Source organism: Panthera tigris, chromosome D4 (assembly GCF_018350195.1).
Source record: "Panthera tigris isolate Pti1 chromosome D4, P.tigris_Pti1_mat1.1, whole genome shotgun sequence".
Lineage (NCBI taxonomy): Eukaryota > Metazoa > Chordata > Mammalia > Carnivora > Felidae > Panthera > Panthera tigris.
This window is the reverse complement of record NC_056672.1, coordinates 36,522,932-36,667,110: the sequence shown is the minus strand read 5'-3', so window position 1 is coordinate 36,667,110 and position 144,179 is coordinate 36,522,932. Positions and strand designations below refer to the sequence as shown.

Here is a 144,179-nt window from a genome sequence, read left to right as displayed (position 1 = left end):
AGAAATGGAAAGACATTCCCTGCTCATGGATTGGAAGAATAAATATTGTCAAAATCTCAATACTGCCTAAAGCTATCTACACATTCAATGCAATCCCAATCAAAATTGTACCAGCATTCTTCTCGAAACTAGAACAAGCAATTCTAAAATTCATATGGAACCACAAAAGGCCCCAAATAGCCAAAGTAATTTTGAAGAAGAAGACCAAAGCGGGAGGCATCACAATCCCAGACTTTAGCCTCTAGTACAAAGCTGTCATCATCAAGACAGCATGGTATTGGCACAAAAACAGGCACATAGACCAATGGAATACAATAGAAACCCCAGAACTAGACCCACAAACGTATGGCCAACTCATCTTTGACAAAGCAGGAAAGAACACCCAATGGATAAAAGACAGTCTCTTTAACAAATGGTCCTGGGAGAACTGGACAGCAACATGCAGAAGGTTGAAATTAGACCACTTTCTCACACCATTCACAAAAATAAACTCAAAATGGATAAAGGGCTTGAATGTGAGACAAGAAACCATCAAAACCCTAGAGGAGAAAGCAGGAAAAGACCTCTCTGACCTCAGCCGTAGCAATCGCTTACTCGACAAATCCCCAAAGCAAGGGAATTAAAAGCAAAAATGAATTACTGGCACCTTATGAAGATAAAAAGCTTCTGCACAGCAAAGGAAACAACCAACAAAACTAAAAGGCAACCAACGGAATGGGAAAAGATATTTGCAAATGACATCTCGGACAAAGGGCTAGTATCCAAAATCTAAAGAGCTCACCAAACTCCACACCTGAAAAACAAATAACCCAGTGAAGAAATGGGCAGAAAACATGAAAAGACACTTCTCTAAAGAAGATATCTGGATGGCCAACAGGCACATGAAAAGATGTTCAACGTCGCTCCTCATCAGGGAAATACAAATCAAAACCACACTCAGATATCACCTCATGCCAGTCAGAGTGGCCAAAATGAACAAATCAGGAGACTATAGATGCTGGAGAGGATGTGGAGAAATGGGAACCCTCTTGCACTGTTGGTGGGAATGCAAATTGGTGCAGCCACTCTGGAAAGCAGTGTGGAGGTTCCTCAGAAAATTAAAAATAGACCTACCCTATGACCCAGCAATAGCACTGCTAGGAATTTACCCAAGGGATACAGGAGTACTGATGCATAGGGGCACTTGTACCCCAATGTTTATAGCACACTCTCAACAATACCCAAATTGTGGAAAGAGCCTAAATGTCCATCAACTGATGAATGGATAAAGAAATTGTGGTTTATATACACAATGGAGTACTACATGGCAATGAGAAAGAACAAAATATGGCCCTTTGTAGCAACGTGGATGGAACTGGAGAGTGTGATGCTAAGTGAAATAAGCCATACAGAGAAAGACAGATACCATATGTTTTCACTCTTATGTGGATCCTGAGAAACTTAACAGAAACCCATGGAGGAGGGGAAGGAAAAAAAAAAAAGAGGTTAGAGTGGGAGAGAGACAAAGCATAATAAACTCTTAAAAACTGATAACAAACTGAGGGTTGATGGGGGGTGGAAGGAAGGGGAGGGTGGGTGATGGGTATTGAGGAGGGTACCTTTTGGGATGAGCACTGGGTGTTGTATGGAAACCAATTTGAAAATAAATTTCATATATTGAAAAAAAAATAAGAAAAGAATGATTTTGTTCTAGAAAATAACGATTAAAAAAAAAAAAGAAAAACAGTAAGATGTATGGGGCATCTATTCTATATGATACATCCTAAGAAATGTGTAAATGGAAAAAGAACATTAAAAGAGTAAATTAAAAGTCACATTAGAAAAAAAGCCCTAAATATAAAATATTTCAAATGTAAGAAGAAACAATATCAATTCTAAATATTTTCATAATAAAGGTGAAGCATATGGTTCTTACATCCATTTTTTTAACCTAGGAATTTCACTAAAAATATTATAAAATAGATTGGTCAAAGTATGTATTTCTAAAATTGTAGGAAATTAAAAGGCAAAAAAGAAATTAATTGGGGGAAAGCAAGATCTTAAGAGTTAAGTGTGTAACACAGGAAATTTGGAAAACAAAGTGTACTGAGGTAACCAAAAATGTGTATTTCATAATTAATATACATATATAATACAATATTATTCAACAGGCTAAGGAATTCACAAATCTAAAGAAAGCCCTCCCTTTTAATTTCAGTCTTACCCAGATTCAATTATGACAAAGCCTCCTAAAACTTACTTTTTAAAATTGCCTTTTAAAAATATGTATTTTAAAATTAATGTAGTTAAATCCTTGCAAGCATATGTTGTACTTAGAATTAGGCAAATTGCTGTAACAAGAGATGAAGAAGGACATAATATTCATAAATAAGAAGTCTATCCATCAAGAAGATCTAACAATTGTAAATATTTATGTCCCCAACCTGAACCACCCCAAATATGTAAGTCAATTAATCACAACATAAAGAAACTCATTATAATACAATAACAATTAGTAAGTTTAAAAACCCACTTACAGCAATGGGCAGATCATCTAAGCAGAAAATAAACAAGGAAACAATGGCTTTGAATGACACACTGGACCCCATGGGCTTAACAGTTATATTCAAAACATTTCACCCTAAAACAGACTACACATTCTTCTCCAGTGTACGTGGAACATTCTCCAGAACACATCACATTCTGGGTCACAAATCAGCCCTCAAGAGGTACAAAATCATCAAGATCATACCATGCATATTTTCAGATCACAACACTATGAGACCTGAATTCAACCACAAGAAAAATTTTAGAAAGCCCTATATACATGGAGGTTAAGAACATCTTACTAAAGAATGAATGGGTTTGCCAGGAAATTAAAGAATAAATTAAAAAATACATAGAAGCCAATGAAAATGAAAAAGTGACAGTCCAAACTCTTTGGGATGCAGTAAAGGCAGTCCCCAGAGGAAAGAATATTGTAAGTGAGGCCTCTGTCAAGAGGTAAGAAAGGTCCTAAATACACAGTCTAACCTTATACCTAAAGAGCTAGAAAAAGAACAGCAAATAAAGCCTAAATTCAGCCTAAGGGAAATGATAAAGATTAGAACAGAAATAATACAGAAACAAGCAAACAAACAAAACAGTAGAACACATCAATGAAACTAAGAACTGGTTCTTTGAAAAAATAAACAAAACTGATAAACCCCTAACTAAACTTACAAAAAGAAAAAGGACCCAAATATATAAAACCACAAATGAGAGAGGGGAGATCGCAACCAACACCACAGAAATACAAACAATTATTAAGAGAATACTATAAAAATTTTATGCCAACAAACTAGCCATCTGGAATAACTGGACAAATTCCTAGAAACATACAAACTACCAAAACTGAAACAGGAAGAAACATAAAATTTGAACACACCTAAACCAGCAAAGAAATTGAATCACTAATAAAAAATCTCCCAAGAAACAAGTCTTGGGCCAGATGGCTTCCCAGGTGAATTCTACCAGACATTTAAAAAAGATTTAATACTTATTCTTCTCAAACTGTTCCAAAAAAAATAGAAATGGAAGGAAAGCTTCCAAATTCATTCTGTGAAGCCAGAGTTACCTTGATTCCAAAACCAGACAAAGAGGGGCAACTGGGTGGCTCAGTCGGTTGAGTGTCTGACTTCAGCTCAGGTCATGATTTCACAGCTTGTGAGTTCGAGCCCCACGTCAGGCGCTGTGCTGACAGCTCAGAGCCTGGAGCCTGCTTCGGATTCTGTGACTCCCTCTCTCTCTGACCCTAGCCCACTCTCATTCTGTCTCTGTCTCTCTCAAAAATAAATAAACATTAAAAAAAAAAAAAAACAGACAAAGACCTCACTAAAAAGAAGATGACCCTGAATGCAAAAATTCTTAAAAAGATACTAGCAAATTGAATTCCGCAATACTTTATAAGAATTATTCACCATGATGAAGTGGGATTTATTCTGGGGCTTCCAGGCTGGTTCAATATTCACAAATCAATCAAAGTAATACAAGAAATTAATAAAAGACAGTATAACCATGTAATCATCTCAATAGATGCAGAAAAAAGCATTTGACAAAATACATCATGCTTTCTTAATAAAAACACTCAAGAAAGTAGAGATAGAAGGAACATACCTCAACATCATAAAAGCCATATATGAAAAATCCACAGCTAATATCATCCTCAATGGAGAAAAATGGAGAGCTTTCCCCCTAGGGTCAGGAACACAATAGGGATGTCCACTCTCACTACTGTTGTTAAACATAGTGCTGGAAGTCCTAGCATCAGCAATCAGACAACAATAAGAAATAAAAGGCATCCAAATTGGCAAAGAAGTCAAACTTTCACTCATCACAGATGACATGATAACCTATGTGGAAAAGACTCCACCAAAAAACTGCTAGAACTGACACATGCAAAGTATTAGCAAAGTTGTAGGATATAAACTCAATGTACAGAAATAGGTTGCATTTCTGTACACCAATAATGAAGCAATAGAAAGAGAAATCAAGGAGTCCATCCCATTTACAATTGCACCAAAATCATAAGATACCTAGGAATAAATCTAACCAAAAAGGTAAAAGATCTATATGCTGTAAACTACAGAAAGCTTACCAAAGAAATTGAAGAAGACACAAAGAAATGAAAAACATTCCATGCTCATGGATTGAAAGAACAAATATTGTAAAAATGTCTATTCTACTCAAAGCAATCTACACACTCAATGCAATCCCTATCAAAATAAGCATCCTTCACATAATTAGAACAAACAATTCTAAAATTTGTAGGGAACCATTAAAGACCCCTAATAGTCAAAGTAGTGTTGAAAAAGAAATTCAAAGCTAAAGATATTACAATTCCAGACTTTAAGCTGTATTACAAAGCTGTAATCTTCAGTACAGTATGGTACTGGCACAAAAACCGACACATAGATCAAAGGACTAGAATAGAGAACCCAGAAATAGACCCACAAGTGTATGGCCATCTAATCTCAACAAAGCAGCAAAGAGTATCCAATGGAAAAACAGACAGCAAATGGTGCTGGGAAAACTGAACAGTGACACACAGAACAATGAAACTGGACCACTTACTTACACCATACACAAAAATAAACTCAAAATGGATGGCAAACCTAATTGTCAGACAGGAAATCCTCAAAATCCTAGAGGAGAACACAGTCAGCAACATCTTTGACCTCATCCACAGCAACTTCATCTAGACATGTCTCCTGGAGGCAAGGGCCCCAAAGCTAAAATGAGCTATTGGAATTTCATGAAGATAAAAATCTCTGCACAGTGAAGGAAGCAATCAACAAAACTAAAAGGCAACTGATGTAATGGGAGAAGATATATGCAATTGGCATATCAAATAAAAGGTTAGTATCCAAAATCTATAAAGACTTATCAAACTCAACACCCAAAAAACAAATAATCTGGTAAAAAAAATGGGCAGAAGACATGAATAGACATTTCCAAAGAAGATATCCAGATGACTAACAGACACATAAAACGATACTCAACATCATTCATTATCAGGGAAATACAAATCAAGACCACAAAGAGATACACCTCATACTGGTCAGAATGGCTAAAATTAAGAACTCAGGAAAAAACAGATGTTGGTGAGGATGCAGAGAAAGGGGAACACTTTTGCACTGTTGGTGGTAATACAAACTTTGCAGGTGCTCTGTAAAACAATATGGGGGGCCCTCAAAGAGTTAAAAATTAAACAACCCTACAACCTAGCAATTGCACTACAAAAATGCAAAATGCAAAATTTTAAAAATGCTGATGCAAAATGCTGATGCAAAAATGCTGATGTGAAGGGGCACAGGCATCCCAATATTCACAGCAGTGCTATGAACTATAGCCAAATCATGGAAAGAGCCAAAATATCCATTGATAGATGAATGGATAAAGAAGTTGTATACACACACACACACACACACACACACGCAATGGGAATATTACTTGACAATCAAAAATAATGAAATCTTGGCATTTGCAACAATGTGGATGGAACTAGAGTGTATTATACTAAGCAAAATAAGTCAGGCAGAGAAAGACAAATATCGTATGACTTCACTCATATGTGGAATTTAAGAAACAAAACAGATGGATATAGGGGAAGGGAAGGAAACATAAGATTAAAACAAAGGGAGATTTTTTAATACAGAAAACATACTGAGAGTTGCTGAAGGGGAGGAGGGTGGGGGTTGGGCTAAATGGGTGATGGGCATTAAGGAGGGCACTTGTTGGGATGAGCACTGAGTGTTATATGTAAGTGATGAATCACTAAATTCTATTCTTGAAACCAATAATACACTATATGTTAACTAACTTGAATTTGAACTAAAAAATAATTTAAAAAAAGAATTAGGCCAATTGCATTGAAAATATATTCATTGGTTTTTGTTTGCTTGAAATGATGTAGATATGGCAAGGAAAAATGATGTAGATATGGCAACTTACATAGGTAGATTGATTATAAAATAATTTGATTTATTTAAGAATGTTTAAATTAATTATAAAAGAGTGCTCTTCTCAATAGTCAAAAATATCTGGAGCTAATATTATAATAGATTACATATTTTGATATACAGACACATTGCCAAGTACTTGGAATACTTGGATGAATAGAAAAGCAGTTCATTCTGTCAAGAAACCTAATATGTATTAGAGAGATACAGAAAGAGGTAAATTACAGAACAATGCCAGAAGCTTAATGATCAAAGACTGTATTAGATACAGAGATCACAAGATGAAGGAGATATCAATTCTATTTGGAGAGAGGTCAGGGATGCCTTCCCTTGAGAAATTCTTTCTGAGTGTTTTTGAGAAATAATTGCTTCACTTTGAGAACATGGAAAGAATAGTTATTACAATTAGAAGGAATAACAGTGAGGAATGTATGGTAGAATAGAAATTTGATTTTAATGTATTGTACTACTGTGTCGGTAAGTGAAGTGTGAGTTACTTGAAAGCATACACACATCCCCCCACCACCCGCCCCCCAACTGGTTTCTGCCACTCTGCATCCTATAAACTGGAAAGGGCAACATCCATAATCATGAGAAAGGTCTCACACAGTGCTGTTATGATCATCAAATAGCTTCATATCTTTCTTTGAATTTGTTAACATTGCATTCCTACTTCTAGCTTTCTATGATATTATGTCAGCCATTGTCCTTAATTAAGATGGCCAAAGGAAAATATCATTTTATGTTAGTTCAGTTTTTAAAAGTGAAAGTAGATACTTATGTTGGAGTAGGTGGCACCAAATGGGACTGTCACAGGTCAGTGAATATGTGTAGTAATACCACTTCTACACTTCCTATTCTGACAATCCAGCCTACTTTCTCTTTTAAATTGATCTGTGATTAGAAGAAACTCACTAGATCTTGATCACTTTGGGAAACTTTTAAACATTCCCAATTACCTTTTAGACAAGGGGAGATTAGTTTTTAATGAAGATTTTTACTTTATAGCCTCAATTAACCATTCCAAGTTCAGCTGTTACTATCTCTCTACGTGTTCTTAACAAGAGAATCAATCTAGGTGACTCAGTATTTAATGCATGCATGGGGAAAATATTTTCACATTAGATTATTTGTGTTGTTTCCAACGCAATGTTTCCTACTTTTATTCTTTATTCTTCTTGTCTTTTGCCCCACTACATTCACTTGAGCAACAACGGCTTTCTATATGTATAACCTTCAGTGTATGTTGGCTTTTATAGAAAGATGTAAAAGAAAAGGGAAGAGCTCAGTTTTGAACTTTGGTTAAACTTTCAGTTTTGAGGATCTAAACACTACACATTTTAAATAAAAGGCTCTGGAGATTAGAACAGCTTGAGAACCCAACACTAAGGTATATGTCATGAACAACAAACTTCCAGTAAGATAGAGGAAGATCCAGATTGTTCTTCCTTCACAAGGATAAATAAGAAATGCTGGGGCTGTAGTGCAAAAGGAGAAAGAAGACATAACCCAGGGTATAGATGGATGGGTTAGTTAGGATAAGTAAAAGGGTCTGGAGGGACTAATGAGAACAAGTAGAGTCCACATCACAGTTCCCAAAAGAATGAGCACTCTTTTCTTGGTTCCAAGCAACAGAGGTGGGAGCCAAGTTATCACTGGTTATTATTGGAAACGAGGAGGTATCTTGCCTATATTGACTGCAATATTATTTGTTCTTTTCATACTCAAGCAAGCAGTGATGATCTCTCAGCTGCAGTAGCCCAAATGTTGCAGGTCAATAGCCCACCAAGAGCAACATAAAGAGCAAATCGGGGCCCCTGGGTGGCTCAGTTCGTTAAGTCCAACCCTTGATTTTGACTCAGGTCATGATCTCATGTTTTGAGAGTTCAAGGCCCACATTGGGCTCTGTGCTGGCAGCACGGAGACTGCTTGTGATTCTCTCGTTCTCTACTCTTCCCCCACTCATGCTGTCTCTGTCTCTCTGAATATAAATAAATAAACCTAAAAATTAAAAAAAAAAAAAAAAAGCAAATCAAAGCTACAACAGGACATCACCTCACACCTGTCAGCACAGCTAAAATAAAAAACACAGGAAACAACAGGCGTTGGCGAGGATGTGGAGAAAAGGTGACCATCTTGCACTGTTGGTGGGAACGCAATTGCTGCAACCACTCTGGAAAATAGTATGGAGGGTCCTCAAAAAGTTGAAATTAGAACTACCTTACAACACAGCAATCACATTACTAGGTATTTAGAATACAAAAATACTAATTCTTAGGGATACATGCACCTGATGTTTACAGCAGAATTATCTATAAGAGTCAAATGATGAAAATAGCCCATGTCTATCAACTGATGAATGGATTAAGAAGTGGTGCATATACATACAATGGGCTACTCTTCAACTATGACAAAGAATGAAATCTTTCCACTTGCAAAAACATGAATGAAGCTAGAGAGTGTAATGCTAATGAAATACACCAGAAAAGACAAATACCAGACTCTAAATGTTAGACAACAAACTGATGGTTACCAGAGAGGAGGTGTGGGGGGGATGGGTGAAGTAGGTGTTGGCATTAAGGAACATACTTGTTGTCAGGAGCACTGGGTAGTGTATGGAATTGTTGAATAACTATAGTATACACCTGAGACTAATATTATACTGTATGTTAGCTAACTGGAATTTAATTAAAAACTTAAAAAAAAAAAAAGAACAACAGAAAGAAATGTATCTTATGTGCCCTAAACTGTCTTAACATTTAAAAAAATTCAGTGAGGCTTGAAAGAGCAAACATTAAAAAAAAAAAAACAAAAAACAAAAAACTGGGACGCCTGGGAGGCTCAGTCTTTTGAGCATCTGACTTCAGATCAGGTCTTGATCTCACACTCCATGACTTCGAGCCCTGCATCAGGCTCTGTGCTGACAGCTCAGAGCCTGGAGCCCGCTTCAGATTCTGTGTCTCCCCTTCTCTCTGCCCTTCCCCTGCTCGTGCTCTGTCTCTCTTTGTCTCAAAAATAAATTTAAAAAATTAAAATTTTTTTTAAAAAAGCAAAAAATGATTATTTTCCCACTACTTCCCTTTAATTGTCCACCTGCCTGTCAAGTTGGATAGGTGGAAGACAAAGTTACCCAGGACTCCTCAGAGATGTTAAACCCCCCATCACCATTTCTTTTGTGTGTGAATTCCATCTTCTGCTTCTACTCATACTAGCCCTTTGCCTGAATTATCACTTCATTCCTTGCTGCTCTGTCTTATTCATCAGCAAAGGATCAATATAAATACAGGTTATTGGAAACTGACTGCTAGCAGTCTTCATTATAGAAGTTGGAGTTTGAAGCAGTATTATCTTTCGATGTCCATCTCCAGTCCCTTTTTAGTAAAATTTCCTCAATAAACCCATTCATATGTAATCATTTCTTCTATTAAAATTGCACCCCAACCTTTGGTTTATAATAAACCTGTAAAGTATCAGTCAGAAATTCTGGATGTGATAAACCCTCATTAGGCCCACATGCTAGTACCTAAACTAATGGTACCAATTCTTTTCAAAAAAGAGATTTAATTCTCTTTATAACCAAGTCAAAGATAAAGACCTTAAAATTATCTTTCATGCCCCCTGCCATTTCCCCTCACAAGGCTTTCTAGATGTTCTAGAATATTTAATCTTGCCAACATTATCCAAATGCAGGGATGCACTTGCTCTTCTCTCTTCCTTCTGACAATTATCAGCCCGAATTTGAATTATCTTACAGTACTCTTCTGAACCTAGCTTTGTGATAATTCTAAAATCATCTTTGCTATCTTAGAGTTCGTCTATATTTTCTCATCAGTGTTCCGGCAGAGTAGAGGTAGGCAAACTATTACAGGGGATCAAACTAACGTATTGGCCTTTTTTGTAGGTTGTTGTTATTTTTTTTTTACACAGGTTACTAATAATGGATTTTAAATTTTTCATGGGTTGCACAAAAAAAGAACGTGTATGGCTTGCAACAAAGAACGTGTATGGCTTGCAAAACCTAGAATATTTTTTACTAATTGATGTTAACAATTAGCCACTTTAGAGAAAAAGTGCACTGACCTCTTCTATTCAGTAACTGCCATTACTGCAGAATATCTAGGCTCCAAGTCTAGAATTTGTAGAAAGTCTCCCATGCAGATATGTACCAAATAAGGATTCTTGGAAGTCCTATAAGGGACTCAACAGGAGTGTGTTAATTTCTGTAAATTCTGGAATCCTCAACAATCCCTTAGTTTTTTTCAGTCCAGTGGGTCTCTAGCTATGGTCAATATTTAAATTAATTTTGATCTACTATTGACTGCAGTTGAGACATAGTTCAGATAAGGTCATCTGCTTTCTTGCATCTGTATACTTCTTATCTAAGATAATCAATGTTGAAAGTTAAAAATCTCCTCAGGCTTCTTTTTTTTCTGGTTAATAATAGTCTGTATGAAATCTGAGTTTTAATATTTGTGTTTGTTTTTACAGCCATGAATTAGATCAATTATTCATTAGGTACAGGTACATATGGGTAAATATACTGTAGAATTTGAAACTTTCTCTTTTATGGTAATTTTTACCTATGCATATTTCAAAAGATGGTAAAATGCAAAAAAAGGAAACAATTTTGATTTCAACATTCTTCAATGTTACAGTAACTAGCCTTTCTTCTGAAACAAAGAACGAAGTGTTTTTATTCAGGGATATCATACAGTTATATTAATAAAATTGCAATGAAAAGAGTTTAAAATACATTTTTAAAAGAAAGGTGGTTGGTTGTTTTCCCTGAAATAGTGGGTGCCTATTTCTATTCTCTGACAGTAGGGGAGGTTCCATTATTTCAAAGGTTACATTATGCCTCTGCTGAGAGAGTGAAATAAACAAACTCAATTCACTGAAAATGAGAGCGACAGGAAGGCAGTCACATTCATTTAAATCCTGAAAATTTATAGAAAGCATTTATCTCAAGGTGAGCTGTTAGGTGCTGCTGAAAGAGTGCATATTATCCAACTAGTCATCAGCATATCCAAATGAAAAAACAAACAAAAAGGATTAGAAAAATCTAGGAAAATTAAATTCTCTTTGTATTTGGCATGCAAGAAATAATGAACTTGGTTCTCTATATGTCTAGAAGATGATGGCAGGGTATCATTAGCAATGCAAAAATTAAATGTTTTTACTAATACACTCCTCCTATATTCATTGGTGTAGCAAATGGAAACGCTAAACAATAACACACCTGCCACCTCCAAATACACATGTTGATGTTTATCATTCAAGCAATAGTTTATTTCCCTAGTGAGGAGGCATTAAACAATCTGAGCTAAATTGTTAAGGAAGCGGATGCCCCTCATTACCATCTCCTTTTCCTTTTCTCTGTTCACTGCAGAGGAAACTCCACAGGAAACTGGTGTTCTCATCCTTGGGAACCTAAGAGACATTAATTTGGGTGCTGCCACTAGAAATATCTGTGACACCAGTAATTCATTTCTTTCTTTTCTTTTTTTTTTTTTTTTTTAATGTTTACTTAATTTTGAGAGAGCGAGACAGCGAGAGCAACAGAATCTGAGCCAGGCTCCAGGTTCTGAGCTGTCAGCGCAGAGCCAGGCTGGAGAGTCAAACCCACAAACAGTGAAATCATGAACTGAACCAGTCAGATGCTTAACCAAGCACCCTGCCCTCAGGTAATTCATTTCTTAACCCCATTCTTTTCCTAACATATTATACTACTAGATACGCTGTTTTCTCTGAAGGAAATTGAAGCAACCAATTTTAATGAATCAATGACAAAATCAGAAATGAGGTACAAGTTCTAACTGATTTCTACCAAACTGATTTTACAGATTACTTAATGCTTTCAACTCAATTTGTAGAACATTAACATGCCGGTAGGCTACTCTTTATTACATCTGCACTGATTGTTGCCTTACCAGGTGTTTATTGGGTTTATACACAAACTAGTTTAATTTAGATGTAATATTTCACCTAATAGCATAATTTAATTAAACCTCTATACACCAGCAAAATATGCATATGAAAAGAATTGTTGTAGCAAAGTTACTGAATGTCTTAAGCATTGCGGATATTGTGGGGAAAACCGACAACTTAAAGAACACATGTGGGAGTAAATTTTTCTTCAGCAATACTACCCAACATCTTTTCAAGGGGAGCTAAACTCAGTTATTGATAAATAAAGTGAAACTGAGAAATCACTAAACAATACAGAATTAGTTTTCATGTTACCTACAAAAAAAATAACTCAGAAAGCATTATATGCATCACAAAATATATTTAAAAAGCCAAAAAAAGGAGTTATAGTAACTGCCCACAACAAGGCAGAGAAATTTTCAAGTTTCCAGCGTTTTGCTATAGAAAAATCACATATTTTAAATTTTGAAAATTTACAAATAATTTATGTCCAGATTAATGTGACATACAAAAATTAGCGTGGACAGACTTAAACAGGAATTTTCCTTTCTCTATACTTGAAGGAAATAGAATTGAACTTTGAAACACAAATTCTTGGTTATTTAGTAGTATGTCATCTTTAATTCAGCCCATGAAACAATTCAATCTGAGTGTTAAGTGAAAAATTCTTTGAGTTCTATTTTGGGGAAAAAATGTCTTATAGAATTGTTGAAAGTTAGTAACATCAGACATACAGTTTATAATATAGCATTCCCAAATAACAAAATTCCAAATTCAGTAATTACTACATTTTGGAAGAAAACGTGACCTGAATTTTTAACACTAGCACCAAAAACTCCTACACTAAAAGAAAGCTATGAAGAAAATGCTTTAAGCGATATAAATCTAATTGGATTTTTGGCAATATAAGGAAGGTGACATTAAATGGTAATGATTTGTTAGAAAAATTATGTATAATGTGACATCATACTTGTCCTTCATATAGCAGACATTATCAATAAATGGAAAGGATAAAATAGACAAGTAAAAATAGTTTATGCAGTAGCTAAACCATGCATTGGTGTTTTAAAAATAATAGTTTGTCTAAACAGAGAATAATGTTATGATTAAGAGTGAAATGACTATGCTGTGAAATTACTAGTTGTCATCTAATAAATTTACTGGATTTATTTTTCAATTTGAAAAAGTCTGTGAAGCTACTTATCATAAAAAACATTTAATAAATGCATCAATCTACCAAAAAATATTTTCAAATTATTACTGACTATATGTGCCGGAATAATTGATGACAACATCTTCATTAAGGGTCTACAGTATTAATGAAATTAGTAATAAGGCAATCTTCTTGTTATTCTCTCTGCAGCCTTTTTTCTTTGAAAATTTTAATTCATCTTTTCTGGTACTTTTTCTGATGTTCTAAATGAAGTCAGTCGAATTTTTCTACCCAAAGTAAGAGCACACAGCCATTCACAGCTTCAGTGATGAGTGTATCACCATGGAGGTTTGTTCTAAATTCTTCAGACTTACTTTTCCAACAACTTTGTTGAAATTACCCACACCAGTGACTGACAGAAATTCCACATGTCAAAATTAAAATTCAATTTCTTCTCCCCTCAAATTGATTTCTCTTTCTTTATTTAATATATCACTCCCTTACTAATAACTTAGACATAAAACACTGAATCATCCATAAACTACTCTATTGGGCTACCTCTTCTTGCATTAACTAAACATCATTCTCTTAAATTATAAGACCTTGCTTTTCTTTTCGGTTTTTAGATGTTTATTTATTTTGAGAGAGAGAGAAAATGTGCAAATGGGCAGAGGGGCATTGAGACAGAATCCCAAGCAGGCCCATGCTGTCAGGGTAGAGCCCCATGCATGACTCAATCTTACCAATAGTGAGATCATAACCTGAGCTGAAACCAAGAGCTAGACACAACCATTTGTGCACCCAGGTGCCCCAAGACCTTGTTTTTCATTTCACTTCTCTAGTTAAATCTTTTATTACTTGACTTACAAACTATAGTAATAAATTCCTAAACTATTGTGCATAGAAAAAAAAATAAAGTATGCTATTTTCCCTTCAAAATTATTTGATGAATCCCTACAAAATACACAGAAAATTGCAAATTTCCTTACTTTCAGTAACATTCACCATTCTCTCACTACTTGTTACTTTCTGCTTTCAAAATATTAATGTAGCTTCATATCTCTGAGATTGCTTATATATATTTCTTACTCACTGTTAATACTTTTTGCAAAAATATAGTCACCATTTAAAGTTTAATCTACATTCCATCCCTTCAATTAAGTCTTCAATCCTTATTGTTGATAATGTGATAATGTTCTTCCAAGGTGGCAAGTTCTCTTAATTTTATGTGGATTTTAGTTTGGGAAATAAAGTTATCCAATACTAAGCAAATAGATAAAGTAGAAAACATTGCATATTGTTTTGGGGAACATGACTCTATAAAATTTTAATTGCCTAATTTTCCCTGACTGCATAATACGTTAGATGTAGGGACAAACAGTTTTTAAAAATGGTAAATATAGTAAAAGCCATGAAAACCACATGACAGAACTGGGACACATTCTAATATACATAGTCTCTTGAAAGAGAAAGAAAGAAGAAATGCAGGAAAATAGCAATATTCAAATATATGTTAACTAAAATTTTCAAACTTTACAAAAGAAAAGTAAGCTACAGAGTAATAGTAAAATTACTGAAAACAGCAGACAAAAGGAAAATCTTAAAGGAAGCAAATGGAAATATATAGTTCATTAAAAGGATTATTTATTACAATCAAGTGGAATTTATCCCTAGGGCATGAGTATCGTTAAACATATGCAAATTAATAAATGTAACACATCATAGAATGAAAGACAAAAATCACGTGATCATCTCAATAGATGCAAAAAAAGCATTTGAAAAAAATGTAACATCCTTTCATGATAAAACCCTCAGTAATCTAAGAATGAAAGAATATAACTCAATATAACAAATATCATATAAGACAAACATGCAGCTAACAGAATATTCAATGGCAAAAGTAAAAAAAAAAATTCCTCTAAGGTCAGGAAAACGACAAGTTTGCCCATTATCACCATTCTTATTCAACATCGTACCACTAGAACAATAAAGCAAGATAAAGAAATACAGGGCATCCAAAATTGAAATAAAAAATTAAAATTATCTCAGCTTGCTGATTATGTACCTTATACATAGAAAATCTTAATGATTTAAAACAACAAAAAAAATTGTTGAAGCCAATCAATGAATTCAGTAACGCTGTAAGATATAAAGTCAACATATAGAAATCAGTTTTGTTTCTCTACACTAACAACAAAATATGAAAAAAAGAAATTAAGCAACAATTCTACTTCATAAGAGCATCGAATCAATAGAATATTTAGCAATAAATTTAACTAAGGAAGTGAACAATCTGTACAATGAAAGCTACAAGACTCTGATGTGCTGTACGGAAACGTGTTCATGTATTGGAAGAATTAATATTGTTAAATATCCATACTACCCAAAGAATTTATAGATTCAACACAATCCAATCAAAATTCCAAAGGCATTTTTCACGGAAATAGGAAAATAAAAACAGTCCTAAAATTTGCATGTTTACACAAATGATCCCAAATAGCCAAAGCAATCCTGACAAAGCAGTCACACTGGAGGTGTCACACTTCATGTCAAGGCTTCTGACAAGGCTAATCATAGCTAATCAAGGCTAATCAAATCAAAACAGTATGGTACTGGCATAAAAATAGATGCTTAGGTAAATAGAATAGAATAGAGAGCCCAGAAATAACCCCCAACATATATTGTCAGATAATATTTGACAAGGGAGCCAAGAATACTCAATGGAGAAATGATAGTTTTTTTCAATAAATGCTATTGGGAAAACCAGATAACCACAAGAGGAAATGTAATTGGATCCCTATCTCATGGCACCCACAAAAATTAAGTCAAAATGAAATAAAAACTTAAATGTAAGACCTGATAAAACTCCTAGAAGAAAACATGGATATAGCTCCTTGACATTTGTCTGGAAAAATTTTTTAGATACATTACCAAAACCAAAAATCAATTAGTGAGACTATATCAAACTAAAAAGCACAGCATAAGAGAAGTACAGCACAGAAAACAAAAAATAGTCAATAAAATGAAAAGGCATCTTATGGAATGGCAGAAAATATTTTCAAACTATATCTGATAGATTAATATCAAAGTATGTAAAGAACTCATACAACTCAATATCAAAAATACAATTAAACAATGGGCAGAGGGACTGAATAGACACTTTTTTTCCACAGAAGAAATATAAATGTCCAACACATACACACACAAAAAAAGTTAATATCACTAATGATTAGGGAAATCAAATCAAGGTCATAATGAGATGTCACTTCACACCTGTTAAGATGGCTATCATCAAAAGGATGAGATAAAAGTTGGTGGGGATGTGGACAAAAGGGAGCCCTGTGCACTGCTGGTGGCAATATAAAATGTTACATCCATTATTGAAAACAGAATGGAGGTTCCTCAAAAAAATTGAAAATAGAATTACCATGTGATTCAGTAATCTCATGTCTGGGTATATATCTGGAAGTAATGAAAACAGGGTCTCAAACAGATATCTCCACTCCCAATATATCGCAGTATTATTCACAATAACCATAATAAGTACAACTTGTGTCCATCAACAAATGAATGGATAAAGATGTGATATATATCATACACACTCACAGACACATACACATGCACACAGAGAACTATCATTCAGCCATAGGAAAGAAGGAAATCCTGCCATTTGTAACATGAATGGACTTTGAAGGCATTATGCTGAATGAAATAAATCAGAGAAAGACAAATACTGTATATGAATACTTATCTGTGGAATCTAAAAAAGTTGAACTCAGAGAAACAAAATAGGATGGTGGTTACCATGGAATGGGGGTTGGGAAAAATGGGGAGATGCTGGGCATAGGGTACAAGTTTCCAGTAGAAGATTAATAAGTTCTAATGCATAGCATTGTGATTATAGATTCCAATACTGTATTATATTCTTGAAAGTTGTTAACAAAGTAAATCTTAAATGTTTTGGCACAAAACTGAAATGTTAAATATGTCATGTGATGGAAGTTCTAGCTAACACTGTAGTGGTAATCATTTTACAATACATAAGTTTTCCAAATCAACATGTTTCACACCTTAAACTTACACAGTGTTATGTATCAGTGCATCAATTATATGTCAATAAACCTGGGGAGAAATATTTACTGTGTAATATCAAATATGTTGGCCAAATATTGTATTATAAACTTACATATTTGGCATAGGCTATAAAGTTTTATTCATTCTTTTTTAAGTTTATTTATTTATTTTTAGAGAGAGAGAGAGAGAGAGAGAGAGAGTGAGCTTGCATGCAAGCAGGGGTGGGGGTGGGTGTCTAGAGAAAGAGAATCCCAAGCAGGTTCTGCACTGCCAGTGTGGAGCCCAATGCAGGGTTCAAACCCATGAACCATAAGATCATGACATGAGCTGACATCAAGAGTCAGACGTTTAACCAACTGAGCCACTCAGGTGCCCCAAGTTTTATTCACCCTATTTCAAATCAAAAGATACTTTATTTAAAGAAAGAACATTGAAAACAACAGTTTTCTCATATTTTATCCAGTAACAAAGGATAGAATATATAGAACCACAGAAGTTTAAATTACTGATTGAAATTCACTAACTGACACTGCCTAAAAGAGATAACCAGATAACCAAACAGTATGTATTGAGAACAACATATATGCAAGTTGAATTTTATGTAATATGGTAGGAAATAATAGTACCTTTTCCTCTTTGGCTAGATGGCCGTCTTCATTGTGATTTGGGCACACGTTGGTTAGAAACATTTGGCAATTCATTTTTCACTCAATTTGCACATGAAGCCAAATAACGTGGGGGTGGGGTGGAGGTGTTGTTTAGTAATAGCTTTCTCTTTCATCAATACTTAATGACTATAAGGAAAAATATCTGTAAATTCTATCATTTAAAAAATCCTCATGAAACCTAATTTGTAATAATTTGGCTTTTATTTGTTTTTCTCCCACAAAAAAGAGCTAAACCTAACAAAAGTACAAACTGACTCCTTACAAATAGAAATGACAGGTAGGAAACTAGTTTCAATCGGTATTTGAAATAAGCACTACAATGTGAAGAGTCATCAGTAATTTAAATAGTTAATCTCTTTATCTCTAGTACTTATTTTTTGATAAGAACCCATGATCCCTCTTTTTCTGTGTCAATATACCAATGGTGACATTTCCTTACACTATACATTTGAGGATTTTATATTTCTCCTTTAAACTCTTTTCACGTATATACAGAGATATACAGATACAGACATCACATATATACATATCTTATACATAAACACATATCTTATTTGCATCCAATACATTATAAATAAGTATACTATATATATATCTTACTCTCTCTCTCTCTCTCTCTCTCTCTATATATATATATATATATATATATCTTACTGTATAAAAGGGAATAGACCTCTTTAAAAAAATACAAAGCAGTAACAAAATTGTAGCTTTATTGATATCTATCTGAGTTTGCCATTAACCTCAGTAGCACCAGAAACTCAAAGATTATAGTCCTCTTTTCCTTAAATAAAACTTATAGCCTTTGTGAATATTCCAAACCCATCTTGATGAACATTTATAGTACTTGTATAGTGTTAAGAGCCAGGATGTTAAAGTCATAATTAGCTGGGTTTCTATACTGGCTTCACCACTTACCTGTTTGAACTTCAGTAATTTATTTAATTTTTTTGCCTCTTTTTTCTTATCAGTAAAATAAAAATTACTGTAACTTCTACACTTTCACACACACTTAGAACATATTTATGAGATACACCTCAAATGTTCTTCTATTCTTCTACGTACCCCTTTTCTCCGTAGAATTTACCGTCACAACCCATGCAATTAATTATACATTTTTAAACTGCCTGCTTCCTCACGAAGCAAGTTCCATGAAGACAGATACTTTTCTTTCTTTTTTGTTCATTGCTATGGCCTATGATAGTGTTTGACTCACAATAGGCAATCAAAACCTATTATTAATTGTATGTATACATACATAATCATATGATACATGTCTTTCTCTGACCAACTTATTTCACTTAGCATAATACCCTCCTGTTCCATCCACATTGCTACAAACAGCAAGATTTCATTTTTTAACACTGAGTAGTATTCTACTATATATATATACGTATGTATATATATACGTATATATATGTGTATATATATACGTATATATATGTGTATATATATACGTATATATATGTGTATATATATACGTATATATATGTGTATATATATACGTATATATATGTGTATATATATACGTATATATATGTGTATATATACGTATATATGTATATGTATATATATACGTATATATATACGTATGTATATATATACGTATATATATGTGTATATATATGTATATGTGTATATGTGTATATATGTATGTATATATATACATACGTATATATATGTGTATATATATGTATATGTGTATATATGTATGTATATATATGTGTATATATATGTATATGTATATATATACGTATATATATACGTATGTATATATATACGTATATATATGTGTATATATATACGTATATATATGTGTATATATACGTATATATGTATATGTATATATATATATGTATATATATATATGGTATATATATATATGGGTATATATACCCATATATATATATATATATATATATACCACATCTTCTTTTTTTAAGGTTTTGTTTTCTTTTATATATATGAAATTTTCTTTTCTTTCATATATATACCACATCTTTTTTTTTTTAATTTACTTATTTATCTTGAGATAGAGAAAGTGAGCAAGGGAAGGGCAGAAAGAGAGGGAAAGAGAGAGAATCATAAACAAGCTCCTCACTGACAGAGCAGAACCTGATGTGGGACTTGAATTCACAAACCATGAGATCATGACCTGAACTGAAACCAAGAGTCTGATGCTTAACCAACTGAGCCACCCAGGCATCCCTATACCACATCTTCTTCTAAATCCATTAATCAGTTGATGGAAATTTGGGATATTTCCATAATTTGGTTATTGTATTTTAATACTGAAGCATTTTTTAAAACATCTATCAAAGATGCCCAGCTGTAACAATAAAGACAAGAATAGTAACTCTGACCAGAGAAAGACATGAATGAAGAGCAGTGTTTAGACCCTATGGATCAAATGACAAGGTAAACCACCAAGACCAGTAGGGCTGCTAGATGAGGGTGAGGGGAATCTAAAATATATAATAGTGCTGAGAAGCAATGAAGATAGCTGCATCCAAAGACCAGCTGCTGCACTGGTCAACGTAGAGTACTACTTGAATCTTCCTCTTCTAAGTTCATCCAACAGTAGAGGTCAACTATAATCCTGGAGAAGTTACTCCCAGAGTGTACATGAAGTGGATCAGAGTACTGGCCAGCATGACCCATGGAGGACATTGTAATGGGCTTTCCAGATCTCCCTTCAGCAAACTTATTGTCCCACTGTTGAGTGTGTTATCAGAAGACAATCTTCAACTAAAATCCTCTTCAGGGACAGCTGCCGGGCCATTGCTGTGCCTTCTTTCCACAGCCCATACTTATTTTTAATTGATGTTGCAATGTAAAGTTTGGGCCATCCAGCCAAATATCAGGACAACTCTGAAGAGATATGTAAACTGGAGAACTTCCCATGGAGTTAGTTGAGCTGTTGTAGGGTCTGCAATGTGGCTTGACTTCTTTCTCCTGCTCAGTCCCACTTCCTTCCCCATCTTTCTTATACAGGTGTCAATTCCAAGAGAATTTCTTAATAAACTCACTGCAACCAAACTCCATCTCAGAGATGCATTCTAGCCTCTCATTTCTAAGTTTCATCTAGGGCACCTAGACAATGGCAGCATTTTTAACTAGAAGACTTTCTAGTTGTTTTGGTAAACCTTGACTAATCTTAGGCTCTATTATTATCCAGTCAACTTTTATTGTATTGTTCTTTGTGCCTTGCAATCTTGTTGCTTCATCACAGCATATTAGAATTTCTATCTAAAAAATCTGTAAAATTTATGTAGATTTAACAAAATGTAAAGGGTTTATGTTTATTAACCTTTGATAACTCTTCTGACTGTACAATTAGTTACTTGATGACACGAAGATTATTTTGATCCAATGCCCCCATTTACTTCATTACTAATACTTCTCACCAAATCTCTATTCTCTAGCTCATATATTTTGACAACATTGTATCTGTTTATCTCACCAATTCTTTTGGAACTTATATTATGTTCATAAAAATTAGTTATCTCCATCCCCTCCATTTTAAAGATGAAGTAACTTAGACAAGAGAGAGATATGGCTATTGTCTAGCCATATCAGTGATATTGCTTCTCTGTTTTAGATTTCATCTCATACCTGAGTTTTCATTTCATGTTATTTTCCTAGAAACATTACTGATTAAAAGATTTTTGTCTTTGAGGTGCCTGGGTGGCTCAGTTGGTTGAACGTCCGACATTGGCTCAGGTCATGATCTCGCAGTTATATGAGTTCAAGCCCTGCACTGGGCTCTGTGCTGACAGCTCAGAGCCTAGAGCTTACTTCAGATACTGTGTCTCCCTCTGTCTCTGCCCCCTCCCCCTTTCAAAAATAAATAACATTTAAAAAAAAAGAGCTTTTTTCCTTTTTCTATCCTCTATGCCTTACCATGGTGTTGTTCATTAGATTTCAATGTGTTTTTCATCTTGTCAAACACACATGTATATAATATACATAGTATAAATAATGCATCTTGATATTAGGTAATTATGAATGTGAAAATAACCCAGTAAATAATAGCTGTCTGCTTTAGGGAAAGTTGTATATTGTTCCTAATGTTCTAAAATAGTAAAATCTGGTATGTGTGGGTGGTTCAGTTGGTTAAGCATCCAACTCTTGATCTCAGCTCAGGTCTTAATATCAGAATGTTGATCTCAGACTTGTGTGTGTTCAAGCCCTGCATGTGGAGCCAACCTTAAAAAAATAGTGAAATATTTTCTTAGGGTATGGATTAGATGTGGACAACTCAACATGTAGACACTAGGGAATACTGGATAAATTAGGACGAGATAGCTGAAGTGAATATAGAAGCTGTATGTTAAGGTTTAGTATCTAAACTTAAATATATTTATAAAGATAATTAAACACAGATCAAAAGATTTAATCTTTGGTTTATATCAACAGAGGAACTAAGCTCTGATATCTTCCTATAGTAATATTATATAATTTTCTAATTTGTTATTTTCCTCCATTTATTCATCTTTTGCATAAAAAAACATTTATTCTCCTTATTCTCTTTTTTGGTCAAAAAACTTCAATTCCTATTTATTTAATCTATTGGATTAATATTTCTCTACTATTCTTTCTGTGATGACAGATCAAACTTATTCATTTATTATTTGAATCTGAGATCTTTAATGACTTGAATGTTTCATTTGCTAATTTTTCAAATAGAAAATTCTTGGTTTTGTTCTCAATTTTGCAAACATAGAGGCTTGTTTCAATGTTCATATAATTATTGATTTAAAAGGACAATCTTCAGCCAATGTAGAGTGTTTGATAGATATATGTACTTAAAAAGGAATATATTAATATAAAAAATGAAATGGAACACGCAAGATTTAAAAAACATTCTTGATTAAAAGTCTATGAGCAGCTCTAGCTGTACATATCTAATAAAATTATAGTAGGAACCAAAGCTATGAGAAAACAGTGTATTAAAACTGTGTCCAAGAAAGTGCTATTTAGTAAACAGTGACCTTAACACATTGCATATAGGGAAAAAGAGCTTAAAACTTTTCAAAAACAGACATGCGGAATATTTTATGGCTATTAATACTTGTTATGATAAATATATGTAACAGAACTTATCCAAATAAAATAAATCTAGATCTTAAGACTGAATGGCTAGCTTAAATACAATATCATTTTATATTCATAAGTATGGTATAATTTATATAAGAAAAAGACAAAGTATATATTATTGAAAAAATATCTCATGAGTATTGGATGTTTTAAAACTTCAGCCTTGTAATGTTGAGTGAAAAAATAATACTAAAATTTAAAAAAAACTATACAGACTAAAATTTGTGTGAAGAATATAAGTTTTGGGGCACCTGGGTGGCTGTCGGGTAAGCTTTTGACTTCAGCTCAGGTCATGTTCTCATGGTTGTGAGTTCGAGTCCTGCATCAAGTGAGCTCTAGCACTGCATTGGGTGAGCTCGAGTCCCACTTGGCACTCTGTACTCTCTTTCTGTCTCTCTTCCCCTCATTGGATTATCTCTTTCTCCCAATCTCTCTCTGCCCCTCCCTCACTCACACGCTCTCTCTCGAAAGAGAAAGAAAGAAGAAAGAAGAAAGAAAGAAAGAAAGAAAGAAAGAAAGAAAGAAAGAATATGATGTTTTCCATAGGCACACCTGAACAAAGTATATATAAGTCCTCAGAGAGGAGACTTTCCACTCTATGTCAATTATTATTATTCATTTATTCATATTCACTTCATTTATTTATTTGTAAGCACCTACCAATTACAGGTGTATCAGGCAGCATAATGCAAGTTACAATATAGCAAGAAAGTATCCAAAAACCTCAGTAGCTGAATAAAACTAAGGTTTATGTATTTCATTTATAAAGCTAAATTTATATCTCCTCTGTGGGTTGGCAGGAGGATTTTGCTCATAAAATTCAGCCAAGAATTTAAGGCATGCCAAGATTTCCAATCATCACCCCTGATTTAAAAAGAGCTCGGAAGCCTATCAGTATCAATTAAGCACAATTTTTCCAGTGAGTCACTGACAATGATCGTATCAGAGGCCACTGCAGCTTTTACCCCTTGTTTTCTGGACTCATAATTTTTCCTGTTAGGAACAGTACCACACAAGTATCTATGATTCAGTGTATATACTATACGACATCCTGGAGGATGGCACCTCATTCTTGCAAGACGCCTGCAAGCTGGCACATCAGCTCTACGTCCCTTAGGCCATCCTAGTACTCTTTTAGGAAAGCTGCTTCCAGACAGTGCAATATATGAAATGCAGGGTGCCTGGTCAATTTCCATATTAATTATTCATAAATTGATCTAATTGTTAGCCACAATCCCAATCAATATCCAAACCACAAGTGGGAGTAAATATTTATCAAACATATGTCAGGTAAATACTTGTCCTCAGAATATATAAAAACCATTAAAATTCAATATTAAGAAGACAACTCCACAAAATATGCACAATATGTGCATAGACACTTTGTAAAGAATGTCTAAGAATGGTCAATAAGAACATGAAAAGATGACCAACATCATTAGTCACTTAGAAATGCTACTTATATCCACAACACAATACCAATATGCAATCCCTGGAAAGGTTACAATACAAATGATTTAGTACCAAATGTTGACTAAGAGGTAGAGCAATTAGAACTCTGACACGGCGCCAGAAATGCAGACTTTGTAGTTGCCTTGAAAAACAGTTGAATCATTTCTTATAAACATGTGCTTTAACATACGACACAAACATCCCACTCCTATGGTATTTACCCAAGAATAAAAGAATATATAGGAGCCCCAAAAAACTCCTACATGAATGTTCACAGTACCATGATTTCTAATATCCTCAAGCTGAAAACAGTGCCAATGTACATCAACAGGAGAATGGCTAAGCAAATTGAAGTATACTCATACAATGAGAAGGACGATTACAGCATTCTTCAATATAGCAAAAATGTGAAAATAATTCAGTGTGTCCATGAACAATGGATTCTGTCACTTGCTCTAGTCATACAAAGGAGCTCTACTCAACAATAAAAGTAAATGAAATACAAGTGAACATATCCACATGGCTGAAACTTAAAAGTACAGAGTGAAGGGAAAAGGTTAATTGTAAAAGAATATAATGTTACGGTATTGTGTAAAAATTAAAATGATGAAACAATATCTTATAGAATCATATGAATATACTAAACTTAATTTTTCTAAACGAAGTGATGAAATTGTTAATAAAAAATTCAGTAGTTAACCCTGAGGAGAAAGAAAGGGAAGGAGAAGCTATAGAAGAGAGGCACAAATAGTTTTTCAAATATATTAGCAAACTCTTATTTCTTAAAATAGATGGATATGTGGGTATTCACTTGTACCCTCTTCATTTAAACTGAATGTGTGCTTAATATGTGCATAATATTGATGTGTACTGATATGTTTATATATATGTAGTTTATTATTAATGTTTAATATATTTCAATTTTTTAAAGATTACAAATCAAAAATGAGGCTCTTACTTAGCTGTAAAAACAGACTGTGTTTTACAATGGATTTCTCTAATCTCAAAGCCCGTGTTTTAAACCACCATCTGACATAGCCTCCAATCCAATTTTCATTAACTAGGGCGGCAATTTACATGTGCAGTTTCTAAGTGAAAATAGATGGAAGGAAATCAGAAATAATGATGAAAGAAGAGGCCAATAAGGTAAGATGAAACTGCCTTGAGATTTATGTGAAGAATGTAAATTTAATGCTTCAATTTAGTACCTGAATACAGCAAGCAAATTCTTTTATCAAGCAAATATAGAAAACAATTAAATGTGGGATATGCAAGTAAAATTTTACTATTATAGATTAAATTGGTTAATGTAAACTTATTATCACTTCTTCCTGTTCATTTGTTTTATATTTCTTTTTTTTAAATGCTATCTATATTCCTTTACTTTGCCTTATTTTTCATCATTCTCAATTTTTTCCATGGCATCTTACCTGCTCATTCCTCATAGGAAACATTAAGGAATATCTGTTTTTCATATTACAATAAAAATTATCCAAAAAAGTAAAAAATAAAAATTATCATGCATGAAAAATATTGAACTGCAAGACACATAGCGAGGTTTGAGTGTCTTACCAACTAGACAAAGCAGTCACTAGGCTTCCCTAATTTACCTCCTGACTCCATCATGTAAGTATACATGAACTTTGACCTTCCTGTGTCTCAGTTTCTTCATGTGTGAAGTGATATCAAGAAAGTGTACTTTATAAGATTATTGGAAAAATTAAATGAGATGATGCTCATAAAAATCTTAGAACAGGGCAAGTCACATAAAAAATTTGATAAATATTATCTCTTATTGTCCAACCAATCTCTGTATATATAATAATGTGGCATATTGTATGCAAGGTTGTTTGGTACACTAATTAGGTTAGATTTCAGTAGTCAGGTATGACAAACGTATTAATTCATGAGATGGATATGATGAGGATACAAAATGATTTCTACCACGGATATTAACAAAAGTCTTCACTGGTACTGAGACAACATTGAAGTGTAGCCAGTGGAACAATTGCCTCCTAGAAAAAGAGTCCTAGTCTTTGGGATAGGGAAAGATTCTTGTTTTTTAGGTAAATTCTATGATTTCATTCTTCCAGGGAGTTTAAGAAATGGGAAGAATGAAATAAACATTTTTAAGTCAGAATCATTATGTCCAAACTAAAAAAAAATACAACTGACAAACTGAAGTGTGAGAATCATAGAAAATCTGGAATTCTATAAATGTTGGAATTTTAGTTAGAATGTTTATACGTTTTCTCTAGTAAAATTTGCTGGAGTAGTTTCAGGGGATTAAGAGATTTAGGAAAAAAGAAAGGAAAGAAGGAGGTGAGGAAGGGAGGGAGGGAGGAAGGAAGGAAGAGAGATGGAGGGAAAGGAAAAATGTTGTAAAGTAAGGTTGCTGTAGGGCTTACAAACTATCTTTAAAACTGAGAGCTACCACACAAATAAATATTGGAATTCTCTTTTAATTCTCTTTTTCTGTCAAAAAGTTTCTAAATACAATTTTCTGAAAAACTAGAGATACTTAAGGTCATGGATTTTATTTTTGCTTCTTTGTTATTGTCAGTGGTATTTTTAGTCTTCCAGTATTATTTCCATCTCAATCTCTAATACTGTAATATTTTAGTGAGCTATGTATGCCTTCTTACAGTGAAAAATGTTAACATGGAATTTCATTTGGTGTGACTAAGGAACAGAGATAGAAAACTTATTCCTAAAAATTACTTAAACTCCATAAAACTTGTTTTTAAGGACTCGTCTGGTAATTAAAATACCTGAATCATCTGGTTCTATCGAATGTGTTTTCTCAATTTTTAGGTATATTCTCTTGGTTCCTCATATGTTTTTCTATTTTTAAATTGTATTACAGAAATTGTGTAAAAATGACCTGGGAAGCCTGTAGCTTAATACTTTGTTTCACCGTAAATGTTTATTTCCAGAGATGTCAAAACCTTTGCATTGTGAGGTGGTTAAGATGAGATGGTTATCATACAGTTTCAAATTAGAATAACTTGAGCCAGAAGTACATCATCATTTTAATGGTATTGAATTTATCTCTGACTATAACAGTACTGCAAATCTCAAACCATATATTTTTTTTTTCATTATTCCAGTTGGCAGAAAGTTGGCAGCAATATCAGCTATCTTTGGTTCATTTTTAGATTCTACTCCAGGAGAGTCCTAGAACCCAATTACCACGAGAGTATACAGAAATACATGGTTTATGTATGTTCCCAATCCCTATATTTCTGTTGCTTTCTTACAAAACTCTGAGGGAAAGAAGACTAGGATAATAAATTTCTTAACTAAACTGTTTTTCTTTTTATTTTTTTATTTTTTTTAACGTTTATTTATTTTTGAGACGGAGAGAGACAGAGCATGAAGGGGGGAGGGTCAGAGAGAGAGGGAGACACAGAATCTGAAACAGGCTCTGGGCTCCGAGCTGTCAGCACAGAGCTGGATGCGGGGCTAGAACTCACGGACCGCGAGATCCTGACTGAGCCGAAGTTGGCCACTTAACCGACTGAGCCACCCAGCCACCGCAAACTGTTTTACTTTTTAATGGTACTCTTATAGACTCTGATTCATCTCACCAATTCTAAGTGTTCTCCAAGGCTGGCTGTTTTCTCCACCTACCCATATCTATAAATCTATCTCCATGTTGAGAAGCTCTGAACACTACGCTCATACATAAACATCTTATTTTACTCTAAAGTGTAATTTTATAATCTCCCTTGCATCTAATTCTCTGCACAAGGTCCACATAATAATATATTAAATTAATTTAATAACATATGTAGCTAATCTCATATATCCAAAATATTATTTCACCCCATAATCAATATAAAATTATTGAGATAGGGTACATTAATTTTTGTATTAAGTCTTTAAATCTGGTATGTAGAGCACATCTCAATGTACATGCTAAATTTTCAAAAGTGATGCTTAGTCTACATGTATTTTATAAAATTTGTAGTTGAAAAGTAGATTTACATACTGAAATCATCCCAAACATAATTAAAAATTTGTGAATAATCAATTGAAGTGTCTATTTTTCTAACTTACTTATAATTATAAATAAATAAAATTTAAAAATTTAGAAATTTAGTTTCACTAGCCATATTTCAAGTGCTCAGTTGCCACATGTGGTTAATGGCGTCCATGGTGGTGAGCACAACTCCAGTCATTCCCCTTGTCTTGAATTTTCTTTTGTCCAAACTCATTCTTCCACCATTCTTACATTTTTAAAATCTCTGCCCAAACTTCACCATTTAAATAATCTAACAGGGCATCTGGGTGGCCCAATTGGTTAAGTGTCTGACTCTTGATTTCGGCTCAGGTCATCATGTCACGGTTTGTGAATTTGAGCCACGCGTTAGGCTCCATGCTGACAGTAAGGAGACTTCTTGGGATCCTCTCCCTCTCTCTGCTCCCTCCACCCCTGCTCAGTCTCTCTCTGTCTCTGTCTCGCAAAATAAGTAAATAAACTTAAAAAAAAAAAAATCTAACTTCTCTACTGTATTTAATTGAGCTCATTAATTCCCACCCACACAGACATTCCTCATCTTTCTTACCTTTCTCTACATTATTTTTATTCCTTATCAGTTTCATCTCCAAATATTCTATGTTGAAAATTTGTGTATTTATTATATTTTATAGTCTCCTTGCTTTTTACTAATATGTAGTTTTTACAAGCACATTAGTCTTTATTTTATTGTGTGATATTTCACAAGTAGCTAAAAGAATGTCCAAAAGATAGTAGGTGCTTGCTTAAACATTGTTGAATGAATGGATTTCCCTTCCAAAAAATTGTAAAATATTTTGTTAAATTTGCTGATCTCATTTTCAAATATATAAACAAAAAAATTAAGCTTGAATATTGAATGCATGCTAATTTGAAATTTACAGTACAGGGGCACCTAGGTGGCTCAGTCAGTTAAGCGTCTGACCTTGGCTCAGATCATGATGTCAAAGTTCCTGAATTTGATCCCCAGGTGGGGCTGTGTGATAACAGCTCAGTGTCTGGAGCTTGCTTCAGATTCTGTGTCTCCCTGTCTCTCTGCCCTTCCCCTGCTTGCACTCTGTCTCTGTCTCTCTCTCTCTCAAAGTAAATAAACATTAAAAAAAAAAAAATGAAATGTACAGTACAGTGAATTGGGACATGGTTTTCCTTCTTATGCTAAATTAAGAAAGAATAGAAGATCTGACAGAGAAGTGATCAGATTCCAGGTATATTTGTCCCTGTCCTCTCTGTCTTTGTTTTTCTTGTTTTTGTGGGTTTTTTGTTTGTTTGTTTTGTTTGTTTTTTTTTTATCCAGGGGTTGTTAGTTAAAGTGTTTGATGTAAGCAGGTTTGAGAAAAACCAGTTGCTTTTCTGAGTAGAGTATATCAGAAATTACAATCAGCTACAAGACAGCACCAATTTTGCTACCTCTTACATGAATCTCTTAAAAAAAAAAGAAAAAAAACTTCTCTATTTATCATCATAGTAAACACTGCCTTGACAAGTATTTACATCAGGAATTTGCTATTTTATGCAACACTACTTCAAAATTTTGATAGAATAAACTCAGGAGGAAAATACCTAGTCCAAATTTGTACAGCAAGCTGATGGCAAAAAACTGAGACTCTCATTCCTTGGTGTGAATTAGGAACTCCATGTGTTCACTATATTTGCATCATTGATCAAGACTTTAGTTACTATGCTAACAGAATTCACAGAAGCAACAGATGGATACTTTTATTCTTATCTAAAAGATCAGCTGATAGTTGAATGTCATCTTATTTTTAGTACCTTGCATCTCTCACTCTTGCATATTACTGGTACTTTTTAGGCCAAGTTTAAACTGGTTTGGAAAATCTTACAAAATTCCCAACCCCAACAATGCTAGGAGATGATTTCCTCCACCCTATCAAGTCTGCCTCCAGATTAGCATTAAAATCCTAAAATTGCCAAACCTATTTTAATCTTAGCTTTATTCATTCTTACCACATAGATTAAATTCTGTTCTATACACTCAGGATAATTGATTTAAACAAAACTTGTGTCTTCATCATTTTATTGTATCTATTTCAAATAGGTGCAATTAGATTTTATTGGTTTTGTTTCATTAATTTCCCAAAATGTCTATTAGTAAATTTGATAGTGACAAATGAAAATAACTTTTACACTGTAGGTGACACATAGGCTAGTAATAACCACTATTTATTAAGCTAATCCAAGCAATCAGGCAATTTTTAGTAAAAAGGCAACCAGAAGAAAACTATTATATTAAAGTATAATAATAGTAAGTTGTTTATTATGTTTGCTCTTTACCTTTTGGAAGCTTTCCAGAATCTTGATCATAAACTTGAAATATCATTTGAATAACTTGCATTAAACTAGAAGATAAAGATTTTCCTGTCAGAAACTGAAAACAATCAGTCGTATACAGCAAGCTTTTATCCTTCAAGTTCCTTGATGGACTATGATATTCTATCATCATTCAGACTCTCAGTGCAGCTGATGAACACAGTTATTATTACACACAGTGGTCTTGCTGTAATTATCCACTTGACATCTGAATTTTGGACATTAGGCATAATAACTTAAAGTATTATTTTTGCATTTGGGATATTTATTTTCTCCCTCCTCATGTCATTGGAGCTGTTTATAGCAACTGGATAATCTTTAAGTGCCTGGAAGCAGCTTTAGTGAAAGGAAAAATTTAGTCCATTATAGCCAAACTCAGGTCAACAAAAGAAAGACACATTAAGTCATTTGTGCAGTTCACACTTTATTTAGATGAATGTTCCTTGCCTTTGCAGATGTTTTCTCCTTAGGGAAGTAGCCATTATGGAACTGTGCATACTCTTTTTTTTTAAGATCTCCTTTCTTAGGAAAACCAAGATCAATATCAGAATGCATACAGTATTAGATACTAATACCCTATAATTATATGTAGAACATTTTAATTGTCCCTACTTTCTGTTTTGTAATTTACTTGTATTTTCATATTAAGAACTGGGTGTTTGCCTGGAGATATTTTGAGATTTAGCAGAAGGATAACACAATATTTTCAATATATTAAATACTTGAATTATATGATAAGTATCAGTCCAAATATAAACAATGAGGGGTAAGATTAAGAACTATGAGATCATAAATGACATATTTAAATAGAACATGTTTGGGTTTTCAGAGTTTTTTTTAATTCATCACAAACTAATAATAGAAAAGCAGGAAAGCAGGAGTTCCTCCAACATTTGATAGTGATATATTTTTACTATGAAGTATTTTGCAGAGTGGATAGTGAATATACAGAGAGAAACTGCACACAAGATGTAACTGAAATCAGTATATTTTTGCATAACTGTTTATATGAAACATTGGATGAATATATTTAATGAGCTGTTGCATGAATTGAGAATATTTGGATAATAAATCTTTAGATACTTTAAACTACAAAAGGCACAGTGAAAAGCTTAAAACATGAAGTCATCTTTTAAGACAGTGTATTTGAAACAAAGCATATTAAACTCTCTAGATAAGTGTTTTCTAATAGAAACATAATGTGAGATACGTATGTAATTTAAAATTTACAGTAGTCTCCCATCCAAGTAGTAACCAGGCCTGACCCTGCTTAGCTTCAGAGATCAGATGAGATCTTATGTGTATCCTGAGAAACTTAACAGAAGTTTATGGGGGAGGGGAAGAAAAAAAAAAAAAAAGAGGTTAGAGAGGGAGAGAGCCAAAGCATAAGAGACTCTTAAAAACTGAGAACAAACTGAGGGTTGTTGGGGGGTGGGAGATGGGTATTGAGGAGGGCACCTTTTGGGATGAGCACTGGGTGTTGTATGGAAACCAATTTGACAATAAATTTCATATTAAAAAATAAAAATAAAATAAAATAAATGTACAGTAGTCATATTAAAAAATAAAATGAATAGAATTAATTTATTAATATATTTTATCACAATGTATCAAAGCATTGCTTTAATATGTAAACAACAAGAAATATTAATGAGGGTAGTTCACATGCTTTTTCTCATACTAAATCTTCTAAATAAGGGAATATTTTACACTTACAATTCATCTCACTCACATGCTACATTTTATTCTATAATAATTTATTTGCTTTTAGTTTTCATAAAAGATACAGGAGGAAAAAGACACACATACCAAAATTTTCTCAAACAAACTTAAAATTTCCACTGACTAGACTGAGGACCAAAAGATCATTTTCATTTAATATTTGATTCAACATTGACACAACTTGCTCATCTACCTGAGAAAAAAATATTTCATTTTTAAGCAAAAACATATCAATTTCAAAAATTACACTAAGATAAGTAAATTACCTAACTCTAGAGTGAACTTAGTGCTACCAATGTCAAATTCAAAGTGTGTTGCATAAGTTGGAAAACAGCTTTAAATTTATCAGTATAAAAATGTTTTCTAAAATTTTTCTTAGTTTTATGGCAATTTACATAAAACTGTCAAGAATTAAAATCCCTGTTTAGATTAATGTAAGAAAATGTTGAAAATTGTCATTATTGATTTCATTGTGTTCAAATTCATTTTCAATAAAATCTTGTACCTTTCTGTCTAGGTCAAAAATAAACTTTTTCTTTCCTACTGTAGCTCTAGAGCGAACTTCATTTGTAGTGCAGTATCTGTGAAAGAATAAAAACCACGAGACAGTATTTTGACTTTAGATAATTTTTAAATCAAGCATTCCTTTTAAGGTAATTTTGAATTTTAGTTAAAAGTAAATCTCTGTAAAACTTTTCCACTACACAACCAGTAAGCATTGGAAAAGAACTGTTATTAAACTCACGGTCTTGTATTTTCATCAACCACATAAATTGCACAATAATGAATGGTTTTAACAACTATATCCATGACATTTTCCAGAGTCTGCTTCAGAAAACTGAGCACAAATATTTTCAATATTTAGCAGAGCGGAGTAAATCAATAAGAGAAAAATCAGTCTTTTGTTTTAAAATGTCAGTTAGTACAGATTAATACTTAACAAAGTTGGAGTACAGACCATTGATAGCAACAAAGGTTTTTTCCACATCTAGTTGATATTTTGTGCTAAAAATAACTTTAAAAAGTCTGTGTAATTGGTCAACGTTGTTAATGAATTTTGAGAAAATGCTTATTAGCAAATTTGAGAGCCTCTTGACACAAAATATACTGAATATAATTTTAAAATATTTCTTCCATTGCAACAGTCACCTAAAGCTAAAGAAAAGTTCTTAACATTTCTCAAAATTTGAATAAATTGATTTCTGATGTGGTTTCAAAGTTCTTCAAAGAATTTGAATATTTTTTTTTTAATTTTATATTCTGTAACAAATTGGCGGTTTGAGTGAAGATTCAATTTATTGTAAAGTATCTTTATAAAGTTTTTATTTCATGAGTCTCTAACAAAATTTCCATGACAGAAATAGTCTTTATTTATTCTTTCTGTGACCTTCATTTTTTTCAAGAATTCAAATTGTTTTATAACTCTCCAAACTAACAAGTTCATGTTGTTAAAAAATGTTTAAAATGTTTTGGTAGATATTTGATTCTGATATCAAATGGCTGATTTCAGATACTACCTTTTGATTGCTTACAGGAAACATCAAATTTGTGATATATTTTTAAGTAAGTCTCTTTGTACTCTACACTTTATATCTTTGAAACTTTTTTTTTCCCCCACACAAATAAAAACAGCTTTTGTTTTGCTCTGCTGCAGAAAATGCAATTTCTATCCATGGTAACATTTGGTACTACCTTGTTTCAATAAATGTTTATCTTTAGTGTTCCAATTATAATTCTAGTTTCTGCATCTCCACTAGATACTACATCAAAAATATGCCTTTATTTTCATAAGAATAAAATATGAGAAGCCAGTCTGAATGGAAAGAACACAGATTCAATGTTAATGACTGCAAGGCTGACTGAAAAACAGAGTAAAAAATAAAACAAAAAAGATCTTCCTTCTAATACTGACAACACTAGAATGCCTGCTTCAGCTTCCCTTGCAATGCTTGATTGGCCAAGCTGTGGTGTATATATGTATGTATTAAATACATACATGTGTATGTATATATATTTATGCCACATATATTTAAGAGAATATTACACAGCCTTAAAAGGGATGAAATCTTGCCATTTTTAACAAAAAAGATGGACCAATAAGATATTATGGTAAGTGAAATGAGTCAGACTGAGAAAGACAAATACCATATGATTTCATTCATATGTGGAATTTAAAAAACAAAACAAATGAAAAAAAAACAAAAAGCAGAATTTGACCTATAAATCTTTTTTTTTAATTTTTTATTTTCTTTTCTTAGAAAGAGAAAGCATGAGCCAGAGAGAGAGAGGGAAGGAGAGAGACAGAGCCAGAGCCAGAGCCAGAGACAGAGAGAGACTCTTAAGCAGGTTCCGTGCTCAGTGAGAAGCCCATCAGGAGGCTGGATCCCATTACCCTGGGATCTTGACCTGAGCTGAAACCAAGAGTCAGGTGCTCAACTGACTAAACCACCCAGGCACCCCCAGAATTAGGCCTATAAATATAGAAAACAAACCGATTGTTGACAGATAAAACAGGGTTGGAGGGATGGGCGAAATGGTGAAGAGGAATGGGAGATACAGGCTTCGGTTTACAGTTATGGATGAATATGCCATGGGAATAAAAGGCATAGGGATGTGGGATGGGGAATACAGTCAATGATATTGTAATGGTGTTGTATGGTGACAATAGCTACACTTATTGTGAACATAGCATAACATATAGAGATGTTAAATCACTACATTGTTCATCTGAAACTAATGTAACATTGTGTGCCAACTATACTCAGGAATTTTATTAGAAAGTTCATATGGATTACTTGCAAAAGTAAGCTAAAATCATGTAGCCTACCTATAAATAAAACTACCATAAGGCACAATGACCAGGATAAACTCCAAATGACTTTCAGGTCAAGTCTACCAAGAGTCTCACTTTCTATTTACTGATTCTTATCTATCTGTCAAGATTCTTTAACAGCATGCCACATATTAGAGGTTTTGAATATGATTTAAGTAATCTCTTCTCTTCTTAATCTTTTGACAGTTGGTTAGACAAAGTAATCAGGCAGATATCAAAATACTCCCCATATTACTGATAAGGAGCTGTATGTGGTTTTGGGTTTCCAGACAAGCACAGATTCTAAGAATTTGCCTTTGAAAGAAACATTTTTAACCACCAAGTTACTGGTATATTTGGACAAACCACTGGACTCTCCTTTGCAGGCAGACTGCTTATGACAGGCAGTCAAAGAAGGACTGAGAGTGAAGGGAAAGACAAAGGACAGTGGGGAGAAAGACATATATATATATATATATATATATACACACACACACACACATATATACACATATATATGTGTATATATATATATATATACACACACAGAGAAGAGAAATATATATTATATATAATATTTTTAAAATATAAAATATATTTATATATTATATTTATATTATATAGAATATATTATCATAAATATATATAATATAAAAATATATATAATATAATATATAATATATATTTTAAAAATATATTATATTATATTATATTATATTATATTATATTATATTATATTATATTATTATATAAAAATATAATATTTTTTTTTAGTTTAGAGCATACTTCTCACTGTGGGATTTTTTGTCCTCAAAAGTTTGGTGATTTTTAGATGGGTGCTTGATGTCAGATTGAGTTTGTTCACCAGAGTCTCTACTGTTGCCTGGCTCCCATGATCCTCAAGGAAGGAGAGATATGCCATCCAGCATAGTGCCATCTTGGTGTGGGGAATATCTGCTTTTCCTGGGGGTCAGTAATTGCAGGTCTAGTAAGCCTCTGGTCCCTGGTTCTGGAGTTAGTATTTTCTGCTTTAGCCTCTAGCAAAAGCTGCTGCCTACACAAAATCACTGACTGTAGCTCCTCCATTGTTACCTTAGTATGTAATCCTGGGTGCTAAGTCACCTAGAGTGCTTCCACCTTCTTAGCAGTCTTCTCCTGAATGGTGTTTGAAGTTATGGTTTCCTCCAGTTGTGTGTTCTATAAGTCATCTCAGTTTGCCTACTTTCTTTCTATCATGGTTAATTTTATGTGTCTGCCTGACAAGACTATGGGGTCCCCAGATATTTGGTCAAAGCTAACTCTGGGTGTTTCTGTTAGGGTGCTTTTGGATGAGTTTAATGCTAAAATGGATAGAGAGTAAAGCTGATTTCCCTCTCAAATGTAGGTTGACCCCACCTTAGCAGCTGAGGATCAGAAAGAAAAATAAGAGGAAACTTCTTATGCTTGACTGCTTTCCTGTTGGGATATCAAATGTTTTCCTACCTTTAGACTGAACTGAAGCATTGGTTTATCCTGGGTCTCAACCTTCTGGCTTTCAGACTGAAATTATACCACTGGCTGTCCTGGATTTCCAGCTTGTCAACTGTGGATCAAGGAACTGGCAACCTCCATGATCTCATTAGACAATCCTAACTCATTCACATTCACACACACACACACACACACACACACACACACACCACATCCTGATCCTGCTGGTTCTCTTTCTTTGAAGAACCTTGACTAAATACACTATCTAATAAGAACTCCTCAAATTGTCTTTGTTAGTAAGGGCATGGATACTTTTTTCTAAAATGATTACAAATTGCCTCATTTGTTTTCCTCGAATTTTTTTTTTTAACGTTTATTTATTTTTGAGACAGAGAGAGACAGAGCATGAACTGGGGAGGGTCAGAGAGAGAGAGAGAGGGAGACACAGAATCCGAAACAGGCTCCAGGGCCCCAGCTGTCAGCACAGAGCCTGACGCGGGGTTTGAACTCACGAACTGTGAGATCATGACCTGAGCTGAAGTCAGATGCTTAACCGACTGAGCCACCCAGGCGCCCCTCATTTGCTTTTCTCTAAAACATGCCTGATTCTCTTTCTCTTTTCTTTTTCTTTTAAAAATACTATTTTAAGTATCATGAATTTGGAATAAGAAAGTAAATTAGTATGTTTATCTTATCTTTTAAATTTTTTAAAAATATTTTATTTATTTTTAAGACAGAGAGAGACAGAGCATGAGTGGGGATGGGGCAGAGAGAGAGGGAGACACAGAATCTGAAGCAGGCTCCAGGCTCTGACATATCAGCACAGAAATCATGACCTGAGCCGAAGTCAGACCTTAACCAACTGAGCCACCCGGGTGCCCGTATGTTTATCCTATCTCTCTCTCTAGCTCTCTCTCTAGCTCTACCATGTTGTTGCAAATGGCAAGATTTCATTCTTTTTTACAACTGAATAATATTCCATTTATATACCACATCTTTTTTATCTATTTATCTATTGATGGACTTGAGCTGCTTCCATAATTTAGCTATTGTAAATAATATTGTCATACACATAAGGGCACGTGTATCCCTTTGAATTCGAGTTTTTATATTTTTTGGTTAATATTCAGTAAAACGGGGCACCTGGGTAGCTCAGTCAGTTAAGCGTCCAACAACAGCTCAGGTCCTGATCTTGCAGATTATGAGTTCAAGCCTGGCATTGGGCTCTGTACTAACAGCTTAGAGGCTGGAGCCTACTTCGGATCTGTGTCTCCCTCTATCTCCGTCCCGCCCCCCCCCCTCTCTCTCTCTCTCTCTGTCTCTCTCTTTCTCTCTCTCAAAAATAAACAAACATTAAAAGATAATAAATACTTGGTAATGCAATCCCTGGGTTGTAGGGTGCTTCTATTTTTAATTTTAAGGAACATCCATACTGTTTTCCAGAGTGGCTGCACCAGTTTGCATTCCCACCAACAGTGCAAGAGGGTTTCTTTTTCTCCACATCCTTATCAACACTTGTTTCTTGTGTTTTTGACTTTAGACATACTGATTGGTGTGAGGTGATTCTCATTGTGGTTTTGGTTTGCATTGCCCTGATGATGAGTGATGTGAAGCATTTTTTCATGTGTCTGTTGGTCATCCGGATGTCTTTTTTGGAGAAATGGCTATCATGACTTCTGCCCATTTTTTAATTGGATTTGTTTTTAGATTATTGAGTTGTATCAGTTTTTTTTTAATATATATTTTGGATACTAACCCTTTATCAGATATGTCATTTGCAAATATCTTCTCTCATTCAGTAGGTTGTCTTTCAGTTTTGTTGATTGTTTCCTTCACTGTGTAGATTTTTATGTTAACGTAGTTCCAATAATTTAATTTTGTTTTTATTTTCCTGGCTTCAGGAGACGTATCTAGAAAAATGTTACTATGGGCAATATCAGAGATATTATTGCCTCTTCTCTCTTCAGGGATTTTTATGGTTCCAGATCTCACACTCAGGTCTTTAATCCTTTTTGAGCTTATTTTTGTGTATGATTAAAGAAAGTGGTCCAGTTACATTCTTTTGCATGTGGCTCTCTAGTTTTCCCAAAAGTATTTGTTGAAGACACTGTTTTTGGCTATTGGATATTCATTCCTCTTTTGTTAAAGGTTAATTGGCCATATAATTGTGGGTTCATTTCTGAGATTTCTATTCTCTAACATTGATCTATGTATCTAATTTTATGCCGGTGCCATATTGGTGTAATCACTACCACTTGAAAATATAACTTGAAATCTGGATTTGTAATACCTTTAGTTTAGTTTTTCTTTTTCAAAGTTGCTTTGTCTATTCAGGGTCTTTGTAGTTCCACATATATTTTAGTATTTTTATTCTAGTTCTATGAACTAGACATTCTAAAAATATTTGTTCTTCCAACCCATGAAGGTGGAATGTCTTTCCATTTCTTTGCATTGTGTTCAATTTCCTTCATCAGTGTTTTCTACGTTTCAGAGTATAGATCTTTCATCTATTTGGTTAAGTTTATTCCTAGATATTTTATTGTTTGCAGTGCAATTGCAAATAGGATTATTTTCATAATTTCACTTTCTGCTACTTCATTATTAATGGATAGGAGTACAACAGATTTCTGTAAATTGATTTTACATCCTGCAAGTTTACTGAATTCACTTATCAGTTCTATTAGTTTTTTGGTGGAGTCTTTAGAGTTTTCTATACATAGTTTGTCATTTGAAAATAGTGGCATTTTTACTTCTTCCTTACAAATTTGGATGCTTTTATTATTATTATTATTATTATTATTTTTTTTTTTTTTTTTTTTTTGTCTAATTGCTGTGGCTAGAACTTCCAGTACCTATAGAATAAAATTGATGAGAGTGGACATTCTTTTCTTTAGACCTTAGGGAAAAAGCTGTCAGTGTTTCCTTATGCAGTGTTATGTTTACTGTGGAGTTTTAATATACAGACTTCATTAAATTGAGGTATGGTTTCTGTAGCCCTACTTCACAGAGGGTTTTTATTGTGAATGGATGTTGTATTTTGTCAAATACTTTTTCTGCATCTATGGAAATGATCCTAAAGTTCTTATCATTTCTCTTATTGATGTGATGTATCCTGTTGATTGATTTGTGACTATTGAATCATGCTTGAAACCAGGAATAAATCTCACTTGATCATGGTGAATGATTTTTTTTAATGTATTGTTGGATTTGGTTAGCTAGTGTTTTGTTGAGGAGTTTTTGCGTTTATGTTCATCAGGGATATTGATCTATAGTTCACTTTTTTAGTGGAGTCTTTACTGACTTGGGTATCAGGGTAATGCTGCCATAATAGAAAGAATTTGGAGATTTTCCTTCCTTTTCTATGTTTTGGAATAGTTTGAGAATGTAGACATTAACTTTTCTTTAAATTTTTGGCAGAAGTCAACTGTGAAACCATATGACCTGGACATTTGTTTTGTTGTGAGTTTTTTGATTACCTATTCAATTTCTTGTCTAGTTATCAGTCTTTTCAAGCCTCTTATTTCTTCCTGTTTCAGTTTTTGTTGCTTATATGTTTCTAGAAATTGTCCATTCATTCTAGGTTTTCCAGTTTGTTGGCATACAGTATTCATAATATTCTTGTATAATCATTTGCATTTCTGTGGTATTGGTTGTTATTTCTCCTCTCCCATTTGTGATTTTAGTTGTTTCCTTTCTCTTTTTTTCTTTCTACATCTGGCTAGAGGTTTTTCAATTATCTGGATTCTTTTTTTTTTTTTAAAGAACCAGGTCCTGGTTGTATTGATCTGTTCTACTGTAATTTTTTGTTTTTGTTTTTATTAGTTTGTTTTAGTTTCTTTATCATTTATCTCTGCTCTAATCTTTATTATTTCCTTCCTTCTGCTTTTTTTATGTTTTGTTCATTGTTCTTTCTCTAACTCCTTTAGGTGTAAGGTTAGTTTGTTTATTTGAGATTTTTCTTGCTTCTTGAGATAGGTCTTTGTTGCTATAAATTCCCCACTTAGAACCATTTGTATGCATCCCAAAGATTTTGGATCATTGTGTTTTTATTTTCATTTGGTTTCATGTAATTTTTAATTCTTTTTCTTTTCTTTATTGACCCATGAATTGTTTAATAGAATGTTTTTAAACTCCATATATTTGTGGTCTCACCATATTATTTTTATGGCTGGCACCTAGTTTCATAGCATTGTGGTCAGAAAAGATGCATAGTATGACTTTGACCTTGAATTTACAGAAGCTTGTTTTATGACCTAATGTATTTTAATTTCTGGAAAGTACTTTGTGTGTACCTGAAAATAATGTGTACTCTGCTGTTTTAGGATGGAACGATCTGAATATATCTGTTAATTACATCTGGTCGAGTGTGTTATTCAAAGCCACTGTTTCCTTTTTGATTTTCTGTTTGGATAATTTGCCCATTGATATAAGTGGGGTATTAAAGTCCTCTACACTTTGTATCACTATCATTATTTTCTTATGTTTTTTAAATGTATATTTATTTATTTTGGAAGAGAGCGAGAGAGAGAGGTGGGGGCGGGGATACACGGAGAAAGACAATCCCAAGCAGGCCTTGCGCTGTGCTGTAAGCACAGGGCCCAACATGGGGCTTGATCTCACCAACTATGAGATCATGACCTGAGCCAAAATCAAGTGTTGAAAGCTTAACCTACTGAGTCTCCCAGGTGCCCCTCTTTTATGTTTATTATTAACTGTTTTATGTATTTGGGTTCTATCATGTTTGGTGCATAAATATTTACAATTGTTATGTCATCTTTCTTTGTTTTTAAATGTTTATTTAATTTTGAGACGAGAGAAAGTGCAAGTTGGGGATGGGGTTGCAGAGAGAGATGGAGACACAGAATTCAAAGCAGGCTTCAGGCTCCAAGCTGTCAGCATAGAACCTGACACGGGGCTCAACTCACAAATCACAAGATCATGATCTGAGCCTAAATCAGACGCTTAACTGACTGAGGTATCCAGGTTAACTGACTTAGGAGAAACCCTCTCCTGTTTCTTTTTTAAAGTTTATTTCTTTATTTTTGAGAGAGAGTGAGGGAAAGAGAGAATCCCAAGCAGGCTCTGCAGTATCGACACAGAGCCTGACACAGGGCTCAATCTCACAAACTGTGAGACTGTGACCTGAGCCAAAATAAAGAGTTTGAGGCTTAACAGACTGAGCCACCCAGGCATCCCAATCGTTATATCCTCTTGTCCAATTGTCTCTTTTATTATTATACAGTTTATTTCGTTGTCTCTTGCTACAGTCTTTGTTTTAAAGTTAATTTTCTACTATGAGTATTGCCAACCTGGCTTTCTTTTGACACCCATTTGCATGATGAATGTTTCTCCATCTACCCACTTTCTATCTGCAGGTTTTTTTCAGTTTGAAATGAGTCTCATTAGGCAGCATAGAGATGGGTCTTGTTTTTTACCCACTTTGTCACCCTAGGTTTTTTTTATTTGAGCCTATACTCCATGTACATTGATAGATATATATTTATTCACACTTTGGTACTTGTTTTGTGGTTGTTTGTATAGATTTCCTCTGATCCTTTCTTCTCTTTGCCTCTTACATGGTTTGTTGTTACAGAATATATATTTGGTTCCCTTTCTTTTTATTCTTTGCATATCTATGACTGGTTTTTGACTTGTGGGTACCATTAGGTTTAGATTTAACATCTTCTGCATATAGCAGTCTATATTAAGTCAATGGTCACTTAAGTTTAAACCCATTCTTTACTCTTCTGTCTCCTCCATGTTTTTGGTATTATGGCGTCATATTTTTCTCCTTTTGTTTTATGAATCCCTTGACTGATTTTTACAGAAATATTTATATTTACTGATTTTGTGTTTTTTACTTGTTATAGTCTCACTTTTGGTCTTAATTTCTACTCAATGAGTCCCCTTTAATATTTCTTGTAGGGCTGGTTTAGTGGTCATGAATTCCTATAGTTTTTGTTTGTCTGAGAGACTATCTCTCCTTCTATTCTGAATGATAGCCTTGCTAGATACAATATTCTTGACTGCAGATCTTTGCCTCTCAGCACTTTGAATATACCATGCCACTCCCTTCAGGCCTGCAAAGTTTGTACTGAAACATCTGGTGATAGCATTATGGCATTCCCATGTATGTTACTGTCTTCTTTTCCCTTTCTGCTTTAACTTTTTTCACTACATTTTTCACTATAATTACTAAGTGTCTTGTTGTTGACCTCCCTGGGTTAAATTTGGCAGGGAGCGGGCGGGTAGTGGGATGTCTGTGTCTCTTGGATCTGGATATTTGTGTTTTTCCCCAGGTTAGGAGAGTTTTCAGCTGCTATTTCTTTAAATAAATTCTCTGTACCCTTATCTCTCTCTTCTTCTTCTGAGATCCCTATAATGTGGATGTTATTATGGGGTCATTGAGTTCTCTAAGACTATTCTCATTTTTCATAATTTTCTTCCTTTTCTTTGCTTACCTTGGTTACTTTCCATTGCTCTGTCTTCCAGGTTGCTAATTCATCCCTCTGCTTCATCTAGCCTGACATTCCATCAAGTGTGTTTTTAATTTCGTTTATCGTGTTCTTGATTTCTGATAGGTTCTTTTTAACTCTGTGTTAAAGGTCTCACTTATGTCCTCCACTCTTTTCTCCAGTCCAGTGAGTATTTTTATGATTATTATTTTAAATTTTATATCAGGCTTATTACTCATATTTGCTTCCTTTCATCTTTGCTATGGTTTGATCCTGTTCCTTCATTTGGGGGATGTCTCTCTGTCTCCTCATTTTGTCTCACTCTATGTGTCTATTTCCCTGTGTTAGAAATGCAAACTATTTATCTTGCTCTTAATGATAATAGTCTTATGAGGAAGAGGTCCTATAGTACCCTGCAGTGTAGTGTGCCCTGTTTCCCAGGGCTCAGCATTTCAGAGAGTGTCTCCCATGTATGTTGTGTGTGCTCTGCTATTGAGTCTCAGCTTGTTTTTTTCCTCAGTCCAGTTGTCTGCAGAGTGTCTCTTTGCCTATTGTGGGCAGGAAGGTGTGCAGTGTTCTGCTTATGAAACAAGAACTGCCCCCACTGCTGCCAGAACAGAGGTCCCCCATTTTATTTCTTACTTGTTTTCTTCTAACAATATTGTTGATCTTACTCTTGAATCATTAATATAGCACATATTTCAATTAAAATATTTCATATGTTATAACTATTTATGGCTAACATGTATAATTTTATTTGGTATGAAATTATGCATTCATCAGATATTATGCTAGTTGTAGAAGACACAAATATAACTCAGAAAAAACCTCCGACATCCTATTGGTCATTAACTAGATTTATTTCATATCCTGAGTTAAAATGTCTTAGATTTTAAATACATCCTACATATCTAATTCTATATCCCATCATGAGATGGAGACAATACTACCAGTTCACCTAAATACTTCAATTACCTCTTCAGCATACAGAAAGTTCTTAGTTTTAGCCAAGCAGGAATCATGTGACTAAGCCTTTCCATTGAAGGGGGTCTGAAAGTGTAAGGGTTAAATTGTAGTGTTAGGGCTAACCTGTAGCCTTGAGAAATAACAGCTTTGTTTTAACACTGTAGGTTAAGAGATAACAGCCTTATCCTATCAATCAAGGGAATAAAAGTTCAAGGAAAATCAACTGGATTAGTGTTTGATTGGATTGGGGCAAGGGCAAGTCTGAACTGTTTCCACCCCCATCTGGGAACTATTTCTTTGTTCTGTTCCCAGGTGATGATAAGACGATGTGGTCTGCTATAAAAACTCTGCACCCTGGGTGTTCGAGGCCAGCACTCTGATCAAGAGTGTCAGTCCCGATGGGTCGGCCTTCCCCCTCATTGCAATAAACTTTGTTGTGACTATCACTGGTGCCCCTAGCATTCTGTTTCAGGAGTCTTGTGGATGCAACAAAATAAATGTTTTCTATTTTAAGGCCTGACCCCTGAAACCTCTCCCATGATTCTCACAAACTGTTTTTGCCTTTGTCAGCCAGATAGATGGAGAGAGTGTGGTTGATAATTTTAAAATCCTAAGGGATGGTAGAATCCCTTTTAATAGTACTAGATCTTAAATGACTGTATGGAACACAGAGCACCTACTACCCTAAACCCAGTTCTCTGAATTTGATCCTGATCTGGAGAAAACCATACTGTTAAACCACTGAGATTTTTTTTGTGCTATATGATAAAAAAAGGAGGCATAATTACTACGAACAATGCAAACATTGGTATCAAAACTAAAGACTACAAATACCATTTACTTAGCAGGTTAATGGCAAGGCAATTTTCCCTAAAGGCAGGAATGTAATGTAATGGAAAAATATTTGTTAATTCTGTCTCTTGTTTAATGTTGTAGGTAGACCATATAATTACTAAATAGTCATCAGTTCTATTTAGGGGAAGTGGTAGAAAAGGATCCAAATATTAGCTTCTACCTACCATTAACTGCATTTTACAAAGTAATTCAAGAAAGAAATGTGTTTGGGGGAGAAGTAGCCAGAAGGAAGGGAATCAACAATGCCCAGAAATTACCACCTTGTAAGGATAGAGATCTTTTAAATCCCAAATAGTAGGTGGGATATGAGGAACTGAGAAATTCTTTAAGCCAGCAGAATGCATTAAGACCAGCCTTGGGGAAAGGGTAAAAATAAACCTTCCTTTTTAAACCTGATACCTCCAAAATAGCCACCATTAACTTGTAGAATGAGGGGAGACAGAAGAGAAAGATATGGAGAAGAGAATAAAAAATAAATAAATAAATAAATAGATAGATAGATAGATAAATAAATAAATAAATAAATAAATGAAATTTGTGAACTATGTTGATAGACCTAAGTACTGTGGTGGTAACTACCATGTGGTACTAACTGGTAGCAAATAGATGGGAAGCTAGTAAGTCGTTTTTTAGAGAATTATGTTGCTGAGAAAAGTATCAACCGACCCTAAAGAGTCGTAGTCCTCAAACTTTTATAAATATAATTACTTAATTTTTTCCCCTCTACAAATGTAGGAAAACTTCATGTTTCCTGATGCAAATAATTGTTTGTTGCCATGAACCATTTTTTTCTGATCTGACAGTATTTTCTCTTATAAAATAGTTTTTAATATGTTATATATATATATATATATACACACACACACATACATACATACATACATACATATGTATATGTATATATACACACACACACATACATATGTGTGTGTATATGTGTATATATATATATATATACACATACATACATATGTGTGTGTATATATATATATATGTGTGGGGAAATTATATATATTATATATTTTTTAAAATATAGAATGTATATACAATATATAATTACATATAGATATATATAGATATAAAAGAATGGATGGGGAAATAACTTTTCTCTTTTACTTATAGGTTTTAAGACCCAGAGGGATCACATCTGAACCAGATTCCATGTGGCAAGAATTCCAGAACACTTGGAGGTTCTGTATCTAGGTTGGACAGAGTGACCAAAATGGGATTTATCTTAGTCTGGCATGGGAAAGGAAATTGTTGTAGACTCTGAGTCTGGAGTTCTTTCTTGGCCACCAAGAAAGCAGGATGCAGGATTAAAAATGTGAGTAAGGGTCCTTGCTCCCTTCTTATTAGGATCAGAAGGCTTACAAACATGGTGATGGGTGTGCACAAAGAGACAATGAAATCATGAACATTCACTAGTGGGCATGAGGGAAAGATATGTGGTGTTACGGGTTTGGGTTCATACAAAACAAAATCTTGGCAGTGGGTGGAAGGTTTTTTCCAGCAAATGTGAGGCACCACATTTGTTTACCTAAACTGGTCTAGGGGACAAAAAAGATAGAGCATGCTCCTTTAGGGTCAAGAAGGCACCCTTCTTTTGCTAATTAACTCCCCTCTGGGCAACTTTGCCCCACACCTGGTCTATAGCCCTATTTACCTGTGTACTTAATTTGGTCATTCTTTTTGTGAAAGCAGCATTCTCCTATTGCATTAAGTTGGGGGACATATCCTCCCTGAATACCTAATATTGTTTACTTCACCCTGGATATTTGCATCCTCAGATTCCCTATATTTATACCTTTGTCTTATACTGGGACCTTTGCCCCACTTTACTTATTCTTATTTACCTAATCTTGTGTACCCAAACTTGGGTGTGTATATCCTATGGCTTTCTAATTCTTTATGCCTTTTTAACCAATTAGTGCAGGCTCAGGAAATTCCTAAGCTTATTCCCCACAGTAAATGTATTCTATGTGTGAGTCCGAGTAAGAAATGAATATTTGGTGAACAGAACACAGATATGCAAAAATGGTATGTACACATCAAACCATTTTTCTATTCCTAGGCAGTAACTATATTTCCAGGTTCTCGTTGCTTCTAGACAGAGTCAGAAAATTAATTAAACGAAATTTTATTTGACTATAGTTGGCACATAATGTTACATTAGATTCAGATGTGCAGCATAGTAATTTGACAAGTTTATACAATATGCTATGCTCATCACAATTGTAGCTACCATCTGTCACCATACAATGCTACTACAATATTATTGGCTATATTCCTTATGTTGTGTGTTTTAGTCCCACGACTTATCATTTCATAACTAGAAGCCCTGTATCTCCCACTCACCTTCACCCATTTTTCCCATCACCCCACATCCTCCCTTCTGGCAACCCTCAGTTTGTTCTCCATATTTACATGTTTGATTCTGCTTTTTGTTTGTTCATTTTCTTTACGATTCCACATATAAGTGAAATAATATGGTATTTGTCTTTCTCAGTCTGACTTATTTCACTTAGTATATCTTCTAGGATCATCCGTGTTGTCACAATGGCACAGTCTCTTCCCTTTTTATGGCTGTGTAATATTTCATTGTATGTATATATAGATATAGATATATAATATTTTTCTTATTCATTTATCTATTGGTATACACAGGTTGCTTCCATATCTTAGCTCTTGTAAATAATGCTACATTAAATAAAGGGGTGCACAGTGTATCTTTGAATTTGTGGTTTCATTTTCTTTGTGTAAATACCCAGTGGTGGAGTTACTGGATCATATGGTATTTCTGTCTTTAATTTTTTTAAAAACATAATGTTTTGATGATTACAGCTTTGTAATACAGCTTGAAGTCTGGGATTGTGATGCCTCCTGCTTTGACTTTCTTTTTCAAGATTGCTTTGGTTATTCGGGGTCTCTTCTGGTTCCATACAAATTTTAGGATTATTTGTTCTAGCTCTGTGAAGAATGCTGGTGTTATTTTGATAGGTATTGCATTGAATACGTAGATTGCTTTGGGTAGTATTAACATTTTAACAATATTTGTTCTTCCCATCCAGGAGCATAGAATATTTTTCCATTTTTTGTGTCTTCTTCAATTTCTTTCATAACTTTCTATAGTTTTCAGTTGATAGATTTTTCACCTCTTTGGTTAGACTTATTCCTAGGTATTTTATGGGTTTTGGTGCAATTGTAAATGGGATCGATTCCTTGATTTCTCTTTCTGTTGTTTCATTATTGGTGAATAGGAATCATCAAGACAGTATGGTACTGGCACAGCACAGACACTCAGATCAATGGACCAGAATAAAGAACCCAGAAATGGATCCACAAACATATGGCCAACTAATCTTTGACAAACCAGGAAAGAATATCCAAGGGAATAAAGACAGTCTCTTCAGCAAGTGATGCTAGGAAAACTGCACAGAGACATGCAGAAAAATGAACCTGAACCACTTTCTTACATCATCCAAAAAATAAGCTCAAAATGGAAGAAAGACCTAAATGTAATACAGAAAGCCATCAAAATCCTCAAGGAGAAAGCAGAACAAAACCTCTCTGACCTTGGCCACAGCAGCTTCTTGCTCATCATGTCTCCAGAGGAAAGGGAAACAAAAGCAAAAACGAACTATTGGGACCTCATCAAAATAAAAATCTTCTGCACAGCAAAGGAAACAATCAGCAAAATTAAAAGGCAACTGACAGAATGGGAGAAGATAAAGATATTTGCAAATGACATTTCAGATAAAGGGTTAGTATCCAAAAACCTATAAAGAACTTATCAAATTCAACACCCAAAAAACAAATAATCCAGTGAAGAAATGGGAAAAAGACATGAAGAGACACTTCTCCAAAGAAGACATCCAGATGACCAACTGATGCATGAAAAAGTGCTCAACATCCAGGACATACAAATCAAAACCACAATGAGATACCACCTCACACCAGTCAGATGGCCAACATTAACAACTGAGGCAACAATAGATGTTGGTGAGAATGCAGAGAAAGAGGATCTCTTTTGCATTGCTGGTGGGAATGCAAACTGGTGTAGTCACTATGGAAAACAGTATGGAGGTTCCTCAAAAAATTGAAAATAAGGGGCACCTGGGTGGTTCAGTTGGTTGAGCACCTGACTTCAGCTCAGGTCATGATCTCACAACTCATGAGTTTGAGCCCCGTGTCAGGCTCTGTGCTGACAGCTTGGAGCCTGGAGCCTGCTTCAGATTCTGTGTCTCCCTCTCTCTCTGCCCCTAACCCACTCACATTCTGTCTCTGTCTCTTTCAAAAATAAATAAACATTAATTTTTTTAATTGAAAATAGAACTACCCTATGGCCCTCAATTGCACTACTATGTATCCAAGGGATGTAGGTATGCTGTTTTGAAGGGACACATGTGCCCCAATGTTTATAGCAACACTATCAACAATAGCCAAAGTATGGAAAGAGCCCAAATGTCCATCGATGGATGAATGGATAAAAAAGATGTGGTATATATATACAATGGATTATTACTTGGCAATCAAAAAGAATGAAATCTTGCCATTTGCAACTACATGGATGGAACTAGAGGGTATTATGCTAACTGAAATTAGTCAGAGAAAGGCGAATATCATGTGACTTCACTCATATGAGGACTTTAATATACAAAACAGGTGAACATAAGGGAAAGGAGGCAAAAATAATGTAAAAACAGGGTGGGGGACAAAACATAAGAGACTCTTAAATATGGAGAACAAACAGAGAGTTACTGGAGGGGTTGTAGGAGGGGGGATAAATGGGTAAGGGTCATTAAGGAATCTACTCATGAAATCATTGTTGCACTATATACTAACTAACTTGGATGTAAATTTAAAAAATAAAGAAAATAAAGAAAATTAAATTAAATTAAGAAAATAAATTAAATAGAGAAAAAAGAAAACATAATGTTTTTCTCAGTGGCAGTACCAGTTTACATTCATACCAAGAGTGTATGAGGGTTCTTTTTTGTCCACATCCTCACCAACACTTGTTATTTCTTGTCTTTTTTATTTTAGCCATTGTAACAGATATAAGGTAATATCCCATTGCAGTTTTTATTTGCATTTCCCTGATGATGAGTGATGTTGAGCTCTTTTCATGTGTCTGTTAGCCACCTCTGTGTCGTCTTTGGGAAAATGTTTATGCATAAAATTAATTTTTAACCTTAAACATGAGGTGAAGTGGTAAAGCGATGTGTTCTTTCCAGGTCTCTTGGTCTTTCTTTCTCTCATTTTCTCTTCCTCCTGTCTCTTTCATCTTCCTTGTCAGTTGACTGAAAGACATTACTGCTTCATTTGATCCAAATGTTTAATAATGCCATGGAAGGAGCCTTGGTCCCTTGGCCATGCCTTGGAAAAGAGAAGCAGAACAGCTCTGAGCTGTGACATGTGCAAGAAATCCAGTGAGATTTTGGAATTGCTCATTAGAGCAGTTAGCTTACAGTGACAAAGCGTTTAAGTCCAAAACTTGTAACATTGGCATAGAATCCTTGCAGAAGGCAGTGCATAAAAAATATAAATCAGGCTGTAGTGCTCAAAGTCCACTTATACATTGCCAAGAATCCGGGGGAAAAGAATCACCTGCGGTAACTTGGAAGTTAGATTACATGACTACTAACTTGTATTTCTAGGAGAATAATTTGGAAAACAACATTTTAGTAATGTGTACTAGTTTTTATTGATTGCATCTGGCAAGGTAAAACTAAAAAGAGATAAAGTCCAGGAGGAATTGGACAGTTCCGCAAGTAGAAATGAAGCAAATAAGCAGGTCTAGAATTTTGCAATGCCCAAATATTGGATAATGCAAATGTTTCCAGATACCTGGGAGAGATAAGATAGAAAAAGGCTTTTAGTTACATAGGCCTGGTGAAATTTTTCAGCTGATCAAAGTGCTTCAGCTTTCTGGCAAAGAACAGATCAAAGATATGACCTTTACATTTATTGTCCCATTTGGCCTCAGCCATTAAATATTTTTCCATATAGTCATTAAATAGAAAGAGATACAAGGGAGCCAGGAGCGAAAGAAATAGTGTAATTCTAGAAAAGAATTTTAGATGAAGTTGATGTCACAGGGAAGTGAAACAAACAGCAGAAAAGAGAACTTTTTGAAAAAAAATTGATTGGGGAGAAATCACAAACCCAGACTAAAAAGCATGTGATTATTCAGCAAGCCTTAAAACATTCTGAGGCTAAGAGAAGACTTTGAAAACTGTATCCTCTAAGGAGAGCACACTCGAACACCCTCTTCAAATATGATGAAGGAAGATAGCAGTCAAATAGAATTTCTCAGAAAGCAGGATATTTATTGAAGCTTTAGTCTAACATTCAATAATGAGAGTAAGAGGGTAGATAATTCATTTTTTTAAATTCATATTTCATTCAATTATCTCAGAGATGCATTAGACATTATTTAAAATGCTAATTAATAAAATTGTTAACAAAGACACCAGACATTTATTTCAAAAACTCATAACTGGATTTAAAATATGCATTCTTTTATATCTGCTGAGACATTGTTCCCCCTCCCCCACCCCACATTGGACATGCATAGAGGAAATCAGCTCCTATCCCAAACTGGGCTCACATTTGTCAATATGCAATGCTGCAATCCAATATTCTATATGAACATAAATTTGAATTCTTGTCCACGTGTCCCACTGTTTATATTTTTTATTCACCAGGTCTGCCTATGTTCAGTGGACCTGATGTTTTTCTCTTTGGTCTTTTCTTCCACAGTTTTCATATTCTGCTTCTTCAATCTATTTCTGTGTAGTTTTGCCATAAGGCCCCAACCAGGAACTTTGATTAATGGTGCCATGGGGGTATTAATATTTCAAGATATTTCACTATGACAAGTTTGTAATTGCTACATAAAAGTAGCAAAGGCAAGGTTTAAAGAGCAAGGATCACCTAAAAACTACAAAGAATTTTCTTTTCTGAAGAGAACTAACTTCCACGTTCTCCCCTATTTTTCCCTTCTTCTCCCTTCAGAGTACTCTTTGCTTTGGATCAACAGAGCGCACAATATACTATTTTTTCTGTAATTTAAATATCCTTTCCTTTTAAAATTGTGCCCTCTTTTTTTTTTTTAACTTTTTTTAAATGTTCATTTTTGAGAGAGAGAGAGCATGAGTAGGAGAGGGGTAGAGAGAGAGGGGGACAGAATATCTAAGGCAGATTTTTGCACTGGCAGCAGAGAGCCCAATGAAGGGCTCGAACTCACAAACTGTGAGATCACTACCTGAGCGGAAGCAACTGAACCACCCAGATGCCCTTCTTTTCTGACTCCTTACATGGAGAAATGAAGCTTCATTTCTGTCCATTTCTATTTCATTGTCCTCAGAAAGCTTCAGAAAGAATTGTGGAACTACAGAAAGCCTGTTTCTTGCAACTCACTTCTCACACTTGTATGAATTTTATGAGGAACTTAGGAGTCCTCTTAATTCTTACAACATATTTATTTTGAATACCTGTAGGCCAGATAACACTCATAACTGCACATTGTTTAGGGAAAAAAAAACCAAACATGTTCTTTGTTCTCAATCTTAACTAAATATTATAAATATCTGTGTTTAATTTTTTTGTATTAATGTCAATTTTATTATATTTACTTTTGTTAACTAAGAAACTTAATTATTAGCATCATGTTAGCATCATGAACAGCACTATTTTCTTTCCTGATTGATATAAAACATAGTTTCATTCACCCAAAAATGCTGTATTATAGTCATTTTCCCTTGTTTTTACATAAATGAAAGATTGTGTTCAAATATGTCATTTGTAAAAACTGCACTTATAATTTATAGATACTGGAGGGTGTATACACAAAAATTTACATGTGATATATAATCAATATTTGAAAAATAAAAAAAGGTACTCAAGTTTTCTATGTTCAAAGGCTCTTCCCCAAGGTAAATATATAAATTACATTTGTTTTAGCTTCTTTGAAATCAATTTTCATTTTGATATGCTGTATTGATAAGGATTGGAAATTTTAAGAAAAAGAGAATAGAGAAATTTATTTATATATTAGATAAAAGTTATGTGTTAATGAATAACATAAACCCAAGCAGAGGGCGGGAATACATCTTAAAATTTGCAACACTGTAAATATGGAGATATATTGTTAAAATATAAAACTTTGATAGAAATTTTTCTAATACCCTCCAAGAGGTACTGATAAATGTAAATTGATATTTATCTTTTAATATGTTATCAACATGATGTGCTCTTGTTGAAAGACTAGAGGGCATACACTTAGCAGATATAAAATTCTCTTTCTCGTACTCCTTCTCCCCCTCTCTCCCTCTCTTTCCTCTTCCAACCCTCCTCCTCTTCCAGATAAATATCCTTGGTTTGCTTCATGTTGGTAAAGGACTTTATATGGCAGGTGATCAAGAAAATGCTTTTCTGTTACCATTGCCAGATGTTTTCTAACACAGTATCTCTTCTTATGTATTCTGTAAAAGTCTTAGATTGATGCTAAGAAATATAGCTCAGGGTTATTCTGAATATATGTTTCAAGTCCTTTGTCTCCCCTCTTTTTAGAATACTTATTCACATTGATGTCAGTTCTATTGATGAGTGAATCAAAGTGGTTTTCCTTCATTACACTGACATAATCCAGATTAAACTGAGGAAATGTCTGAAGAAAAGGAGAATTTGTCTTTTAAAACATTTTTTTTTCTCAATTAAAAATATTTCTTTACATCACGGAGACATTTCTTACCACTTACATTATTATCTTCTCATATTTTATTTTAATTCTATAAGACTTAAAATATTTAACTAAATAAAGATTCAAAATACTTACTTTAATTACATATATGTGTATATATATTATATAATGTATACTAAAAGTAAATCTTGCTTATTCTATAATTGAAATTAAAATAGCGTCCATTAATGGTTAAAACTAGCAGTATTCACAGAAATGATTTCCATCACTCCCCTTTTTATCTCTAAGAGATTAAATCATTTGCCATCTTCTAGTCTGAACCATCTTCTAGTCTTACTACTCTGCTCTGAATAGCATCGATCCAATTACCTTGTAATACTCACTTGACAAGATATGGATGGCTAGAATATTTTCTAATATATGAAAATAATTTCAATTCTATTCTTTAAATGTGTATTAAAGCAGGTATATGTCCTCATTGAAGTCACAATTGCAAAGTCACTCTGAATTCCAAGTTTAATTAATAAAAGTCTGTGAGAATGTAGCCCTACAGTTACATTTTTGCAGCATGAGGTACTTGAGTGAAAAGAGCCTTGTGTAATATTGGTAAGTACATTTTAATGCTTATTTTAGAAAAGTATATTAGATTGATGAAAAATGTAAGAGTTAGAAAGATATTATCGTTATTTGAAAGTGTCAAAGAATTCCACATTCAATAGGCATTTTTTCACGAAATAAGCATAATACAAAATTGAAAATCTTTAACAATGTTGTAATGTTAATTTATAGGCAAATTTAATCATAATTTATAATTGTAAGAAACTCTATTGCAAAGAAACTTTAAGATTCAATAGGAAAAGTTTAACAAACTTAAGAATAACTCATATGAAAAGGAAAACTTTTGGTCATCCAGAAATAAAGCATCCTGCTCTTCAATACACATACAATTTAACCGAATAAAAGTATGCAAATGGGAGGCAATATATTTATCTTGAGAAAGGTAAAGTTTTAAAATATAATCAAGCTGAAATATTATAAAATGAGTTCTACTGCAACAATATTTTAAGATAATAGCAGAGATGTCAGTTAAGCAATTTGCAAATCGTATATTTCCCTGCTGTGTTTGCAAGATTACCTTGTGAATCATCAGAATCCATAACTCTAAAGGCTTTTGATTTACATTTGCCTGAAATGCAAGGCCAGAAAGGACATTGCAGATAAGACAAACAACATGATGATCTAGTAGCTACAATACCAATAAAAAATAAACAAATAGGTCCCTTCTTCCAAAAGGCTGAAGCTGACACTTTACTTTTGCAACCAATAATTCTCTGCAAATATATAGACTCTTTATATAGATTACATTGGAACAGCATTTTTACTCAGGCTTGTTCATGTATTTTATATCCAAAGTGATAGTTGAGGCTAAAGGTGGCATGAGAGGGCTTCTTTATCTACGACATTCTCCAGAATCTTTATAGTCTTCCATTCCTATATTTTTGACCACACTCTATTTCCCTTTGCTCCCTTAATCAAATAGAGGATTATTTTCTTCGTATTCAAACTTACATTCTCACTGGTATTGCTTGCATTACTTATTTTACCATGTCTTGTACTTTTACCAAGAATGCCTACTTTCTCCTGATTAAAATAGATAACTAATATTTACCGGTGCTTTATACCCGCAGGAACTTTTATAAGTGATTTTATTTCATTTTATTTTTATTATTTACTTTGAAGGAAAGGGGGCAGCAGAAAGAGAAGGAGAGAAAGAATCCCAAGCAGTCTCTGCACTGTTAGCACAGAGCCCAGCACAAGACTTGGGTCTCAATCTTATGAACCCTGTGATCATGACCTGAGACAAAATAAAGACTCGGGCGCTTAACCGACTGAGGCACCCAGGTGCCTCTATAAGTGATTTTAGATGTATCACTCATTCTTCCCAAAAATAAATCTGAAATCTAAAAATAAATAAGAAAATAGTTACTGCAGGGTTAAACAACCCTCCCTAGGTCATTTGCCCATGATTAATGGAGCTGGAATTCAAATCATCACTCTGACTGTGTTTGAGCCTCTTTCTTACTAGTCCCTCCCTCCCCCTTTTCTTGCCAAAATGCTCCAGGTTTAACCACACATGTGGCCTTCAGCAACTGTGATTTGCACTTTCTAAGTGCAGTCTCCCAGGTCACGAATGATTAAATCTCTATGGATGCCTGTACAAGCTGATTTTTCTCATTGAGTAAAGGAGGCTTATGTGTTTGTAAATGTGTATATATGTGTGTATGTGTGTGTGGTGGGGAGTTGGGGGTAGTAGAGAAAGACATTCACAATATAACTCAAAACTACAGAGAGCTAGTCTGAAAAGGGGATGTAAGACTAATACAGAAACAGAACCAGAGGTAAGAAAAGCCAGATATAGCACCTGTATTTTGTCAGTTCCAAAAGCAAAGCAAGTGTATTTGTACTACTGTGAAGTTTCAAATTGAAATTGGGGTTTTCCCAGTTAATCTCTATAAATGTCTATAACTGTGGAGGTTGGGGCTTCAGTATTCTGGAGTGTGGATTAAGTAGAAAAAGTAAGTTTAAAAAGATGGAAAAACATAGATTAAAAAATGCAAATAGTATCAAACAGATGAGATCCAGAGAACACTGATGGCTCCTCAGTTTTTTCTTAAGCTTCTTCAAGGTCACAACTACCTTACTACATTTGGGCTGACATAAAAAGGATTTTATGGGAATATAATGAGATAAATGAATAAAAATGTCAGCAAAAATAAGGGTTTATAAAATGTCTTTTCCTGAATATTTGACTTCTTCTACCTTCTTTCCTTCATAATTGTATTTGTTATTCTGAATTCTTAACCGTTATGATCTATACAATATTTTTTATTTTTATTTTTATTTTATTTATTTATTTATTTATTTTAATTTTTTTAATGTGTATTTATTTTTGAGACAGAGAGAGAGAGAGCATGAGCAGGGAAGGGGCAGAGAGAGAGGGAGACACAGAATGTGAAGCAGGCTCCAGGCTCTGAGCTGTCAGCACAGAGCCCGACGCGGGGCTCGAACTCACGAACTGTGATACCATGACCTGAGCTGAAGTTAGACACTTAACCAACTGAGCCACCCAGGCGCCCCTTTTTATTTTTTTTTATAGAATATTTTTTAAATATATTTTTTTTTATTTAGGACCACCTGGGTGGTTCAGTCAGTTAAGTGTCTGACTCTGGATCTCAGCTCAGGTCATGATCTCATGGTTTGTGGGCTCAAGCCCCACATTGCGCTCTGTGCTGATGGTACAAAGCCTGTTGGGGATCTGACTCTCCTTCTCTCTGCCCCTTCTCAACTTGTGTGTGTGCACACTCTCTCTCCTTCTCTCAAATAAATAAAACTTAAAAAAAAAAACTTTAAAAAACATTTTTTCTTTCTTAACTTTATAGAATTAAAATAATTTCAGATTTATAAAAATTTATAAAAATAGTAAAAAGACTTCTTGTATACCCTTTGCATAAATTCTTCAAATGTTAAACATCTTATATAATCATAGTACAGTTAGCAAAAACAGAAAATTAATTTTCTACAACACTATTATCTAGTCTATAGACCTTATTCAAATTTCGCCAAATATCCCACTAATGTCCTTTCTCTGGTCTAAGATCCAATCCAGGATCCCACATCATATTCAATTGTTATGTTTCTTCCATCTTCTTCTTCTTCCTCTTTTTTTTTTTTTTTTTCAGTTTATTCAGAGAGAGAAGCATGAGGGGAGGGAAGGAGAGAGAAGGAGAGAGAGAGGAAAAGGGAGAGAGGGAAGAAAAGAGACAACCCCAAGCAGGTTCTGCACTGCTAGCTCAGATCTCCACATGGGGTTCAATCCCACAAACCACGCGATCACAACTTGAGCTGAAATCAAGAGTCAGACGCCCAACTCACTGAACCACCCAGCACCCCCCCCCCATCTTTTTCTATGTGGGAAAGGTGCTCATTTTTTAGGACTTTGACATATTTCATAAGTAGTGTCCAATTCTTTTGCAGAATTTACTCTAATTTAGATTTGTTTGATATTTTGTCATGAATAGATTCAAGTTACACGGTTTTGGTGAAATTACCACTAAACAACAGTAAAGATTTAGTAACCTACAGTAAAAAGGTCCTTTTATTTAATAAAAAGGATTACTGAATACCTTGTAAGTATTTCATGGAAAAATAGTTTCAAGATTCTGCAAATATCTTATATCTTATCATATTTTATATATCTTATCATATCTAAACACTATGGTAGTGATTGCCAAAGATGATTTTCTCCATTTCTTTATTGGAATTCTACTTTAAGAAAAAGCAGTCTCTTCTACCCAATGTATTCATTTGTTCGACTATTTATCTATATTGTTATGGGATCACATGTTTATTTTATTGTTAACTATTCAGTTTTTTAATTGCTAAAATTGTTCAATATTTGGTCAGTGAGAAATTTTTCAAGTTGGTTTCTATTGTTAGACATACCAGGATATTTTTTTTAAATGTAGCTGCTTATTTTCTGGCACTACTAAACATTCCAGGCTTATCTTGCTCTAGCATTAGCACTTTTTTCAAAGAGTTCTGATTTATTTCATTGGAAGAATAGAATTTAGAGCATCATCTAGGTACTAGACTTGTTTATTGCACTGGTTTGCCACCATCTTAGGATAAACAAATCTTAGTGTGTGTGTGTGTGTATATATGTGTGTGTGTGTGTGTGTGTGTGTGTATACATGTGTGTATATATTTATGTATTCATCTATATACATACCTGTGTCTTTCTGTCCATCTTCATTTGTGTGTGTGTTAAAAACAGTTTATACTTATACCTAAGTTTCCAACTCAATAGCAGAGTCCATTTTATCCTTTCCCCATTCCTATTTGCAACTACTTTCACATATAGTGATTAACCTGATTCTGAAAATCTACACCTATATTTACCTACTTGCTCAACCTCAGAACACACATACATTTGTTTTAGACTTACCAACCCATACCTTGTGAAAAACAAATTTATTAACTAGAGTACAACATTTGGGTACAACATTTTTGTCTTTAGTCTTACCATATGTCAACATATAATTTTTGCTTAAATAATTCATATTATTATGTATCTTCTTCAGAATCTTCAATGTGTTTACATTAATTATTTGTAATGCATATAGGTACATCTATTACTATTTGAATTGGGGTTTTCCCATATATCTGGGATAATTTTAACATTTTATTATTGAGGTGTGCAAAATATTGCTGTGATTATAAAAGTCACACTATACAAAAAAATATTGGCAGGGAAATATCCCCCCTCTCATTAACCATCACGTCCTAATTTCTATTCACCAAATCATTGTTTCTCTGTGAGATGTATTTTCTATTTAATATTTTAAAAAGTAATAATATTCAAGAATGTTTGTGTTTTTGTTCTAATGCTTAGTATTGTACTTTTCTTAATGCCTGTAATGCCCCTTTTTGTATTTATCTTTCTCTATCTGGATTGTCAGTTTTCAATAGTTTCATTCACTCCTAGATATTGCCTTATCAACCTTGAATGAAAGTATTTTATCTTCTTCTTTTCCACTTCTCTTTTGACTGCATTAGATCTATTCCGTCACAATATGTAACATTGCATATTAGTCTTTTACTGTTATCCACATTGCTTATTTATGTTTTAGAACTCCATTTTTTATATAATAAACTATTCACCATCCCTTTTTTGCTTATGTTGCCCATAATAAACTGCTTTTAAAAAAGTTCATCCTCTAACAAGTTCTTCAAAAAAGCTCAAATTTCCTGTTCTTGTACATTGAAAATTGTTTCATATGGTTTTGATAAATGAAGGAGAACTTAGCTGATATTTTTTTTAAAAAAAAAACTTCTTTGTTGCCTTGATTTGTATTTTTTTTTCCAAAAAAAAAAATGATGCCTTTGACTTTGTAGCTCATTCGGTAATGGTGGTTGTGTTATTCCTCTTCACTCTTTTCTATCACAGTATTTCCTTGGCTTGATGCTGTTCTCATATCTCAAAAGTATGTTTTTTACAACTGACAAAACTACATTGACATATCATTACTACTCCAGGTCCACAGTTTACATTTGGGTAATATCTTGGTGTTGTACATTCTTTGATATATATGTATATAATAACATATATCCACCATTGTAGTATAGTTTCATCACCCTAAAAATAATGTAGGTTCTGTCTATTCATCTCACTTCCCTCCTTCCCTCCAGCCTCTAACAACCACTTATCTGTTTACTAAACCATAGTCATGACTATGACTATGACATTTCCTCAAAATGTAATATCATTTGAATCATATAATAAATGGCCTTTTCAATTAGCTTCTACCCCTTTGTAATATCCTTTTAGGTTTTGTGTGTGTATGTGTGTGTGTGTGTGTGTGTGTGTATCCTCATGGCATGATAGTTCATTTCTTCATAGCACTGAATATTCTATATGGATGTACCGTAGTCTATTTGTCCATCCACCTAGTGAAGGAAGCTGCCAAATCATTATTGGTGAGAGGAGATATGAATGAAGTTCCTCTTATTCTGCCATTTGCTGATGTCACTCCTCAAAGTATTTTCTAATTTCACTTTTCTTTTATATTTTGACTTGCATGCAATTTTAAGAGTTTGTTGTTTAAATTGTTCATATTTATAAATCCCAGCATCGTTTGTTGTTTTCTATTTATTTCTACTGTCATCAGAGAATATATTTTTATTTAAATAATTTAAAATTTATGTAGATTGATTTTGTTTGGCCTAATATATAATCAGTCATGGAAAATATTCCATGTGTGTTTTAGAAGAAGTGTATTCTGATTTTGGATAGAGAGTAAAATATATGTATATCTGTTGGGGCTAGTGAGTGGATAGTGGTCAAGTTAAATATTTACTTGTTGAACTCTAATTATAATCGATTATTTAAAATGAGGTATTTAAATATCCAGTATTATTGCTGAAATGTCTATTTTTGTCTTGAACTCTGTCAGCTTTTGTTTCATATATTGTTGTTAAAACAGTTTCTGGTGGGGCACCTGGGTGGCTCAGTTAGTTGAGCATCCAACTTCAGTTCAGGTCATGATCTCACGGGTCCAAGGGTTTGATCCCAGCATTGGACTCTGTGCTGACAGCTCAGAGACTGAAGCCTGCTTCAGATTCTGTGTCACCCTCTATCTCTGCCCTCCCCTGCTCACACTGTGTCTCTCTCTCTCTCTCAAAAATAAATAAACATTAAAAAATAAAAATAAACAGTTTATGTTGACAAATTTTGACCTGAGGTATATTTTTCCAATATTTTAATAGTCATTTCAACTCTCTTTTGGTTGCTGTTTCCTTAGTAATATTTAGCATGGTTTCTTTTTCTTATTTGGTCCAGAAAGTCTGAAGTAATCATCTGGTCAACAACTACAGTTAGGAACATGCTTTCTCTTAATTTCATTAAGTAAATTTTTAATATTTAATTTGCATATATAAATAATTTATATATAATGTAATTATTAATAAGTAGAGGTTTCTATCTACGATTTTACTAACACATGCTATTATACCTTTACCTTCTATTTTATCATGTAGATATGTTCTAGTGTACTATTTCAACTTCCTTATTTCTCTTACTATATTTTTGAGTTATTTTTCTCAGTTTTTACCCTGGATATCACAATTAGCAATTTATGTTGAAATAATCTTGTTTTGATTTGTATTTATTTGGTTACAGTTAGCAAAAATCTTTGTTTCAGTATACTGCCACCCACTCTTCCTTCATATGTAATTGTCTTATGAATTACATATGTCTTTATATACTATTAGGACATCAACACTAGTTTGATAATTATTTTATATGCAGTTGTCCTTTTAAAAATATAGAAGAAATAGTACAAAAGCATAAAAGTTTTTGGGAATCTATCTGTGTATTTCATTGCCTTACTTGTTCCCCATATATCTTCATGTATATTCTATTTATTGTGTGGTATTATTTATCTCAGCTTAAAAGATTTTCTTTAGTATTTCTTGTAAGGTAGGTACCCATTATTTCTTTTCCCTCTCTAGTTCAGTTTTCTATCTGCAACAATAATGAAGCAACAGTACAAAGGCTTAACATTTATTATCACTTATTCATGTATTTGGAACAAGAGAAACAATTCTTATTCTCAGATTTCCTTGGGCTCCATTTTTCTTCTTTTTTTTATCCTAAATTTTTTTTTCATAACTTTCAGATCAATAAAACTTTCTCTTTCCACACTGACTTAATTTTACCCTTTGGAGTGTAGGCATCATCACTCTACCTATAGGAAACTTTTCTTTAACACTCATCTCACTTAGAAGCATTAGATATTTGTATTTCTCTCTTGTGGGAGAATAAGCACTATTAAGCCATGGACCAAATTAATATTCATAATCAGAATGGTGCATAGCATACTGTAGGCATTCAACACCTAGATACATTTTGAGTAAATAATAGTACTTCTGTTCTGAACCTCAAAAAAACTGACATATCACAAAATTTATGTATTAAGACTATACTTCATATAAAATTTAAAAATATTTAAAAGATGAACAAGTATACCTACAGATAAGAAATATTATCATTGGTGTTTTTGAAACCAACACCTTTTATGAGTGTCTATCATCAGTCAGGATTTCTGTTTATATTACTGAAACTTGAGGACACTCAAGTTGTTATTTGTCCACAGCACAGGAAAAATACATAAATTTTTCAAGCTAGTTAAGAAAAAGTGAGAAATAAATAATAAATACTTAAACTAAAGCTAAATTTTTAAGTTTTTGTTTTACTTTAGGTGTTTCATTGTTGCATGGACTAATGTCTAATCTATACTACAAAAACAGATTTTCTAAGTGCCAAATGAAAAACATACGCCTGTCCTACAAGATGGTTTATCCTTCATACGTGGTTTCTTTTCTTTTTTTTTTTTTTTCTGTGTTTCGGTTAGATCCCTAGTGATTATCAGAATAATTAAGGTTTATGACTGTTTTGAAGGGCAGCTATTAGTAGAAAGCATCATTAAAAACGAAGCAGGCTCATCTGGAACAGGGCAGAAGTTCAGAAGCAAAAAATACACTAGATACTACATCAAGAGTGGTGTGCACATGAATAAGTCATTATCTCTTTAAAAAGTTGATAATTTACTTCTCCAGCATATTCTTGGAAAAACATTTTTGCATTATTTTAGATTTGTTCCAAATGAAACTTTACTACTTATATCAGATCAATCCATTTATCCAGTCTTGAGGAAAGTATTTGGATACTATTATAATAAGACTATAAAAAATGAACAAAAAAATACTGAATGCAAGAAGTAGAAGGAATTCAACTTGATTTTATTTGGTCCTATGACTATTTATTTAACAAGGAGATTTGATAGGTCTTGATACTGAGACCAAATATATTAACACAGAGATTTATTTATCAAGGAACTTAGATAACATACAGAGAAGAAATTTTACCTAAAACATAAAGAAAATTAAATGACATTATTGTAGGATATATAGTTGGTGTTTCTTTTTTTTAAATTTTTTTAACATTTATTCATTTTGAGAGTGAGAGAGACAGAGCATGAGTGGGGGAGGGGCAGAGAGAGAGGGAGACATAGAATCTGAAGCAGGATCCAGGCTCCAAGCTGTCAGCACAGAGCCGGATGTGGGGCTCAAACTCACAAACCATGAGATCATGACCTGAGCTGAAGTTGGACACTTAACCAAGTGAGCCACCCAGGCGCCCCTATAGTTGGTGTTTCTTAACCTGTGCAGTTAACCTAAAAATTTTATTGAAATGTAATTTTAATTCTGTGAATCTAGGTTTGTTTTGAGATTATTTATTTCTCATACTTTGGTACCAAGGGACTAATCAATATCATGGGTATATTTAAAAAAATAGCAGGTAATATGTGTACAGTCTGAAAAGATTGCAAAGCTGATTACATCAGTTGTCCCTAATGAAGCACTTTCAATAAGTGCTTCATTTTGTGCTGCAAAATAAAAAGAAAATTCCCATATTAATAAAACTTACTTTAATTTGTTTACTTTAATTTGTTTCCCAAGAGAAGCATGAATTTCTTCATGGTCCTTCTTTGCCCAAGGTTCCTAAGGCATTGGAATGGACTGGAATCTTCTTTGCATTAGTTAGGAGGTAACGAGCAATCTGAATAGCAAACTTCTACAATGAATTACATCTCCAGACAACTTGCTCATTCCATAAGCAGAGTTCATTTCTGACGTAGGCAGACACACTGAATGAGATAATGTGCTTCTACAAAGTGCTGACAATTTGAACCCACTCTGACCATGTGAAAGATGTTAGAGCACAGAGCACACAGGTTTGAGTGCATTCTATTTCATAACCAAATCATTCTCTTCTGATCTTTTACATTTTGTCCATTTCAAAAATGACTCCCAAACTTCTCCCTTGTTGTTCCTACAAGGTGAGCTTACATGTGATCTAAGCACCTGGTGATGATTTATCTTGACTTGACTTTCCTCATTAACAGAGTGGGAACTGTAAAAAACTTGGAATTCAGGAGCAGTCTTTTGCAGTTGCTTCTTAGCTGGGTTCCAGGCATATCCTTGGTTTATTTCAGAGGCTGCAACTAAGCACAGACCCCTTTGCTTCTCATTTCTTTCTACCAATCCTACTACATAAAAGCAAATGATTCCTTTTATCTTAGAAAGGAGCACACCTTAATACTTTCCAAACACTTATAGTTGCATGATTATAACAGTCAATTTAGAAGTCCTTTTACTAAATACAATGACAACTTACAATACCATGTATATACTTATACATGTTCCTGAATATTACTATTTTTATTAAATGCAGTCATTCTTCAGCTTTATTTTATCAAATCCTACAAAAGTCTTTGAAACTTCATGTGGTAGGAATACTCAGGGCAAAAATATTCTAGAAATAGTTCTTAATAGTATGCTACTGCTTTGTCAATCTCATATATATGAAATGAGAATGCTATAACCTTTTATTCTGATCAGAAATGTAATTACTAGATTTGAAAAAAGTTTTTTAATATTTTAGTGTTTATTTTTAAGAGAGAAAGTATGAGTAGGGGAGGGGCAGAGAGAGAGGGAGACAAGAATCCGAAGCAGGCTCCAGGTTCTGAGTTGTCAACGCAGCCCGATGTGGGACTCGAACTCACAAACTATGAGACCATGACCTGAACCGGTCGAATGCTTAACTGACAGAGCCACCCAGGCACCCCTGTAACTACCGGATTTAAGTACAATCACACAAAAAAGACCAAGAGCCTGGGTGCAGGAGTATTCCAACACAAATGGCAAAGGACATATGGTCAATCAGGCTACTTAAATAAGATGCAGGTATAAAGAAAATTAATTGCAATAATGTGTACAATTTCCAATTTTCTTCAGTAGTCTTTAAAATTTATTTTTGCTGGTTGAGAAGGATTTCACCGTACTCATATAAATACAGCAAATAATTAGAAGTCAGGTTACTATCTATGCCTTTATGTAGATAAACTAACTGAGCCCAAATATTTACAGTTCTCATTAGAGGACCAAACCTTATATAGCTATCCAATGTTTGCTTGCAAAATTTGAACTTTGCGATTGACTGTATGAGTGTGCACTAAATATTCCTCTCGATTGACTAATATCAGTGGATATATTCAAAAATTATACTCCCCTGAAAATATTAGTAAAACACAAGTTGGTGTTAACATAACATGTTCCATACATATTTTACATGTAAGAAGCAGATTTATACGCAATATTTAATTATGTGTACTAAGATTTGGAAATGCTTCGACTCTACAGCTTGCCAAAAGTTTAAATATCTATAAAATGATTGACACATATTAACTATTTTTATGTTATTGGTTAATATTAAATTCTCCAGAACTGTTAACTTAAAGTAGAATCTGTCTCTAGTGTTATTCAGGTTAATCACTTTATGTAATGAAGCTATCTATGGTTTTAAATAAATCTTTTAAGATTAGTGACACTTAAGTAGATAGTTTTGAAAAGGCATAATAGGGGCCTGGGTAGCTCAGTGGGTTAAGCATCTGACTCTTGGTTTGGGCTCAGGTCATGATCTCATGGTTGTGGGCTCAAGTCCTGCACTGGACTCTGCACTTCTGCACTGACAGTGTGGAGACTGATTGGGATTCTCTCTCTCTCTCTCTCTCTCTCTGCCCCTCTCTCTCCCCCTGCCCTGCTTGTGCTCTTTTTCTTTCAAAATAAATAAAATATTTTTAAAATGGTATAGTATGCAAATTTATCTTGAATCACAAATTTAATCACAAATTTATTTAATTATATTTTATTTTCTGATTCTGTGGTTCTTTTTATTTATGAAATGTTTTGACACCAGGTTCTAGAAAAACAAAGTTTTTATAATATCTAATATCTGATAAGACTGTTGGATACAATTAAAATTTAGAAAATTTACATAACATTATATTCTTGAAATTCAAAATAATTTCAAAATTTTTCATGCTACAAACACTAGGATGACACTGCTTGGTCAACTTTCTATACTTAACAATTTAGAAAGAACTGTATTCACCCTTTCCTTAAAAATAAACCAATTTTAGGGGCGCCTGGGTGGCTTAGTCGGTTAAGCAGCCGACTTCGGCTCAGGTCATGATCTCGCGGTCCGTGAGTTCGAGCCCCGCATCGGGCTCTGTGCTGACCGCTCAGAGCGGAGCCTGTTTCAGATTCTGTGTCTCCCTCTCTCTGACCCTCCCCTGTTCATGCTCTGTCTCTCTCTGTCTCAAAAAAATAAATAAACGTTAAAAAAAATTTATAGAAAAAAAAACCAATTTTATAAATCTGTTAAAATCTATAAAATTAAATTTCACAAAACATAACATGTTTGATATTATGTAACTACACTGGACGTATTTTTGTGTCAAATTTTCTAAAATCTGTACATTATTTAGATTAAATAAACTAGTTATTTGACATCACATGTTATCATTGCTAAAAATTCTTAAATTATCTTTATAGGAACTCATCACTGCATGCAAATATTTAAGGTATATTGAGATACATTTACAAATCCATAATTCATCATATTTTATGAGATACAGCTTTCATGTCCTTCAGATTATTCCTTAATAACTTTCCAACAACTTTTGATCTCTTTCTTTAGTCCAAAACGATATTTTTCTTGATTTTAATACTATAATTTTCCTAGTTTACTGTGATGACTTTAATTTTTCTATTTCTTGGAACCTAAGATGTCAGCAGTCAGATTACTGCATGTAGTTGAATGAGTTATTGCTACTATTTAATACAAAGATTTTGAAACAAGCATTCATGCTGCAGGAAGTATGAAACCTTCTCTAAATTATTCATTTAGTGGAGAAGGACATTTAACAACTTGGAAACATAATTTTCCCCAGGTCTCTTACTTCTTTCACTGCTATTTCTTTATCATTCTCTTGACATTTTTGCAAAATATGTTCATTGATATTCACTAATGTTTCATTGCTATATGCACTTGTTAAGTAGGTATTTTTAATAAGTCATTCAACATAAAGCACTACACAAGTCACTGGAAAAATAATAATGATTAAAAAGGTTTAGAATATAGTGGAAGGCTATGAACATAATATACATGCATATTTACAGTTACATATGTTGCAAAACTGTTTTCCAAGAAGACCACCATCAATTTCTTCCTTTCCCATATCCATATACTACTTCTCACAAATAGAGGTAATTTGAGTTTGCCCCCACACTTAATTGTAGATTTAGTGACCTTCTTGACCAAAAGAATGTGGGAAAAATTCACATTCTGAGACTTCTGAGTCTGGGTATTAAGAAACCTTCCAGGTTCTAGCTGGGTCTCTGAGAAAAGTTCACTGTTAGGTAGGAAACCCATCATAAGATCATGACATTTTGGGTAAGCCCAGAATAGCCCTGAGGAGATGTCTTCTCAAGAGAAACAAAGCTAACCAGCCAGCTCACAGCTTTCCAGCCATCTCAGCCCAAGAATGAGAGATGGGAATGAAAATACTCGGAATAATTAGGACTTCAGGTAGTTTCAGATTAGGCCCAGCAACTACTGACTGCAAGAAACATGGGAAACATCAAAGGTCATTTATTTTATTTCAAAGCGCTAAGTTTTGAATTGGTTTGTTATCTTAAAAATACTTACTCTCTCTCTGACCCTCCCCCATTCATGCTCTGTCTCTCTCTGTCTCAAAAATAAATAAACGTTAAAAAAATTATTTAAAAAAAAGGGGGGGGGGCGCCTGGGTGGCTCAGTCCGGTAAGCCTCCGACTTCGGCTCAGGTCACGATCTCGTGGTCTGTGAGTTCAAGTCCCGCGTCAGGCTCTGTGCTGACTGCTCAGAGCCTGGAGCCTGTTTCAGATTCTGTGTCTCCCTCTCTCTCTGACCCTCCCCCGTTCATGCTCTCTCTCTGTCTCAAAAATAAATAAACGTTAAAAAAAATTCTTTAAAAAAATACTTAAATAAAAACCATGTGTTTATATTTATATATGTACTACATAAGACATATATAACATAGAGAATATTCATTATATAACATAGAAGATATTCTTTATATGAAATGGATATGTGTCTATATACAGGGTGATGAAAAAGAGACACAAAGACCTTCATCAAGAAGATGTATATGAAAAAAATGGGACTGAAGTGACAGAGCCAACTGGAGAAAAAGAGATATAAGATCTTTCTTAAGACTACAATAATGCTGCAAACTAGGATGCAACAGGTAATCGTGGCAGAATGTACCAGCTGATCACCAAGTTTATTTCTTCCCTTTCTAGTGTTTCCCGGTCTTTGTTGCATTTATATAAGGACCCTGTGATTGTATTTTAGCAAATAAGAGTGGAAATGTGTGTGTAAACTTCAAAGCTCACCTGAGATTCCCATCCCATTTTCTTTCCTCCCTTCCTCCCTTCCACCCTTCCTTCTTTTATATCTTCCCTATCGTTTCTTCTTTCTATGCTCATCCTCTGTTTTTGAAACAGTTATTCACTTCTAAAATACATTATACTTTATGGTCTATTCTTCTGAGTTTCTAATCTAAACTCTTTCCTATGGACTAAAATACTTGTAAATATCTCTTTCTTAGATCTGCAATCTTACTTCTTTTCATTCTTTTTTATCATTTCTGTCGTTCAACACCATAAGAATTCCAGAAGATATTCTGACAATTCAAGTTTCTATCCTGCTATTCTTACTCTCTACTCACTTAGTTTTCCTTCTCTTCATCTTTTAAACATTATGTTAATGCAATTTCTCAAATTTCTGTATTCAAAATTTATTATGTTTTCTTAAAGCACCCTGTCTATTTCTTTACCAAATGGACACACGTTAATCTATATATTTATTTCAGTAATATTTATATTCTCTATTAAAATATATATTCTATGAGGTCAGGAAATATTTTTTATGACTCTACAGTGAATGGCTAGCATAGTGCCAAGAACATGGTAGATAATGTGTTTACTCTGGTAAGTGAAACAAAGCATATTACAGTTATCCAACAAACTGTAATTTAATTTGTTTTCTAATATGCTATTTACTATAAGCTAACCTTATTTCATCCAAATGACTAAGATTACATTTTGAGTTTGCATATATGTTACTGAAATTCTCTAACGTCCTTTTACTATCATACTTACTCTATTTGCTATAAATTAACATATGAAAAAGTTAAGTAGAATTTTCAACACACTATAAAAAACCTCAATGATAAGTTCATAAGTACATGTTGTGAATTTATCTTTGGGTAGCTCTGAAGAAATCTTAAAAACAGAAATTTTTATTCCTTTCAACACAGCCAATCACATGAACTATGAATAGCTGAGAAAAGTAGTAAGAAATATTATTGAGCATTGACTGAAGCCTGATATTTTACATTTCTTATCCTGAATATGTGGTTCTAACTGCCCAAAGATCAAGCATGAAAGTATTGTTTTTTTCACTTTCTCATCAATCTCATATGATGAAAAACAAAAGGCCAGTTCACTGGACTAATTTTCAGCCAGAAATTCTATAACCTTGTTTGAACATCAAATGCGAAAGAGAAATTATAAATCTATATTAACATTCTTATCCAAGAAAAGATAGCAATAGGCTGTTTTTCATTGACTTTGAAGATACACTTTTTCCATTAACTTTAAAATTTGACTTGGAGTTTTAAAATATTAACTTTCTCAGTGTTGCTTATAAAATGATCCTTTTCGGTATAATCTGTATGTGAGAGGAAAAAAAGAAGTCCATTGTGCATTTCATTATTTAAGGATTAAAGATATGTTATACTTTTATTTAAATGCAGAGACATACATATATATACACACATACATATGCATATATATGAGCACATATATGTGTATATATATCAAGTTTTGCTGTTAGAAAAGATAAAACAGATCAAGGGAAAAGACAGGAAGATGTACTTCTTTTATTTTAGAAATTTATTTTTGGGGCGCCTGGGTGGCGCAGTCGGTTAAGCGTCCGACTTCAGCCAGGTCACGATCTCGCAGTCCGTGAGTTCGAGCCCCGCGTCAGGCTCTGGGCTGATGGCTCGGAGCCTGGAGCCTGTTTCCGATTCTGTGTCTCCCTCTCTCTGCCCCTCCCCCGTTCATGCTCTGTCTCTCTCTGTCCCAAAAATAAATTAAAAACGTTGAAAAAAAAAATTAAAAAAAAAAAAAAGAAATTTATTTTTCTGCAAATAATATAGGGAACACTTGGGGCACCCGGGTGGCTTAGTGGGTTAGGTGTCTGACTTTGTTTGGCTCAGATCATGATCTCACAGCTCATGGGTTCAAGTCCTGTTTTGGGCTCTCTGCTGACAGCTAGGAGCCCGGAGCCTGCTTCAGATTCTGTCTTTGCTCTCTGTCCCTGCCCCTGCTTGCACTTATGTCTCTCTCTCTCTCTCTTTCAAATATCAATAAACATTTTTTAAAAAGATTTATTTTTCTTTTTGTTTTTAACATTTTTCTAGATTTATTGAAATATAACTGACATATAGCATTGTGTAAGTTTATAGCGTACAACAAGTTGATCTGGAATATGTCTATTTTGCAAAAATGGTTAACACCAGAGCATTAGCTAAAACCTCCATCATGTCACATAATTACCCTTTTTTTCTTTTTTTGTAGTAATAACATTTACTATCTACTCCCTTAGCAACCTCAAATATATAACCCAATTTCATCAACTGTAATCACCATGCTATATATTAGATCCTCAGAGTTCATCTGTATTATAACTAAAGGTTTGTACTTTTAACCAACATCTCCTTATCTCCAACACCCTCCATCCTCTGGCAACAACTACTCTGCTCTCTGTATCTACAAGTTCAACTTTGTTAGATTCACTTGTAAGTGGAGTCATGTAGTATTTGTCTTTCTCTGACTTATTTCACTTAGTGTAATGTCCTCAAGGTCCATCCATGTTGTCACAAATGGCAGAAATTTCTTCTTTCTACAGATTAATAATATTCCATTATATAAACACAGACATACATAAATACATACATACACCCACACATATACCTCATGTTTTCTTTTGTAAGATGTGGATCACAGATCCATTCATTTGTTAACAGACATTTAGGTTGTTTCCATATCTTGGTTATTGTGAACAATGCTGTAATGAACATGGGAGGAAATACATCAATTTGAGGTACTGTTTTCATTTACTTTTTATATACACCCAGAAGTGAAATTGCTGGGTAATATGGCAGTTCTATTTTTAATTTTTTGAGGAACCTCTGTATTTTGGTCATGTCAGTTTTAATGTCTCCTCTTTCATTTCTGATGTTATTTATTTGAATCATCTCTCTTTTTTGGGGGGGAGGGGCTCTCTAAAGGTTTGCCAATTTTGTTTATCTTAAAAAAACAGCTCATAGTTTTGTTGATAATTTTTAGTGATTTTAGAGCCTCTATTACATTTCTCTCTTTCCTGATCTTAGTTATTTCCTTCCTTGTTCTAACTTTGGATTTAGGGTTTTATTTGTTTTTTTGTTTGTTTTGTTTTGTTTGTTTTCTAGTTTCTTGCAGTGTAAAATTAGTTTATTTCAGATTGTTCTTTTTCTTAATGTAGATATTTGTCTCTATGTACTTCCTGCTTAGACTGCCTTTGCAGATTTTGGTATATTGTGGTTTCATTTTCATTTGTTTCAATATTTTTTTTCCTCTTTTGATTTATTTGATGTATTGGTTCCTTAATAGTGTATTATTTAATTTCCACATATTTTTGAATTTCCCAGAATTCCTCCTGTTACCAATTTTTATTTCCATACCATTTTGTTTAGAAAAGATACTTGCTATAATGTCAATGTTCTTACATTGACTAAGACTTGTTTTAAGTCCCAACATGTAATCTATCCTACAGAATGTTCCATATTTGAGGATAATGTGTCTTCTGCAGCTGTTGGATGGAATCTTTTTCTTACATCTGTTTTATCCATTTGGTCTAAAGTATGGTTCAAGTCCAATATTTCCTTTTTGATTTTCTAATGACATAACCATTGTTGACATCGGGGTATTACAGTTCTATCCTATTTTGTATTATTGTCTAGTTCTCCTTTTAGATTTGTTAGTATTAGACTTTAATACATTTAGGTGTTCTGATATTGTGTGCATATACAGTTTACCCTTGAACAACACAAGTTTGAACTGTGTGAGCCCCCTTATAGGCAGATGATTTTATAAATACAGTATAGTGTTGTAAATGTGTTTTCTCTTCCTTATTATTTTCTTAGTAACATTATCTTTTTTCTAGCTTGCTTTATTGTAAGAATATAGTATATTATACATATAACATGTAAAGTATATGTTCACCAACTGTTTATGTTATCAATAAGGCCTCCAGTCAACAGTCGACCATTAGTAGTTAAGATTTGGGGGAGTCAAAAGTTATATTCATATTTTCAATTGTACAAGGGGTCAATGTCCCTAATCCTCACATTGTTCAAGGGCCAACTGTATATTTATGATTGTTATATCTTCTTGATGAATTGACCCCTTTATTATTATATAGTGACTTTCTTTGTGTCTTGTTATCTGTTTGACTTAAAATCTATTTTGTCTACTATAAGTATAGCTAACTCTGTTATCTTTTGGTTTCTGATTGCATAAGATATCTTTTTCTATCCCTTTCCTTTGATCCTATATGTGTCCTTAAAGCTGGAGTGCGTGTCTCAGAGGCAACACACATGGGTTTTATTTTGTATTCATCCAGTGTCTCTATGTATTTTATTAGATAATTTAAACCATTTATATGTAGAGTAATTATTGACAGGTAAGGATTTAATAATGCCATCTTATTATCTGTTTTCTTGCTATTTTGTAATCTTTTGCTCATTTTTTTTTTTACCTCTTACTGCTTTCCTTTGTGAACTGATTTTCCACAGAGATATGCTTTCATCCTTTTTTCTTTATCTTTTGTGACCCTATTGTAGGCTTTAGATTTGTAGTTACCAAGAGTCTTACATAAAATACCATATAGATACAGAAGTTTATTTTAGGCTAAAAACAAACTTCAATCACATACAAAAACTCTATCCTTTTATTCCTCCCCCTTTTTATACTTTTTATCTCACAATTTACCTCTTTTTATGCTGTATATTTATTTAAAAAAATTGTAACTATATTTTAATACTTTTGTCCATTAAACCTTATACTATGATTAAGTAATTAACACATGATCATATTACAGGATTACATTATTCAGAATTTGAGTATACACTTAACATTACCAGTATATATTATATTTTCATGGTAATAATTAACCTTTTTTAAATTTCAGCTTGAATAACTCCTTTCAGCATTTCTTGTAATGTATGTCCAGTGGTGTTGAAATTCCTTAGTGTTGGTTTGTCTGGGAAAGTCTTTATCTTCCTTCATTTCTGGAACATTATTTTCCTGTACATAGTATTCTTGGTTGGCAGTTTTTTCTTTCAACACTTTAAACATATCATCTCACTCACTCCTGATGTGTAAGTTTTCTGCTAAAAACATCTGCTAATAGCTTTATGTGGGTTTCCTTATAAGTAATTAGTTTTTTTTCCCCTTTTGCTACATTTGAGATTCTAATTTTCTTTTTGATTTTTGATGGTTTATTATAATGTGCCTTCAAGAAGATGTATTCAGTTTGAGTTTGCTTGGTGGCCTACATAAGCTTCATGAACTTGAATATCCAAATCTCTCCCCAGATCTGGGAAATTCTTAGCTGTTATTTATCTAAATATGCTTTCTGTCCCCTTCTCCCTCCCTTCTCCTTGTGGGTCTTTAGTGACTTGTAAATTGATCCTTTTGATGATATCCCATAGCTTATGAAGGTTTTTCTTTACTTTTTTCTCATCCTTTTATGTTTTTTTTTTCCTCTAACTAAGTTATTTCAAAGTTCCTATCTTCAATCTTACAGATTCTTTTTTCTGCTTAATCAAGACTGCTATTGATGCCTCTAACTGTAAACTTCATTTCATTCATTGTATTCTTCCACTCCAGAATTTGTTTGGTTCCTTTTTATGATTTCTGTCTCTTTGTTAAACTTCTCATTTTGTTTTCTCTCTAATTTCATTGAATTATCTTTCTATGGTTTGTTTTTTGTCCATTTATTTGTTTTTAGCTTGTGGAATTTCCTTAAACAACTATTTTGATCTCTTCATCTGTTAAATCAGAGATCTTTATGTTTTTGTTTTTGTTTTGTTTTTTTTTATTTCAGCTACCAAAAGATTATTGTGATACTTTGGTGGCATCATGCTTCCTTGATTTCTCACATTCCTTGTAGTTTTGTGTTGCTATATTGGATGTGAAAGAGTAATCACCTCCTCCAGTCTTTACTAACTGCCATTTGCAAAGAAATAACTTCTGTCAGCCTTGATGGAAATTCAAAGACTTTTTCAAACCTTCCACAGTTGAACTTGTTCCACACTTCTTGCTTCCTCTTGTGGCAGAATTTTAAGCTTATCTGCCTTCTCTGGATAAGATGAGAATGAAATGACCCCCTTTGTCACTGTCCCACATAATTGGGAAAAGTAGGTGTCCACTCACATGTTCCCCTTTTCTCCTTGTGGAATGAATCACAGGCCAAGGAAGTTCTTTCTTGGCTCTAAGGTGTGCCATCTTTGGGGGCATGGGTGATGTGCAAAATCAAAATGTTCCTTTTACTTACTGCCATACATCCAAAGTCTTTTTTTTTTTATCTCATGCAATTCTGGAATATCTTTTAGAAAATTAGACATTCACAAAATCTCTCGTGTTAGAGTGACTATTTAAGTCAGTGTTCTTCAGGAGCTCCAGTACCATGGCAGACAGGCCAGAGCTGGTTTATTTGCCACTGAAGTGTCCATAGCCTACACTGAAATCTGTCTGCCTATTTTCTGATGAGTGAGTTGGTAACACTCCCCTGGGTCCCTTGGTATTTCCTGTTGAATCCCACAGATCCCTCAAAGGCACTTTGGTCTGTAGATCTATGCTGAATTTTTGTTGGTAAGGGACAAAAATTAGGGAGGTTTTATTTTGCCATGATGTTGATGTCACCCTGCTTACTTTCTCTTTGATTAAATATACTCAAACTAGATTGCCACATCCCTATCAAAATATGTGCATGTATTCCATAAGTTTCTCCATTGCATTGACATTTGAAACATTTTAATTTATTCCATATTTACAAGTATAGGATTTAACATACTTTATTGCATTTAACTTACAAACCAGTGTTGGCAAGTGAATTTTTTTTTCATGCATCTCAAGAAAATATTAATGGCTTATATACGTGATTCCCTTTTTTTATCCTTTTAATGTAGGGGTTTGGTAACAGTGTTGCCAAAAAGAAAAAAGGGTCACTTTCCCAAATGGCATGTTGACATTGATTGTTATAGTTTATTCCAAAGGGAATAGTTGAGACAATGCTCATATCTACAAGAACTTCCAAGACCAAACTTCTCTAACCTAAACCCAGAGTAGTAAAGTATCATTAGAGAAAAAATTACAATCCAAAGTATACACATCCAAGGGCTCCCTTCATCCCTGACTGCCAGACTCTGGACTATTTAAAGGGTTTCAGCACAAAACATGCAAAATACAATTTTATCCACTACTAGTTCAGGTGACAGTTTGGTTCTGCCCTTTGGGGATTTTCACCTGGGACCTTTTGAGCCCACTGCTGGTGTTGATCAACGTAGACCTTTGTGTTCAGAATGCAAGTTTCTATAGATTTGACTTCCCTCTCTGATCCTGAAGTGAGGCAATCCCTTTTCTGGGGACTTTCAGACATTATCAAATGTTTTATCATTTATGGATAATTTCTTCACCTTGATTTACTGAAAGAGCCAATTCTTTTTTTTCCTATTTTAAGTACACTCACACCATTCAATTACCTTAGGTTTTAAATCCATCAGGCGATTGCTTTAAGCAACAAATTCCACAGCCTCAATCTTAAAAGGTATTTCACTCAAATCTATAAGTTGTGCCTGTATTTAACTTAGATAATGTCTTCAAAATAATTTTTACATAGTCTGTCCAATTAAATGACCCTTAGAAATGCAAGCAACTGTGAAAATATTTCCTGTCTTTTCCACCCTGGAGCAAACATTACTTAATGGGGGATTTTTCTGTACTACACAGTTAATATAGCTGAATGGTATTTGTTACAGGAAAGTGTTTACAGCCATAAGTCTCAGTTTTCCCTCTATTTTTGATGAAAAGACTCATATATTCCACATATTATTTTGCATGCCTGCTAAAAATGGCTACAATTTTCCCAAACTGGCAGCACAGAAATGACAATATTCTCCAAAACTACTGATCCAAAACCTTACTTTCCTTTCAACACATTGTGGGCTTGAATCACATTCTTGTGTGTTGGTTCTTTTCTGTCTCCGGGCTGAGAGTAATTTTCTTGTTTCTAATAGTAGCTTAGAAGTGAGTCAAGTATGGACCATGGATCATCTTGACAAGTTTCTCCTGCTTTAGAAACTGCATGATTCTGGAGCAGTTAGTGAGTCAATAGGAAGAGGCACGGTGCCCCTTTCTGTCACATTTGAGCTTGCACTGGGAGATGCCCTGAGCTAAATTTATCATTAGAAAGATCTCTCTCTCTCTCTTTCTTTCTTTCTTTCTTTTTCCTGGTAATACTGTTTTGAACAAAGTGCCAGGAACTGAACTCTGTTCAAGAGACTGAGATTTTAAGGCTAAGAATCCATTACCCTAGTCACTGAAGGTCAGCACCAACTCTTTTTTTTCTCTTTTTTTTTTTTTAAATTGAACTTTTAAAAGTTTAGAGGCTTAACTATAGGTACTATAAATGCAGCTTAAGGCCAAAGCAAAGAAAGAAATCAAAGATGAAGTGACATTATGTCACTAAATTAGGCTAAATTTATCCTTATTCAAGTTCTTTTCCCCTTCCCTCTCCCCTTATCATAACACCCACATGCACACAAGCTAAGAAAAGCAGTCTTTTATAAGAGAAAAAACCTGTTCATACACCTGTAAAAGAAGGACTGTAGCTCTTGATGCAGGGCTCATGCTGATGTTGTTAAGAAAGATTTCTTAACGCCTATTCATCTTTTCTCAAGCTTGTATCAATGGGAGATATTGTACTTTTATAAAGACCCAAATAATTCTCAAAGTTAAATGAAAATTATTTCTTTAAAGTCTTCAGGTCCTCGGCACTTGTGCTATCCTGGGTCTCTCTTCTCTTCATCACTGAGATGACTCCTGTACCTAGCAACATCTGTCACAACATGGTCACTGTTTTATACCAATGTCATCCATTATGTGAAGCCTTGTTTGATAAAAGAAATAAATGTGCTCCAAGAAGAGATTTATTGCACACTAGAGATATGAATTAAGGTTTCTCTAAACTCTTGGGAGTGTTCTATATTTTCTAGCTATTTAGCTTATCTTTTAGAAAACAAACAAGAAACATGATTGAGAAGCCTTCTCATCAGCATCTATTCCTCCTAATTCAATCAAACCTTAAGTACTAAACCAGATTGTTCAAAGATAGCATAGGTTATAAGTTATTAAGGTAGATATCATTTTTATTTTATATATAAGTATGCCATAATTTACACAAGGAATCTGGAGAAATATTCACTCATATTGTAAATACAAATGTAATCATTTGAAAGTAGATAAGAGAGATTAGGTGCTGTTATATAATAGGGACAATTTAGATTCAGTTAAAATAAGTTGCACCATCTGTTTACATATAAACTTTTTTGCATCATAGTAACCGGGGTATATTTGTAGGACAGAGAAAAAAATTCTTTATTTCATAATTAGATTAATAAGACTATCTCTTTGAAAATATTTCTACATTAGTGAATATAAATGGCATTCCAACATATGCACATATATGTGCATTGTTGAGCAATAAAGATATAAATGCTTAAGTATTCTTTATGCCCTATCAAACTTTCAAATCTAAGTGTAGCAATAAACATTTCATCTAGTATAATCAAGGAACTAACAATTTCCTATTTAAAATATTTATTGGGGCGCCTGGGTAGTTCAGTCCGTTAAAGTCCAACTCTTGATTTCAGCTCAGGACATGATCTCACAATTCGTGAGTTCCAGCCCTGCATCAGGCTCTGTGCTGACAGTGTAGAGCTTGCTTGGGATTCTGTCTCCCTCTCTTTCTGCCCCTCCCCCACTCGTGTGCAGGCGCAAACCTCTCTCTTGCTCAAAAATAAACATTAAAAACATAAATAAATAAAAAATAAATTATTTATCAAATAACTTCAATTGACCTTGATATTGATCCTGTTAAAGTACAAAAGTTAAAAACAAACTGTAAAAGAAAAATAAACAATATAAGTAGATACAAAAATAAAAGAAGTTAAATATGTATGTATATACATACATACATACATACATACATATATAGTGAAGGTTATTACACTTGGCACTTAAAATTAATTCCTAGATTCAGTTTATTGCCAGGTATGTTTTTCAATGTAATTTTCCCTTAGTTTAGCTAATGGTGTCTTGAATTTTATATGGTTACTTAGAATTTTTTCTTGAATAAGACAAAGTGGGAAAAAAAACTATTTCACACAAAATTAACTGAATTTACATTAATTTATTAAAAATATATGCTGAACTTGTTTAAATATTTCCTTGTGACTTATAGTTATACCATTAATGTTAATAATATTACCATACTTTTGTATAGTGACACTTTCTTAAGGAGCCCTGAGATTTTACAGATTGTTTGACTCTAGGATAAATACTATACCAATGTTATTTTTACTATTTTATTTTTTCCTTTGATTATCTGTTATGCTACTTCTTGGTGCATGGCTTTATATGTGTTTATGCACATATGTAGGTATATATGTATGAGTTTATGTATAATACAAATACTGAGTGGCAATGTAAGATAAAGTTTCTTTGCAAATGTGAAAATAAAATAAATGCTTTTGAAGAGCTGCTTAGGGTCTTTTAAAACAAATTTAGTACTTTCTAGTTCCTAGATGAATGTATAGCAGATAATTCATTCTTCCATAAATATAAAGTTCATTAATGTAACACAAGAAAAGAAACTATTCAGCACTATAAAAATTGTGACTCAGATAAGCACTGACTAGATTTCAAAATGAGAAAAACAAGTAAAAATAATTTATAACCAACATTAATCTTAAATTTTGCTTAAGAATGCATCACAACAGAGACTGGCATTCTGCTCTTAACAAGTCTAATTAAAACCATTTCTTCCATTAGTACCAGAATCAATTTTTGTTTCTTGAGGTAAAGACCAAATGAAGTAATTCATATGCAACTTGAGGCAATTAAAATAAGTAACTTTTGTGGAAGAATTATAGTGTGAATTTTTTTTATAAAACTAAAAACTAGTAAGAAGCAATTTTTAATATAATCATTTTAACCATACATTATTATAGGTTTGTTTTTTTTTAAATTTCTTCTCTCTTTGGTTAGTTCTTTCTTTTGGCATGCACATAAGCACATACAGTTCAAGTTTAATATTTCTAGTATATAAACACACACAGTGGTGTCTATTGTATGGTCTTTGCAGAGGTTTAGTAGTTCAAAACTTCCTTAGAGTCAATTTATTAAAGAGTTAGTCTAGTATTTTGTCCTATGGTTAGTTGCAACAATTAAATGATCATTTCTGTTTTTATTTCACCTCTTATTGGGTGGAAGTCTATACTAAGTCTACTTCCATACATTTGTCCTCAACATTTGTCCTCAAACATTTGTCGCTAATATAGCATTCTATTAAAAAATACATTTCCAGTCTTCTACTCAGGGAGATGGAGTAAATGTACTTTCCTCTATCCTTCCCATAATTTAAGTCAATAAACCCAAGACATTATATAGAAAACAGACATAAGAAGACTTCTGAAAGACAAGACAAGACAGACAAGCTACAAACCTGGGACTCAAGAACTCAAGACCTGAGATCCGAGAAAAGACCCAAGGTTTAGTTTTCCTTTAGCCTCTTATATCCTATGCTTGTAACAACTGGATATGCCAGGAAGCATGGGGGGAAAAAAACCTTCCTCTTTCTAGTCAAAGAACTAGAAAATAGGAGCCTAGGAATCAAAGCTTTAGACAATAACTTCTCTACCCACCTCACCATGTTTCCATGTGAAAATTAATACTCTAAATTTACAATTAGGAAACTTGGAAAAGAAAAACAATTTAATCACAAATCAAATAAGAAAAGCATAATAAATATATCAGTAATCAATTAAATTAAAAACAGCAACAGAAAAAAATAAGAAAAAATAATCAAATATAAAAGCTGGGTTTCTGAAAAGATGTATAAAATAGATTGGAGCGCCTGGGTGGCTCAGTCAGTTAAGTGTCGGACTTCGGCTCAGGTCATGATCTTGTGGTCCGTGAGTTCGAGCCCCATGTCGGGCTCTGTGCTTACAGTTCAGAGCCTGGAGCCTGCTTCTGATTCTGTGTCTCCCTCTCTCTCTGACCCTCCCCCGTTCATGTTCTGTCTCTCTCTGTCTCAAAAAATAAATAAACGTTAAAAAAAATTATAAAATAGATTGAATTCCAACCAAACCAATCAAGATAAAATGAAAGAAGACAGGAATAGTATCACATAAGAAAGAGGAAACTTTCTCACTAATCACAATTAAACAGACAATAAAGGAATACTTTGAACGACTTAATGTCCACAAATTTTATAACATAGATGAAATGAAACAATTCCTTTCAAAACACAAATTATCAAATCCTATGAGGAAAATAGATCATATGAATATACTTGTTCATCACACATATTAAAATTTGAATTGAAATTTAATGTTCTGCTGGAGGAGCGCTGTCAACCAGGTGAAGAATAGGAAGTTCTTGACACTCCTTCAAATTAAACATGAAAAGTATATAAATCAGAGAAAGATTAAAATAATCTGTTTTTGAAAATGACATGATCTTATATTTAGAAAACCTTGAAGATTACACAGGCACACACACACACATTATTATGACTAATAGAGGAATTCAGTGAAGTTCAGGATACAAAATCAACATTTTAATGCCTTGCTGCATTTTGATATACTAAGACACACAAAATGAAAAGGGCAATAAGAAAAAAAATCCCAGGGAGGGGGTAGGACAATGACAGTGGAGTAAGTGGACACTAGGCTTGCCTCCTCCCATGAATACAAGTAGACAATTATCAAATATTCCTAAGTACCCAAAACTGACCTGAAGACTGATAGAACAAATGCCACAATGAAAGGTAGTAAAAAGTCCACATTAAAGAAGGTAGGAATTACAGAGAAGCAATTTTGGGAGAGAAACAGATCTTGATCACTGCAGTAGGGAGGGAGCCATTGCTATGGAAAAGGGCAAGAGACAGACTAACACACAGGGGGGTGCACAAGGAAACAAATCCCTATAGCAATTGACTTGGAAAGTAAGATGAGCGAAATTTCATGACTTTTGGCAATGAGCAGGACTGAAAGCCTGGAATATTAAAGGTCAAGGCTTGGCAAGGATAGATTCCAGAGGGCATTACGCTGGTCTTGGAGAAAAGGCAGGTAAGCAGCCTGTGGACATACAGTGTGGAGACAGTAATCTGAAGGAAACCTCAGACTCATAGTGGGGAGACTATTTGCTCACCTTGGAGTATATCCCAGAAAGGCAGTCTTTAGTGAGAGACCCCCTCAGGGAATAATGGAAGTGGCCAGAGCCATTTTCTTCCCCCACCCCTCAGCATAAACACAGGACCACCTGTGGGAACCAGCACAGTGGCAACACTCCCTTCCTAACTTGCTTACATCCATGTTCTCTCTCCCCATTCTACAGTGGAATCACCTTCCCAGTCTTGCTGGCGACAATCCCAGCATGGTGGGCCTGCTCTCCCAGAAGACCAGTTCAAATCTCTGCTCATACCTTGTCTCCCAATTCTGGAATTTTACAAAGCCTTGGTCCTGGCAATAGTTGTGGCAGGTTTTATTTCACAAGCAGAGCAGAGCATACCTAGTTAAAATACACCACATTCAGGCCAGGGACCAAACACTACTCACAATAGGCAAAGAATATCTCTGCAGATGACTACTCTGAAGGATAAAGTGGCAAGGATGAAATAGCTATACACATTGGAGACACTCTTGGAATGGCCAGGACCTGGGCAACAGGGGACACTACACAGCAGGCAATAGAGGACCTTTTCCTCATAAGGCCATTACTCACAAGAACAGGAGATGTAGCTGACTTTTCCAACATAAATAAACAGGTCAGACTTAGAAAAAATGAGAAGGTAGAGAAATTTTTTTTCTCAAAGGAAAGAACAGGAAAAGGCCACAGACAGAGATCTAAGTGAAACAGATATAAGTAGCATGCCTGACGGAGTATTTAGAGCAATGATCATAAGGATACTTATTGGGCTTGGGAAAAGAGTGAAAGACACAAGTGAGACCCTTAACACAGAGATAAGGAATAGCATAGCAGAGAAAAAGGTCTCAATAAATGAAGTGAGAACCATGCTTGATGGAATAAAAAGAAGAATGGAAAAAGCAGAGGAACAAATAATGACCTAGAAGACAGAGTAGTGAAAAGTAATTAAGCTGAAAAAAAGAGAGAAAAGAAGTGTGCAAAATGAGAACAGACTTAGAGAACTCAGTGATTCTATCAAATGTAATAAGAATTGTATTATAGGAGTTGCAGAAGAAGAGAGAGAAAAGAGGGAAGAAAATTTATTTGAAGAAATAATAGCTGAAAACTTCCTTAATCTGAGGAACGAAACATATATCCAGATCCAGAAAGGCACAGAAATGCACAAAAAAAGTCAAAAAAAGCAGATCAAGAAATTCAGTAAAAGAAACAAAGAAATTCAGTAAAATTACAGGATACAAAATTAATCTACAGAAATCTGTTGCATTTCTATACATCAGTAGTGGTCAGCAGAAAGAGTAATTAAGAAAACAGTCAATACACAATTGCATCAGAAATAATAAGATACCTAGGAATAAACTTAACCAAAGAGGTGAAAGACCTATACTCCATAAACTATAAAACACTGATGAAAGAAATTGAAGACAACACAAAGAAATGGAAAGACATTCCATGCTCATGGGATGGAAGAACAAGTATTGTTAAAATGTCTGTACACCTGAAGCATTCTCCACATTTAATGCCATCCCTATCAAAATACCAATAGTGTTTTTCATAAAACTAGAACTAACAATTCTAAAATTTGTATGTAACCACAAAATACCCGAAACAGTCGAAGAAGAAGAAGAAAAGCAAAGCTATCTTCTATCTTGAAGAAGAAAAGCAAAACTGGAGGCATCACAATTCTGGAGACTCAAGTTATACTACAAAGCTGCAGTGATCAAAACAGTATGGCACTGGCACAAAAATAGACACATAGAACAATATAACAGAATAGAAAACCCTGAAATAATCTTACAACTATATCATCAATTAATCTACAAGCAGAAAAGAATATCCAATGGTAAAAAAAAAAAACATCTCTTCAACAAATGGTGTTGGGAAAACTGGACAGCAACATTCAAAAGAAAGTAACTGGACCACTTTCTCACACTATACACAAAAATATAAATTGAAAATGAATTAAAGACTTAAATGTGAGACCTGAAACTAAAAAAATCCTTGAAGAGAGCACAGGTAGTAAATTCACTGACATTGGCCAAGGCAACATTTTTCTAGATATGTTTCCTGAGGCAAGGGAAACAAAAGCAGAAATATACTATTGGGACTACTTCTGCACAGCAAAGGAAATAGTCAACAAAACTAAAAGACAACCTACGGAATGGAAGAAGATATTTACAAATGACATATCCGATAAAGGATTAATATCTAAATATATAAAGAACTTATGAAACTCAACACCCAAAAAGCAAATAATCAAATTAAAAAATGGGCAGAAGACATGAACAGACAAGTTTCCAAAGAAGACATCCAGACGGTCAACAGACACATGAAAAGATGTGCATCATTAATTACCATCAGAAAAATGCAAATCAAAACTATAATGAGATATCACCCCACATCAGTCAGAATGGTTAAAATCAGCAACAAAAGAAACAACAGGTGTTGGTGAGAATGTGAAAAAGGCAATCCTCTTGAACACTTGGTGGGAACGCAAACTGGTACAGCCACTCTGGAAAACAGTATGGAGGTCTCAAAAAGTTAAAAATAGAAGTAGTCTGCAATCCAGCAATTGCACTACTAGGTATTTACACAAAGAACAAAAACACTAATTCAATGTGATACATGCACCTTCATGTTTAAACAGCATTACTTACAATAGCCAAATTATGTAAGCAGCCCATGTGCCCATCAATAAGATGACTAGAAAAAGAGAAGAGGTATTAAGAAGTGTATACATACAATGAAATATTATTCAGCCATAAACAAGAATAAAATCTTGCCATTTGCAACAACATGAATGGAGCTAAAAAAGTATAATGCTAGGCAAAATAACTCAGTCAGAAAAAGACAAATATCAGATGATTTCACTCATATGTGGAATTTATAAAACAAAACAAATGAGAAAAGGGAGAAAGAGAGAGAGAGAGACTAATAAACAGCCTCTTAATTATAGAGAATAGATGGTTATCAGAAAGGGGGGATGGATTAAATAGGTGATGAAGGTTAAGGAGTATGCTTGTCATCATGAGCACCAAGTGATGTATGGAATTATTGAATCACTATACTGTACACCTTAAACTAATAAAATACTGTATATTAATGAAACAAAAAATAAAATAAATAAATAAGTAAAGAAAGAATAAAAAGTCCTGTTAACAATAGCATAAAAATAATAAATATGTAGGGATAATTTAGAGGTAAAACACTTCTACACTGATGACTACATTATATTGATGAAAGAATTAAATAAGACATAAACAATTGAAAGACACCCCATATTCATGGATTGGAAGACATTATATGTTAAAATGGCCATTCTATCTAGAGTGATTTAGAGTGACTACCAAAAACCCAAAAGCATATTCCACAAGAATAGCAAAAAATACCAAATTTCATATGGAACCAAAAAGACCCTGGATACCCAAAACAACCCTAAGAAATAAGTGCAAAGGTACAGGTATCACATGTCCTAATTCCATCATATTTTACAAAGCCACAAAATTAAAACAACATGATACTGGCATAAAGACAGACATCAAGATCAATGGGATAGAATAAAAAGCCCAGAAACAAATCTATGCATACACACTCATCCAATCTTTAAGAAGAGTGTCTACAATACACAATAGGCAAAGGATACTCTCTTCAATAAATAGTGTTGGAAAAACTGGATATCCACATGCAACAGAATGAAATTGGACCACTATCTTATAGCATACATAGCTATCAACTCAAAATAGTTTAAAAATTTGAACATAAACTTGAAATTGTAAAATTCCTAGGACAAAACATAGGGGAAAGACGTCATGACATTTGTCTTGGCAATGATTTTATAGATATCACACCAATAGCATACACAACAGAAGTAAAAGAAGTGGGATTACATTAAACTAAAAAGCTTCTTCAAAAAAAGGCAACATATAGAACGGGAGAAAGTATTTACGAACCATATATCTGATAAGAGGTTAATATTCAAAATATATAGGGAACTCTTTTTAACTACATAAAATTTTTGTTATCAAAAGATATAACCCAATAAAAATTGGGCAAAGGAGTTGAATAGGCATTTCTTTAAAGAAGACATATAAATAGCCAACATTATATGAAAAGATAGTCAATATCACTAATCAGGGAAATTAATATTTAAAAGGAGATATAACTAGGAGATATCATCTCACACCTATTAGATGGCTATTATAAAAAACGAAAAGATGACAAGTGTTGGGGAAAATGTTGAGAAATCAAAACCTTGTACACTATTAATGTAAATGTAAATGTACAACTATAAAGCTATTATGGAAAACACTCTGGTAGTTCCCCAAAATTAAAAGTACAACTACCATATTATCTAGCAATGTATTTATCAAAAAAAAAAAAAAATGAAATCAGAATCTTGCAGTGGTATCTTCTCTTCTCCATGTTTGTTTCAGCATTGTTCACAATAGCCAAGAGAAGAAACAACCTAAATATCTATTTATGGATGAATACATAAAGAAAATGTAGGGAGGGAGGGGCCAGGATGGTGGAACAACATGGAAGTCTTTTTTGCATCTTGCATCCATGAAATACAGCCAGATCAACACTAAACCATCCTGCACACCTAGAAAACTGATTTGAGAATTAACACAACAATCTGAACAGCATGAACAACAGAACTCAGCTGAAAGAAAAAAAATATTTTTATTTTCAATTTTTATTAAAAATATTATTCTTTAATTTTTTTGTATATATATTTTACATTTGTGTAAATTTTTAAAATTCTATTTTACTTTCATCATTAAATTTTATTCTATTTCATTGTATTTATTTTTTTCAAATTTTCAAATGCTTTCCTTTTTTTATTTTTTTCTCTTTTCTTATCTTTCCCTTTTTCTCTAATCTATCAAACTCCTTTCAACAACCAGACTAAAATACACCTAGGATACAGGATCATTTATTTGATTTTGTGTGTGTGTGTGTGTGTGTGTGTGTGTGTGTTGTTTTTATTTCTTACTTTTAATTTTTTCTACCTTATTAATTCCTTTTCTTCCTTCAAAATGACAAAATAAAGGAATTCAACCCAAAAGAAAGAGGAGAAAGAAATGACAGCCAGGGACTTAATCAACACAGATAACAAGCAAGATATCTGAACCAGAATTTAGAATCACGATAATAAGAATACTGGCTGGGGTTGAAATAGATTAGAATCCTTTTCTGTGGACATAAGAGAAGTAAAAGCTAGTCAGGATGAAATATAAAATGTTGTAACTGAACTGCAATCTCAAATGGATGCCACAGCGGCAAGGATGGATGAGGCAGAGCAGCAAATCAGCGATATAGAGGACAAACTTATGGAGAATAATGAAACAGAAAAAAGAGGAATACTAAGGCAAAAGAGCACAATTTAAGAATTAGAGAAATCAGTGACTCATAAAAAAGGAACAAGATCAGAATCATAGGGGTCTTAGAAAATGAAGAGAGAGAAAAAGGGGTAGAAAAGTTATGTGAAAATCGTAGCAGAAAACTTTCCAAACCTGGGGAAAGACACAGACATCAAAATCCAGGAAGCACAGAGGACTCCTATTAGATTCAACAAAACCAACCATCAGCAAGGCATACCATAGTCAAATTCACAAAATACTGAGACAAGCAAAAAATCATGAAAGCAACAAGGGAAAAAAAGCCCTTAACCTACAAGGGAAGACAGACCAAGTTTGCAGCAGACCTATCTGCAGAAACTTGGCAGGCCAGAAAGGAGTGGCAGAATACATTCAATGTGCTGAATCAGAAAAATATGGAGCCACGAATTCTTTATCCAGCAAAGCTGTTATTCAAAATAGAATGAGAGATAAACAGTTTCCCAAGACCAGCAAAAATTAAAGGAGTTTGTGACTACTAAACCAGCCCTGCAAGAAATTTTAAGGGGGACTCTCTGAGAGGAGAAAAGATGGGGAAAAAAGAGACCAAAAGCAACAAACTAGAAAGGACAAAAGAGAACACCACCAGAAACTCCAACTCTATAGGCAACATGATGGCAATTAATTCATATCTTCAGTACTCACTCTAAATCAATGACTAAATGCTCCAATTAAAAGACATAGGGTAAGAGAATGGATAAGAAAACAACATCCATCTATATGCTGTTTACAAGAGACCCACTTTAGACCTAAAGACAACTTCAGATTGAAAGATAGATGGAGAACCATCTATCATGCTAATGGTTGACAAAAGAAAGCTGGAGCTGTCATACTTATATCAATCTTCACTTTAAACTAACGACTGTAACAAGAAGTGAAGAAGGGCATTATATCGTAATTAAAGTGTCTATCCACCAAGAAGACCTGACAATTGTAAACATTTATGCTCCAAATGTAGAGGCATCCAAATATATAAATCAATTAAACACAAACATAAAGAAACTCATTGATAATAATACTATCATTGTAGGGGACTTCAAAACTCCACTTACAAAAATGGACAGATCTCTAAACAGAAAATCAACAAGGGAACAATGGTTTGAGTGACACACTGGACCAGATGAACTTAACAGATATATTCAGAACATTTCATCCTAAAGCAGTGGAATACACATTCTTCTCCAGAGCACATGGAACATTCTCCAGAATAGATCACATCCTGGGACACAGATCAGCCCTCAACAAGTACAAAAAAAATCAATATCATACCATGCATATTTTTAGGCCAAACACTATGAAACTTGAAATCAACCATAAGAAAAAATTTGGAAAGATAACAAATACTTGGAAATTAAAGAACATCCTACTAAAGAATAAATGGGCTAACCAAGAAGTTAAAGAGGAAACTACAAAGTACATGGAAGTCAATGAAAATGATACCACATCCCAAAACCTCTGAGATGCAGCAAAGGCAGTCATAAGAGAGAAGTATATAGCAATCCAGGCCTTCTTAAAGAAGGAAGAAAGGTCTCAGATACACAAATTAACCTTACACTTTAAAGAGCTGAAAAAATAGCAGCAAATAAAACCCAAAACCAGCAGAAGATAGGAAATAACAAAGATTAGAGCAGAAATTAATGGTATTAAAACCAAAACAAACAAACAAAAACAAACAGTAGAACAGATCAATGAAACCAGAAGCTGTTTCCTTGAAAGAATTAATAAAATTGATAAATCCCTAGCTAGTTTGATCAAAAAGAAAAAGGAAATGATCCAAATAAATAAACTTGAGAATGAAAGAGGAGAGATCACAACCAACACAATAGAAACACAAACAATAATAACAGAACATTACCAGCAATTATATGCTAATATAATGGGCAATCTGGAAGAAATGGACAAATTCCTAGAAACATATAAACTACCAAAACTGAAACAGGAAGAAATAGAAAATTTGAACAGACCCATAACCAGTAAAGAAATTGAATTAGTAATAAAAAAAAAATCTTCCAAAAAACAAGAGACCAGGGCCAGATGGCTTTCCAGGGAAATTCTACCAAACATTTAAGGAAGAATTAACACTTATTCTCTTGAAGCTGTTCCAAAAAATAGAAATGGAAGGGAAACTTCCAAACTCTTTTTATTAAGCCAGAATTACCTTGATTCCCAAACCAAAGACCCAACTAAAAAGGAGAACTATATGCCAATTTCCCCAAGAACATGGATGCAAAAATCCTCAATGAGATATTAGCCAACCAGATCCAACAATACATTAAAAAAATTATTCACCACAACCAAGTGGGATTTACACCTGGGATGCAGGTCTCATTCAATATCTGCAAAACAATCAGTGTGATTCATCACATCAATAAAAGGAAGGCAAAACCACATGATCCTCTCAATAGATGCAGAGAAAGCATTTGACAAAATACAACATCCTTTCTTGACAAAATCACTCAAGAAAGTAGGGAAAGAAGGATAATACTCGAGATTATAAAAGCCATATATGAAAGACCCACAGCTAATATCATCCTCAAGGGGAAAAAACTGAGAGCTTTCCTCCTAAGGTCAGAAACAAGACAGGGATGTTCAATCTCACCAGTGTTTTTCAACATAGTATTGGAAGTCTTAGCCTCAGCAATCAGACAACACAAAGAAATAAAAGGCATCCAAATCGTCCAGGAGGAGGTCAAACTTTCACTCTTTGCAGAATGACATAGTACGCTATATGGAAAACTCAAAAGATTCCACCAAAAAACTGCTGAACTGATCCATGAATTCAGCAAAGTGGCAGGATATAAAATCAGTGCACAGAAATCGGTTACATTCCTAGACAGCAATAATGAAGCAACAGAAAGAGAAACCAAGGAATCGATCCCATTTACAGTTGCACCAAAAACCATAAAATACCTAGTAATAAATCTAACCAAAGAGGTGAAAAACCTATACGCTGAAAACTATAGAAAGCTTATGAAAGAAATTGAAGAAGACACAAAAAAATTGAAAAAGATTCCATGCTCCTGGATAGGAAGAACAAATATTGTTAAAATGTCGATTTTAACTACCCAAAGCAATCTACATATTAAATGCAATCCCTATCAAAATAACAACAGCATTCTTCACAGATCTAGAACAAACAATCCTAAAATTTGTATGGAACCAGAGAAGACCCCGAATAGCCAAAGCAATCTTGAAAAAGAAAACGAAAGCTGGAGGCATCACAATCCCAGACTTCAAGCTATATTACAAAGCTGTAATCATCAATGCAATATGGTACTGTTACAAGAACAGACAGTCAGATCAACGGAACTGAATGGGAACCCAGAAGTGGACCCACAAACATATGGCCAACTAATCTTTGACAAAGCAGGAAAGAATATCCAATGGAATAAAGACGGTCTCTTCAGTAAGTGGTGCTGGGAAAACTGGACGGTGGCACGCAGAAGAATGAATCTAGACCACTTTCTTACACGATACACAAAAATAAACTCAAATGGATGAAAGACCTAAATGTAAGACAAGAAGCCATCAAAATCCTTGAGAAGAAAGCAGACAAAAACCTCTTTGACTTTGACCACAGCAACTTCTTACTCAACACGTCTCTGGATGCAAGGGAAACAAAAGCAAAAATGAACTATTGGGACCTCATCAAAATAAAAAGCTTCTGCACAGTGAAGGAAACAATCAGCAAAACTAAAAGTCAACTGGTGGAATGGGAGAAGATATTTGCAAACAACATATCAGATAAAGGGTTAGTATCCAAAATCTATAAAGAACTTATCGAACTCAACACTCAAAAAACAATCCAGTGAAGAAATGGGCAAAAGACATGAAGAGACACTTCTCCAAAGAAGATATCCAGATGGCCAACTGACACATGAAAAAATGCTCAACATCACTCATCATCAGGGAAATACAAATCAAAACCACAAGGAGATACCACCTGACTCCTGTCAGAATGGATAACATTAACAACTCGGGCAACAACAAATGTTGGTGAGGATGTGGAGAAAAAGGATCTCTTTTGCATTGTTGGTGGCAATGCAAGCTGGTGCAGCCACTCTGGAAAACAGTATGGAGGTTCCTCAAAAAACTAAAAATAGAACTACCCTATGATCCAGCAATTGCACTACTAGGCATTTATCCACGGGATACAGGTGTGCTGTTTCAAAGGGACACATGCACCCTCATGTTTATAGCAGCACTATCAACAATAGCCAAAGTATGGAAAGAGCCCAAATGTCCATGGATGAATGGATAAAGAAGATGTGGTATACACACACACACAGACACACACACACACAGACACACACACACATTGGAGTATTACTTGGCAATCAAAAAGAATAAAACCTTGCCATTTGCAACTATGTGGATGGATCTAGAGGATATTATGCTAAGTGAAATTAGTCAGTCAGAGAAAGACAAATATCATAGGACTTCACTCATATGAGTACTTTAAGATACAAAACAGATTAACATAAGGAAATGGAAGCAAAAATAATATAAAAACATGGGGAGAGACAAAACATAAGAGACTTTTAAATATGGAGAAGAAACAGAGGGTTACTAGAGGGGTTGTGGGAGGGGGGATGGACTAAATGGGTAATGGGAATGAAGGAATCTACTCCTGAAATCATTGTTGCACTATATGCTAACTTGGATGTAAATTTTAAAAAATAAATAAACATGATTAATTTTTTTAAAAAGGAACATATTGTGATATCTGAAGAGACTAATAGATACAGTATGTATACAATTATATTGAAAAAGTAGCATTTGTATATTTCTCATTTTGATCTATAACTAATAAATAGATGTTGGTGCCTCCTTGAAAAAGAAAAAAAGGAAAAAATGTAGTATATACATACAGTGAAATATTATTCACCTTTAAAAAATGGAAATCCTACCATACCATATGTGATAAAATTAATGAACACTGAGGATATTATATTAAGTGAAATAAGCCAGTCATAGAAAAGCAAATGATTTCCCTCATTTGAGGTATATAAAATAGTCAAATACTTTGGAGCAGAGAGTAGAACAGTGGTTACCAGGAGTCAAGGGAAAATGGTAACAGGGAATTATTACTCAATGAGTTAAAAGTTTCAGTTATGAATATGATTAAGTTATAGAGACATGCTGTTTATCATCATGCCTATAGTTGTCCATGCTATATGGTACACATATAAGTTAGTTGAAAGGGTAGATTTTATGTCAAGTGATCTTACCACAATAAAAAACAAACAAAAATAATTAATGCCCTGCCAAAATGAAACCATCAGGCCCAGTTGATTTCACAGTGTACTCTCACAAATGTTTAAAAAAGGTAATCAATTCTTTAAAATCTCCTCCAGAAATATAAAAGCAGAAGGAATATGTCCTGACTCATTCTATGATACCAACATTACCCTAATACCAACACCAGTAAGGATATTACAAGAATGGAAAACTACTAACCTATATATCTTATGAAAAGATGCAAAAATCTGCAACATAGCATTAGCAAATCAAATCTAAAAATGTATAACAAGAATTATAAACTATGACCAAATAGGATTTATTTCACATATACAAAGCTTGTTCAATATTTAAAAATCAATTAATATAATTCATCATAACATTAAGCTAAAGAAAAATTCATGCAATCATATCAATAGATTTTTTAAAGGCATTTTATAAATTCTAATACCCATTTATGATAAACACCTTCAGCAAACAAGAAATAGAGGGGAACTTCTTCAAGCTGATAGAGAACACCTATAAAAAACTCACAGCTAACATTATACTTAATGGTAGAAACCAGATGCTTTTCAATTAAGATGAGGAACAGGCAAATATATCCAATCTTACCACTCTTTTTTCAACATCATACTGGAAATGCTAACAAGTGCAGTTATAAAAGATAAAAGAAAAGAAAGGAAAAGAAAAGAAAAGGGAAAAGAAAAGTAAGAAAAGAAAAGAAAGAGAAGAAAAGGAAAAGAAAAGAAAAAAGAAAAGAGAAGGGAAGGGGAGAAGAAAAGAAAAGAAAGAAAAAAGAAAAGAAAAGAAAAGAAAAGGAAAGGAAAAAAAAGAAGAAAAGAAAAGAAAAGAAAAGAAAAGAAAAAGAAAAAGAATATACAGATTGGGAAGGAAAAGTACAACTGCATTTGTTCATAGATGACATGATTGTCTATGTTGAAATCCTAAAGTATCAATAAAAAAAACTCCTGAAGCTAATAAGTTATTATAACAAATTTGTGCTATGCCAAGTTATTTTACAAAATTCAATTGCTTCCTATATATTATTAACAATTGGATTTTGAAAATAAAAACAATACTACTTAGCACTGCATCTAGAATACTTAAATATAAATATACTACATTATTTGCATTTATTTTTAGATCTATTTTCACAAATTACAAAACTCTGATGAAAGAAACAAAGTAATATATAAATAAATAGAAGGATATTCTGTACTCCTGTATTAGAAAACTGTAAGAAGTCAAATCTTCCTATTTTAATCTATAGATTCAATGAAATCTCAATCATAATCCTAGCATGCTATTTTGTAGATATCTACAAACTGATTCTCAGGTTTATATGGGAGGGCTAAAGACAAGATAACCCAATACAAAACTAAAGTAGACAAGGAAAGCCAATGGACTCACACAAATTCCAAGGTTCACTATAAAGCTACAATAATTAACACAGAATTTTATTGGCAAAAGAATGGACACAGTTAAATGGAACAGAATAAAAATCCTAGAACTACACCAACACAAATATAACCAATTTACATTTGACAAAGGGACAAAGTCAATTTAATGGAGATTAGATACTCTTTCAACAAATGGTGCTGAAATAATTGGACAATAATATGAAAAAAAAATTAAAAAAAAAAGAAATGTAGACATAGACTGACACCTTTCATAATATTAATTCAAAATTATTGACCATAGGGCCTACATACAAAACAAAAACTTTTAAAACTTTCAGATGAAAATATAAGATATTATGATCTTGCGTTTGGCAATGATTTTTTGATACAAAACAAAAAAACATGATCCATTAAAAAAATAAGTTGATTTGGATTTTATGAAATGAAATGTTTCTGCTTCAAAAAATATAATGTTAAGATAATGAAAAGACAAAAAGATAACCAACAGACTGAAGAAGAATATTTGTAAAAATACCATATTTGATAAAGGACTCATATCCAAAATATACAAAGAACTCTTGAAACTCAACAAATGAGAAACAAAAAGTCTAATTTAAAAATGAGCAAATTATCTGAGTGGTCATATCATTAAAGACAACAGAGGAAAAACAAGTACATGAAAATATGCTCAAAGTTATTTGTCACTAGAAAAATGCAACATAAACTACATACCACTACACATATGTTAGAATAGCTAAATTCTAACTACGGATGTATAGATTCAATGCAATCTCAATCTAATAGCAAAGATGCAAAGCAAACACAACTTTCACTCATTTGCTGGTGAATATACAAAATGGGCATTCTGGAAGAACGTCTGGCAGGTTTTTTTACAAAATGTAGCCAATTCTTACCGTACAGTCAACTAATCATACTCCTAGGTATTTATCCAACAGTGTTGAAACCTATGCCCAAAATAAGACCAAACATGCAAATTCTTATAGCAACTTATTCTTTTTTCATAATCACTGAGAACCCAAAAATACTAAAATGATCTTCAATAGCTGAATGGATAAAAAAAAAAAAAAAAAGCTGTATTAATCTGTAAAATTGAAAAACATTCTGTGATAAAAAGAAAAAAAAGTGAACTACAATTTTATAAAAAGTATATAGAAGAGGTTTAAATTTAATTGCTAAGTGAAATAAGCCAGTCAGACAATGCTCCATGTTACATTATTCTCCAATTTTAGGACAATGGAGAACAGACAATGCTATACAGACAGTGAAATAATCAGTGGTTGTTGAAGAACTAGAGGGGGAGAGAAAGAATGGACTGAATAGATATAGCACGGGATTTTTCAGGCAGTGAAATTATTCTGTATATTACTATAATGGTGGACATATGATATTTTGAATTTGTGAAAACTCATGGAATTTGAAAATACAAAGAATGAAACTTAAGGAGTCCAAAATTTAAAAATAGTAATCACTTAAGAGACCAGAGGATCCAAGGAAGGAATGCAGAAAAAAAAGTATCCATTTTAGAAATGTATTAATTAATCTCTCTAGAGGATTAGGGGGAAAATGCAAGCATAAGTAACTTTGGAAATGTGGGAACTAAGATTAAAACAAAAGAAACTGTACATAAACACTGCATACTGGTTGGTAAAGTTGTCTTCCCCCTGAGATAATAACTATGAGACAGCTGTACACATCTGCCATGTTACATTTTGTTTTATTACATATTTCATTTTTTCTTCTTTTTCCCTTTTGATAATGTCATTTCGTCTTAATTGAATATATGCCTTTAAAGATTTTTTCATGACATACTTTTTACTTAATATCTTAGTGTTTGCTGTAGGGCTCACAATATACAACTTATTTTACCAAAATCTCCTTCTGGTTTATGCTAATTTGATTACAGTGATATGTGTAATGTATAATTGCCATTCTTTTATAACTATTCCCTTTGCCTTACTTTTCTGTGCTATTGTTGTTATACATAATAAATTTATATGTTAAAATTCAACAGGTTGCTTTCTTTATTACTTTATATAATTTGTCATTTCCACATAGCTTTTATATTTTTGTTCCACAGTTCCTATATGACTTCCTTCTTTTGTGTTAAATAAATATCTCATAAAGTACCATTTTAATTTTTCTTTTACTATACATTTTGAGTTACTTTATAAGTGGCTGCATTGAGGATTACAATCACAAGATTCTAGTTCATTTTAATAACATATTACGCAGTATACAAAAACTTTCATGTATATATCTGTTCCATTCTCCTTTTCTGTTTTGTCACAATCCTTACCTTTATCATTGTGCTTCAATCAAAAAATATTTATTATTATAGCTTTTTGCAGTTGCCTTTTAAATCACATAGGATTTTGAAAAGTAATTTCAAACAAAAATGCATTCATACTAACCATTTAAAAATAGCATTCTTGAGATAGAGTTATGCCCTAAAATTCATCCAAGTAAAGTAGTTAATTCAATTTTTGCATTATAATCACAGGTATGTATGCCACCATTACAGTCAATTTTAGACCACCTCATCATCTCAGAAGCAAACCTTCGACTTCCAGTTTTCATTTCTGTGTGCAAAGAATTTGGAAGTTGCCACTCCATTTCAACAAGTGAAAAGATGAAGAGATTTAAAAATCAACAACTCTCCTTAGATTTATAAAAGAGGGAAGGACTCAGGACAACTACTTCAAGACTACAGAAACAGGCACATATCATAGTTTTTACCTAAGCATAGGTTTGGGAGTAGAAGCTGTTTGTGAAACCAGTGCTGGGGAAGGAAGATTCAAACTGTAATTGATAAATTGCTAGAGGCTCAGACTGAACAATTCTGAGAGTTGAAAACTCCAGGGAAACCCATTTACAGGGAGCACCTAACAACATTATGAGATTTGCCCCCAAGAGCAGGACCGGGTTCCTAAGAGTAAATATCTGAGAAAAAAATACCCTCCTGCTTCTGGCAGGATAAGGAGAACAGGAATCACATTGAAATAACCCTGAGCAATCCATTCTTTTAACTTTTTAAATGTTTATTATTTTCGAAGGAGAGGGTGAGGGAGGGAGGGAAGGAGAACAAGTGGAGGAAGGGCCTTGAGAGAGGCAGATAAGGGATCCCAAGCTGGCTCTGTGCTGCCAGCAAAAGGCCTGATATGGGACTTGAACTCCTGAAACTGTCAGATCGTGATCTGAGCTGCAGGCAGATGTTTAACCTACCGAGACACACAGGACCCCCATGAGCGATCTGTTCTTTAAAAGTCTTGCCCAAACTAGTCACCTGCAGTCTGATCAGCTGGGTATTATCACAGGCTGACAACTCAGGAAGGAAAACAACCAACTTCAGCTGTCTCTAGGCTTCCCTGTGATAGAAGGGAAATACCCAAGTCCAGCCTACTCTCCCAATCCTGTCCCACGTAATGAGGAAGAAAAAAAATTAGAAACTTGTGAAATTCAATGTACACAGGCACAGGCTCACTGGATGTCTGAGAACTAATCACAGGAATAGAGAACACTTCTCCTCCCATAATACCACACCATGTGTTACTGAAGGCCCATTTGTAGGAATTCTGCTTGGAGTTCATCATTTGCAATAACCAAGAAACAAAATTACAAGGCATACAAAAAGGCAAAAAAAAAAAGCCCCACAAATTTTGACAAGACAGAGCAAGCATAAGAACCAGGTGTGTCAGGATATTGGAATTATCAAAATAGGAATTTAAGACAACTATGATTAACAGTCTAAAGATGATAGCGAATAAAGTAGACAGCATGTAAAAACAGATAGACAGCATAAGCATAGAGATTGAAATCCAAAAAAAAAATGTTACTGATCAAATACACTGTAACAGAAATGAAGAATGTCTTTAATGGGGTTATTATGACTGCACAAAGAATTTGGAGCTTGAGAATGTATCAATAAAAACTCCCCAAAACTAAAAAAGTAAAAAGAACAAGAGTGAAGCAAATAAACCAACAAGCAAGCAAAAAAAAAAAAAAAAAAAAAAAAAAAGAATAACCAAGTTTTGTGGGACAGCTACAAAAAGTGTAACATATATGTAATGGGAGCACAAGAGGAGAAGAAAAAGAGAAAGGAACAGAATTATTTGGAACAATATGGATATGAATCTTCCCTGATTCATCTAATACACTAAACCACAGATCAAAGACCCTGGAAGCTCAGAGAACACCCAGCAGGAAAAATGAAAACAATAACAAAACTATACATAGGAATAACATTTTCAAACTACAGAAAAACAAAGATGAAGAAAAAAATCATGAAAGAAGCCAAAGGAACAAAAAACTACCTATAGAGGAGCAAAGATTAAAATTCTATCCAACTTGTCTCAGAAACCATGCAAGCAAGACAAGAGTGGACTGAAATACTTAATATGTTGAAAGAAAGACCCACCAATCTAGAATTCTGTGCCGTGGGAAATTATCCTCCAAAAGTGAAGGAGAAATAGACTTTCTCAGATAAACAAAAATTGAAAGAGTTTTTGCCAGTAGACCTGCCTTGGCAAAAATGTTAACAGAAGTTCTCTAGTTGCAGAGGAACAAATACTGCATGATTCTACTTACACAAGATGTCTAAGATAATCAAACTTCTAAAAGCAGAGAGCAGAATGAGAGTTGTCAGGAGCTGACTGGCAGAAAATAAAGAGTTGTGAAGTTTCAGTTATATGAGACAAATTCTAGAGATCTGTGCAACACGGGGCCTATAATTATCAATACTGTATTATAAAGTTACAAATGTTTTAATAGGATAAATCTTATTTAATGTGTTCTTAGCACAAATTATAAAAATAAAAAAAAATATGGGTTGGTAGGGGAAAGAACTGAGAACAAAATCCAGGTCTTAACTTTAATTACTAAAAAATACTTTTTTCTCATACACCTATTATGTCTTTGGTTTCATTTCCAAGAGGCCAAGAGTATCATTTTAATTTGTGGTGCTGTCTGTCCTTCAAACAATGCATGGTTTCCATCTATTGAATGTTTAGTCTTACAAAACAAACTATTAAAACACTTTTGAAATAAAGTACATATTCACTTTTTAAACTTATACATAATATATCTGAATAAAATGTAATCCCACTGAGCTCAGTGGTTTAGAATGTTAGATAATTGATGAATATACAATTAATAATCCCCTATAGAAAAACAGAACATATACTTCTATTGTAACAAAACAATTAAAGCGGGATAATTATAACAAGATATTTGGTTAAACATACTTAAGGATAATGGGTGATATTTCCATAGATATATAGAACTATGTGCCATTAGATAATGTACAAACTATTATTTCAGGATCATCCCATTTAAAAATGTTTGATTAATATCTATATACTATGTTTTACCTGGAAGAATTAAATATTCTAGATGTAACAATCAAACAAATCCATACAAATAGCCTTTCCAAATGTCTCATTATATCAGAGAGGGCTTAAAATACATATTTCTGTGACTATCATACCACCCTTGATTTACAGGATATAACATGCAGCACTGGCATTGCTATAAGGCCACACCTGTCTCTCACACCATTCATTTAACACCACAACTGTTTAGCTTAGCCAATTATATACTCATGAACAAAGATGTATGACAAAAGGCCTCTGATTTGAAGGAGTTTATGGACTCCTTGAGGGAAATGAGCTTTAGCAATCCACCCTCCCAAAAACTAGATAAAAGGATATATAACAGTTAATGATAATAATATGAGATAGTATAAAGTAGTACAAGATTAAGTATCTAAAGGATGACATGAACAGAAGGTCTTGTAGGAACACAGGAGAGAAAATAATCATAGAAGATAGGAAGGGGAAATATTACAGAGGAGGGAGAATTTGTACTAGGTTGAGTATCGGGGCATATAGTATAAAGTACAGCGAAGAGCCTTGCATCCAACTTTAAGTAGTTTTGTCTGTAAATGGATCTTTATTATTTCTGCATGTCTGTGTTTTTTGAAGGAAGTGTATATTTTATTTTATAAAGTAAATCTCAATCCAATGAATTTTTCCTTCGTTATCATCTCTAATCGTAAGATTGACATTGAAAAAAATTCACCTATAATGTGCATTCCCTAATAGTTTGTACTTTAAAAAACAAAATTGAGAGAACAGGGATATGTAACTTAAAAGTTTGGCAACAGGTTTACAAGCTTTGCCCAATGCATGTCTATATCTAAAGTAAGCTCTTTCCCATTGCCGCAATTATCAATTGTGTTTATGTGTAAATACTTTTTAAAAAGTAGTATTTTTAATCTGTTGCATTATGATGCAGGTATGTCATGATCACTTCTGAGGTGTGTTACAAATGATTATTAATAACAATTATAACATTAAAATTAAATATTGTGCTTTTGCTAATAACTGCTCCATTATCACTAGTTTGAATCACTATGTGGTCTCTTGAATGGAAAATAATACAATAAAATCATAACTATTTTGGAGAGAATTACGCACAGTACAATATATGGCCTTTAGAGTCTGTTATGAGATGTGGTATGAATATGTACCATGAGTATGTGGTCACAAGACTACTATCAATAATATACATTGTGGTGGGACACATACATAACTTCTTTAAAGAACCTGTCAGCAAAGAATGAATTGAAAAAAAAATATCTTAAGACTAATGGAAGTAAAAATAAATGTGGAGCTTTAGTATATTATTTCTAAAATGTGTTTAAAACTGTTATATTGAACCATTTTCTGAAAATTTAGATTAAAAAAAAGATCAATGTTTAGAAAAGTTTTATGTTGCAATGACAATTGTTTATAGAAAATAGTTTTTAAAATATCTAAATGTACTAATGAAGTTTTGTCCAATGGTATACTTTTCAAGTAAATAGTATTTTTAAAAACAATTTTAACATTTATTTTTTAGAGACAGAGTGAGAGCATGAGTGGGAGAGGGGCAGAGTAAGGGGGTAACACAGAATCCAAAGCAGGCTCCAGGCTCTGAGCTGTCAGCACAGAGCCCAACGTGGGGCTGGAACTCAGGGACTGTGAGATCATGACCTGAGCCGAAGTCGGACGCTCAACCAACTGAGCCACCCAGGGGCCCCGTCAAGTAAATTGTATTTTTATACCAAAGAGTATATGAGTTATATTTATAACCAAGAGTTTCTAGGATAAAGCAAAATTATTTCTACTAGCTGAGTAGACTGATAAACTCCTAAACTCCCCAATGTTTCATCACTGTGTTTGTTTAAATTATCCACTAAGGGTTTTTATTTACCTATATTAAACGTTAGCAGAAATTTAAGAAAATGACTCTTTTATCTTTCTGAAAAATTGTTATTTTTGTTGTATTGAGCGACTGACAGATAATTAATTAGATCATACACTTTATCTAGGAAGCTTAAAATACAGCTTTCAACTGAAAGATTATTTGAAATAAAAACTGAAAAAGAAGAAAGCTGATAGCAAATATCAAATGGATATTTTGTTCAGAAATGTTCAGACATCAAATGAGAGCTTTTAATTTTTTCTTAGGTATTGTTAAGGAGATTGAAACTAGTATCCGTTGTTTTGAATGTCGTTTATTGGTCTCCATGAGATTGTTGCACAGGACTCAGATTACCACGTTTTTGCTATCTCCTGGAGTCGTGAATTAGAGTTCCCCTCCAGCCCATTTCTCCAGGTTTTATTTTCAAGCCTCTGTACTAATCACTGTCCTCCAAAGGACTACCGCTTTCAAACACCTGATGAATGAAAGCATCCTTCAGCAGCTGTGCAAATGACAAGTGGATAGCTTGACAGGAGAGCCATATAAAGCAGCATTCTCTAAAACCTGACCCAGTCAGTATGGCTTTCCCCCACACCATTAGTGTTACAGCTAAGTGATGTGCAGCATTATTCAGTTCCCATGTGTGGTTATCCCTGAAAAAAAATACCCAGATGGGTATCTCCAATACGTCTAAACATCATGGTACTTATTTACACTGGTGTAAAAGAAATAAATATGTCCCTAAACAAGGGACAATAGATACTATCTCAAATCTGTGGAAGAAAAGTCTACTGCTTTCCTTGCACATGTTTTATTCAATAGCAAGTTGCCTATTAGCATCCGTTCACCAGATGTTTAGACCTGGAAAAATCCTGAAGCATGTTGTGGAAGCTTTCTCTTTCTTTCCTTTCATAATTATAGTCCCTTTGGCAAGTACTTCTTCCATGAGGGTCACTTCTACACAGACACACACAGACACACACATTCATGCACACATGTATGAGCATTAGTCAGTCACATACCCTGCCAAGTGCAAATAAAAGATTACAGCAGTTATTCAAATTCTGAAATGAGAAATAAAGTATAGATATATGAGCAGAACAGCTAAAATACCCCAATGATGTATCATCAAACCAGCAATTACAATCCTTGGCATTTTTCCAAGATAAATGAAGATCTGTGGTAAGCAAAAATCTGTACACAAACATTTATAGAAGCTTTATTAATAATAGTGAAAAACTGTAAACATCCCTGATTTTATTGTTCACAACTTTCAATTAAATAATATCTGCAATGTCCCTAGCATTTTCGACCTTGTGGAGTCTTAAGTGAAATGTTTGGGTAGATTCACAGTCAGCAATAGACCCCTTTGATTGGTTATGTCTTCATGTGAACTTGAAAATTCATTCCCTGTCTTGGTTAAAACTTGATGTATTTCCTATGTGTCTGATGTTGTCTCTGCTATTTAAAGCGTCCTTATTTGTCTCACTGATGGAGAACTTCCACTAATCACCTACATTTCTTCCTCTAAAAATCTCTCCTTTCACATCATTTGCTCTATCTATACCAATATAGTTTTTTCGTTACTAATATTTTTGTATATGTTGATCATAAAATACAAATTAATGTCTATTTAGGTATAAGCTATATATTCAGTAACCATATAATTTCCTATCCAAATTGGGATACTTTTGAAAGTAAAATGTTATAACATTAGGAACAATGTCAGGCAAACTGCAATTTCAGGCTGACTGATATAAATTCAGATAATAACTTAGGACCAAGGATCAAATTAACCACTAAATAATAATCATATGGAGCCTGGGGACACATACTTATATATGAGGAGATTAGCAATTTTCTTTTCTTATAATTAATGTGTGTTGATGTTCATAGCACTAAATATTCAAATGAGTCCATAAATAACTTAATGTATATGTATTCTGGCCAGTGACCTTTGGTGACTCCTTTGGTACTATTTAACAAACTTCTGTCACTCAGCAATTTGTTTTACAATGCTGGGGATGGGAATTTGCTCACCGCATTTTTGTTTTGCCTTCTTGCTCCCTTTCAAGCCTCTGCCAATAATGGACGCCTGAGAAAGACTAAGACGTTGGAGGTGGGAGGAAGGACCCTGTTTTGTTTTTGTTTGTTTGTTTGTTTAGCAACCCTGTTTCTTCATCATCATAGCAGCAATTATTTCCAATAGTAGCAATTGAATCTAATCTAAATATTTTTAACAAGTCACAAATATACCATTGTAGCTCATCCAGAGACTTAGACTAACACCTCATCTTCAGAAATATGGCACCCTTCCAGCTCAGATATACCTGTAGTAACTGGCCAGGACACACCTTCTCAGTGATCTGAGTTTCAATTGTACAGGACCCTTTCTCCAAGCTCTTAAGTTTTACTAATCCAAACCACTTCCTTTGTCCCATTGGTCCTAAGGGTGACAAGTGTTTCATGCAATTGTTACCTTATATTGCCTTGGTATTCTCTCTGTGCCTTTCCAATTACCTATTTAACACTGTCAAACCTAGTTAAGAATTATTCATTACTAATTTGCTATCAGCCACCAAAAGCATAAAATCGGTAATCAGGTCTAAGCAGAAAATGTGATATTGGTAATACTTATGATCCCATCTGCCTTCTGTAACTCCATATCTAAAAACTTCAACAGAGAATAGTATCACTTCTAAATTTTCCAGTCTTATCTTTTGATCTTCATGGTTTTGGTAGCTTCCTTAAATCTTTCCCTTATCATATATGCCCTCTTCGAGGTCTTAATCATAAGTAGATGCATAATTCCGGGGAAATAGCTCCCATTGGCAGAACTTTGGCTCCATCTCCTATCACCACCTGTTTAATATCTGATATTTATTTTCTTTCTATTATACTCATCATGCATAATACAACAATTACAATGGTAAATTTAAAATGATAAATATATAGAGTTGTAAGGTATTAACTGCCCTCATATTATGGTTTATTTCCAGATACCTTCATGTTTTAATTGGTACAGGATATTATTTAATTTAGCTCTGTTACCTAATATATCAAAAATAATGAACTATTTTCACATTATTCTCCACAATGATCATTTATGTGTCTAACAATACTTCATTAATTTGGTTTGTAGATATTTATGTAGCCATGCTCCAGCTTCTGAACATGTAGCATGGCTTCAGATTTTGTCTATACTATACCATAATAAATATATTTGCACATATATATTTTTCCCTTGGAATACATCCTTAGTGAAAATACCTGGTTTTGGAGATACTGAGTTTGAGAGAATGAAATCATGTGCCTGTGCTAAAGCCGGAAAACATCTGTGATCCTGATGGTTTACCTCTAGGCTCACCCACACAGAGAAGTTGCAGGAGTCTTTTCCTAGGTAGCCAGAAGATTTTGATTCAGAATTGGTGCTAAGAAGTTGAGGATTATATTTTTCATGGAAAGCTTCTTTGTTATTATTGGGCTTTCAGGTATTTACTAAGTGGGAAGGAAGAAGACCAGTCACATTGGCACTCAATAGCCTAGTAAGTGATTAAGTTCTTTTTGACTCTCAATCTGCAAGTGTAATAAGGTTGATAAAGAGACAGAAAGTTGAAGATTTGTTTTTTACATTTTTTGATGTTTATTTATTTTTAAGAGAGAGACAGAGAGACAGAGAGTTGGGGAGAAGGGCGGCTTGGGGTGCAGAGAGAGAGGGAGACACAGAATCCAAAGCAGGCTCCAGGTTCTGAGCTGGCAGCACAGAGCCCGATGTGGGGCTCGAACTCATAGACCGTGAGATCATGACCTGAGTTGAAGCTGGATGCTTCACTGACTTTGCCACATAGGCACCCCTAGAGAGTTGAAAGTTCTTAAAAACGCTTTAAGATTTCAATTCATACCTAGACTTGATAGTCCATTGAGCTAGGATGCATTATTAACAGAGTGGTGTTGCAGATACTCCCTCTTCTGAGAACATTGCTGGTTTACTCTTCCTCGCTCCCTTGGAAATGAGATGTGGCTATCCATTTTGCTTCCACCAGTGAAATGTAAGCAGAAATAATAGTTTCAATAAAATCTAGGTCAGACCATAAGAAAATAAAAATGTGCCTGGCATGTGAAAATAAATTAGGAGGAAAATAGGAGGTATCAGGAAGAGTTAATCAAAAGAGAGCAATGGTTAGAAGAATTAAGTCTTAATGAAAAAGCAAAAAGAACAGTTCCAAAATCTACATTCTTAATAAATTAATAAGACAAGCTGTTGGTAACCTGTGGAAGAGAATTTTCAGCGGTGTGATGTGAATGAGAACTAGATTGGAGTAAGAGTTGAGAACATGGACATAGATGATTGAGGATGCTTATTCCAGAAGTTTGTTCATAAAGAAAATGAAAGAAATAAAGTGATAATTGGAAGCAGTAATAAAATCCATGGCGGATGGGGTTATATTTTTTGTTTTATTTTTTGTATTCAAGAGAAGTTTACTTCTATATGTTTAAATGTGGATGAGACAATGATATGTAGATGATTATTATTACATTTGCAAATTGTGTAGATTTTTTAGAACATCATATATAAGAAATTCATACATGCAACTAGTAAAATTGGTAGGAAAAGTAGAAGCAGAATCTTCAATCAAATCCAGATAGAGATGCAAGGAGCTGAGTAACTGGTTTTATTTTATGAATAAATTTTGGGTTGAAGATAAAGAGTTTTAAGTCATGATAATATAGATAGTAGTAGCAATAATGAGGGTGAATAATACTGCCAAAGGCTTCTGCAGAGTAAGAGAAGGGAAAGGAAAAGAAGATAAAGAAATGGAAGGAGAGAAATCAGGGAGCTTTTGGGAATCTCCTACAGGTGATTACAGAAGAGAATGCTTTTGTTTACATATGGACATATTCATGCGACTTTCAGATGCCATTGCTTATATTCTATATATTTATACTTATATCTATATCAAAGTATGTGTTTTTATTTATCCATATATTATTTATTTATTTATTTATTTATTTATTTATTTATTTATGTGATATAGATATATATGTGTGCATATATATATACACACACACATATATATATATATACACACACATACATATATATTCTTGAATCCTAGTAGAGAAAATCAGGAAGCTTCTTTTTCTTTGCATACCCACTGTGTGACAAAGATCTCAGATATATTCATAAAATTTGGAATTTTTTTCATTGTGTGCTATTTTTAAAATTTGCTTTTGTTGTGCTTTTCATAATAACAGTTTTTCCATATCCAGAACATATGCTCACTAATATGAATAGCCAGAGTATTATTTGAAAATTACATATTTAATTTTTATGGGGAGCAGAAAACTAAATGTAGCCAATAATAATAAGATATTGAGGTATTTCTTTCCCCAGAAGTAGACTAAAGAAATACAGCTCCTGAGTTTTGTTAGCTATATAATTGTTGCTTAATTGCAATATATTATGAAAATCAAAATTAATTTGTCTTGTAATTGTATATTTTACTAATTTCATTAACAATTTTGAACATTTTAGAATTAGAGCACTGTATAATCAGTCTTTTTTGATCATAATTAGTTGCAGTGGCCATTACTCCTCCCATAAGATATGAGACAATGCAATCAATGGGAATGAGGCAATGGAATCTTCATATTTAGCAAGAATTTAAGAAAAACATTGTGTTAGCTTCTGAAATGCTTCTCAATGATCTCCATCTCCTTGTAGTTCAACCTTTGTATAATCATTTCCCCTCAAGTGTGGACTGGATCTAAGGATTTGATTCCAACAAACAGAATGCTCCACTGTGATGGAATGCTCTTCCAGGATTAGGTTGTAAATTATTGTGACTTCTTTCTTGTTCACATTCACTTTCTCTTTCTTGTTTGCTCCCACTTGCTCAAATTGATGAAGCCAGCTGCCATGTTTTAGGCTGCATTATGGGCAGCCCTGTATTACAAGGAATTGAGGACAGTCTCTGGCAAATAGCCAGCATGGAACTGAAGCCTACAATCCAAAAACTTGCAAGGAATTGAATGCTCCCAATAACTATCAACTGTATTTGAGTGGATCTTGGAACCTCTCAATATCAAGTATTGACAAGACTGCATCTTGGATGACACTTAGATGGCAGGCTTGTGAGAGTCCCTGAGTCTGAGAACTGACCTAAGCCACATGTGGATTTCCACCCCACAGATATTATAACATAATAAATGTGTGTTGTTGTAAAATTGTAATTTTTTGGATAGTTTGTTATGCAGCAACTGATAACTATTAAAATAATATTGCACACTAAGACCCAGAACCACCATTAGAAAAATAAATAGTAGGAGAATCAGATGAAGAAGCCAAATGTTTTCTGCTTCAAGCCCTTAAACATTTACTATTACATCTTGAATGTTCTAACATTATATATACACTAAAAAAAATGCAGAAAAGAAATACTCGGGGAATCACTCATCTGACAGAAAGAAGAGACCTCAAAATATAGTGTACTAAATAAGTTGGATTTTTTTCCTTTCATATAAATTTGTAAAAATAACCAAATTGTCCAGAGCTGAAGTTCTGCAGTACAAGCAATAACAACAGGACCCAAATATTATCTATCTTGTTCTTCTGCCACACTGTGTGCTGATTTAATCCACATGGTTAAAACTGGCATAACATCATTATACCTACATTTTTCACTGTTAGAAGGGAGAAGAGGACATAGAGAATTAATTTTCTTTTAATGCTATGGCACTGAAATTGTGTACATTTTTTTCTTTTCATATTCTTTTAGCCAGAATTTATTCATGTGGCACACAAAGCTTCAAAAGAAGCCAGGAAATGTAGTTTCTAGCAGACAAACCATATGTCCAATAAAACTCTGAAAGCAAGTATGGATTTGGGAGAGGCATGAGTATTATCATCATCAATTTTGCATCAAAGACATTGGACATTCTTAAAGAAAATAATAACATAGCAAATTAGGCAAGCAAAACACATAAGCAAAATATGAAGTATGACAGAAGTTTGCATTTTCAAGAGGTTGAAGATGATTTATTATGGCTTCATTGTAGGATTCTAGAGGGGTTTGAATGAACTTATTGAAAATGAGCTTATTGGCAAAGATGATTATAGAAGGTAACTTGATGTATTAGCAGAAGATCTGAAAGCCCTACCAAGGATTTTGTTTTCCTAAGAAGAATGGAAACATTTATTTATTTTGAGTAAAATAGTAAAAGAATAAAGTTTGTGTTAAGAAGCATCTCAGGAAGCAGAGATTAGGGGCAGCTGGACATAAAGAGAGTTTTAATCCATATTAATTTGTAGTTATATTCCAAGGCACATTAGAAATAGAACTATGGAAATGAGAAGGAAGAAATGACATTTTAAAGCATACAAAGAAGGGTATGTTAGGATATGATAGGATCAAATAAAACAGAACAAGCATCATAACATAAAAGAACATAACATACAAGTTGATAATAAATTGAATGTAAGGAATGAGCCAGAGTGAAATTTGATTATGACTTCAAAGTTCCCTGACTAAAATTCTCCCTGAAGAGCAGCTTACGTGGAGGAAGTAGTACAGTAGAAATGATTGGTTTTTTGTTTTTTTTTTTTTTCTTTTGGAAAAGAGATAATGAATTCTGTTCTGCATATGTAGTCTCAAGTATCTAGGAGATGATCTGATAGAAGTTTGTGACTAAAATCATAAGTTATACTTCAATTTCTCCATATTCATTGCCTTGGCTTTATTTTTGAACACAATGCTTTTGTTGTGCTGAGTTGATTGATCTAGTAGTCTGTTACCAAGCCAGTATTTCCAGAACCTATTACCCAGTTAATGCCTTTCACTAGCTTTTTTCTTTCCATCAGCATGTGTTGGGCAATGAAGCACAAAAATTGCATATAGAGCCTTAATTTTAATACACAAATACATAGGGCTTTACTACTGTATTTATTGTCTTTCTTTTCCTAAAAGGCTGTAATTGAGAAGATTGAAATAAACCAGTTTTTACCTTGAATAATGACTGTCCAGTACTTGCTATTCTTAAATAGTATGAACACACACTTAACGAGAAAGAAATTAAATTTATTTGGGAGATTCTGAACAATACTGCTAGGATTTATTTTCCTTAAATAATAACTTTAAATATCTAAAGAGAAAAAGAGAAAACCAAAAAGAAAGTGTATATTGTAATAACAGTTTTCTAAGATGTTACTTCAAATTTGAGACTTCTTCATTTATTCCATCAATGAACTAATATACTGCCCTGTTAGACAAGGTCTTTAAACCAATTATATAAGGTTAATTGTATGAATTAGCATACCTAATATGATAGCAACAGCACTAAGCGGGTGAATAATTAGTTCTACCTAATTAAATGTATTATATTAATCTCTGTTCATCTAACAAAAGCAATAATCTCTTAAACATTAAATGGAATAACCATTATTTATAAGTATTTGTTTTTTAGAGAATGAGAAAAGCATATATGAATCATGCTACTTGCTTTTTATTTCTAATTTTGTATACTAAAATGATGTTCTCATAGACCACAATTTCAAAAATAAAATCACTATCCAATGATTAGAGATGCAGAAACCTGGCTTAAAGGACTGCAAACTACATTTAGAATTCTTTTTTGTATATTGTGTTTTTAACAATAGCTTGCTTGATTTTGGCAAACCTAAAACCACTGTATTTTAATCTGTCAAATGCCGTAAAAGGACATTCAAAATATTTCCCAGCTTCTCCAAAATTGTTCTGACTCTGCACCCCTTGTAGTCCTGCCACAACTACTTCCTTCCTACTGCCAGAAAGTGCCTTGTTCTTTCATGACTATGAATTTGTTGAATGTCTTTACTCCTTCTTGAATTGCCATCTCTCTCCTTTTTCTATTTTGAGTTCTTACCCCCTCCTCATTTCCCATGACATACTTCTATTAATCTTCTTTTTCTCCTTCTCATCTTCATCCTTCTCTTCCTCCTTCTTTATCTCATCAGAGTTATTATATTTTTCCGATATCCAATTCGTTTCCTAACAGACCACTTTATTATGAATAATTCGTCACCTCTCTGTGCAAATCTAAGGCTGTGTTTTTGTTTTCTTATGGCATAAATCACCATCTCCATTGGGCTATGATTTATTTTTTTATGTCCATTTATTTTTGAGAAAGAAAGAGAAAGAGAGACAGAAAGCACCAGCACATGAGGGGGAGGGGCAGAGAAAGAGAGAGAGAGAGACAGAAGATCAAAGTGGGGTCTGCTGTGACAGCAGAGAGCCTGATGTGGGGCTCAAACTTATGACCCTTGAGATAATGACCCGAGCAGAAGTCAGACACTTAACCAACTGAGCCACCCATGCGCCCCTCCCCTGGACTATGATTTCTTATATAGACATGAGCTTCTTGCCGAAGATATTGAAAATTTGAAAAACATTTTACATTTTTCTTTCTTAGTTCCTAGTCTTGAAACTTTCACATATTTAGTCCATAATAAATACTTGCTGAAATACACTGAATATGCATGGTAGTTACTGGCAATGTAGAGCCACTGAATTAAAAATTAATGCTTTAAAAAAAATGAAGTTGAATCTTTCAATTTATTAAAAAAAAAAGAAACTAAATGGAAATGGAAGCATTAGCTAAAATTATGTTTCCACAGTGGATTCTGGTTAATACTAAAGTTTGAGAATTGAAGGGAATCAATTATTTTTAAAATTTCTCTTTTTTTTAAGGTTTACTTACTTATTTTGAAAGGGAGGGGAGGAGCAGAGAGAGAGAGAAAGAGAGAGAGAGAGAGAGAGAGAAAATTCCCAGCAGGCTCCATGCTGTGTGTCCCAGTGTGGGGTTGGATCTCATGAACTGGGATCTCATGACCTGAGCTGGATTCGAGAGTTGGACACTCAACCTATTGATCCACCCAGACACCCCAAATCAATTTTTTGACAAAGTAAGTTCAAAAGAGCCCCAAGGGAAGTGTGCCAGTGGAGAGATCATAGTTGAAGATTACAAGTAAAAGGCAGAGTAATTATGTTAATAAAGGAAACCATAAAGGCTACAAATAAAAAGGTAAGATTACATATATCACAAGGAATAGAGAGAAAGTAAATTAAAAAGCACAAAAAGAATGGAACATTGTTTTTAATAAATTAATAAAGACTCAAATGAGACAAAATTACAAAGATCCAATATTTTATTTTTGTTCTTTTATTCTATAATAAAAACTGCCTAATACAAGAAAAAATATAAGAACATAAATGGGAAGAAATATCATTATGGTATCATTATGATACCATATTTAAAATTTTTAATCTTAGTTGAATCATTAGAAATTGGGGGATAGGAGACTATCAGCCAACTATTATCATTTGACTCATCAACATTTGCTTTAATATTTCCTTACCCTTAACTCTGATTTCACAACTTACTCCACCAAAAATACTCTTCTGCTATATCTCAAACATTCCTGAAAGCGTTGCAGAATCTGAGTCTCCACTTCGGTGGCCCTCATTTATTCAGAAGCCTAATTCAATCAGGTTTTACAACAATTCTGATGCAACATTTCCCACTGAATGTATCAATGATATCGATGTCACAAAGTCACACATGACATTTCATTAATCCTCTTTCTTTACCCGTTTACCTCTTGACACTATTGACCACTATCTTAAAATAATCTCTTCCCTTGCCCTACCTAACATAATAATTATCTGAATTTTCAGCCCATGTCTTTGACTTAGGTATGTCTTTTTTGGAAGCTGTTACTCTTTTATATAACTCTCACATTTTCTTTTTCCTTCAAGGCTACACTTGTATCTCCAGCTATATTATCTTCCTAAACCATCTAATACATTCACTTTTTCATTCCACAAACATTTTCTTAACTAACTATTCTGTGTCAAATACTCTTTCAGGTGCTAGAGATTGATAAAAGCCTATTAAAAACTGTGATCTCATGAAGTTACATTTTAGTGTGGAAAATGGCTAATACACAAGAAAAGTAAATAAAATATATAGTCTATTACAAAGTTACAAGAACCAATAAATAAATAAATAAATAAATAAATAAATAAATAAATAAATAAAATGACAAGCACCAGGGAGTAAGAAGAAAGTAGGGACATGGAAGCGGTATTGTCAGGATAGAAGAACTAAATTTTTAAAGAGAGTAAAACGATGCCTCAAAGGAAAAGTGATATTTGAGAAATTTGAAGGATGTAAGAGAATGGAGTTACATGATATTGAGGAAGAGATCATCCTGATAGGGGAAACCTGAAAGACATATTAAAGAAATCATCTACAGAAATTTCATTGCATAAATAAATGATTGAATACATTAATACATTTATTCTTCAATGAATATGTGAATCTTCATGATTACTATTCTTCATTAGAAGACTTATAACAACTATTTTATAATCAATGAAATATAATTTATTTATATTATTTTCAGTCATTCATTGCTCATAATGATTCACCTTTTGTACTGTAAATTAAATCTACAATATAATTAACAAACATATTAATAGGATATAAATATATACAAAGAATAAATATAAATATGAAATTCATACAGTATGAAATAAATATAAAATATACTAATAAAATATAATCAATAATTCTGTTTATTAGCAGTCCTCTAGACTCAACATTATTAAAGAAGAAAACAATCAAGGAAAACCACAGTAGTTTATAGAATGGATTTAAATACTTAATCAAGTTGTACACATATACTCTAGAAATTTGGAAAGGTCATTTTGAATTATTTTTATGATCTAGCCACTCTGTTCTCTCTCTTTACTGTCTTGTAATTATGTTTGGTGATCACAAAAATAACCCTAATTTTTAAATCAAAGAATTTAAGAATATATTTTTGTAAGAATGAGGTTATTGGTTTCTCAGATGTTCTGTGCTTAAATAATAAATAACTGTAACCTCAACTTTATATGCTGCTGCTGATTTCAGCCAATGCTGAAGCTGGAGCATGTTGACACAGACATGCCTTGCTTCCTCAAATTCAAGCAACAGCTTATTTTGCCATCTCTTATTTACTAAATTCCAGAGGCTCAGTTGTGGCCTGGTTAGTCAGTCAGTGGCCTGGGATATTTTTATGGGAAACTCCTTTCATAAAACTAACAAAGTTGTGACCCCACCAACTGGAAATCAATCTGGCCTTTCCTGTCTATTGACATATTTTCCATGTCTGATCCTTGGTCCACAATGAATGGGCAGTAGTAAGAGAGTAGGGAATCTTTGGAGGCTGATGATCTACTGAGACCAAGCTTAAAAGCTTATCTGACATATAATTTTAGTTTAAAATAAAATATATCCTCTTATTTAAATGCAAGATTTTGTGATTTTGCCTATAGCTAAAACAAACAAACAAAAAGAGAAAAGTTGGTGAAAGCAGATTGAATGCATAAAACCACAGAAACCTGGTAAGAGTTAGGGGAGAAGGTCTGTATATTAAAAAAAGAACACCTAAAGGTGTCAAGAAGAATATCAAGATAGGTGTATATATACATACATATATATGTCATAATGTCACCTTCTTACACTTTCTGGACTGATAAAGTCACCAAATCTGCACAGAAGTTCATTTCCAGTCTCCTGCCCTATACATTCACACAATTTTTAACCATAGTCTTACACTGGCATGCACAACTAATTCTTGCCTACATAAGGGATTTTAAAATGTTTTTAAACTGTGATGTTTCAACATTCAGGAGGACTTTTTTTCTATTTCTCTTATGACATTCTGGACACATATTCCTGAAGGCTATGCACACTTTCCTAGAATATTCCTTCTTATCTCTCATTACACACTTTGGACATATTGTTTCTGCTATAGTATTATTGCTTCTACTCAGTGATCTTATTAATATATGGTCTTGGTTCTTTCAATTTTTCTTCGCTTTGTATAGTTTCCTTCCCCTTTCCATAACTATTATGCCAATATCTTCTACTTAGCTATATATTAGTTATCCTACATGACAGTTTGGCACCATAGTGCCAAAAGTAGCCTGACACAAGATACATGGTGCATTGTAGACTGCAAGGAATATTGCTTATTGAAAATTATCACTGTTTTACTAACAACGAAGTCATAGAAATAAAAGGTATGAGATATGAAATTCAAATCAAATCTTTCTGGTTCCAAACTCAGTTATATTTCCACTGTATTTCTGACTTCATACTTTTTAATCCTCTATTTTCCCATTCCCTTTATTAGATTCCTATAGCTGATATAAGAAGTTACCATAAATGTAGGAGCTTAGAATAACAGAAATTGATCCCCTTACAGTTTTGGGAATCAAAAGTCTGAAATCAATATCACTGGCCAAAATGAAATGGTAGACAAGGCCACACTCCCTCCAGTAGCTCTTAAGGGAGACTACATTCCTTGCCTCCTCCACATGTTGGTGATTGCCAGCATTTTTTGGCTTATCATTATATAATTCAAGTCTCTGCTTCCATCATCACATCACTTTAACCTCTTCTGCCTATGTCAAATCTCTCTTTGCCTCTCTCTTTCAGTAATACATATAGTAGCATTTAAATCCCATCTTATCATTCAGGATAATCTCCCCATTTCAAGATCTTTAACCTAATCACACCTATAAAGTCATTTTTGTCATATAAGATAACATCTATAGGTTCCAGGGCATAGGATGCAGATATATTTTGGGGAAAGTACATTATTTTTTTTAATTTATTTTTGAGAGAGAGAGAGAGACAGAGTGAAAGCAGGGGAGGGGCAAGAATCTAAAACAAGGCTCCAGGCTCTGAGCTGTCAGCACAGAGCCTGACTTGGGGCTTGAACTCATGAACCATTAGATCATGATCTGATCTGAAGTCTGACGCTTAACCAACTGAGCTACCAAGAGGCCCTAGGGAAAGGACATTATTTAGCTTACAACACTCTCTGTCCTTCTCCACTCTGCTCTTTTTCCAGATTCTGGTAACCATGTCTTCCCCAACATTCCTTCTATTCTATAGGGAGCTACAGCTTCTTCATATTAACCCTGTGATTCAGCACTATTTCTTGCACATTTACTCACTTATACCTTTGTAAATAACTCCTTTACTAAACATTTCTTGAATTATCCTAATTTGTGTGTGTCATCTAGACCCTGCTTGGATCTTTAAAATATCTAAGACATAATATATAATTAGGGTGAAAAAGAAGCCCTGAAATGTCCTCCCCTCCCCCATGAACACACCAATTTAATGTAAGTACACAGAACAGTTCCAATTGCGAGAAATCCAGAAACTAATTGAGAGGTTCCTGCATTCTGGGTGAGCTTAGAATTAACCACATCAAAACTGGTAGAAACATCTGAGACACTCTTTCACCATAAGCCCTACATCTGCACAATACCATACTATTCGAAGAAAACTCTCAGCCCCCAGATTCTTCTTGGGTATACAATAAAAGGATTAAATCACAGATCCAAAACTCTGATTATTCTGGGGCTTCCTGACACACCGACTTCTGCCTCACCTGTTTCTGAGCTTCGATGAGAACTGGCATACCCTCATTTGGGGGGAGGGCACTGAAAAGAAGGATTGATGTTTGACTTAGAAAACTAACTCATGTCACAGCTATATACCCAAGCTCAGAAGAAAAAAGAAATCCAGTTCTAGGCTTCTTTCAAGGAGAGAAAAATATCGGACCATATATCCAATAATCTTCTCTTTCTGGTTGTTCCCAAAGGCACTGGATTCAGTTTTGATTATCTCAGGGCTCTGACGGGATCCAGTAAACTCTACATGCCTGAGGATCACTGAGAACAAGATCAGTTTGAACTAGCATGAAGATTTGAACAGCTCCCCGTGATCTCTGTGCTGATTGGTGTGAGTCTTCTCTTGCACAAGACCAGTCCATGAAGACTGAGATAGTTAGCTGTATTGTCTAATGTGCAGAAGCCAACACAAAGAATCAAGGGAAATAAAAACAAATGGAAATATATTCTAAACAAAGTAATGCAATATACCTCTAGAAATTCTAATGAATGATCCTAATGAAATGGACGTATATTATTTACCTAAAAGAAAATTCAAAATAACAATTATAAACATACTCAATGAGGGCTGGAGAATAATGTATGAATAAACTGAGAATTTTAACAGAGATAGGAAATATTTTTAAAGTACAAACAAATATCACAGAGATGAAGAATACAACTAAACTGAACAATTCACTACAGAAGTTGAACAGAAGACTAGATAAAACAGGAAAAAAGAAAGGATCAGTAAATCAAAGACAAGTCATTGAAAATTATTCAGTAAGAGGTGCAAAAAGGGAAAAATAAAAGAATGAAAAAGAATTAAGAAAGCATAAGAGACTTATGAGATACCATAATAGGGCCAATAGAAAAATATGTAGTAAGCTGTTGAAAGAAATAATGTCCCAAACTTCCCAAATCTGGTGAAGGAAATTGACATGTAGATCCAGGAAACCCAGTGAATATCAGTAGTGAAGCCCAAAGAAGTCCATACCAAGACACCCACTAAAATGACCAATGTCAAAGGCAAAAGGAAAATTATGAAAGCAGAAAGTAGAGTGAAATGTCACATACTAGGAACTCCCATGAGACTCTTAGAGGATTTCTAATTTTTTTTTTTAACATTTATTTACTTTTGAGACAGAGAGAGAGAGAGAAAGCATGAACAGGGGAGGGTCAGAGGAAGAGGGAGACACAGAATCTGAAACAGGCTCCAGGCTCTGAGCTGTCAGCACAGAGCCCGACGCGGGGCTCGAACCCACAGACCGCAAGATCATGACCTGAGCCAAAGTCGGATGCTTAACCGACTGAGCCACCCAGGCGCCCCGAGGATTTTTTAGCAGAAACATTGTCAACTGGGAAAGGGGAGGTGGGATAATATATTTAAATGTTGAAAGAAAAACATGACAATGAACTGGTAAAACTGAACTTCTAAAATGAGGAAGATACAGACTTTCCCAGACAAGCAATTGCTTAAAGAGATCATTACTAGACATGAATTATAAGAAATACTAAAGGGAATTCTATGTTAGGGGGAAATGTTAAGCAGCAGTACAAAAGCATATTAAGTATAAAACTCACTGGTAAAAGTAAATATATATATTCAAACACAGAATACTGTAATTCCTTAATGGTGGTGAATAAATCACTTTTATTTCTAGTATATCATTTAAAATACAAAAAGATTGGGGCGTCTGGGTAGCTCAGTGGGTTGAGCGTCCCACTTCAGCTCAGGTCATGATCTCACAGCTTGTGAGTTCAAGCCCCACGCTGGGCTCTGTGCTGACAGCTCGGAGCCTGGAGCCTGCTTCAGATTCTGTGTCTCCCTCTCTCTCTGCCCCTACCCCTCTCACGCTCTGTCTCTGTCTCTCTCTCTCTCTCTCTCTCTCAAAGATAAATAAATGTCAAAAAATTTTTAAAAACATAATAAAATATAAAAAGATTAAAATAACTATAACTATAAAAAGACATTAAAGGATACAAAATATAAATCAATGTGATTGTTTCACTAGTAATATAAATTGGGAGGAGAAGGAAATGTATAGCGTTTTCGTATGCTATTGAAGTTATTATCAGCTTTAAACATTGTTATTACTATAAACTGTTTTAGGTAAGCCCCATCATAATCACAAGGAAAATACCTATAGAACACATACAAAAGGAAAAAAAAAATAAAGCATATCAATTTAAAAAAGAAAAGAAAATCAATAAAACACAAAGGAAAGAGCAAAAGAGGAATAGAGAGACAAAAAACTATAAAGCAGGCAAAATAATTTAACAAAATTGCAATAGTAAATCTTTCCCTTACAAGAATTACTTTAAATGTAAATGGATTAAAATTAAACCTCCTAATCCAAAGACATAGAGGACCTAAAATAAACCAAACCAAACCAAACCAAAAATTAAAAAAAAGGAAAAGAAAACCTACAACCAACCCCAAGATCCATATATGCTATTTGAAGAAGAAATACTTTAAGTATAAGAACACATAACTAAACTTGAATGGATAAAAAGATATCCATATAAATGGAAATCAAAAGAAAACAACTAGTATTACTTATATCACACAAAATAGACTTCAAATACTGCCACAAAAGACAAGACAAAGAAGAACATTATATAATGGTAAAATATCACTAATACCAAGAGTTAGTGCTCAAAATATATAAGGAACTCCAGAGCTTAATCGCAAAAACAAAAACAAAAACAAAAACAAAAAACAAAAAAAAAACAATAACCCAATAAAAATGAGCAAAGGAATTGAACAGATGTCTCTCCAAAGAAGACATAAAAATGGCAAAAAATATATGAAAAAAAATGATCAACATTACTAATAATTAGGAAAATAAGAATCAAACCACAAGGAGATATTACTTCATATTAGTATAACTATTATTTTTAAAAAGATAAGTGTTGGACAGGATGTGGAAAAATTGGAACTTGCACACTATTAGTGAAATGCAAAGTTGTGTCACTTCTGTGGAAAACAGTATGAAACTGGTTTCATCAGTATTTTATAGTTTTTTATAAGTTATTCCTAAGTACCTAATTATTTTGGGTGTAATTGTAAATGGGTTATTTTCTTAATATTTCATCATGTTGCTTCATTATTGGCATATAGAAATACAACGGATTTCTGTACATTGATTTTGTATCCTGTGACTTTATTTAATACCTTTATCACTGTGAGCAGATTTTTGGGTGGAGTTTTGGGTTTTCTATATAAAGTATCATGTCATTTGCAATTTGTGAAGCTTTTACTTCTTCCTTGCCAATTTGGATGACTTTAATTTCTTTTTGTTGTCTCATTGCTATGATTAGGACTTGCAGTACTATGTTGAATGAAAGTGGTAAGAGTAGACATCCTTGTCTTGTTCTTGACCTTAGTTGAAAAGCTCTCAAGTTTTCCACATTAGGAAAGATGTTCAGGGCACCTAGGTGACTCAGTTGGTTAAGCGTCCAACTTTAGCTCAGGTCATGATCTCATAGTCTGTGAGTTCGAGCCCCGCAACGGGCTCTGTGCTGAAATCTCAGAGCATGGAGCCTGCTTCAGATTCTGTGCCTCCCTCTCTCTCTTCCCCTCCCCTGCTTATGCTCTGACTCTCTCTGTCTCAAAAATAAATAAAACCATTAAATTTTGTTTTTAAAAAGAAAGATGTTCGTTGTGGTTTTTTTTATATGTGGCCTTCATTAAGTTGAGATACATTCACTCTAAACCTACTTTGTTGAGAGTTTTTATCACAAATTGATGTTGTACTTTCTCAAATGTTTTTCTGAGTCTACTGAAATTATCATATATTTCTTATTTTTCTCTTAGTGATGAGATGTATCACGTTGATTGCTTTTGAATACTGAACCACTCTTGCAACACAGTAATAAATCCCATTTGATATGATAATAATTTTTTAAAGTGCTGTTGGATTTGGTTAGCTAGTATTTTGTTGAAGAATGTTGCATCTGTGTTTATCAAGGATAGTGGCCTGTGCTTCTCTCTATTTTGTGATATCTTTAACTGGTTTTGGTATCAGGGTAATTCTGGCCTCATAGAATGAGTTTGGAATTTTTCCTTCCTCTCCTATTTTTTCGAATTTTTTTTTTAAGTTTATGTATTTTTAGAGAGAGAGAGACCCAGAGAGAGAGAGAGAGAGAGAGAGAGAGAGAGAGAGAGAGAGACAGCACAAGTGGGGAAGGAACAGAGAGAGAGAATCCCAAGCAGGCTTCAAGCTCTCAGAGCAGCGTCCAATGCAGGGCTCAAACTCACAAACTGTGAGGTCATGACCTGAGCTGAAATCAAGAGTCAGCCACTTAACTGAGACACCCAGATGCCCCAAGAATTTGGAATAGTTTGAGAATAGGTATTAACTCTTCTTCAGATGTTTGGTAGAATTCACCTGTGAAACCATCTGGTCCTAGACTTTTGTTTGTTGGAAGTTTTGGATTACTGATTCATTTTTTTTATTAACCTGGTTTTAGGCTATTCAAGTTTTCTATTTCTTCCTGTTTCTGTTTTGGTAGTTTATATGTTTCTGGGAACTTGACCACTTCTTCTAGGTTGTCTAGTTTTTTGGCATATAGTTTTTCATAATATTCTCTTATAATTGTATTTCTGTGGTGTTCTTGTTATTTCTCCTTGCTCTCATTTATCTTTTCTCTTTTTTTCTGGTAACTGTGTATAGAATTTTATAATTTTTTTGATGTTTTCAAAGAACTAGCTCCTAGTTTTATTAGTCTGTTCTATTGTTTTTTTTTTTTTCCATCTTTTTTTTTTTTTGCTCTAATCTTTCTAATCTAATATTTCCTTCCTTCTGCTGGCTTTATGTTTTGTTGTTATTTTTCTAGCTCCTTTAGATGTAAAATTAGGTTATTTATTTGAAATTTCTCTTGAATCTTAAGGAAGGCCTGTGTTGTTATGAACTTCCTTCTTAGAACTGTTTTTGCTACACTCCAAAGATTTTGGCCCAATGTGTTTTCATTTTCATTTTTTTCCATACACCTTTAATTTTTTAATTTCATTTCCTCGATGACCCATTCTTTATTTAGTATCATATTATTTAACCTCCATGAATTTGTGGACTTTCCATATTTTTTCTTGTATTTAACATCTAGTTCCACAGTGTTGTGGTCAGAAAAGATGCATGGTATGACTCTGATCTTGAATTTATTGAGGCTTGTTTTATGAGTATAATATGAGATCCATTCTCATGAATAATGTTCCATGGCACTTGAAAAGAATGTGTACTATGCTGTTTTAGGATGGAAAGTTCTGAATATATTTATTAAATCCATTTTTTCCAGTGTGGCATTCAAAGACACTGTTTCCTTCTTGATTTTCTGTTTAGATGATCTATCAGTCAATGCAAGCTGGGATTTAAAATCCCCTTCTGTTATAATAGATTAATTCCTTTATTTTTTGCATTAACTGTTTTATGTATTTTTGTGCTTCAATGTTGGGTCATAAATATTTACAATTGTTATAAGTTCTTTTTGGATTATCTCCTTTATTATTACTGTCCTACTTTATTGCTTGTTTCAGTTTTTGTTTTAAAATCTATTTTGTCCAGGATTGCCTGGATGGCTCAGTTGGTTAAGCATCCAACTTTGGCTCAAGTCATCGTCTCATGGTTTCTGGCTTTGAACCCCTCATCGGGCTCTGTGCTGACAACTCAGAGCCTGGAGCCTGCTTCCGATTCTGTGTCTCCCTCTCTCTCTGCTTCTCTCTCTCTCCCCATCTCTCTCTCTCGAAAATAAATAAACATTAAAAAGTTAGTCATAAAATAAAATAAAATAAAATGAAATAAAATAAAATAAAATAAAATAAAATAAAATAAAATAAAACAAATAAAATAAAATCTATTTTGTCCAGAATAAGCACTGCTTGTCTGGCTTTTTTTTTTTTTTTTAACATCCATTTGCTTAGTAAATATTTCTCCATCCCCTCACTTTTAATCTGCAGGTGTCATTTTTTTTTTCACATTTCAAATTTTTACTTAAATTCTAGTTAGTTGCAATATAGTAATATTGGTTTCAGGAGTAGAATTTAGTGATTCATCACTTACATGTAGCATCCAGTGCTCATCACAATAAATGCCCTTCTTAATACTCATCACCAATTTGGTTCATCCCCCACCACCTTCCCTCCAGTAACTCTCACTTTGTTCTCTATACTTAAGAGCCTATTATGGTTTACTTCCCTCTCCTTTTGTTTTCCTGTTCCCCTATGTTCATCTGTTTTCTTTCTTGAATTCCACATATAAGTGAAATCGTATGATATCTGTCTTTTCTGACTGACATAGTTTACTTGGCATAATACGCTTGAGCTCCAACTACATCATTGCAAATGGCAGGGTTTAATTCTTTTTTATGGCTGAGTAATATTGCATTGAATATATATACCACTTTTTCTCTATCCATTCATCAGTCAATGGACATTTGGACTCTTTCCATAATTTGTAGATACTGCCACTATACACATCAGTGTGCATGCACTGTTTTGAATCAGTATTTTCATATCCTTGGGGTAAATACCTATTAGTGCAATTGCTGGGTCATAGGGTAGACCTATCTTTAACTTTCTGAGGAAACTCCATACTGTTTTCAGAGTGGCTGGACCAGTTTGCATTCCCACTAACTGTGTAAAAGTATTCCTCTTTCTCTACGTCCTCACCAATATCTATTGTTTCCTGTGTTTTTAAATTTAGCCATTCTTTATTTATTTTTATTTTTTATTTTTGAAAGAGAGAGAGTGCAGGCAGAGGAGAGGCAGAGAGAGAGGGAGACACATAATCTGAAGCAGGCTTCAGGCTCTGAGCTGTCCACACAGAGCCTGACATGGGGCTTGAACTCACAGACTGTGAGATCATGACCTGAGCTGAAGTCGGACGTTTAACCGACTGAACCACCCAGGCCCCCTCCTAAATTTAGCCATTCTTATGGGATGTATATTCTTACAATATATCATTGTGGTTTTGATTTGTATTTCCCTGATGATGAGTGATGTTGAGCATCTTTTCATGTGTCTGTTGACCATCTGGATGTCCTCTTTGGAAAAATGTTTATTCATGTCTTTTGCCCATTTCTTAACTGGATTATTTGTTTTTTGGATGTTAAGTTTCAAAAGTTCTTTATAGATTTTGGATACTAACCCCATATCAGATATGTCATTTCCAAATATCTTCTCTCATTCTGTAGGCTGCCTTTTAATTTTGTCGATAGTTTCCTTTCCTGTGCAGAAAATTTTTATTTTGTTAAAGTCCCAATAGTTCATTTTTGCTTTTGTTTTTCTTGCCTCCAGAAACATGTGTAATAAGAAGTTGCTACAGCTGAGGTCAAAGAGGTTGCTGCCTGTTTTCTCCTCTAGGATTTTGATGGTTTCCTGTCTCACATTTAGGTCTTTTTTTTTTTTTTTTTTAATCCAAGTTAGTTAACATATAGTGTAATAATGATTTCAGGAGTAGAGTTTAGTGACTCATCACTTACATATAACACTCAGTGCTCATCCTAACAAGTGCCCTCTTTAATGCCCACCACCCATTTAGCCCATACCCCCACCTAACACCCCCTTCAGCAACCCTCAGTTTATTCTCTGTGTTTAAGTCTCTTATACTTTGCCTCCCTCTGTTTTTACCTTATTTTGCCTTCCCTTCCCCATGTTCATCTGTTTTGTTTCTTAAATTCCACATGTGAGTAAAATCATATGGTATTTATCTTTTTCTCAGTGACTTATATCACTTTTCATAATACATTCTAGTTCCATCTATGTTGTTGCAAATGGCAAGTTTTCATTCTTTTTGATCACAGTAACATTCCATTATATATGTAAACACATACATACATACATACATACATATATATCTCATCTACTTTATCCATTCACTCGTTGATGGACGTTTGGGCCCTTTCCATAATTTGGCTATTGTTGATAGTACTTCTATAAACATTGGGGCGCACGTGCCCCTTTCAATAAGTATTTTTGTATCCTTTGGATAAATACCTATTAGTGCAATTGCTGGATCCATTTTAAATTTATTTTTGTGTATGGTATAAGAAAGTGGTCCAGTTTCATTCTTCTCCATGTTGCTGTCCATTTTTCCCAACACCATTTGTTGAAGAGACAGTATTTTTTCCACTGGATATGCTTCCCTGCTTTGTTAGATATTAGTTGGCCATTTAGTTGTGAGTCCTTTTCCAGGTTTTCTATTCTGTTACATTGATCTGTGTGTCTGTTTTTGTGCCAGTACCATACTGTCTTGATGACAATACCTTTGTAATATAGCTTGAGGGCTGGAATTGTGATAACTCCAGGTTTACTTTGCTTTTGCTTGACTGCTTTGGCTATTCAGGGTCTTTATGGTCCATAAATATTTTAGGTTTGTTCTAGCTCTGTGAAAAATGCTTGTGGTATTTTGATAAGGATTGCATTAAACATGTAAATTACTTTGGATAGTATAGACATTTTAACAATATTTGTTCTTTCAACCCATGAGCATGAAAGGATTTTCCATTTCTTTGTGTCATCTTCAATATCTTTCAAAGATTTCTATTGTTTTCAAAGTATAGATATTTTATGTCTTTGGTTAGGTTTATTCCCAGGTATCTTGTGGTTTTGGTGCAGTTGTAAATAGGATCCATTCTTTGATTTCTCTTTCTGCTGCTTATTATTGCTGTATCAAAACACAGCAGATTTCTACACATTGATATTATGTTCTATGACTTTGTTAAATTTCTGTATCAGTTCTAGCAATTTTGGGGTGGAGACTTTCAGGTTTTCTACATAGAGTATAATGTCATCTGTGAATAGAGAAAGTTTGTCTTCTTGTTTACCAATTGGGATGCCATTTATTTCTTATTGTTCTTTGATTTCTGAGGCTGGAACTTCCAGTACTATGATATATAAAAATGGTGACAATGGACATCCCAGTCTTGTTCCTAACTGTACAGAAAAAACTCTCAGTTTTCCCCATTGAGGATGATATTAACTGTGGGTGTTTCATACATCCCTGTAGTATGTTGAGGTATGTTCCTTCTATTCCTGACGGTTTTTTATCAAGAATGGATGTTGTATTTTGTCAAAAGCATTTTCTGCATCTCTTGAGATGATCATATTGTTCTTATCCTTTCCTATTAATGTGGTGTATCATGTTGACTGATTTGGAACATTGAACCAGCCTCACAGCCCAGAAATAAGTCCCACTTGATTGTGGTGAATAATTCTTTTAGTGTACTTTGGGTTCAATTTGGTAGTATCCTGTTGAGAATTTTTGTATTCAATTTCATCAGGGATACTGGCCTGTAATTCTCCTTTTGAGTGGGTCTTCGGTTTTGGATTCAAGGTAATTCTGGCCCCATAGAATGAGCTTGGAAGTTTTCCTTCCATTTCTGTCTTTTGGAACAGTTTGAGAAGAATAGGTATTAACTCTTTTTTAAGTGTCTGGTAGAATTCCACTGGGAAGCAATTGGTTGCTGGATGTCCTATTTGTAGATTTTTGATTACTAATTCAATTTCTTAGCTGGTTATGGACCTGTTCAATTTTTCTATTTTTTTTCTTTTCAGTTTTAGTAGTTTCTATATTTATAAGAATTTATCCATTTCTTCTGGATTGCCCATTTTTGGCATAATTGTTGTGTTTCTATCGTTTTGGTTGTGATCTCTCCTCATTTGTGATTTAATTTATTTGGGCCCTTTCTCTTTTCTTTATGATAAACCTGTCTAGGGATTTATCAATTTCGTTTATTCTTTCAAAGAACTAGCTCTTAATTTCATTGATCTATTCTACAGTTTTGTTTTTTGTTTGTTTGTTTGTTTCTATATCTTTATTATTTCCCTTCTTCTGGTGGCACAGGCTTTATTTGCTGTTCCTTTTCTAAAACTTCAAGTTTCATAGTGCTATGTTTTGAAAATATGCATGGTATGATCTCAATCTTTTTGTACTTGTTAAGGTCTGATTTGTGACTCAATATGTGATCTATTCTGGAGAATGTTCCATGTGAACACAAAAAGAATATGTATACTGCTGCTTTAGAATAAAATGTTCTGTATATTATCTGTTAAGTCCATCTGGTCCAGTGTGTCATTCAAAGGCATTGTTTCCTTGTTGATTTTCTAGTTAGATGATCTGCCCATTGTTATAAGTGGGGTGTTAAAACCCTGTACTATTATTGTGTTATTATCAATGAGTTTCTTTATGTTTGTTATTAATTGATTTATATATTGAGGATATAATATCCATCCAACTTGGGGGCATAAATATTTACAATTGTTAATCTTCTTTTTGGATAGACCCCTTCATTATGATATAATACCCTTCTTCATCTCTTGTTACTGTCTGTGGTTTAAAATCCAGTTGGTCTGATATAAGTATGGCTACCATGACTTTCTTTTGATGGCAATTAGCATGATAAATGGTTCTCCATCCCCTCACTTTCAATTAGAGGTGTCTGTAGGTCTAAAATGAGTCTCTTTTAGACAGCATATGGAGGAGTCTTGGTTTTTTATCCATTTTAATACCCTACATCTTTTTTATTGGATTATTTAGTCCATTTACCTTCAGAGTGATTATTGATAGATATGAATTTAGTGCCACTGTATTACCTGTAAAGTCATTTATGGAGATTTTTTCTATTGTTTTCTACTGTTTGTTACTCTTGGTCTTTCCCACTCAAACAGTCCTCTTTACTTTTTCTTGCACTGCTCATTTAGTGGTCAAAAATTCCTTCAGTTTTGCATGTCTGGGAACTATCTCTTTTATTCTGAATGACAGACTTGCTGGAGAAAGTATTCTTGGCTGCATATTTTTCCCATCTACCATGTTGAATTGTAGTGCCACTCCATCCTTGCCTGCCAGGTTTCTGCTGCTAAACTTATTAGTCTTCTCCTGCAGGTCAGGGATTTCTTTTACCTTGATGCTTTCAAGATTCTTTTCTTATGTCTGTATTTTGAAATTTTTACTATGATATCTCTTGGTGTTGGTCGATTTTATTAATTTTTATGGGAGTTCCCTGTGCCTCCAGATTTGGATGTCTTTTAGTTTCCTCAATTTAAGGAAGTTTTCAGCTATAATTTGCCCAAATAAAACTTTTGCCCCTTTTTTCCTCTCTTTTTCTGGGACATCTATGATATGAATATCATTACTTTTTATGGGCCAATGAGTTCCCTAAGTCTACATTTGTGTGATCCAATATTTTTTTTCCTTATTCTTTCAGCTTCATTATTTTCCATAATTTCATCTTCTATATCACTTATTCATTCCTCTGCTTCTTCCATCCTTGTGGTCATACACCCAGTTGGTTTTGCATTGCAGGTATAGCATTTTTTAATTTATCCTGACTAGTTTCCAGGTCTTTTATCTCTGTGGTAAGGGTCTCTCTGGTTTCTGATATGCCTTTCTCTAGCTCAGCTAGTATCCTTTGATTGTTGTTTTAAATTCTGGTTCAGGTGTATTACTTGTATCTGTTTTGATTAAATCCTTGGCCATGAGCTCTTCTTATTCTTTCTTTTGGGATGAATTCTTCCATCTTGGCATTTTGTCCAGGCTTCTGTCTTTTGTGTGTTAAGAAACCCTGTTATGTTTCCTGCTCTTGAGAGTAATGTCTATATTAAGAAGAGATCATATATTGTCCACGGCCTGACTCTTCAGGAAGTGTTTCTGGTGTAAGCTGTACACTCTGCTGTTGTTTTGACTGTTCTTTCCCTCAGATCAGTTCTTTGTAGAGTTTCTCCTTGCCTGCAGTGGAAAGTCTTTAGGCCTTGTCACATGTGTGGTGAGTCTTAACTACATGTGCTTTTATCTGCTTGTTAAAATAAGCTTTATCCTATTTCCACAAAAGTTGAAATTTTGAGCACTCTATGATCAGACCTCATGGATGCAGAGGCTTTGTGCTGAAGTGGGGTCCTGTGGCGCAGTAATGTAAATTTGAGTAGTTGTTTATACATTTTCAGTCGAAAAGTGAATAATCATTATATTCACACTTCTAATATCAGGGTGAATAAATTGGTACTGTTGACCTTCAAGGTGTGAACAGGAATGATTCTCTAGATACTAAATTGGGAAAAACAAAAAAAAGGTAGCTACAGATGCCTCAACTTTATTGTAAGGAAGCCCCAATATTAGAACAGAACATATAAAATATACATTATTATTGATTGAAAGTACTCCCTTTAGACCATCCTGTGGGTTGATTTTCTAATTCAATTAAAAATGGAAATATAATTTGAAAATGTAATTAATAAAATAGTCTCTCTAAAGGAAATACATTTGACAGTTCCTTAGGCTATTTTATTTGTGACTTACTGATCAATGAAATTAAGTTTCTTAGAAACTAGACCATTTTAGAAACTAAGGGCAGAAAGTAAACCTGGAGGTTATCTTGTCTACCTCATCTACCCAGAAGCCCAGCCTTATGTCAAACAGTGAGGAAATACTCCTTGAAGTGAAGAAAACTGTCTTTGTCTTGTTAAACCATTACTGCTCATATGAATGAATGTCTGCACAAAGTCCATGACAAATGTGGGGTATTTATCTTGAATGTATCCTCTTCTACACTTAATAGTTTAATTACTTTAAATATATGTCTTAAGCTTATGGGTAACTTTTTCCTTTAGCCTATAAATGTAATTATAAAGGGTTTAAGTTGTTTTTCAATGAAAAACTAAAATTTATGTTATAGGGTCAATATAAATATATACTAATATAATAAATATACATTAAGTTCAAATGGATCAAAGGCTATGTAGTGAAAATAGACCTCTCCTGGTAAGCAAAATTCTTCCACAGTCCCCAGAGATAATCACTATTTACTATGTCTAGTGTTTTACTAAAAGCATTGTACATATACATGGGTACATTTTATCATGAAACTTTATACTGCAAGTCTTCTACTCTGTGAGGCCATATTACTTGATCTCATACTCTAACATAACAATAATCCTATCATATAGACATGAGATTTCATATTGACGCTATATTCTATCAGTGGACATTTATGTTCTGCTGTTTTTTTTACAGCAGTAAGCAGTTCTGCACAGCACTCCTTTATACACCTTATTGTGTCTTCTACAACCTGTGGTTATACTAGATAAATTCCTACAAATGGAACTGCTTAATCAAAAGTAATGTGAATTTGTTATATAACACATTGGCAATAGCCTTTAAAAATTGCAACAATTTATAAAAATATCAATAGTATGTGAGAACTGTTTTCCCATAAGCTTGAAAAACTTATTATTAACCATTTTAATGTTTGCCAATTTTATTGGTAATAAAAATAATCTAGTTGTTATTAGTACCCTTAAATATGTGTGAAGCGAACAATATTTTCATATGTATGACATCTATTCTTATTTCTTTTTTGTGAACTGTCAGTTTATTTCTCTTTACACCTTTCTCTCTTAGGGTGCTGTCTTTTCACTTAATTATTTTTGAAATATTAAGAAAAGTATCTATTTACTTTCTATGAATTTTACAACTCAATGTTTTTACCTGATATTATCTATTATCAATCCAATGTTACATTTCTTTTTTTTTAAGTTTTATTTATTTAAGTAATCTCTATCCCATGTGGGGCTCAAACTCACAATCCTGAGAGCAAGAGTTGCATGCTTTTCTAACTGAGTCAGTCAGGCATCCACAACCTTACATTTCTTGAATTAATTCCACTAAATAATGTAGAATTACATTTATAATAGTTTTAAAATAATTTACTTATGATATATGCTTCACTATTTATAGTAAAATTGGCCTTTATTTTATTTAATTTTATTTAATTTTATTTTATTTAGTTTTGCTACATGGAACTCTCTACACCAGATGGAGCAAAAATCAGATTTAAAGCAGAGACAATGTGAGTCACAGCACAATAAACATCTAAATAAAAGATCCCTTACAGTTGAGATAATTTGTGCGCCATTATAAGTCTCTGTGACTGGTTTTTCACTGTGCTGCTACAACTGGTCCTGAGTCCATTAATGACTGCATTGCTTTGACTGATTTTCGTTATGTCCCCTCTCTACAACTCTTTCTAGGATCCCCTCATTTTTTGTTATTTCTTCAGCTAGTCTAGTGTGTTTCCTGATAGAGCAATCCACATCCTTCATTCCAGAAGGGTTTAAGACATGTTTTTTCTTGCTCTTTATTTGGAAATGGTTCCATAAAGTACACATTCAAGAGTATCATAGATCATGAAAACACCAAGAGATTTCCCAGTGAAACCTGAGATCTAGACATGCTTGTAGGACTTTTTTGTGTAACTCCATATCTAGCTCCTAATAATAATATAAATGTATTACCCCTGCCAGCATTATAACTCATTTTTCTTTTTTTAATATGCCAGATTATAATACCCAAAGTGACCAGAAAAAAGTCATTACTTCAGATTCGGGCAATCTTTACTGTATTCCTTGGGGGAAGGGTTCTGCCTAGGAAATAGGACATCTAATCCATTAGGACTTAGAGCACAAAGAATGGAAAGCATATTTATGGAGAAAATCAATGTGAGTGAGGTAGAAGACAGTCCTACTTCCATTTTTTCCCCCAATATAGCTGCTGAAGTTAAAACATCATATATCTGCACTTGACTAAGTGTATTTACTACAAGAAAGTCTTCATCTCTCAAGGTGTTTTCCCTGAGGTGGCAATTTAGCTAAGCCTTCTAGAAGTCATTCTACCATTTTTTAGTACTGTCACTTCTAGCGATGTGTTATATGGTAGGAAGAGTCATCCACAGCCATGTGCCAATGGTAGCACTACTTTTGCCATTAAATAAGCACATTGATCTGAGACAATATTATGTGACCTTCTATGTCAGTAAATGTAATTTTCTATAAGACTTTAGACACTGCTGTTGGCAAAGACACTTCAAGCAGGAAAGGCAAAACCTTACTTGTATTACTTATCAACTCTGGTGAGTACAGATTACTAATTTGTCAAGATAGAAGCGATATAATCAAATTAAATTGAAATCAAATAACTCTGATCACCTGGAAGAATGATACCAATGGAGAATTTCTATAAACTCTCCCAGTATAGATAACATATGAGTATCTGGAAATACCACTTGACTACATTTACTGCTTTTCAAGAAGGGAAGGTAAGCAAGTGAACTAAAGGGAATATAATGGGAATCACAAACTTCTGCATCTTGTAAAGTTATGGACTGCATTCAAAATTTCAACAATTTCTTCCAGGATAAAGTATTACTAACTAGGTAAGGATACATGGGGCATTTGGGGGGACTTCAACTTGGCTTTTTCTAACATCACCTTTCTATATCTCAGGTTAGGAAACTCCTGTGAGAACTATTCCACCAGCTACATGTGTCCATTCTAAATATGCATTAAAACACCAAGTAAATAAGCACTAATTGTATTCAATGTGAGATCTTTGTGCCAGAATTCAATATACTATCTTATCCTGTAAGCTACCTTCTAACAATGATGCATTAACAGCAATTCAGGACATCTTTTATCAATGCTTAATGAGATCGCATTTATCAGACAAAATATCTGGTATTTCTCTTTCCCCAGTGCTCTCCTCTGAGGAAGGATTGAAGGCCATTGCAATATTCCTCCTCAAAGAACCCAGCCCCCACTTTAATCAGTGTGCTTTGAGTCTGATTACAGAATTGGGTCTAAAAAGTAAAGGAAAGGTTGCAATTTTTCCCTTGTAGAAGCTGACTACAGATTTTATCACCTCTATTGTAAAATTTTTAGTCACATAAATGAAGCAGCATCCTAGTTAGCAGCCTATTTTATTCTTGGCTCTTAATTCTATTATCTCTGCTCTTTGTTCTCCTAAATAACCATTGATTAACTTACTTGGTTAATTTCCAATGAAAATTTAAGATTGAGATTTCCTATTTTGTCTCCTCTATTCTCTCATTCACTATAGCCCCAAATACTTCATCACATCTTTTTTTAGGTATTTATAAATAGGATTCTGTTAAAGGCCCCAAATAAACACCAACAAATTTGTCATCAGCATCTTTTACCTACTTCCAATTTTCAGCAGTTTTATCCTAACCTAAATCTTACACTATTTTAATTTTTTAACGTTTATTTATTTTCAAAAGACAGAGAGAGCATGAGTGGAGGAGGGGCAGAGGGAGAGAGAGAGAGAGAGAGAGAGAGAGGCACAGAATCCAAAGCAGGTTCCATGCTCTGAGCTGTGAGTGCAGAGCCCGATGCTAGCTCTCACCCAGATCCCACCAACTGTGACCTGTGTTGCAGTTGGACACTTAAACAACTGAGCCACCCAGGCACCCCTAAATCTTACACTATTTTGCTTGAAGATAAGGCTCATACTACTGTTTCACTATGATATTCAAAAAGGGCATTCAACTAAAAAAACATAAAATTGTATGTGGAACAGCAAATAGTCATTTAAAGTATGTTCCTATTTTACTTTATAGAATAATCCAATTAGGAACCAGGAGAAATTATATGCAATTATTTTTTTTCTTAAATAGATCCAAATATTAAATCATTTTAAATACACAATTGTGAAAAATCATTACATACATACAATTATGATGGCAACTAGGTAATTTAAAACACTTAATTTTGGAGGCACCTGTGTGGATCAGTTAAACCTCCAACTCTTGTTTTTGGCCCAGATCATAATCTCATGGTTCATGAGATGGAGCCCTGCATTGCCCTCTGTGCTGACATCACAAAACCTGCTTGGGATTCTCTCTTTTCCTCTCTCTCTGCTCTTCCTCCACTCATGCTCTCTCTTCTCTATCTCTCAAAATAAACTTAAAAAAACAAACACATGGTAAATTTATTTTTTTAATGGAATATCTTAGTATGTGGTATAAATCAATAATTTTCTGTACATATTAGGTTCACATCCATTCTTTTTTTTAACATCATTTTAATAATGCTTGTTTTTTTTTCTGGGGTTCTTGTTGTTGTTGTTTTAGAGAGACAGAGAGCATGCAAGCAGGGTAGAGGGACAGAGGAAGAGAAAGAGAGAGAGCGAGAAAAAGAGAGAGAGAGAGAATCCCAAGCAGGCTTGAGGCTCAGCACAGAGCCCAATGCAGGGCTCGAATCCATGACCTGATCTGAAATCAAGAATCAGACACTCAACAGATTGAGCCACCCAGGCACCACAAATAATGCTTCTTTAATTTTCTACTACTTTAGCAAGTTCTTTCCATATATTCACTCTCTGTGATTAATAAAACGTCCTAGAAAAATATACAATTCTGGCTTAAATAAAATATACTTTATTTTCTAGGCTAGAAACATAGCCTCTTGAATTCTAATGCATGTTTCGAGAAATATGACCCATTTATTTAATATTACCAGCTGAAAATGAGAGCTGTTGCTGGAGATCTTCTGCTACATAAAGAGGTATCAAAGTTCACATGTTAAGTGTAATCAGTGTGTACAGGCATCATTTCCTGCAACTTGAAGAAACCATACAGAGCACCTCTACCATTGAAAGTAATTAAGTGTTCAGTTCATGTGGTATCAGGACCCACATTTATTAAAAATATATCGATTGTTATTTTGTTTCAGTTCTTAAAGGAATCCCTGCAACATCTTCTGTATTAACCCCTGGTCCTGGGCAATGCTTATCTGTTTTACTTTCTTCCATATTTAAAGCAGAAAACTAAAAGATAGCCTAATGTGTCAGAGCTGAGTGTGTATTTCTTAGAAATATGCAATGTGCAAGCAATCGGCAGTAATACCTTAACATACTTAATCTTAAGTATCAAGCTGCGGCCTACTTTTCCCTAATACACTTAAAACCATATGGTTGTTTCTGTTTTTGGTGTCAATTTGGTTGTGTGGGCAATACTTAGGCACAACATGAGACATTTTCATTGATTCTTAAAAGGTCTTTATTCACACTTGAGCTAAAGCAGCTGCTGGAGGGTTAGAGAGCACTCGAGTCACCAAATCTCTGGATATTGCTTTCTGCTGCACCATCTGTGCCCTGTTAAATATTCTTGATTTTTGCCAAGTTTGGGCCAATTTATATGTTAAATCAGTTACTGAAATCAGGATCCAAGAAGCTTCAGGGAGAAAAAAAATGATATTAAACTGCACAACTCTTATACATTAATCATTAGTATTGGAATGGGAAGTTCAAGTACTGCCACTCAAAAGACTGCTGTGAGAAATCAGGCTCCCTGGACTTTGGAAGGACTGTGAATGCGAATTATTTTTCAGAAGCATTCACCCCAGAGAAATGTTCCCCATCCTAATCTTTTAAGAGACAGAGTGAATTTTGTTCAGCTGCAGACTCCAGTCTGTTCACAAATGCTTTTTAATCTTCTATGCACCACAGCCTGGTAAGACCTAATGCAGTGGCTAATTACTTTGGTGGCTTAACAATTTTACAGTCTCCTACCTGACAACAGTTTCCAGTCACACAGACTAGCTGGTATGTAACTTCTCCCGTTAAGAAGTGCAGTGTTCTAAATTGCTACATGAAACAAAGACTCAGATTAGAAGTCCTGCTCCTGCTGTCCTGATCTTAAGATAGTGATTTTCAACAGTGAACAAGGATGTGTTGTTATTTTAAAATTAGAAGGAAGTCTTAGGACATAAAAGTCAAATTACATTACAGTTTTAGATTCCCTTGATTAAAGAAGATATAAAGTTTGATTGAGACTAATAGCCAGGAGTGGAAAACTCCAGGTTTGAATCCAGAAATTTTAGAAAGTGAATAAACAGGAAAAAAAAAAGAGCCAGTGGATGGTTAAGAAATAACCAAAACCAGGAGAAAAAAAACAAAACAAAACTGTAGACACATTTCCCCTGAATATTTAGCAAAACCACATAACGGGAAATAATGCTTAATCTAATCAAAATTTCATTCAGGGAAAGATCAAGTATTCTAACTAATGAGACTGATACTCGTCAGTTATCTTCCATGTGCCCAATACTGTGCTCAATGCATTAATTCATTATCTCATTTTATCTATTCAACCATACAAATGTATACACTCCTTAGTATACATTAAAAACCATGTAAGACATTTCAGTGTCTTATACACAAAAAGCAGTAACAATGCATTTACTGCCAAAAATGTCTATTAAATCATATACAAGTGTCTTAATTATGGGTTCAACAATTATCTCATATTATCTGAGACTACAACTTCTTACATCTCATATTATAAAGGACTGATATTGCATTTTAGTTTTTTCTCTATGTTGCTCTGAAATCAATAATAACATATTCTGCAAAGAGATAGCCTTCAGTACTTTGTCCACATAAAAACCGAGACAAAAATGATGGCCTACTGCCAAAGTATCAAAGCAAATTGGCAAAGCGTATCTTTAGAATTAATTAAAAATCTGCCAAGTTTTCAATGCTTACAGCTAAAACAACAATATTCTCTAGGATTAAATGTTTAGTTTTATTTGCCACAAGTAAAGTAAGGAATCACTTAGTCTGTACTGGGATGTCCAGGCATCTCTGTCATGATTGTCAAGATTCAGATAGTACTATTCAGTTTCAAAGCATTCTTGGAATCATGGAGATTGTGTTAAATAAAATATGAATAGGTCAAAGAGGGCTTTTTAAACTATTTTTAAATTAGAAAGAGAAACACATGAATTTTCTTCATGGAGGTAAATATAAGTTCACAAAATTCCATATGATCTTAAAGTTTCTGAGAAAATACCATAAATAATATTAAAATTGGGAAATTTTATTAAATTTACATAATCCTTCCAGACTGAAATACTAAACAATAATGTAAAATTTAAAACAAAAAAAGGATTCCACATATGATTTTTTTGAGAGAGAGAATCCCAGGCAGGCTCTGCACTGTCAGCACGAGTCAGATGCAGACTAAAATCAAGAGTTGGACACTTAACCAGCTGAGCCACCAGGTGTCCCATTCCACATATGATTTTTATTTAAACGCACAACTTTCCCAGTTTACTTTATGACTAGTAAGACGGTAGTATAAGAGAATAATGTATATAACAGTCAGTAGACTTCATGCCCTTCAAGCTGTGAAGCAGGATCTAACTGAATGACAACATACATCATCAATAAGAACCATTTAACCAAGGTGGGTGAATTGCAGTTGGTTGTAGTGATGCGAAGATTATTTTCCATATTAAGCATAGTATCATTTAATATTTTATTAAAGGACTCTTGAATTATCATCTCTAAAAATCATAAAAATTTCAAATATTAAAAATTTACAGGGGCAGAGTCGGATGGCTCAGTCGGTTAAGGATCTGACTTCGGTTCAGGTCACGATCTTGTGGTTCGTGGGTTTGAGCCCTGCATTGGGCTCTGTGGGACAGCTCAGAGCCTGGAGAATGCTCTGGATTCTGTGTCTCCTCTCTCTGTCTCTCCCTCACTCATGCTCTGACTCTCTCTCAAAAATAAAAATATAAACAGTAAAAAATAAAATAAAATAAATTTACACTGTTTGGCAGTATATTATTAGTGGAAAATTAATGGCCAACTTCCATAATATTTACTGAGGTTAGATGTCTACAAATGGAGTTTTAGTTTGGTTCTATATCACTATATAGGAAGCCACTAAACTTAATATGAAGAGACAATCCAATACCATGAACACTCCATAAATCCCCTGTTTCTAATAATTAGTTGTAAAAACTTGAATAAATAACAGAAAACTTACTCCATTTTAACCAGCTATAATTTTTAAATTCAGACATTTAAATCCAGGCCAATAAAAAATATGTTTGGTAATCTGTGTACACATACACATAAATATTATATAACTGATTCAAAATTAAGACATATATTTAAATTTTTGAAGTGACAAAATGCATATATAAAAAACCAAATGTTCTTTTCCTTCTTCACTGTCTTTTAATTGTTTCTCTCTTCTCTATTCTCCCAGCTATCTCTTTTTTCTCTTTCCTATTTCCTTCCTCTACTTTTTTAATATTTTTTCTCCAGAGGCTAAGTTATATTACTTAAAATACAAGAAACAACAAAAAACAAGGAACAACGGGGCGCCTGGGTGGCTCAGTCGGTTAAGCGTCCGACTTCAGCTCAGTTCATGATCTTGCAGTTCCTGAGTTCAAGCCCTGCGTTGGGCTCTGTGCTGACAGCTCAGAACCTGGAGCCTATTTCAGATTCTGTGTCTCCCTCTCTCTCTGACCCTCCCCCGTTCATGTTCTGTCTCTCTCTGTCTCAAAAATAAATAAACGTTAAAAAAAATTTAAAAAAAAACAAGGAACAACCATCTGAATAGACTAAATCTAAAAAGGGACTGAAAATGATCTGTATTCTATATCATCATGATAACAAATGTAATATGATTAGATAGAGACTTTTATATCTGCAAGTATACCAATATTCATCACAATCTTTTTAGATTTTTATATCTCATATAATTTTGAAAATAACTTTAGAATATTATTTTGATGTTTAAAGACTCTCATCTTATAGCTACAGAATAGATCTTCAAAGATTTTGAAAAACTAAATAAGTGATACTGTTTAAAATTCTGTTCTCTAAAAACAGGAATAAATGTTGAGATTTTAGTAAAATAAAACTTACTGATTGAATGGTTTATAATCTTCTGCATGTCTCAAAAATATAGACTTCTGAAAAATTTGCGTAAGTTAAGCATATATTTTCCTATATTATAAGAAAATTTGGAGTATTAAGAAAATTAATTTTCAATATCACAGTATCCAAGACATTGCTTTCTTTGGTGTTTTTGTATACAATTAATTAAAAAAAAATTAATCTTATTTATTTTTGAGATAGATAGAGCATGAGCAGGGGAGGGGCACAGAGATAGAGGGAGACAGAGAATCCGAAACAGGCTCCAAGCTCTGAGCTGTCAGCACAGAGTCCAACACTGGGCTCAAACCCATGAACTGCAGGATCATGACGTGAGCTGAAATCAGACGTTGAACTGAGCTGCCCAGGCACCCTTGTATACAACTAATTTTTAAAAGGAAGATACTATTTCAAAATTATCCTGGATGTAAAAGTCTCAAAATTAAAGGTCACATTGTCCCAAAAAGACATTTTGATAGAGGTGACTTGGTCAATTCCATAATTTAATACTAGTATATTTTGTATTAAAAAAAAAAAAAAGAATCATTTTCTAAAGAAATCAAAATGATTCTCTTAATTCACTACATCTAATAGTAGGAGAAATTGGTTCATCTAACGTGGTAATTTCTACATAGATTATAGATACTGATTGAGGTTGTGAGGTATAATGGATTTGTTCAAAGGTGACTTTAGATTACCAAGAAAAAGAAGCTAATGGCTCAAAACAATTTTTCAACCACTTTAAAACCAATGTCTTTCTTAAAATAACTTACGTAGAGAATAACAATAAAGTCCATTCTAAGTTACTTTTAAATAAATTATCTTGATTTTAATTTTTAAGTTTATTTTGGAGACAGAGCCTGAGTGGGGGAGGGGCAGAGAGAGAGAGGGAGACAAAGAATCCAAAGCAGGTTCCAGGCTCTGAGTTGTCAGCACAGAGCCCAACTCGGGGCTTGAACTCACAAACCATGAGATTATGACCTGAGCCAAAGTTGGACGCTTAACGGACAAAGCCATCCAGGTGCCCCATTGATTTAAATATCTGAACATGAATGCTCAGGAATACAGAATGATGTTTACTTTTCTATAGATATTAATAGTCTCACTGATATCTAAAATACAGAATACCTGAGAACAATAGGAATTTGTTTAAAAACATAAATTATAAAAGTTCTGAAATAATGGCTAGCCCTCTTGCTAATACATGAGGCAAATTTTAAATGAATTAACTTCTGTGCAGCCTATTTTAGTGCAAATCATCATTTTCCAATAATAAAACTTTTTGTTTTGTTAGAGTTTCAGGGTAGAAACAAAAATATTTTGAAGAAATATAGACAAGTTCATTATGTCTACAGTATTAAAAAACCACTGTCATTTTTCTCATTTAACAAAACCAAGGCCCAAAACACTTCCAGTCATGCTCCTATTTCTAAATGCCACCAAAATTAAAAATGAGAGTGTCATGGGTTAATTCCTAAAGAGGTTAAAATATCTAAGCAGTGTTATACAAACAAAAACTTTTCCTAAACGTAAATACTCAGTAGCCTTTAAAGTGATTTTATTTTATTTTTTAATGTTTATTTATTTTTGGGAGAGAGAGAGAGAGAGATTGAATGAGTGGGGGAGGGGCAGAGAGAGGGAGACAGAGGATGAAGTGGGCTCTGAGCTGACAACAGGGCTCAACCTCACGAACCGGGAGATCATGATCCGAGCCAAAGTCAGACACTTAACCAACAAAGACACCCAGTCACCCATGAAATTTTTCTACAGAGTTATAATGTGTCTTCAAAGTAAGGTAAATAAATATATAATAAAAAGAGAGGAAGAGTATTTGGAGATATGTAAAAGAAATTTATATTGTACCAAGCAGGGTATTGGAATGAATGATGGAAGAATAAAACTTAACTCAGTTCTCGCTTTGTATAATTAGAAGAATAGTACAAACATCATCTGTTAGGTGAAACTGGACAGAAGCAGTTTTCCTGAACAAATATGAGTCTGATTAATACATGGAAATAAAAATTTAGGTGCAAAGTGTGGAAGTGGTATCAGGATCAAAGATACTGATTTAAGAGAAATGAGTTAACTTTTGAAGACAATGTAGTGAGGTAGAAAGAATTGAACAACAAGTTTCAAAAAAGATGAGATCTTAATTATTACCTTTTCTGATGTTTCTTTTTTTCAAATATACCTTATGAAGTAGGAGCAACCCCCCCACACATACATACACACACCATATATCATAGAAAACTAAGGCTCAGAGACTGAACTTGACATCTCACATTTATGCAGATAGTAAGGGTAAATAAACATTTAACATTCCAAGACTTCAGCTGTTCATAACACATCATTACACTATTTTTTTAAAGTTTATTTACTTTTGAGACAGGGAAAGATAGTGCAGGGGAGGGGCAGAGAAAGAGGGACAGAGGACCCAAGGCAGGCTCTGTGCTGATAGCAGAGAGCTGACATAGGGCTCGGGCCCACAAATCAGGAGATCATGACCCAAGCCAAAGTCAGACGCTCAACCAACTGAGCCACCCACGTGCCCCATTATTACACTATTAAAAAGTTGTTTAAAAGTAAATAAAGGAACTAGTGTAAAATATTGTTATTGAAAATGTTCAACAAATATTACTTAAATGGGTAAAGGAGCAAAAAGTGATACAATTTAATGAGTCACTACTTGAAAAACTAGATTAAAAAAAAATCCAGATCTTACATGTAATATGATTCAAAGGGAGGTTGGAAGTTCATCAACATCTATCTAAACACGTGCTTAGAAATGAGAGGATACATAGATATTGATTCAAAATTAATGAAGATCTGATTTATATTTTGGAGAGAGTGAATTAAAAGTTGATATATGTAGGTTTAATGCAGCTACAGGTGATGGCATTTGTAAAGTCATATCTTAATGGAAATTTTAAACAAGGTTATTACTGAACACCAGCCACCAAACAGTCATGGGCAGATGCCATGTCTGTCTCCAAATCCAGATGTAAAACTCCTTCTTGATAAGATTCAAGGCTTGTCTGTATAGACAAGTTATGTTGAAGAGTCCTAAAGCAGATAAGTTTAATTTACCTATTTATGGTTGGAAAGATGTTTTTAAAATAAGAAGGTCTCAGGGTGCCTGGGTGGCTCAGTCGGTTGAGCGTCCGATTTCGGCACCGGTCATGATCTCCTGGTTTGTGAGTTCACGCCCCGTGTTGAGCTCTGCGCTGACGGCTCGGATCCTGGAGCCTGCTTTGGATTCTGTGTCTCCCTCTCTCTCTGCCCCTCTCATACTCACACTCTGTCTCTCTTTACTTCAAAAATAAATAAACATTTAAAAAATTTTAAATAAGATGGTCTTTTTTTTTCTTTTTAAATACTAATATTTTCACACAATGTTATTATTTCATAGTGTGTTGATAATGTCAGCAACTGAACATAAGACCAGAGTTTGAAGTGGATAACTGGTGTACTTGTCTATGGAATGTAGAAGACATGTTTATTTCAATCGTGCTGTACCTGAAGTATTCTGGCTCTGGCTCCATTCCCCCTCCTGGGATTTGGAAATCGAGACCTGCATTAGGGCATGGGGAAATGTTATTCCCACATGATTCACTAGACTGACAATGGGTAATAAAAGCCCAACACAAATGTCTTACAAGACAATGGAAGTGTAGTAACTAAAGCTAAGCTAAAAAAAGAAAAAGGAGCTACAATAATATACTTAGTATAATTGTGTGTGTTAGCAGAAGAATGAAATGGAGGAGAAGAGGTTGCTGTGAAGGAGCAATGAAGGCAGGCAATTGATTTTATCATTTGTATACATATTAGGATAATTTTAATGAATACTAAGCAGATACATTTATTGTACAGTCACAGTGTAATAAAAACAATGCAGCAAAGAAAACAACAAGAACAAGAAAACCAACAGATTCTGAAATCAAAAACTTGAAAGTTACTAAGATTAAGGAAAGTAATAAGCTCTTCAGTTTTCATATGTAAGTATAGATTGAGATCGAAAATCATTTAAGAATAAAAGAAATTCTGAATGCAGACTGAAAGACTCCAGAAAACTTATTAATGTGTTTAATTTTAAAAAATCATAAAAGCCCTTTCTGAATTATGGGTCAGAATCTCACTTAGGCAATATTAAAATGTGTTTTAAGAGAGGCCAAGGACTCTTAGCATAATAAAATAAAATTACTAAAAACCACAAAGATCAGCACAAAAGCTGGATCTCCTCCAAGAAACCTTGGCATGACAAAGTAGATCAATTTATGAACTGAATCTACTCTACTAGCATGCCGGCCATTTAGACTGAACATTTTCTTGAATATACATTACAGTTTTGAGAGGCAAAAATATGTTGCACTTACTTTATCAAACAAGTTGAGAACTTTTTCTCGAAAATCTGATTAACAGCTATTAAAATCACACTTTGAAGGCTTTCTAACCTATAAGGGGCTGAGCATAGGGGTTACACTGGGTCATTTCCTGCCCCCTATTCTATAAATATCAATGTATTACTTAACTCTTGTTCAAATATATTTTCACATCAATATATTGCAAAGTAACTTTTTATCAAGTGTAAAAGTTTGATCTAAAAAAATTTTAAAAAATTAAAGTTTGATCTAAAATTTCCAATTAATAGCTTTGAGAAAAATATAACATGCTAAAAAAACCCACAAGCATATTAAATATGAGCAAATAGAAGCCAAAGGCCAGTTGTGTTTGTGTTATTTCCATTCAATTCAGTTATTTATTGAGAACCATTTATGTATCAAGAACAAAAGGGATTATGATAATGAATAAGGCAATATTTATTGTATCTAATTTAACTTTCATTCCATACAGGTGTTTCTGAATTAGTCACAAAATGTTGGTAACTGGCAGCGGAGTTTGCATCCTTTATACTTAATTCTCTTATCCAATTAAATCTGGGGAATTAACTTATTTTTTAAAACTTATATTTTTCATCTTTTTATTATGAAAGTTTCCAAAAATAGAGAGCAGGTTAAAATAATAAAACTATCATATAAACTCATAAATTAATATTTTTCAGATTTCCTTTAACATCTATTGCTATCTGTCTATACATATTATCATCATCTATTTAAACTATCTATACTTATTCTTCTGTCCATCTAACTTTGCCTTTTTTGTTTTATTGAGTCATTTGCAAGTAATTAGCCCGTGTTTAAATTTGTTGATGTTATTCACTCAAAAATCACACATTATTCACTCAAAAATCACACATTACATTTGGCCCTTAAGTTTCTTTACATTCTTCAAATGTAATATAAGTATTTCTACATTATTCAATTTTTGAAAAGATCAAGATAGCTGCTTTGTGGACTCTACTAAAGTCTAGATTTGTCTGCTTTTATCTTTGTAGTGTTCACTGAAGCTAGTTCACTGAAACTCGTGACCAACCATTTATTATCAAATTGTTCTGCTACTAATCATGCTAATTTGGATTGATTGATTTCATTGGAGACAGTGAAATCTTTTCATTGTAAAGTTTCATTTTCACCTCTGATATTAGTAACATTTAGAATGTTGCCTAACTGATTAATGATATATACTTGAATAATTATTGTTTTGAGGGCTAAATCATATAACTTATCTTAATTCATCTTGTTTTTCCCCCTATTTATTAATAAATATTCTTTACAAAGGACTAGAGCTAATCTCATAGGGCTAATCTCATCAACTTTGATGAACTACAATGTTCCCTTTCTAAGTAAGATATAAGCTTAACTCTTTTTTTTTTAACGTTTCTTCCATAAGAATTTGTGTGTCATTTATTTTCAGTTTATTTCATTTTTTCCTTTCTCCTTTTTTTTTACTTTTTTTTTAATCTTACGCCCAAATTAGTTAGCATGTAGTGCAACAATGATTTCAGAAATAGATTCCTTAGTGCCCCTTACCCATTTAGCCCCTCCCCACACCCAAAACCCCTCCAGTAACCCACAGTTTGTTCTCCATATTTTTGAGTCTCTTCTGTTTTGTCCCTCTCCCTGTTTTTATATTATTTTTGTTTCCCTTCCCTTATGTTCATCTGTTTTGTCTCATAAAGTCCTCATATGAGTGAAGTCATATATTTGTCTTTCTCTGACTAATTTCACTTAGCATAATACCCTCCAATTCCATCCACATACTTGCAAATGGCAAGATTTCATTCTTTTTGAATGCCGAGTAATACTCCATTGTATATATATACCACATCTTCTTTATCCATTCATCCATTGATAGACATTTGGGATCTTTCCATACGTTGGCTATTGTTGAAAGTGCTGCTATAAACATGGGGGTGCATGTGTCCCTTCGAAACAGAACACCTGTATCCCATGGATAAATGCCTAGTAGTGCAATTGCTACGTTGTAGGGAAGTTCTATTTTTAGTTTTTTGAGGCACCTCTATACTGTTTTCCAGAGTGTCTGCACCAGCTTGCAATCCCACCAACAATGAAAAAGGGATCCTCTTTCTCCGCATCCTCGCCAACATTGGGTGTTGCCTGAGTTGTTAATGTCAGCCATTCTGACAGGTGTATGGTGGTATCACATTGTGGTTT

At 33.7% G+C, this 144,179-nt stretch overlaps 1 long non-coding RNA gene across 1 annotated transcript; it reads left to right on the top strand.

The window, feature by feature from the left end:
• Positions 1-46,715: 46,715 nt before the first annotated feature.
• LOC122233124 lies at positions 46,716-129,931 on the top strand. The gene is made up of 3 exons (XR_006210598.1): positions 46,716-46,807; positions 68,798-68,940; positions 129,867-129,931. It is a non-coding gene; the product is annotated as an uncharacterized LOC122233124 (long non-coding RNA).
• Positions 129,932-144,179: the final 14,248 nt, after the last annotated feature.